This window comes from Simochromis diagramma, unplaced genomic scaffold (assembly GCF_900408965.1).
Source record: "Simochromis diagramma unplaced genomic scaffold, fSimDia1.1 OVJJ01000746.1, whole genome shotgun sequence".
Taxonomy (NCBI): Eukaryota; Metazoa; Chordata; class Actinopteri; order Cichliformes; family Cichlidae; genus Simochromis; species Simochromis diagramma.
Genome location: NW_024386757.1, coordinates 3,768,781 through 3,912,959, shown reverse-complemented (window position 1 = coordinate 3,912,959; position 144,179 = coordinate 3,768,781). Strand labels below are relative to the sequence as shown.

At 41.2% G+C, this 144,179-nt stretch overlaps 6 protein-coding genes and 1 long non-coding RNA gene across 13 annotated transcripts; 5 read left to right on the top strand and 2 right to left on the bottom strand.

The window, feature by feature from the left end:
• Positions 1-14,938: 14,938 nt before the first annotated feature.
• Positions 14,939-18,589, top strand: LOC120731354. Its single transcript, XM_040028371.1, has 2 exons — positions 14,939-15,621; positions 15,658-18,589. Exon 2 carries the CDS (start codon positions 15,986-15,988, stop codon positions 17,438-17,440), a length of 1,455 nt encoding a protein of 484 aa, XP_039884305.1. The 5' UTR covers positions 14,939-15,621; positions 15,658-15,985; the 3' UTR covers positions 17,441-18,589.
• A 44,906-nt stretch (positions 18,590-63,495) lies between these two features.
• Positions 63,496-68,001, top strand: LOC120731340. 3 transcript variants are annotated; one of them, XM_040028348.1, is made up of 6 exons: positions 63,496-64,040; positions 64,853-64,975; positions 65,133-65,202; positions 65,611-65,785; positions 67,341-67,506; positions 67,659-68,001. In XM_040028348.1, the coding sequence occupies exons 1-5, from the start codon at positions 63,963-63,965 to the stop codon at positions 67,504-67,506; spliced, it is 612 nt and encodes a 203-aa protein (XP_039884282.1). In that variant the 5' UTR covers positions 63,496-63,962; the 3' UTR covers positions 67,659-68,001. The 3 variants fall into 3 exon arrangements, 2 of the variants coding, with proteins under 2 accessions (XP_039884282.1, XP_039884290.1); XM_040028356.1 differs by having other exon boundaries at positions 64,853-65,018; XR_005695330.1 differs by lacking the exon at positions 63,496-64,040 and adding an exon at positions 64,064-64,394 and having other exon boundaries at positions 64,853-65,202.
• An 8,015-nt stretch (positions 68,002-76,016) lies between these two features.
• On the bottom strand, positions 76,017-77,196 carry LOC120730092 (leucine-rich repeat-containing protein 15-like). Its single transcript, XM_040026216.1, has 3 exons — positions 76,825-77,196; positions 76,465-76,600; positions 76,017-76,358 (listed from the first exon to the last, which is right to left on the bottom strand). The coding sequence occupies exons 1-3, from the start codon at positions 76,894-76,896 to the stop codon at positions 76,168-76,170; spliced, it is 399 nt and encodes a 132-aa protein (XP_039882150.1). The 5' UTR covers positions 76,897-77,196; the 3' UTR covers positions 76,017-76,167.
• Positions 77,197-77,601: 405 nt separating this feature from the next.
• LOC120730083 (insulin-like growth factor-binding protein complex acid labile subunit) lies at positions 77,602-79,135 on the bottom strand. The gene is made up of 2 exons (XM_040026203.1): positions 78,111-79,135; positions 77,602-78,010 (listed from the first exon to the last, which is right to left on the bottom strand). Exons 1-2 carry the CDS (start codon positions 78,165-78,167, stop codon positions 77,744-77,746), a joined length of 324 nt encoding a protein of 107 aa, XP_039882137.1. The 5' UTR covers positions 78,168-79,135; the 3' UTR covers positions 77,602-77,743.
• A 15,131-nt stretch (positions 79,136-94,266) lies between these two features.
• On the top strand, positions 94,267-97,395 carry LOC120731336. The gene is made up of 3 exons (XR_005695329.1): positions 94,267-94,357; positions 94,396-94,401; positions 97,295-97,395. It is a non-coding gene; the product is annotated as an uncharacterized LOC120731336 (long non-coding RNA).
• A 15,290-nt stretch (positions 97,396-112,685) lies between these two features.
• Positions 112,686-116,787, top strand: rpl7l1 (ribosomal protein L7-like 1). Its single transcript, XM_040028325.1, has 6 exons — positions 112,686-113,073; positions 113,684-113,792; positions 113,926-114,086; positions 114,164-114,301; positions 114,392-114,501; positions 116,140-116,787. The coding sequence occupies exons 1-6, from the start codon at positions 112,949-112,951 to the stop codon at positions 116,346-116,348; spliced, it is 852 nt and encodes a 283-aa protein (XP_039884259.1). The 5' UTR covers positions 112,686-112,948; the 3' UTR covers positions 116,349-116,787.
• Positions 116,788-118,851: 2,064 nt separating this feature from the next.
• slc5a6a (solute carrier family 5 member 6a) lies at positions 118,852-141,530 on the top strand. 5 transcript variants are annotated; one of them, XM_040028302.1, is made up of 18 exons: positions 118,852-119,644; positions 128,267-128,368; positions 129,752-129,994; positions 130,099-130,320; positions 130,960-131,025; positions 132,041-132,092; positions 132,193-132,260; positions 132,501-132,655; positions 132,970-133,110; positions 133,217-133,346; positions 133,454-133,542; positions 134,985-135,097; positions 135,834-135,901; positions 136,163-136,249; positions 136,462-136,631; positions 136,817-136,920; positions 138,625-138,746; positions 138,832-141,530. In XM_040028302.1, exons 3-18 carry the CDS (start codon positions 129,869-129,871, stop codon positions 139,039-139,041), a joined length of 1,923 nt encoding a protein of 640 aa, XP_039884236.1. In that variant the 5' UTR covers positions 118,852-119,644; positions 128,267-128,368; positions 129,752-129,868; the 3' UTR covers positions 139,042-141,530. The 5 variants fall into 5 exon arrangements, with proteins under 5 accessions (XP_039884236.1, XP_039884245.1, XP_039884223.1 ...); XM_040028298.1 differs by lacking the exon at positions 118,852-119,644 and adding an exon at positions 119,666-120,429; XM_040028311.1 differs by lacking the exon at positions 128,267-128,368.
• The last annotated feature ends 2,649 nt before the right edge of the window (positions 141,531-144,179 follow it).

Below are 144,179 nucleotides of genomic sequence, written 5' to 3'. Positions count from 1 at the left end.
ATGAATCAGAGGTCAGTTATAGGCAGCTTGGACTTCTTTAAGTTTCTTGAAGACGTTTCTTCTCTCATCTGAGGAGTTTCTTCAGTTCTAAGAGTCCCCACCCACCCGGGGTCTATTTAGCATTTAGACTGCTAAATAGACACACACACACACACACGTCTATTTAGCATTTAGACTGCTAAGCACAATGAATCTGAATAAGAGCAATTTTTAACAAATGTGCAGTATGACTCTATAATCTATTTAATTAAAGCAATGTCACAATGTCATAAGCAGGAGAACCAACAGGAGGCCCTCATTGTTCCTAATCTTGTTTAAAAACCCTGCAACCTGCTTTTGTTTTGATTGAACAAAAATCTAATAAGCATCTGTTTATAAAGTTGGTAAGTTCGGCAGCTTGGTGTAGCACTTTCTTTGAAGAGCTCCTGTGTTTATGATGAGTCTGAGAAGCACTGGTGTCTGGAAATGGAACTGAAATTATTACACACTGAGTAACACATTTTTCTCCTTGTGTCCTCAGATTTGAGAAATGCAGAATTTCATATTATTATTTCCCAAACTTACATTGTCGTTGGCTGTCGTGGCTTTTGACACGTGAAGGGGATTTTTTTGTGTGTCTTGAGTCAGAATCTGAAGTTTAACAGTCAGACATCTCACCATCTGCCTGGTAATAATCAGTTTCTCGCTGCTGATCAGCAGCCCTTGTAATCCCCGACAGATATGAGGATCATTTTGTGCCGTGAAGTCGTAATGATCTCAACCCCCACCTGAGCTCAAGCATCCTGTGGTATAATTGAAGTTGGGGAATAGTGGATTCACTGCTGTCTTGGTGATATTATGTAACCTCTGTTTGCCAATGCCTGGCAGTGTGACTGACTCAAGCTGACATCAAGTTGTTTGTCCTTGCGTGCACCTTTCTCTGCCACACCCAGTGTATACAGTATGTGTGTCAAATAATCAGACACTAACATTGTTGCACAAAGGTCTGTAGGTGGAAAGATCTATCACACACAAAAAAGTCACATCAGTCGGTTTTTGATCTGCTAGCTTGATCATCTCCAAAAGATGCCACTCAGCTGCATGTAAAACCGTCACATTCTGCCAACAGCTAAATGAAGGGTGCGTTTAACTAATCCACTCATTTAGCTGCTCAACAGTTAGTAGGCCATTATTAGTGCTATCCTAACTGTTTTAACTATTTTATGTATTTACGTCAACTGTATGTAGTGCACTATAAAATCCGTGTATGGCAGTGTATAGCAGCTATTGTAATACAGGATCTGATCTGATATACACTTATTTATATTGCATTTTATTATTTATATCTGTTTGTTTGAATTTTGTGATGACATATATTTAATTTCAGTGTGTTCTTTTGTTGAGTTCTGGTGTTTATAAAGTCAGTTTGAGTACAGAGAACTTTGATCTTTGCGTGCGTTATCCCGCTGAAAGCAGCACTTTAAGGAAATTCCTCTGACCTCCTTTATTAGAGGAAAAAAGCTCAAAAGTCAGACTTGTTAAATTTAAAGAAGATATGTCCATTTTAAATTTAGCAGAAGAAGAGTACACTGTGGTGTACTCTTCTTCTGGTGTACTCAGGTAGCCTGTGGCATTTAACAAGACTCAACAGGTACCAAAGAGCCCAGATACTATCCCCAACCCATTACACCACCACCTGTGCAAAAAAAGTAACCTCATTTTCTTTTGCTGGCTAACATTATTGCCACTCACTGTGGTCTTTGGCTATTTTGGCTTTTGTCTTTTAAGAGTTTCATTTTCATTAGGGCGAAAAAAGGAAAACTTTACCCTTCAAATTCTTAATGAACATTTCATTTTAAATATTAAAATGTCTGTACTTGCAGGAGCAAAAGGTTCCTTTGTACCAGCTCCAAACCTGGTAAGCATTAAAAGTGAGTTTGTGAATAGGCTATAAGCCATTTCCATATGGTGATTTAAATCAGAAAATAGAAGCAGAACATGTGCATTTTAAGTTAGAAAACAAGTAAATAAATAGATTAAGGAAGGACGACAGGAACAGAGAGAGAAATCAGTGAAGACCAGAGAAGAGTAGTAGTAGACTGGGGCTAATTAGAGTAGCCCAGGTGACTTGCTGTTGACAGAATGTTAATGACTTGTATCAGCAGTGGCCAACTGCATTAACACAATATTTTGCTTTCATGAATTTAATGTTTGATCCATCCTGGTATTGTATATAGAGAACCCAACAGTTCCCCTTATTTTTCACCCTAGTGTGAAAATAATCATCCATCTGTCCATTTTGTTCCACTTACTGTAGCCAATTCAGGGCTGCACCTCTGCTAAATTACAAATTAAAGAGGTGCAACTGCAGCTCTACAGTGTCTTGTAGCTCCTGCTTCTTCTTAGTGAAGGTTACAAATGATCTTCTTATGGCCTCTGACAGTGGACTCATCTCTGTGCTTGTCCTGCTAGACCTTAGTGCAGCGTTCGATACTGTTGACCATAATATCCTATTAGAGCGATTAGAACATGCTGTAGGTATTACAGGTGCTGCGCTGCAGTGGTTTGTATCATATCTATCTAATAGACTCCAATTTGTGCATGTAAATGGAGAGTCCTCTTCACACACTGAGGTTAATTATGGAGTTCCACAGGGTTCAGTGCTAGGACCAATTCTGTTTACATTATACATGCTTCCCTTAGGCAGCATCATTAGAAGACATAGCATACATTTTCACTGCTATGCTGATGACACCCAGCTCTATCTGTCCATGAAGCCAGATGACACACACAAATTAGTTAAACTGCAGGAATGTCTTAAAGACATAAAGACCTGGATGGCCGCTAACTTTCTGCTTCTTAATTCAGATAAAACTGAGGTTATTGTACTCGGCCCTGAAAAGCTTAGAAATATGGTATCTAACCAGATTCTTACTCTGGATGGCATTACCTTGGCCTCCAGTAACGCGGTGAGGAACCTTGGAGTCATTTTTGACCAGGACATGTCCTTCAACGCACATATTAAACAAATATGTAAGACTGCTTTCTTCCATTTGCGCAACATCTCTAAAATTAGAAATATCCTGTCTCAGAGTGACGCTGAAAAACTAGTTCATGCATTTATTACTTCCAGGCTGGACTACTGTAATTCATTATTATCAGGATGTCCAAAAAACTCGCTGAAAAGCCTTCAACTAATCCAAAATGCTGCAGCAAGAGTCCTGACAGGGACTAGAAAGAGAGAGCATATTTCTCCTGTTTTGGCTTCCCTTCATTGGCTTCCTGTTAAATCCAGAATTGAATTCAAAATCCTGCTCCTCACATACAAGGTCTTAAATAATCAGGCCTTGTAGTACCATATCACCCTATTAGAGCGCTTCACTCTCGCTCTGCAGGCCTACTTGTTGTTCCTAGAGTATTTAAAAGTAGAATGGGAGGGAGAGCCTTCAGTTTTCAGGCCCCTCTTCTGTGGAACCAGCTTCCAGTTTGGATTCGGGAGACAGACACTATCTCTACTTTTAAGATTAGGCTTAAAACTTTCCTTTTTGCTAAAGCATATAGTTAGGGCTGGACCAGGTGACCCTGAATCCTCCCTTAGTTATGCTGCAATAGACGTAGGCTGCCGGCGGATTCCCATGATGCATTGAGTTTTTCCTTTCCAGTCACCTTTCTCACTCACTATGTATTAATAGACCTCTCTGCATTGAATCATATCTGTTATTAACCTCTGTCTCTCTTCCACAGCATGTCTTTTATCCTGTCTTCCTTCTCTCACCCCAACCGGTCGCAGCAGATGGCCCCGCCCCTCCCTGAGCCTGGTTCTGCCGGAGGTTTCTTCCTGTTAAAAGGGAGTTTTTCCTTCCCACTGTCACCAAAGTGCTTGCTCATAGGGGGTCATATGATTGTTGGGTTTTTCTCTGTATCTATGAAGCGCCTTGAGGCGACTTATGTTGTGATTTGGCGCTATATAAATAAAATTGAATTGAATTGAATTGAATTCCAGTTACCCACTGCAATATGATTTTTTTTTTAGATTTGAATATCAAGAAATGAAAGATGTAGAAATCTGTACTGTTTGTTTACTAGTTAACACAACAGATCTAACAGTCACTATTCAGTATAGTCAGCATGGCCTTGTTTAGTAGCTGGCAGGTAAAAATATTTGAGACAAACAGTGGTGTGTGTAAGGTGCATTTCAGGCAACTGTATTACTGCTGAAATGAACTAAAAAGATTAAAATGAAAAAATACCAGTTTTGCCACCCATGCATCCGTCATTTTTGTACATTAACATTAGTGCTTTCACTAATTTGGTGACTCCTTTTGGTCGTGCTGCTAGAGACGGCACCACCCGACTTTTGTGATCAGCCCCAAGTGGTCATTTCTAGGAACTGCATACCTATCAGAGGTAGGCAAAAGTGCAGATATTCTAAGTAGAACTATAGATACTTCTGTTAAATAATACTGAACCAACTTATTTACTCCAGTGAAAGTGAAAGAGTACATGCTGGAAAATGTGATCAAAGTAAGAAAGGAAAAAGTAGATCTTTTTAGAACAATTCTACAATCTGCTATATTAATATAATAAGAAAATTGTCAGGGTCCTGGGTCGGAGTGACCCAGGATCCCTGAGCAGTTATGAATTATATTATTATTGTATGTATATTTGGTGTTGCTGTCCTTCTCCCTGTTTGCGCGTGTGTGTGTGTATGTGTTTCTGCGGGCGCCTTCAGGCCTGGTGGGTGTGGCCCTGCTGGCGGACTGGCCACACCCGAAGCCACACACCTGCTGCTGATCAGGCCTCGTCGGGGGAGCTACTTAGGAGAGTCTTGGAGCTCCCACTGACGTGGGATCATTGTGTCAGACTTCACGTTAGTCATCCAGTTGAGCTTAGTTAGTTAGTTAGTTAGTTAGTGTGTGTGTGTGTGTGTGTGTGTGTGTGTGTGTGTGTGTGTGTGTGTGTGTGTGTGTGTTTATGCCCGCGGTTGTATGTGTCCTGACGGCTGCTTCTATTGTGTCCCCAGGAGAAGTGTGGAGCGCCAGACAGCAGCCAGCACGAGGAGTGCTGAAACACGGGAGCGGAGAGTAACAATACAACATGCTAACCTGTTTATCCTTCTCTAAACTACAGATGCAACATATGAATAACACAAAGTTAGTGTCACTGAGCAAACCTTATCTTAACATCTAATCTCTCTTCTTCCTTTCCTTTCCTCTCTTTCTTACATCTTTCTCTCTATCTGTAAGCAAAGTTAGCTGTCTTTCTTTTCTCTCCCTGTAAAACAGAGCAGCTGTGTGTTTAGCTAGCAACACACACAATTCTGTGCAACAGAATTCACAGTTAGTCTGTTTGCTGATGTTTGTTGAGCTGATAGAAACTTTGCATTTTAACCTGACAGTTAAAAAAAAGTTATTCCTTTTATAACCACTAATTATTAAGTATAGAGCGGCTCCTCCCCAACCTCCTCCACCACAGGTACAACATGCCCAGGACCCTCTACAGTTCACGGATGTCGGAGTGGAGGATGCCATCCTGTACCTCCTACTCAGAGCCCACTCACACCTGGACAAGGGAAAAGGCACAGTCAGGATCCTGTTTCTTGACTTTTCAAGTGCCTTTAATACAATTCGGCCCTGTCTTCTTCAGGAAAAACTAAACAGGATGCAGGTGGACCCCTGCCTGGTCGCTTGGATCTCCGACTACCTCACTGACAGACCGCAGTATGTCAGGCTAAAGGACATCACGTCTGACACTGTGGTCAGCAGCACAGGGGAACCACAGGGAACTGTGCTGTCCCCTCTTCTCTTCAGCCTGTACACCTCTGACTACTGCTATAACTCTGAATTATGCCATATTCAGAGTTTGCGGACGACACGAGGTGTATCTGGGATGAACAGGAAGAGGAGTACAGGAGTCTGGTGAGGAACTTTGTCACATGGAGTCACACAAACCACCTGCAACTCAACACCTCAAAGACCAAGGAACTGGTTGTGAACTTTAGGAGGTCCAGACCAGGTCCACTGCCAGTTCAGATAGAGGGAGTGGAGGTGGAGTTGGAGGTGGTCAACATGTACAAGTACCTCGGGCTGTGGGTAGACAACAAACTGGACTGGTCATGCAACACGCACCACCTTTTATAAAAAAGGCCAAAGCAGACTGTATTTCCTCAGGAGGCTGAGGTCTTTTAACATCTGCAGGAAGCTCCTGAAGATGTTTTACCAGTCGGTGGTTGCCGGAGCACTGTTCTATGCTGTGGTGTGCTGGGGGAGCAGCACAGCAAAGAAGGACTCATCCAGGCTGGAAAAACTAATCAGGAAGGCTGGCTCTGTGGTCGGCATGAAGCTAGACACTCACACACAGTGTTTCTTTAGTGTCCTTTTCTCTGCACAGTGGCAGAGAAAAGGACACTAAAGAAAGTGCTGAACATTATGGACAATGCTGGGCATTGTCTGCACATTCTTCTCTGCATTTAACCCAGTCCCTCAGTGAAGCATTCGGCTGCCATTGGGCGCCCGGGGAGCAGCGTGTAGGGATGGTACCTTGCTCAGGGGTACCTCAGGGTAGCCGTTCAGGGGACTCAAACCCCTGACCTTCCAATCACAGGGCCAACACTTTACCGACTGAGCTATCCCTGCCCTTGACTTGTGATTTTATTTTATTTCTTTATTTTTTATTGGCTTGCAACAGCAGAAAGTCTCTCTGTGATGACATCTCAAATACTGATTGGCTGAGGCAGTTGTTGCCTCTTGGGTAACATCCAAATGTTGGTCTCAGAAAAACAGCTACTTGGCAAATATCAGGATTTGCTGGGCAATGAGTGAAAAACTGACAAAACTGGTTGGAGAGGGTAGATTTCAGGTTTGTTAAGAGAGGTTCAAAATAAAAAGAAGAGCAAGAATTAGGCATTACCAGTGACACAGTTTGAATCTAATTGAAAAAACAGATTGATAGAGAGGGACAGAGAGAGCCAAGGGCACCAAGAGAAAGTGTGCCAGATGCAAACAACCACCTACAGCGATGTCAAATGATCCCACTCCCTTTCTGAGTGTCTCATATCTGTTTTCACACAGGGTGGAACAAAGCTAGCAGGAACAATCAAAAGACAGAGATAGGGAATGACAGCATGAGAGCAGAGGACAGAAAGACAAACACAAGAACATGAAGGAGGAAGGCAGATGGGCAAACTGAAAATAGCCAAAAGGCATAACAATAGAAGACTCTTCCAAAGCATCCTGAGCAGATCCTGGGACCATTAGTATACACACTGGGATTTGTGCAGTTTGGTCCCTTGTAATGTGACAATACATGTGGACTCACAACAGGAGAATTTGTCAGGGGAATAGGTTCTAACAAAGAGATGAGAGAATATTTGCCCTGAATATCATATGTGGTGCGTGGACTGTAAGATAGAGACATACGCATGGAGATACACAGAGAAGCTCCAGCTACAAAAGCTTTTGATATGTCTGATACAATGTCCTTAAAGGCACGGCCACAGGGGTGAGCCAGAGATGCAGCAAGAACAAAGAGTCTAGAGAACAGATGGAGTGAAGGAGACAGAAGGAAGCAAGGAAAGATGGAGGACGAGGAGAAGAGGGGAGTGAAACATATCAACTGTAGGGGAACCAGAGGAAGCCGTGCTGTGTTTCTGCAAGAACACATGGAGTTGCTCCTCACAGCAACTCATCAAAAGCAGCAGCTTTTTGATCTGAATGCTACACACACACAGAGAGAGAGAGAGAGAGAGAGAGAGAGAGAGAGAGAGAGAGAGGTATTTTCTTGCAGGCAAGCAAGGAAAATAAAAACTTACTGAAAAGACAGCTTTACCAGTTAAACCTCCACCATTTAAAGTTAAGTGGTTTTAATGGTGGAAAGCTCTTTTCTTTCCCCTCAACCCCCAACCAACTGCCAAAGGTCTTTTCCTGTTAAAAGGGAGTTCTTCCTCCCCACTGTTCTCCAGTTCTTGCAGATAGTGGAATATGTGACTTGTAACATTGTAGGGTCTTTTCTGTGGTGCTGTGGAAATATAATTGAATTGAAGTGAAACATTTGTCTTTGTGGAGAACAGATGTAGAATAAGACATCCCTTTACACATAAACGAATGAAATAAAAAAAGGACCTATATTCCAGTGGCCTTTGCCAGCTCCTCAGATAACCAGATCAATGTGACGTAACACTCCTGACTACTGCATTATCGTACTGCTTTTGGATGGTGGATCAACATATTTAACAAGTAAGATCACTGTGTAAGACACAATGATACATAACCCTTAAAAAATAATTTACATGCAGATAAAAACAATTATTTTAAACTGTTTTTGTTTGTTTTTTTAATTCCCATCTGTGCTGTCTAATATTAGTCTGTGGATTGGATATTCCATTAAACAACCAAATAAAGTTTCAGTCATGTTTTCAAAAACCCAAAGATTTGTGTTTGCATCAAACAAGTCAGTAGGTGTGATTTTAAAGATTAAATGAATGGTGAAACATTATGATCTAATATCCAAGACATCTTTGTACTGTGTTGTACTGCCTAACCACCAGCCTGAACCCTGGAGAGAGTGGAGCTAATGAGTGTGTGTGGGTATGTTTATTAAAAATAACAATGTGATGAGGGTGAGGATGTGGTATCTCCTTTACCCTCTTAATATACTGGGCAAGATGTCTGACTGCATAGCTGTGGACCCGTGTCTTATGAATGCCTTATTATGTTTATCCTGACTCCCTGAATGAGGAGAGAGCCAGATGCCGGTGATCTCTTCGTGCCTTATTCGTGCAGCATTTTGAGTCCTCACAGGTTAGAAGATCAGAACCAGTGATTGTTTCTGCTGTTTTTAATGACTGCTTGGAGAGATTTTCTCTCTGTCTAGGTGGTAATCCCAAACCAGATAGTGATGGTGAGAACACTCTCCACAAAATTCCTGTAGGCTTGGATGAGGGCCTGATGTCTCACACAGGCTTTTCTCAGCAGCCTGATAAAGTACAGCTGCTGCTTTCTTTTTATTTTGTGTGCCAAAACTGTGGACTTATCTTGAACAGTTTGTACCACATAGCAGACCATATTTTTTCTGAAAACAGAACTTTCACCCACCATACAGCTTTTGTGAAAGGGGAAACTATTCATAGAGAAAAATAACCAAGCAACATGTCAAGATTTTTTATTTTATTTTATCAAAGTCAAATAATTTGTATAGATAATTTGTCCTTTAAACAATCAATGAATTTGTAATTGTAAGTCAGTGGTAACTCATTTAGGGTTAGGGTTTTGGGTTTCAGTCAGGTCAACATCCACATCCTTTGAAGGAATTTTCACCTTCCGGGAAAACCAAATTGAAAAGTTTTTAATCTAGAAAAATAATGATACTAAAATCTGTGTATGCAGCTTCATTTGAAATTTAACATAATCTAGTCTCTGGAATAACAATATTTGAATGCCTATTTAATATTTGGCTAAAAGAAAATGCAACCCTAACCCTAGATGCCATCGAACTGCTTAATGATAGTACGTTTGTGCCACAGGAGTGACAGCTGATTGGATCATCCATTGCTGTTGATATTACATTTATTTTAAACTTCAATGTATTCGCTCAGCAACTGCTAAGTGTGAAAATCAGATCAGAGTCCACCATGGACCATGGAAACTTAAAAGACACTGTTACAAAAGAACATCATCAAATGGCAAGTGATTGTTTTTAACTGTCAAGTCCTTCTGACACTTTTTCCCATGTGATAACTGATGGACAGGAAATTGCAAACAGCTTTTAATGTGTTAATCTCCTTGGAAACACCCCACCATCCACCTGTGATATCTTAGCACCTGCTGGCTTTCCATGTGTTGAGTTTAATGAATAAAGCTGTTAAACTTTGACATTTATCTATTTCATGAAAAATTCATCTCAGAAAAATTGGCAGGCTGAAAAAGTAAGTAGTACTAAAAAAAATAATTGGAGGGACATTTTGCAACTAATTAGGTTGATTTGCAAGAGGCCAGTAACATGACTGGGTATAAAAAGAGCAGCTTAGAGAGGAAGAGTTCTACAAAGGAAAGATAAAGATTTACCAATTGCTACAACTTGTGGTAGAATTTCAAAATAGTGTCCATCGGTGTAAAACTGTGAAGACTTTGAATATGTTCCGGGTCGCTGCTTATGCGGTCGACCGGCCAGTCAGCTGAGCAGTTTTGCGTTCTTTTTCTAAGTGTAATGCTCTTTTCGTTGTTGTTTTTCACCGTGTACTCGGTAGATTTGTATTCTTTTCTTTTTCCTTTTTCCTTTTCCTAATTTTTGTGATTTTCGGACTTGTTTTTGACACTTGACATGACCCCAAGGCTCACCTACACCAGGGACTCCGGCTTTTCCGCTCCGCTCCCAATGAGTACTTTCCAGAGGAAATACTGCGTGGACACGGAAATCAAAACACTCACAATAACAAGGTAACCAGGAGGGGATTAACGAAGAGTAGGGTGAGAGCCAGACTCAAGAGGGAGACACACAAAAAACGAGCGCTCCCATCCATTATCCTTGCTAATGTGCGGTCTCTCCACTCCAAGCTGGACGAGCTGCAAGCCTGCGTCAACCACCTGCATGAGTACAGAAATGCCTCCGTTCTGACATTTACAGAATCGTGGTTAAACAACAGCGACGATGACAGCACGCTGCACATTGATGGCTTTTCACCATCCCTTCGTATGGACAGAGACCGCGAACGCACCAGGAAGCAACATGGCAGCGGCGTGTGTCTGTATGTAAACAACAGCTGGTGCTCTACAGTCACTGTGAGGGAGAAGCTGTGCACTACAGACATTGAGCTTCTGGCTGTTTTCCTGCGCCCCTACTACCTCCCCAGAGAATTCCCACAGCTTTTCATCATCTTGGTTTACATCCACCCCAGAGCTGATGCAGCCAAAGCCACAGAGTACTTCAGCAACACTCTGTATATACTGGAACAATTATCACCGGACTCTCCCAAGTTCATCCTGGGTGAATTCAACCACTGTTCCCCTGACAATTCGCTTAAAGGATACCAACAATATGTTACATGCAGCACACATCAGGGGAAGACTGAATAAATGCTACGGCTCTGTACCAGATGCATTTAAAGCCCTACCCCTCCCCCCTCTCGGCTCAGCAGACCACCACACCATCCTGCTGGCCCCTGCTTATGTAGCACTTGGTAAAGTGTAAAGCTAAAATATGTCTAAAACATTGCATAAATCTGTTGTTATTTGGGCTATTCAGCTATATGTTTGGGTTTTTGGCTGCTACATGTTTTCCACCAGTAGAGGGCAGTCACGGCAAAAAGAAAAGAATGTTCTGTAAAAAAAAAAAAAAAAGAAAAAAAGAAGAGAGTATTCTTGGGTTCTGTATGTGAAAGCCACGGTTCTGGAGTACCCAAATAAACTCGGTTTGCTGTTTACACCAAGTTGTCCTGGAATGGTGTAACACTTACACCCCAGTCATCAAGAGGATTAAAAAGGTCACCAAAATCATCAAGCATTGGACAGCGGAAAGTATCCTCACCCTACAAGGATGTTTCGAAGCCATTGACTGGGACAACCTTCTTTCTCCCTCTGATGACATTGATGAACAAGTCAACACGGTGACATCATACATCTCCTTCTGTGTTAACAACATTATCCCCTCAAAAACAGTCTCCATCTACCCCAACAACAAACCCTGGATCACCAAGGAGCTCAAGGAAATCCTTAATAAAAAAAGAGTATTTTCTTGACCGGCTCTGCACTGGATAAAAAGGAGGTCAACAGGGAGGTCAAGAGGGCCATGAAAACTGCTAAACTGGAGTATAAAAACACAGTTGAAAACCACAGGGGACCTCCGCTCAGCCTGGCAGGGCCTCAAAACCATGGCCTCTGTGAATACAGGGTGGGCCATTTATATGGATACAACGTAATAACATGGGAATGGTTGGTGATATTAAAGTCCTGTTTGTGGCACATTAGTATATGTGAGGGGGCAAACTCCTCAAGATCGGTGGTGACCATGGTGGCCATTTAGAAGTTGGCCATCTTGGATACAACTTTTGTTTTTCCAATAGGAAGAGGGCCATGTGACACATCAAACTTATTGGTAATGTCACAAGAAAAACAATGGTGTGCTTGGTTTCAACATAACTTTATTCTTTCATGAGTTATTTACAAGTTTCTGACCACTTATAAAATGTGTTTAATTTGCTGCCCATTGTGTTGGATTGTCAATGCAACCCTCTTCTCCCACTCTTCACACACACTGATAGCAACACCGCAGGAGAAATGCCAGCACAGGCATCCAGTATCCGTAGTTTCAGGTTCTGCACATCTCGTATCTTCACACCATAGACAATTGCCTTCAGATGACCCCAAAGATAAAAGTCTAAGGGGGTCAGATTGGGAGACCTTGGGGGCCATTCAACTGGCCCACGACGACCTATCCACTTTCCAGGAAACTGTTCATCTAGGAATGCTCGGACCTGGCACACATAATGTAGTGGTGCACCATCTTGCTGGAAAAACTCAGGGAACGTGCCAGCTTCAGTGCATAATGCATCATCATCATGTAGCAATTTCAAATATCCAGTGGCCTTGAGGTTTCCATTGATGAAGAATGGACCCACTATCGTTGTACCCCATATACCACACCAAACCATCACGTTTGTTGTTCCAACAGTCTTGGAGGGATCCAGCCAATGTGGGTTAGTGTCAGACCAATAGCGGTGGTTTTGTTTGTTAACTTTGCCATTCGCATAAAAGTTTGCCTCATCACTGAACAAAATCTTCTGCATGAACTGAGGGTCCTGTTCCAATTTTTGTTTTGCCCATTCTGCAAATTCTGTGCGCCGATCTGGGTCATCCTTGTTGAGATGCTGCAGTAGCTGGAGTTTGTAAGGGTGCCATTTGTGAGTAGCTAATATTCTCCGAAGGGATGTTCGGCTAATGCCACTCTCCAGTGACATGCGGCGAGTGCTACGCTGTGGGCTCTTGCTGAATGAAGCTAGGACAGCCACTGATGTTTCTTCAATAGTGACAGTTTTCTTGCATCCACATTTTGGCAAATCCAACACTGAACCAGTTTCACGAAACTTAGCAAGCAGTTTGCTGACTGTTGCATGGGAGATGGGTGGTCTCGTAGGGTGTCTTGCATTGAAATCTGCTGCAATGACCCAGTTACTGCGTTCACCAGATATCAACACGATTTCGATCCGCTCCTCACGTGTTAACCTCTTCGACATGTCAATGGCTGTGAACAAAGAGAAACTTGTAAATAATTCATGAAAGAATAAAGTTACGTTGAAACCAAGCACACCATTGTTTTTTTTTTTGTGACATTACCAATAAGTTTGATGCGTCACATGGCCCTCTTCCTATTGGAAAAACCAAAGTTGTATCCAAGATGGCCGACTTCTAAATGGCCGCCATTGTCACCACCTATCTTGGGGAGTTTGCCCCCTCACATATACTAATGTGCCACAAACAGGACTTTAATATCACCAACCATTCCCATGTTATTACATTATATCCATATAAATGGCCCACCCTGTACTGTGGTCACCATCCCGAGAACCATCCAGGTGGAGTGCAGCAACCCCTCCTCCCTCCCTGACGACCTCAACGCTTTCTACACCAGCTTTAAGACGGACAATATCACCCAGCTTGAGGAGTCCAGATCCTCACTCAAATCTGGCAGCTCTGCACTCACCTTCAGGACTGAGGACGTGGTGAGAGCCCTCAAGAAGACCAGGGAGAGGAGGTCACCCAGCCCTGACAACATCAGCAGTCGAGTTCTGAGGCACTGTGCAGGGCAACTAGGAAGTGTGTTCCGGACTCTATTTCAACACTCAATTGACAGTCACACCATCCCCCAGCTGCAGAAACACTCCACAGTCATCCCCATCCCCAAAAGAAACAACCCAAAGTCTCTGAATGATCTTCGTCTTGTGGCCCTCACCTCCCTGGTGATGAAGGCCATGGAGAAGATCATAAAACAGCACATCGTAAGAGCAACTGACCCCCTGATGGACCCACTCCAGTTTGCTTACCGTGCACGCAGAGGTATCGATGATGCAAAAATCTTCATCTTGGACTTCATCCACAAACATCTGGAGCTCCCTGACTCCTCCGCCAAACTTCTATTTGCTGATTTGTCATCAGCGTTCAACACTGCAGCCTTATATCCTGACCACTAAACTTTCCTCCCGATTTCACCTGGATGATCAGCTAATCCTGTGGATATTGGACTTTTTGACCAACAGGACTCAGAAAGTTTGGGTCAACAACTCTCTTTCCCGTCTCCGTTCCATCTCCACTGGCTCCCCCCAGGGCTGTGTGCTCTCCCCCCTGCTCTTCATCCTCTACACCGATGACTGCAGATCCACACAGCCCAGCTGTCACCTGATGAAATATGCTGACAACACAGTTCTCCTGTCACTGCTGTCAGGCCCCTCACAACACCACGGGCCCGCTCTTCGGGAGTTTGTAGAGTGGTGTGATAGCTCCAAACTTGAACTGAATGGGAGCAAAACCAAAGGGATGGTGGTGACCTTCTCCAGTAGGCAGAGGGATCTGGCTGCTTCAGTCACCACCACCATCCATGGGAAGCCAGTGGAGGGAGTTGAGGAGTACAAATACCTGGGAACAATCTTTGACAACCTCCTGAAATTCTCTGCCAACACAGAGGAGATTATCAGGAGGTGCCACCAATGGCTATACCTCCTGTTAGAGATTTTCTACATTATTCATTATAACCAAAATCTCTATAATACAATATAATCAAGTAAGCCTTATATTCTAACCAACTATGCCTTATATTGTATGTGTGTTCATATAGTTTCACACGGGCAACGCTTATTGTTAAAGAGAACATAATGCATTCCTTACTTAAGTGTTTAAGATGTTTTGACAAGTCATGATATACTTTGTATTTCTCACCTCAGTATGTGATGTCAGATAAGCATGATGATACTTCTATGTTGTTATTTTCAGTATATGTGTGCAAAGTTAGATAAGCTGAGGTAATGCCTGACCTCTCCTCTGACAGTTAAAAAGAGGAAGTACTATGTAACCCATTTTTGCCTTATAAATAAAGCCAGAAGCCTGTGCTCATGGTGTTTGTCTTCTCAGAGCATTCACCCGCATGTGCGTGTTCTCAGAGACGCTCACCCGTGTACACGTCTTTAAACTCTCTGACTTGGTCTACAGTGTGTCATTTTCTCCCTTATTGTGTTTGAACAAATGTCAACCCCTGACATTTAATTGGTCCTTCGTAGCCGGAGAACTGACTGTTATTTTTAACGTCTAGTTTTCTACAGACGGTCTCCATCGGATCCTGACGTCGTGACGCCTGCGCTGGAAGAAATCTGATCAGTAAAACGAAAAACCCGGACACGTGAATTCGATCTCCAGTCAGCGTTCGGCCTTCGCGGCTCCAGGACCCGATGAGGACCGGATCCAAAAACGCAGCGCCACAGTAAGGTGAATATGAAACACTGCATTCCATCAAGCGCTAAAATACGTTGATATTGAGATTTTCCTCTAAAATAGTGTGTAAACCTGGTGAGCGCCGACAGATCTCAGTGTCCAAGAGGGACTAGGAGACAACAGGCAAGAGCGAGATTCTAGAAATCGCTATTAAAAGTTCCGGTTGCTCTGGGTAGCAGCTGAACGGAACGAGTTCCGGTCACTCTAGGAGTGGCTGCAACGGAACAGGTAGAAGGTTGCACAACGAAAATACGGAAAATCTCAATAAAAATTATAAAAGCGCGCTCTGTTTGTGTTAACAAAGAGGAGTGAGTTGTCATTTACGACCCAATACGCGGTCGAACCACTTCTCTCACAGTTGTTTTCCTGTGTACACTCACGTACTGGTTAAAGTGGGATCGATTAGGTTGTGCGTCATCACGTAAAATCAATAACCGCTCACTCGAGTAGCCAGTGAGTAGAAGCCTGTTATTGATAACCCGCCCACTTTTGGCATACCAGAGACAGTGTCACAGTTCAGACGTAATTAGTTTAAAATGGGTAACTCTAAAACGAAAGTAAAATTAACAGCAGATGAAGAATGGTTAGAAAAAAAAAACTGTTCAAATGCAGGAATAGTCAGTGCAAATAGGTGGAGAAATCCACATAAAATATATTGTCCAGCTTGGCAAGGCAAATGCACCCCTGATTTAATAAGTGCTTTAAAAGCCGCTTTGCAAAAAGAACTATTTGAGGAAAAAAGTCAAAAGAAAAAAGCAAAACGTGTAGCAGAATGGCAACTTTTCAAAGCATGGGAGGCAGAAAATAATAAACGCAGTGCTAAACGTGCCCAAAAACAAGAAAATAAAGATAAACAGAAAGCTGCAGGAGAGGAAAAAAGCCCCCCTCCTTATGCTCCTTCCTCTCAGCACACACACACAGCAGCAGCAGCAGCTGCACCAAGTCCCACGTCACCACTTCCTGTAATCTCTCCCCACAACTCTTTTCGTTCAGATCCTTATACAGAGGCAAAACATCGCCTTAATTTTATGACTAAACACAATAATTACAAAAAAGAAGGAACTGTAGGACAGTTTCCAATGGTTGCCTTATCAAATCCTAGATTTGGGCAACCCAGTGGGCCTGCAGACGGCCAAGGAAACATACCAATAGATGATGACCCTCTAATATATGCATTCAGACCCTGGTCCCATAAGGACAGAGAGAATGTGCTAAAAGATGTGCCACCCCTTAATGAAGGTTTCCAGCCATGGCGAGACGCAGTAGAACTGATTCGACGTGGTTGGGGATTGAATGGTCATGAGATGATGCAGGTTCTCCAAGATTTATTAGGTCTACGATTTCCTAGAGCCAGAGGTCAATTTACAGGGAATGATCAAAACGGGGACGTATTGGGACCTGACACTGCTCAGTTAGGACAGGAACTAACTGACTTGTACAACAGAGTACAAGTTAATTTAGCCCCAAGGCCAGATTATGGAAAAATAGGAGAGTGCAAACAAAAAGACGGAGAGACAGCATCAGACTATTTGGATCGCTTACGCCCAGTTTTCAGGCAAAACTCAGGGCTGAATCATGATCCCAATCCACAGTCTGCTTTTCAACAACAATTAAAAAATGCTTTTCTAAATGGCCTACTGCCCAAAATAAAAGCACATGTAGACAAACATTGGGTCACTCAAAATACAGGAACTTTGCCCGATGCCCTACAATACGCGGAACATGCAGTTAAAGTACAGAAGCAAAAAGAGAAAACAGAAGGAGTTTTCATGATTGACCCAGAGACAGGCTTTATAGCTTTCTCAGGACAACAAAAACAAACAACAGGCTTTAAGCCACGTAAGGGAAAGCAAAAAGCAGGACAAAGAAGAGATAGAAGAGACATGAGATGTTATAACTGTGGAAAAAACGGGCATTTTGCCCGAGACTGTAGAAGTGTAAGCCAAGAACAGGAAAGTGATGATGACAGGCGCAGACGCCGTGATGAATGACTAGCACGAGAAAAAGGAAGTGAAACAAGTGAAGGGGAAGTTTACAATATTGAACAACTACTGTTAGGATCAGAAGCAAAACCCACGGTTATAGTGCATGTAAATGGTGTCCCAGTAAAATTCCTTTGCGACACAGGAGCGTGTAAAACTGTTCTAACAGTAGAAGTCCCAAATGTAACTTTTTCAAAAGACACTTTAATTGTGAAATCAGCCTCAGGACATGTGACATTGCAACATCTAACCGTTCCCCTCTTTATGTCACATAGAGAAAGTGGTCGTGGCTGCAAAAATCAGTGCATCTATGACCCATCATGTCCACTAAATTTGTTAGGAAGAGATGCTTTAACAAAATTAAAAATAGGAGTTATTCCTGAAGAAAGTGGCATGCAAGCCAGACTCCTACTCTCTGAAAGTCAGAGCCAAACTGAAGACATTTTTGTTTGTGAAGGTTTAGGTGAGCCAAATTATTACTGGACCTTGGACCTGCCACAGCTTGAACCTTTAGAGGCCAAAGCTAATGTGTACCTGCCTGAGCACTCACACAGGCAGGACCCAGCAAAATATCACAACACCTTGTGGTATAAACATGTCCCAGGCCCAGACAAAATTTATGATCAACAAGTGCACAGACTAGGACCGCAAAAACTAGTCTTACAACATCTGTATGTAACACAGAGTGGCAATGCAGTGTGCTCAGTGCTACAGACAGATGCAGTGCAGCGCATAAACAAAATGATGAACCCTCATGTATCTGTTGCACGCAATGACCAAACGCCCTGGCAGGAGTTAGGTAAAGTGCTAAGATCTGTAGAAATGGACAGATATGACAAAACAGAGTGTGAGGGCTGGCAAAAAGGCCGTAGAACAGGGTGCATGAGATTCACGCTGTGTTGGCCGGTGACAGCCACACCGGCTACACATTTAGCCACAACAGAGCAAGACGAATGACAAGTGTTAACAGTTGAAACACATCCTGAACTAGGAAAGTTACCACAAACATTATGGTCTCAAGGACCCACAGATGTAGGCCTAATAAAAGAAGCAGATCCAGTAGTGGTGAAAACTACAACCACATATAGGCCTGTAAAACCACAATATCCCTTGAGTGCAGAGGCGAGAGAAGGAATTGGACCAGTCATAGCAGATATGCAAAAAGCAGGTATTCTCGTGAAAACTAATGAAGCAACGTGTAATACACCAATTTTTCCAGTAAAAAAAGCCAATACAGGAAAATATCGTCTAGTGCATGACCTAAGAGCAATAAATGAGGTAACAGAGCAAATACCTCCAGTGGTTGCTAATCCACATACCATTTTAAATCAAGTAACACCAAAAGAACAATGGTTCTCGGTGATTGACCTCTCAAATGCATTTTTCTCTGTTCCCCTTACACCAAGATTCACAGAATCTATTTGGATTTACTTTTGATAATGAAAAATACACATACACCAGGCTACCACAAGGATTTCAAAATAGCCCAACACTGTATGCAGAGGCTCTAAAGAAATCAATGTCATTTTGCTCTCTCCCTGCTCCAGGAAAATTCTTGCTGTATGTAGATGATATATTGATTACAGGCCATACACAAGATGACACAGAAAAAACAAGAGGAAATAACTTTGCTGATAAAGCAGCCAAAGCAGCTGCAGAAAAACACACTGACAGTTTTGCAACATATGTTTTAACAACAGAAACCATAGATTTAATACCATTAGAAATACTAGCAGATGCACAAAAGACAGCATCACTAAGTGAACAAAAATCTTGGTTGAAAGATGGAGCAGAATTAAAAAATAATCTTATGATGTGCAATGGCAAACCAGTTCTTCCAAAATTTTTGCATAAGACCCCACTTTAGTGACACATTCAAAAACTCACGTGTCAAGAGGTGGGATGATTCATATACTTAATAAACAATTCTACACAAAATTTTTTGAAAGATCAGCATAAAGAAGTGATACTAAGCAATCAACTGCCGAGTGATCTATCTCCAGTCTCTTGCAGGTTGAACCCCGGTGATTGGATTCTGATTAAAGTCCTCCAGAGGAAAAACTGGAAGTCTCCGCGGTGGGAGGGCCCATTTCAAGTGTTGCTGACAACACCGACAGCTTGTAAGATAGCCGAACGACCGTCGTGGATCCATCAAAGCCACGTGAAGAAAGTGTTTGCACCACAATAAGACGCCGGTTCCCCCGACTCTTACGTGAAACCCTGTTGAAGGACAGGGCTGATCGGGTTTTCCCGCCCTGTACCTTCTCGGCAGTGGGCTACTCACGTGGAGCTCGGGTGTGCCTGGTCGCCCTGAAGAACAAACACATAATGAAGAGTGACCCATCCCACCAAAGAGAGGAACCAATGACAACACCGGGGACGCCTGAAATGCAAGGAGCAAACGTGATGAATCTAGGAGAAGAAGAGCCGCCAGCACCAGCCCCAAAGCTGGTATGTTTAAGTGCTTGTCACTTTCAACGGAAACGGTTCATGTGCCGCCTGATCTGACTGGTGGCCGGCATCATCTTAGGGGTGATGCTCTTCTGGCTGATACCTGGAAGAGCCCACAGAATAACACCAACAATTCCCATCTAACTGAGATGACCCAAGATCACATTCACCCTTGGATGAACAATGCCTGGTACCGATATCTATACAATACCATAGAAGAATGAAGAAATTGATGCAATCCGCATCACTGTCATGCAACACCGAGTAGCTTTGGACATTGTTCTTGCAGAGAAAGGAGGTCTCTGTGTACTGTTCAACAAGACATGTTGCACCTATATACCTGACAACATACACTCAGTAAACATGACAAATGCTTTAAATGTTCTGAAACAACTGAGAGACGCTCAGCAGCAGGACTACGAGACCGATGAGCAAGGCTGGTGGGACTGGTTGCTGAGCGGCTCCTGGAAATCTTTGCTGATTAAAGGCCTGTTGGCCCTATGTACTATGATGTTTCTATTTTGCATTTTTGTTGCTTGCATTATTCCTTGTTTGAGACGTATGGTGATGAGTATGTTTAACCGTATTTTAGGCAATTTTGTCTTGATCCAGAGGGATATGGAGGATCCCCATCGCCAATATGATACGCTAAATATGGAGGACAGAGTGGAGAATCTCTATTATAGTCTCCACAGAGCTGATGTTTAGATACTTCACTGAATGACATGCAAGTTGAAAATGTGATTTAACAAGTGACTATGCATTGATTTAAACCTGTGAAATATATTAACAACAGGAGGGAAATGTTAGAGATTTTCTATATTATTCATTATAACCAAAATCTCTATAATACAATATAATCAAGTAAGCCTTATATTCTAACCAAGTATGCCTTATATTGTATGTGTGTTCATATAGTTTCACACGGGCAACGCTTATTGTTAAAGAGAACATAATGCATTCCTTACTTAAGTGTTTAAGATGTTTTGACAAGTCATGATATACTTTGTATTTCTCACCTCAGTATGTGATGTCAGATAAGCATGATATACTTCTATGTTGTTATTTTCAGTATATGTGTGCAAAGTTAGATAAGCTGAGGTAATGCCTGACCTCTCCTCTGACAGTTAAAAAGAGGAAGTACTATGTAACCCATTTTTGCCTTATAAATAAAGCCAGAAGCCTGTGCTCGTGGTGTTTGTCTTCTCAGAGCATTCACCCGCATGTGTGTGTTCTCAGAGACGCTCACCCGTGTACACGTTTTTAAACTCTCTGACTTGGTCTACAGTGTGTCATTTTCTCCGTTATTGTGTTTGAACAAATGTCAACCCCTGACACCTCCTTAGGAAACTCAACTCCTTTGGAGTCAGCACACCCATCATGATGACTTTTTACTATGCCTTGAAATGCCTGGAAAGCATCACGACCTTCTCCATTACCTCCTGGTTCCACTCCCTCAGCCTTCAGAACAGGAACAGACTGCAGCACACTGCATCAGTGTGCTCTAAAATCATTGGCCAGCCTGTCAGAACTCTGGCACAGGTTTTCAGCCAACAGGCCCTTAGACAGGCAGCCAAAATCATCAATGACCCCTCTCACATTCTTCATCCCGCATTTCAATGGCTCCCCTGCATTTCCTGCAGGACTGAGAGGAGGAGAGCCACCTTTGTCCCCAAAGCCACCCTGCTTTTTAACTCCACCCAATAAGACCATTTCCCACACCCATAAACATACTCTACACTCTTTTTATACTGCTGACACTTTACTCACTTTTACTCACTTACAGTTATTTATTCACCTTTCCGTCACTTTAATTTTAAAACTGTGTAATTTTGAGGGGGCGCTCGTGTGCAGCTATGGAGTAGACGTGTTTTCTGTGCTCTCCGTGCCTTCTCACTCATAAAGTTGCACTTTAAGTTTATTTCTAGCTGGGTAGTTTTAAAATCTGTTTCGCGGACTGTCGGAGCCGATCTTTTGTCATCATGCCGAAGAAAGATGAGAGCCAGAGGGATACGTCCAAGGCGAGCCAGTCGGCGGCAGGTAATGATGCCATATTAGCGGCTATCACTAACCATGGAGCTGAGCTTTCCAAAATAACCTCGCTCGTGGACAGGTTGAAGAAGTCGGTTGAGGGCCGTCTCAATGCAATTGATCCAACGCTAACTTCTCTCCAGAAGAAATATCATGAGTCTGAGCACCGGTTTGAAGACCTTGATGAAGCTATGTCCGCTAACGATAGCTGATTAGCAACGCTGGAAGCATCGTGCAAAGAGTTACAGGTGGCTAACACTCTCCTCAAAGCTAAAGTCAACGATCTGGAGGGGCGCTCTCGCCGACTCAACGTGAGGATTGTGGGAGTTAAGGAAGGGGATGAGAAAGGCAGCCCTACCAACTACGTTGCTAACCTACTTCCAGAGCTTTTGGGTCATGAGAACTTCAGCAGGCCGATAAAAATAGACCGAGCCCACCGTAGCCTGAGACCGAAGCCACAGCCCAATGAACGGCCACGTGTCATCATCGCTAAAGTCCACAACGACCGGGATGTGTTTGACATACTACGACTCAGCAGGCAAAGGTCTCCTTTGCTGTACCGTGGAGACAGAGTTTCCATTTTTCCTGATCACACTGCGGAGGTCTCGGCGCAGCGGCAGGCCTTTGGTGGTGTGAGGAAGCGGCTGACCGACACCGGTGCTAAGTGCTCTCTTTGCTTTCCCGCAAAGCTCCAAGTCGAATATAACAACACATCGAAAACTTTTATGTCGCCGGAGGAAGCTGCACGGTTTGCTGACTCCATTGGCTCTGCAAATGAATAATAATTCACAAGTGACTTACTAATTTAACGACATGTTTACATATTTGCGCATTTTCTGCAGTAATGTTCTCTACCCAGCTATGTTGAATGTTTTGATCCAACATCTTTGTCCTCAGTTGATCAATGCGCAATGTAAAGGTTTTTTGGTGCACATACTGTGATTTACATATTGTAGAGTTCATGTTTTTCCCGCACTGAAATGGTGTACAGTGCCTATTTTGCCTATTGGGTTTTGCTTCTACAGTATTTGTGTTACGTTGTGATATTGGGAATATGCCCATGTTTCTGTATGCTCTGTCTCATTTCTGCATATTTGCAGTTTTGTTGCACCGGTTAAAACGTTTTATATCCATCTAGATATTTGAGTTGGATCTTTCGTACTTTGTGCACAATTTTTTTTTTATGTTTGTTAAATAGATTATATGTGGGGCGCACGGGGCTCCACGGTATTTTTTGAGTATTAGCGTTCAGTAAGGCTGGCCCTGGTTCCCGGCTGCCTCCCTGTTGGATATTGGGGGTGTTCCGCTTTCTTTTTTTCTGCGGTTTGGGGGGTGGGGGGGGGGGGGGTCTACATGTTTCTAAATATGTGTCGTTTTTGTTTTTTTGATGTAAGTGCCAGCTCTTTGTTTGTCAAATGTCAAAGCCTTCATTTTGTCCTTCCACATCGTCGTACATCATCCACTCACTTCAGCTGGGGATGAGCCACATCACTTTTACGACCTGGAATTGTCGGGGTATGGGCAAAGCTCTTAAACGTGGTAAAGTATTTTCGCATTTAAAATCTCTGTCTTCTGATATAATTTTTTTACAGGAGACCCATATCCAACCTTCAGAGCAGAGGCGATTAAGATCGGTATGCGTGTCACAGGTGTACCAGTCCGCCTTTTCTTCCAGGGCGAGAGGGGTTGCCATTCTTGTTCGCAGAACTATTCCTTTTATATTCAAAACTCAGATATGTGATCCAGGTGGGAGGTTCATACTTGTTACAGGTACGGTCAACTCCACCCCTGTAGTCCTCTTGAACATCTATGCCCCTAATTTTGACAACCCTGACTTCTTTAGTAAAATATTCAATCTTGTCTCACAATACAATGACCATAATATCATTATCGGTGGTGATTTTAATTGTTATTTCGATCCATTGTTGGATAGGTCCCCTGCGTCCCTGGCCCCAACCTTGAGAGCTGTTTCTGTACTCTTACTAAATCTTTGGACTTGGTTGACATTTGGAGGCACCAGCATCCGTTAGAAAAGCAATACTCTTTCTTCTCCCCTGTCCATGGCAGTTTCAGTAGAATTGACTATTTTCTTATTGACTCCAGGCTTATTTCGAAAGTGGTTAGTTCCACTTATCACAGTATTTTAGTTTTGGACCACGCACCTCTCTCAACGGTAATTGACTTTAACCTATATACCCCCCAATACAATTGGAAATTTAACCCCTCTTTATATCTAAATGACTCTTTTACGGTTTACCTATCTACTAAAATCGCAGAATTTTTACAATTCAATGATAATGGTGCAGTTTCAGACTCTGTTTTGTGGGAGTCCTTTAAAGTCGTTATTAGAGGTCATAATATTGCTTATCAAGCTTCTCAGAAAAGGGACAAACTCAGGCTGCGTACTAATATTGAGGCAGAGCTGGCTGTGTTGGAGGAGAAGTATCGCGATACCGGGGCTGCTGACACACTTAATACCATTCTCAAATTGAAATAGGACTACAACCACATGTTGGGGGAGCAGGTCATGAATTGTATTCGTAGATTAAAGCAGAAGCATTTTGAGCTTGGTGAAAAGGCTGACAAGGTGCTTTCCAGACAGCTGAAGGGCATTCAAGCTAAAAGCGCGATACACAGAATTCTCTCTTCAACTGGCCAGTTGCTGTCTGATCACAAGCAGATAAATGACAGATTTCGCAGTTTTTATTGTCAGTTATATACATCTAGTACCACGGCCACAGTTACTGAAATCACAAATTTTCTTAATGCTTTAGACATCCCGACTCTTCCTGAGGCTGCACGGGGCTTACTCGATGCAGACTTAACGCTGGAGGAAATTAGAAATGCAATCTGCTCCTTTCCTAACGGAAATGCTTGTGGTCCGGACGGTTTTGGGATAGAGCTTTATAAGACACATATTGACGTTATCGCTCCCCTGCTACTTCAGATGGTAAATTGCGCATTGTTAAACGGCTCATTCCCTCATTCTTTCTACGATGCCCACATATGTCTCCTCCTGAAAAAAGACAGAGACGAAACTAATGTTTCATCCTATCGTCCCCTAAGTCTTCTCAACTCAGACCAAAAAATAATTGCTAAAGTCCTAACCAAGCATATAGGCTCTTTAATTCATCCTGACCAATCGGGTTTTATCCCTAATAGATTCTCTTTTTCTAATACTAGATGTCTCTTAAATGCAATGTACTCAACGACACTGCCCAATTCTGCGGTGATTTCACTTGAATTTCACCTTAGCACTGCTATCGAGCACACTGGAGCATCCTTGCCAGCCATCTTATTTTCAAAATCGGTTATTAAAAGTACATGTGATGACTTTATTCTTTGCAACTCTTTGCAACTCTTTGCAACTCCATAAAAATATATATATGATTGAATCAAATTACAGTTTTTCTCCATTGGTTTGGCTCATTTCTTGAAACAGAAATTACATTCTCAAAATAACATGGACAAACCTCCAAACCTCTTGGCAAATGTTCACAACAGAATGGCATTTCTCATTCATTTTATCAAGTGGCAAATGCCTAAGTACATGTCTCAATTGTCTCAGTGCATCTTTGCAAATGATTAAGTACAAGTAGCCTACAGTTATACAGTTAGCCCACATTTAGCACATTTTCCAAATGAATAGATCTTGTAGATCTAAACTGATTAGTTGATTCTCAGTCTAATGATCATTCTCTCCAAAACATGTCAGCATGATTTCATTGTATAAGTACTCGCATGCACAACTGTCTGTTCAATTGTCAAAATTGGTCAAGAACATAATACCATGAATACCATATATGAATTTCTTTGAATATTTGATAAACTGATGACAGTCATTGACAGTCAGGTGAAACTAGACTAACGAAGGGGGAGCGTCACACACAGGTGTGTTCCATGATTGTGTGCTGCCAAACACAGATATATAGAGCTTGACCAGAGCCAGTCCGATCTCTGAACATGGATAGACAAGGCTAAGCAAACGGACAAGGGGAAGTTCTTCCTCAAGGAAGAGGAGGAAGAAGAAGAAGAAGAGGAGGACTGAGAATGCGTGGTGGAGGAATAGGGGGAAGAGGCCGCAAATAATGCCATCACATTGAGACAGATCCGTGATGCCATCCTTCAGGACAATCATATATTCCAGAATATAAACACAATAAGCATCTCCACAATAGACCGGGTTTTGAAGAAGCATCAGATGACAATGAAACAAATCTACAGGGTACCATTTGAGAGGAACTCTGACAGAGTGAAGGAGCTGCACTACCAGTATATAAATGTAAGTCAGTTACTGGTTGTCTCTCATTATAACCTTACCTGTAATCACAGTAAGCAGTAGTTCACTTATTTGGTTTCAATACCTCCTTTACCTGATTTCAGAATCAGTATTTGCTTCATCTGACTTCAACAATTTCAACAGAAAACTGCAGTTTACTGTATGATACAATTCTCATTATAATCCTTATTTTATTGTCTCCCAATCAAATCTATCTAATATTGTAGGTTTCACTGTAACGTCTCAGTAAGTCATCAGTATTTCCCACTCCCCTTTCTATCAAATACCCCTGCAGTACTTCCTCATAGGCCTATCACTAGTTTAGAACCACTGGAGTAGTGGCCTGTAGTATATTGAACCTGTGGGGGAGAACATGTAATTGTCTAACTGTAGTATATGACTCTTCTGTATGGCTGATTTTATGTTCTTTACTCTACTTTAGAGAATAATGGCATTGGAAGGACATGAGACCCCTCACATCCTGGTGTTCATGGATGAAGCTGGCTTCAACCTGGCCAAGGGCCGAAGACCTGGCTGTAATATTATTGGCCACCGGGCCACAGTGGATGTCCCAGGTCAGCGAGGGGGCAATATAACTATGTGTGCTGCCATTTCTGAGAATGGTGTGGCCACTCACATCCCCAGTCTTGGCCCATACAACACACACAAGCTCCTCATCTTCTTGGATCGCCTTTATACCGATTTTATCCCTGAAAATGAGAGAGGTCTCATAGGGCCTCACCTACCCATTTATGTAATTGTGTGGGACAATGTCAATTTCCACCATAGCCCACTCATTAGGGGCTGGTTTGCAACGCATCCAAGGATGGTCATGGGGTTCCTACCACCTTACTCTCCTTTCCTCAATCCGATAGGGGAGTTTTTCTCTGCTTGGAGGTGGAGCGTGTATGAGAATCATGCTCAGGATCAGCCGTCCCTGCTCCATGCTATGGACGCAGCGTGTGACGACATTACAGGAGATCAATGCAGGGGATGGTTGCGGCATCACGCCGTTTCTTCCCTCGTTGCATCACAAGAGAAAGTATCCGCTGTGATGTGGACGAGAATCTGTGGCCAGACGGACAACAGCGTGTAAATAATCAGGAGGGTGAAGACAGTGGACAAGAGCGGGAGAATGAGTACAGCGACCACTGAATAAGTCCTTGTTTTTTGATTTTGTGTTCATACAATTTACTACTGTAATGTACATTTTCTTTTTACATATGTATAAAACTTTCTTTGCGTGTAAATAAAAAATGGTTATCATTTCCTTGGTAGTGTGAGTGCAATCTGTGATGTCAAACCTTGGAGGCTACTCTTTTCTGTTGTATATTGTTGGTCCTCTGCCATAGTGACAAAACATCTAAACATTTTGTATGGCAGTACTCACATAATGCCAAAGGGACGATGCATTTTGGGGGCACTGACTATTCAGATTAGAAAGAAATGTAGTTTTGACACATGACTGAACTGTTTTTGGGGAGATATGAGCTTTTGCAGGTGGACCATGTTGTTGTGATCAACCATCCAGGTTTATTTTGACAAAAGCACCAAGAATGATGAGAATGTCCAATCTGTGTCGAGAAATGAGCCAAAGCTATTGAGAAGGATCTTTGCCATTTTGGAGACACTGACTGTTTAAATGAGAAAGGGATTTAGATTGAAGCCCGAGTGAACAGTTTTGGAAGAGATATGAGCTTTTGCAGGTGAGCTATAGTGTTGTGCTAAACTGTAAGAGTGTTTTGCCAAATGATCTTAGAGTTTTGAGAATGTAATTTCTGTTTCAAGAAATGAGCCAAACCAATAGAGAAAAACTATAAGAGAATCTTGAACCTCCCGGTAGTGTCAATTTTTGCCCCGATCTGCCACAATCCTAGCTTTACGCCTAGTACAATGGATGCTGCTTTCAAACAATGGCCTGTCAAAGGGTTAATTGTTATAAAGGATCTTTATATTGACAATCATTTTGCCTCCTTTGCTCAGCTTCAGACAAAGTACAATCTCCCTACAAGTCATTTTTTTCGGTACTTACAAATCAGGAATTATGTCAAGCAAGCATTCTCAAATTTAGATACCATCCCCATACAGCATGTCTTTTACAATATAATGAACGAACCTCCCACCTCAAAACACTTAATTTCTCGGCTTGTTAACCTTTTTTCTTCGGCCATATTAAAGAGGCTTGGACAAGGGACACTGGTTTGGTTATCACTGATGATTTATGGGCTGAAGTGTTAAGCCGGATAAAACTATGCTCTGTTAACGCCCGGCTTCAGTTAATTCAATTTAAGGTTGTCCATAGACTGCACTATTCCAAAACCAAATTGAACAAGATTTTTCCTAACGTTTCCCCCAAATGTGATAAATGTAAACTTGTGGACGGTACTCTTGGCCATCTTTTTTGGTCCTGTTCTACGCTTACAGCCTTTTGGACTAGTATTTTTAGTTTCTATAGCATTGTTTACGATAGGCAACTGTATCCTGACTGTCTTATGGTGATCCTGGGCTGCTCCAGCGACTCCTTGGCACTTCCCTTTGCTGTTCAACAGGCCCTCATGTTTGGTATGGTGATTGCCAAACGTCTGATTCTGGGGGAGTGGAAATCTGCCTCCCCTCCCTGCTTCAAGAGGTGGCTCGAGGAGATGGTCTCCTGTTTATACTTGGAAGAAGTTCGGTTCTCTACGTCTGATTCCATGGAGAAGTTCAGGAAGATATGGGGGCCCTTTATAGACCACATTAAGAAGGACAGTTCACGCCCTGGGTCCTGACCATGTTGTTTTAACTGCTTTCATTCTGAGCTGTTGCCCATAACTGTTATTGCATAATTGTTATCGGCTCCTCCTAGCAATCTTTGGATTTGATCTTGTGGATTGGACTCACTGGATTGTGAGTTGTTTGACATGTATACCAGTTGCTTTTTTTTCTTCTCTGCTGTTCTTAATAAGTGCTGGCCGTGTACCCTGTTGTGGGGTTTGTTGCTCTGGGGTTTTTTTTGTTTGTTTGTTTGTTTGTTCCTGTGTTTTGTTTTTGATTTTTTTTGTTGTTATTGTCTTTGTCTGTGTTCCTCTGTCCCGCTGTTTGTGAATGTGTAAAAATTTTGAAACTTGCATAAATAAATACATTAAAAAAAAAAACTGTGTAATTTTAAAACTGTGTATATACTGTATATTCTGTGTATTTATTATCTCACTCTTATTGCCTGTTTATGCCCTGTCCTTATCTTCAACATCATGCTGCTCTGTTGTATCTTAATTGCCCCTTGGGGATAAATAAAGTCTTCTGATTCGGATTCTGATGTCATCATCTACAGTACATAATGTCATTGAAAAAAAGGCAGAAAATCTATAGAAATCTGTGTGCAAGGGACAAGGCTTGTGATCGTGCAGCCCCAAGGCAAGCCTTTACAGGCTCAGGAAAATGGATATGTTAAAAAAAAAAATCCCCTCTCACACCTGCAGGCAGTCTTTCCTTCAAGCTCGGGTCCTCTGCCAGAGACCTGGGAGCTTGAGGGTCCTGCGCAGTATCTTAGAGGTTCCTAGGGCTGCACATTTCTGGACAGACATCTTGGATGTTGTTCCTGCGATCTACTGGAGCCACATGCCTAACTTGAGAGTTACTGCACCTAGTGCTCCAATTACTGCTGGGACCACTGTTACCTTAACCCTCCACATCTTCTCGAGCTCTTCTCTGAGCCCTTGGTACATATCAAGTTTCTCGTGTTCCTTCTTCCTTATGTTGCTGTCATCTATTACTACAGCCGTGTTCTTCTGTTTGTCTACCACCACTTTATCCGGTTGGTTAGCCACCACCATTTTGTCCGTCTGTATCTGGAAGTCCCACAGGATCTAAGTTCGGTTATTCTCCACCACCCTACGGGGTGTCTCCCATTTTTACCTCAGAACTTCCAGCACAGATGTTTCTGTACACTATGCCAGCCACTTGGTTATGGCATTCCATGTGCTCTGCCTGCTAGCATCTTGCACTCTGCAGCTATGTGCTGAATAGCCTCAGGGGTATCTTTACACAGCCTGCACCTCGGGTCTTGCCTGGTGTGATAGACCCCAGCCTCTATGGATCTTGTGCCCAGAGTTTGTTCATGTGCTGCCATGATTAGTGCCTCTTTGCTGTCTTTCAGTCAAGCTTTGTCCAGCCACTGGTGGATGTCAGCCATTTCCTCTATCGCTCCTCTGGCAAGCTTATTATCCCAGCAGGGTACCTGATCACGGGCAGGGCCTAGGGCCCGGATCTCGTTCTTGCCGCTCAGCTGACTCCTCAGGACTTGCCTGACTCTCTGCAGGTACTTGGTGGCTCGTTCACTCTTAGCATACAACTTGATGTCATCCATGTAGAAGAGGTGGCTGACAATCGCTCCATTCTGTTGTTGGTATCCGTAGCCAGTCTTGTGATTTCCCTGAGAGGATTCTGGCCTATGCAGAAAGGTAGTGTGGACAGAGCATCTCTTTGGTTATATCCCACACTTGATGGTCACTTGTGGTTAGCCTCCAGTGTTGTTTGCCACATCCCCATTAAGGTCCTGATGAAGGCTCTTAGGGTCCTGTTGATCTTGTATAGGTCTAGACATTCCAGGGTCCAGGTGTGGGGCATCAAGTTATAAGCCTTCTTGATGTCAATCCAGGTAGTGCACAGGTTGGTCAGCCTAGTCTTGCAGTCTTGGATGACTTCTCTGTCTACCAGTAGCTGGTGTTTCGTTCCTCTGGTATTCTTGCCAATTTCTTTCTGTGCCCCACTCGTGTATTGAGCCATGTGCCTCTTCATCTTAGGCATGTGGTACTGAGGCAGGTTACTGGCCAGTAGTTGGATGGCACCAGTCCCTTATGGGGGTCCTTGGGGATCAGGACTTTCTGACCATTCTGGGTGTCTGTCATCAACTAGCAGCTGCCAACAGCACACTATTTTCATCTCTTTCCCACTTGTGCCTTCTTGTTCCAGTAGCCCACTTCTCATCAGTGTGTCCTGGTTGAGGAACCAGGACACACTGACACGGACATTCTTAATCCATCAACGTCCAAATGTGGTATAGCTTCACTATTAGGGAACCTTACTGGATACAGACGATAGCTAGACAGACAGTCAGATAGACAGATAGACAGATAGATAGACAGATACACAGATAGACAGATAGATAGATAGATAGATAGATAGATAGATAGATAGATAGATAGATAGATAGATAGAGCGAGAGAGAGAGAGAGAGAGAGAGAGAGAGAGAGAGAGATAGATACAACGTAGTTGTGCTTTTTGATAGCACCTCAGTGGGCACAGATGGAATTTTCCGCCCTGCTAGCCAGAAGTCCAGCCTGAATGTCATATAGCTTACATCTGCAGACAGGAATGAGATGAGCTTTCCTTCTTTTATGTCATCTGTATCTATTCTCCACATTTCCTCACACCAGTTTGCCTTTGTTGCTTTCTTGTGTCTGCCGTCAGCTTACTATTGCATTTTGTTTCTTACTTTTATTGTTATCACACAACTGCAGTGTGACTGTATATTATTTTGAAGTGGACTCTGGAAAGAAGAGCTGCCATTGCTACTACACATCCTCTAAAGACAGCTCTATTTTTCATTCCTTTAATCAGTCTCCCCACATGTCTGTCTTTTTCTTTTTTCAGTTTTTAACAATGACTGTGTCCAAAATTCACCATCACTTCTAAAAAAAATAAATAAAAAATAGAAATGCAGCTTGTCAACATCTGATACTCATGCTCAGGAAATCCCACATGGAACAATAAGGATTTTTTCCCATTCTCTAATCCCCGTCCTATCCTTATAGGGATAAAAAATAAATAAATTTAAAAAAGAGAGAGAGAGAATAAATAAAACCCTTCCTACACATTCAGTCAGTCACTGCAATTAAATAAAACCCTTCCTACACATTCAGTCAGTCACTGCAATTTTGCTTATCATATGTTCGCCTGCAGTTATTTGAAATCAAGCTTCTGGTCAAATACCACTCTATTTTCATTATCTGTGAAAACTCTGAGTTGCTTCTGGTCATCTGCTGACAATTATGAGTGGACCTACATTTTCAGGTAGATAACAGATTCTATACTGGACTGTATGAAGAACCTATCATACTGTATGTATTTTGCATGTTATTTTGTCGTCGATCTTCACACCTTGAAGTTATGCAGGATACATTCTGCCACTTCCTTTTATGTCACGAACAGTGGGACTGATACTATGCCCTTTGGGTTTAGCACCATCTACACAGTTCACCTTACTTCACCCGCCTTCCACCTCCTCACTAGCTTCTTGTGTCACATCAATATCACACCTTCATTCTCATCATAATATCAAACAGTCCAGTGAGAGCGTATCAGCTCAACCTTGGGCTGTATACAAATGCATTTGTAACCCATATTTAAGTATGGCTTGGATAAAATGTACACGAAAAAAAAAAGACTATTGATCTTAGAGTTTAGAGACACATTGGTGTTGCAATTTGTGAGCCAGCAGCCAGGAGATATTGTGGAACTGCATGAGACTCATCTTATTAAATATTACAACAATAAGAAACAATCAAAACCGAAGTCTGGTAAAATGGAAATAGTAGTTAAAGAGTCGTCTGTGAAGTTTCTCAGTCATCCAGGTCATCGTAGTCAAAGGAGCTTGCAAAGAAAAGCGTCTGGACTTCTTTAAGTTGCTCGAAGACGTTTCACCCCTCATCCTAGAAGCTTCTTCTTCTCCTTGGAACTGAAGAAGCTTCTCGGTTCTAAGGAGAACTTCTTCACAGTCTAAGGTTCCGACCCCAACCTTAAACCAAAACCTGATTGATCTTAACTTGCCGACACAACTCTATCCCACACTTGAGCTTAATCCACCAAGTGTCCAGCAAGTAGTGGTTGAACATGTAGTGCGCAGTAGCGAAATGCCTTCACACTCGCCCATGCCAAGTAGGTTTAGAGCCTTCTCTGGGCGCATCCCCCACCCAAACAATGAAGCAGATTACGATACATGGCGCACAAGTATTGAAGTTCTCATAAATGACCCAGCCATTTTTGACTTGAACTGCACACAAAGAATACTTGACAGCCTTTTGCTGCCAGATATCACAAAGCATTTAGGCCTAGATGCTAAACCCTCTGAGTACCTGAAAGTACTAGACTCTGCATTTGGAGCTGTCGAAGATGGTGATGAGCTTTATGCGCGATTTATGAACACGCTTCAGAATAAAGGAGAAAGACCATCAGCCTATTTGCAAAGATTACATGTTTGTCTGACAAAAGCTATGCGGCACAGGGGTGTCAGTGCGTCAGATTTTCACAAGCAGTTGTTAAAGCAGTTCCTTCGTGGCTGTTGGGAGGACAGTCTCATCAGTGACCTCCAGTTAGGAGAAAGAAAGGAGAGTCCACCTTAGTTTTCTGAGTTACTCTTGCTTTTACACACTGAAGAAGAAGCAAGCGCCAGTCGGCCGTATGAGACAACATCTTGATCAGAACAAACCTGGCCCCAACAATCCAAAGCAATGGGTCATGTCAAATGTACAAACAATAAGTAGCAGTGAATCAGACTTTGATGTGTAAAAGAAACAATTAGCTGATTTGAGTGCACAATAGGGCTGGGTATCGTCACTGATTTCTAGAATCGATTCAATTCCGATTCACAAGGTCCCGAATCGATTCGATCCACGATTCGATTTAATTCGATTTGATTCAATTCAATTCGATTTGAATCTGGGAAATGTTGACAGTCAGAAATATTATAATTCAGATCAGTACATTTACATATTTTTGTACCTATAAAAAGGAAGCTGACACTCGCAAGACTTTATCAAAGGTGTGAGCATCACAGCAGATGCCTTTGTGTCAAAGTAGCTGAAGATAAAACACAGAAAAACATGAAGGTTTTCCTGGCCTGGATTTTATAAAAATATTCTGCAGTACATCAAAAACGAAAGAAAACCATTAATCAACATATGAACATTACCTCTGAAGTTACAGCGGTTTTATTACAGACACGGCTAAGCGTTTTGCATTTTGCATAATTTTAAAAAGTTTAAATTTGTTCAGTATTGAACAGCGGAAATTAGGTTTTCTTTTCGGAAGTATTTAAAACGAAAAAAAAAAAAACGTCGGCCGACAGCCTGTAAACAACGGTAGACATGTGCGTAACAAGCAAGCGAATAATGAAGAAAACAGACAGACAGGGAGTGAGAGAGAGAGAGAGAGCTGTGCATGAAGTGTGATTTTATTGTGGTGGAAGCAAAACAGCAAAAGTAAGAGGGAATTCATGACAATGTTTATGTGAAGCGTAGTTTGGATCTTCTTTTGCTGCTGGTTCGGTCAGTATTGTTTGGAGAGAGATAAAACTAACAGCTTTATGATCAGCGCAAAAAGGGCATAAACACACAGCGCGGACCCGCGGATCAGAATCAGCGAGCTGTCAGCTTTCAGCCCCAACCGTCAGCTGAGAAAGGCGACATCTCACTGATTCTGATCCGCGGGTTCGCGCTGTGTGTTTACGTCTTTGTGCAGAATCCGTGTTCCTGCTCTCATTTACTGTCTTAGCTGTTTGGTGGTTGTTGAAATTTTGCGATCTTTCACCTGAGATTCTGGCATTTCGGGCAAAATAAATTTATATTAAAAAATCGATTCAGGATTTTAATGAATCGATTTTACGTTATCCAAGCCAGAATCGATTTTAATCGATAAATCGATTATAAAAACCCACCTCTAGTGCACAACTTAACAGTTGGAAAATGGAAAGTCAAAAACAAAATCAGCCCAAGCAATCAAAGTCAAAGTGCAAGACAATTAATGCCAAAGTTGAGGCCTGTCCCGTGAAAAAGAAGGTTTAAAACCAATGCAAAACCACACCCTACTGCACCGTACTGCTTTTACTGTGGTGAGGACGGACACATTGCCTCATCATGTGAAAACGAACCAAACCCGTCCTTAGTTGCCAGAAAGAAAAAACAACTGAAACAAAGACAAGCCAGTTGGGAAGCTTCAACTGGGGCCAGTGACGAGCCCCATTTAAACTAATCCCAGCCTCCAGTGTGGAACAAGTAGGGGCTTCAGGAGACAATTCTTGTCCCAAACCACAAAGGGCCTTTTTAAAGAAAGCTCAGTAAAAAACACAGTCTGTAAGCCCCCAAAGGGTTTGGTTGGAACCAGAACTTCTGCTACTGTCATCATTGCTGGCAAAGAAACAAACTGTCTTTTAGATACCGGGTCACAAGTGACAACAGTACCTCAGAGTTTTTATGAGCAGCACCTCTCAGACTTGCCTATAAACCTGCTGGGTGACCTCCTGGATGTAGAGGGTGCAAATGGCCAATCTGTCCCTTATTTAGGTTATGTAGAGCTCTCAATCACTTTTCCTAAGGATTTTGTGGGTTCAGACATTAATATTAACACCCTGGCATTAGTTATTCCTCCTCTGCGAGCTGAGGCACGAGAACAGATTTTGATAGGTACAAACATTTAGATGCCCTTTATACTGACCTCCATGAGTCCAGTGCAAACTTTCAGCCAGTCCCCTATGGTTACCGAGCACTCCTTAAAATCCTCGGAATGCGCCAGGAAGCAGCTAACAATTGCAGTCTTGGGTGTGCAAAATTAACAGGTAAACATCAAACTGTCGTGGAAGCATGGCAGACGGCAGTTTTGGAAGCCTCAGTGTACATCCCCAACTCCATCAATGAGAAATGTGCAGTTGTCGAACAGTCATCAGCCTTTCCCTTGCCCAGTGGTCTGCTTGTGTTGACTGGTCTTGTTAACCTGCCAGCCAAGCAGCCCTGTAAGCTGCCAGTCGTAATAAAAAATGAAACTGATCCCGACATTGTTGTCCCTTCAGGCCGTGTGCTAGCCAACATTAATACCATAACCAGAGCCCTACACAAAGAACAAACAGAGGTCTCAAACCCCTCAGACCAGTCAGAAGATCCTTCTCAATCTAAAAAGATCAGTGTTGACTTTGGAAATGACTTACCTGCTGGATGGAAAGATTGTGCATCAAAAATGCTAAATTCTATGCCCGAAGTGTTTTCGCAGCATGAGTTAGATTTTGGACACACGAAAAAAGTACAGCACCACATCAAGCTCAGTGATGAAACCCCATTTAAATCCAGACCCCGACCAATACACCCACATGATGTGGAGGCTGTGAGGAAACACCTCCAGGAACTACTCGATGCGGGAGTAATACAGGAATCTGAATCCCCATTCACCTCCCCGATTGTAGTTGTCAGGAAAAAAGATGGTTCTGTTCGCTTGTGCATCGATTACAGGAGGCTAAACCTCAAACCATAAAAGATGCGTACGCACTCCCAAATCTGGAGGAAGCATTTTCCGCTCTGGCAGGGTCAAAATGGTTCTCAGTCTTGGATCTCAAGTTGGGATACTGTCAGATTGAGATGTCAGAGTCAGACAAGCAGAAAGCCTTGTCACCAATGCACCCTCCACATTTTAAAGGCTCATGGATCAGTGAATGGGTCCGATGAATCTTAAGGTCCTTGTCTTTATTGACAATCTCATTATTTTCTCATCATCCCTTGAAGAGCATGAGCAGCGCCTGAAGAAAGTCCTGTTGAGATTGAAAGAGTTTGGGTTGAATCTGGCACCCGAGAAATGTAAATTTTTCCACAACTCTGTTAAATATCTCACCCACATAGTTTCAGAGCGCAGGGTTGAAACAGATACAGAGACTCAAAAATGTCAAGAAGTGTTTGAACAGATCATTGGTAAGCTGACCTCAGCCCCAGTGTTGGGTTTTGCAGACCCCAAACTCCTGTATATCCTCCACACGGATGCTAGTACCATTGGCCTTGGTGCCAGCTTTTGCTGTGCCCCGTACTGAAAGTGTGCAAAGACCGTTTTCAGCTTATGATGAAACCAAACATGTCAGCCCAATCGAACAAGACAATCTAACCGAACATGACAATTCCGCCGAACATGACAATTCCACCAAATGTGACAATCTCACGGACAGAGACAAACAAACAGAGGAAATTAAGGAAACTGAGAACTTACCCGAGCATGCAAACATACCTGAGCCCAGTTTGCTGGAAACCAACATTCAAGTTGATGATCCTGTGGAGAAAACCCAGCAAACTAGTGAACAAATCATGCCCAGTGAAAATGAAACAATGTTAGAGCGTCTCAATGAACAAGAAGCAATTATAAATGAGCAGCCTAGTTTACCTGGTTCACAAAATAGCTCTCAGGAAAGTCATGGCGTTCTTCGCCGATCTCAAAGATCACATCAGAGACCAGAAAGGTTGCAGTATTCAAAATTAGGTAACCCCTTACTGTATGTTGTTAATGCAGTACTCAATAGCCCAAACAAAGCCATTTCAAGCTCTATGCAGTTTAGCTATTTAGATGCACAGGGACGTGCATACCATCAAAGTGGGGAGGGTATAACCCATATTTAAGTATGGCTTGGATAAAATGTACCAAAATGAAAAAAAGGACTATTAATCTTAGCAGTTATACTCGGTTTATAGTGAATAAGCCATAGGTTCAGCAGTGAAAGAGTTAACTGTTCTGAAGTAAATGTGAGTTGCTCTAAGCCAATGAGCTGCTGCAACGTGGTGCAGTGCCCACCCGGCATCTCCGTCTGAGAGAGCACAGGCTTTTCCTCCTCTCTCGCAAATCCTCCATGAGCACGCTAGCGAGGAAAAATAGATGGAGATTCACGCATTTGAAGCTGATGCACAGATTATTATGTGTTTTACTGTTTATTTTCAATTTATAACATGGGTAACGTTACAAATAGTACATCTTAGGTAATAGCAAATTGTGAATTGTGATTATTGGCCTTAAGATTTAAGGTGTAAATATCAACACTTCACCGAGTTCTTTTGATTCCTCAGAGGCATCCAATGGAAGACAAAACACTGCTCAGTAGACCATTTAACACTTTATTACTTCTAGAAGGGAGATGCGTCCTGCATGACACGCTGCCACGGATCTCAAAATGGTGGTGTGCCCCCAACAGTTTTATTGCAGAATCTCTCTCATTCTAGTCTAAACAACAGTTTCTCAGTAACTTTCCACTAGAGCTGGTCCCCTCTCATTTACATTTTCCTAGGCAAGCGTGAGCGAGAGTCTGCAGCTTTCTACTCCCCAAGGACACTTGGTCTCATGCCTTTATTTTTCAGGGCTGTGTCCACTTAATACTACACTATATAACTTTATAACTAGTGATGTGTCCTGTGTGTCGAAGCTTCGAAGCGTGCGTCGAGTAATCTCGGGGGAGTTTTTGTGAAGCGCGTATCGAGGCTTGCTTTGATTACGTATGCAGTGACGTTCGAGGCCTCGTGGGCAGTCAGTACCACGTGACTGATTCAGGAATTGGCTCGCCGGTTCGCGCCAGATTCAAAATAAAATGGGCAGCAAAACACAGCTGATTCCCCCATCACACTGTGTTGTGGAATTGGATTACGTACGTGCTACATAGTTACTTGAGCATTTCTTCTTCGATGGAACCAGCAAGGAAGAGATTTTTTTTCTCTTCTAATAAAGTATGCACACAGTAATACATATCACAAATGATAAGTACCATAATATAAATAAACAACACTACAGATCCTATAACCTGACTTATGTCTTTTAGTTTATTAAAAAGTGAAGCGCCACACAGTTTGTGTCATTATCCAGATGTACATAAGCATAATTACACAGTTACTAGGGGCGGGTTTTGATTATCGATTAAAATTGATTCTAGCTTGGATAACGTGATATTGATTCATTAAAATCCTGAATCGATTTTTAATATAAATTTATTTTGCCCCAAACGCCAGAATCTCAGGTTAAACCTCACTAAATTCCAACAACCACCAAACAGCTAAAACAGTAAATGACAGCAGATACACGTAGGCTATTACGCACAAAGACGTAAACACGGCACGGACACGGTCAGGGCTGAAAGCCGACAGCTCGCTGATTCTGATCCGTCGGCGGGCTTTGTGTTTACGCCCTTTTTGCGCTGATTCTGAAGCTGTAGGTTTTACCTCTCCAAACAATATTGACTGAACCAGCAGCAAAAGAAGATCCAAACTACGCTTCACATAAACATAGCCATGAATTCCCTCTGACCTTTGCTGTTTTGCTTCCACCATGATAAAATCACACTTCATGCACAGCTCTCTCTCTCTCTCTGTACTTCAAGAACAGTTTCCCGTCTAAAAATCTGTTTTCTGCATTATTTGTTTGCTTGTTACGCACAAGTCTACCGTTGTTTACAGCGCTGTCGGTCACTGTTTTTTTCCTTTTACTTACTTCCGAAAAGAAAACCTCATTTCTCCTGTTCCGTAGGCTATTGAACAAATTTAAACTTTTTTAAAATTATGCAAAATTGTAAAACGCTCAGCTGTGTCTCTAAACCTCTGTAACTTTTCTCTGCTTCACTTCAGCAGCATCAGGTAATGTTCATATGTTGATTAATGGTTTTCTTTCATTTTTGATCTACTGCAGAATATTTTTATAAAATCGTTTTTCTGTTTTAGCCTCAGCTACTTTGATACAAAGGCATCTGCTGTGATGCTCACACCTTTGATAAAGTCTCGCAAATGTCATCTTTCTTTTTATAGATATAAAAATATGGAAATGTACTGATCCGTGATCTGAATTATAACATTTCTGACTGTCTGAGGCAAAATTTCCCCGGATCGGATCGAATCAAATCATGGATCGAATCGATTCGGGACCTTGTGAATCGCCATCGAATCGATTCTAGAAATCAGTGACGATACCCAGCTCTAACAGTTACACAATCATACCAAAACTCTGTCCTGATAGTTTCCTCTTTCTCTTTTGTATCAGACATACTGAGACAATATTCGGGATAAATAATCATGAAAACAATTTATTTATTCAGTTTAGAGGTTTACACGTCACATCATTATAATCACAGAGCCTGTTTCACTTGAATCGTCCACTTGATGGCACAGTAGAGCAAATGAATCATCACAATGCTTCGAACCATGAGTCGACCAGTTGAATGGAAAGCTTCAGTTCATCACGAGGCTTCATCTCACCATCACTATTTATAACACTTATTATTAATAAAAAGCATAGCATTATTGAGGCACTGCAAATTATTTAATCCCAACATTACATGGGAACTTAATATGTCCTATAACGCTGTCGTTGACAGGTCAGGGTTTTTTTTTCCTTTGTGTTCTTCCTTTCGATGCATTGCAACGGATCCTGTAATCGATGGCGAGCCAATCCCATTGACGGACCAATTGACAGAGTGTGGTAGGCCAGCTGCAACAAAAAAAAAAATCACACCACGCCACTTTGAACTTACTGTCCCCCTTCTTCACACACATCCCCCTGGACTTACGGACGGTTTATTTTAAGAACTTTTCACGGACTCTATACATCCCCACGAACAAGAAGGGAAGTGGGTGTGGGCGGTTGAATCTATTTTTCCAACTCAATGGTTGTTGCAATCAGCTAACAAAGTATATGAAATTGCAGATGAATGTTGCCATTCGGATTCTGGTAATTGAAATTGTGGTTTATCTTGAATCAGGGTTAGGGTTAGCTGCCTCAGGAAGTACATCCTCTGCTAGGCTGTCTTTATGACGGAGGTGATGGTGGGCTCCCACTTCAGGTCCTGGGTGATAGTGGTACCCAGGAAGCGGAATGAGTCCACAGTGGTGATGAGGGTGTCAGTCAGGATGATGGGGGGGAGTGGGGCTGTGTGCTTCCTGAAGTCCACAATAATCTCCACTGTCTTCTGGGCATTCAGCACCAGGTTGTTGTGGCTGCACCAGGACACCAGACGTTCAACCTCCCTCCTGTAGGCAGACTCATCCCTGTCCGAGATGAGTCCAATAACGGTGGTGTCATTTGCAAACTTGATTAGCTTGACAGACTGGTGGGTGGAGGTGCAGCAGTTAGTGTACAGGGAGAAGAGCAGAGGAGAAAGAACACAGCCCTGAGGAGAGCCGATGCTGATGGTCCGGGAGTCCGAGACGTTCTTTCCCAGCCTCACATGCTGCTTCCTGTCCGTCAGGAAGTCAGTGATCCACCAGCAGATGGGATCAGGCACATTCATCTGGGAAAGCTTGCCTTGGAGATGGTCTGGAAGGATGGTGTTGAAGGCAGAGCTGAAGTCCACAAACAGGATCCTGGCATAGGTTCCTGGGGAGTCCAGATGCTGCAGGATGAAGTGTAGAGCCACGTTGATAGCATCGTCTACAGACCTGTTGGGGCTGGTGGAGGTGTGAAGGCTGCTTGATGGCTCGTCAAAACGGCAGTAAAGGTTATTAAGGGTGTTGGCCAAGAGCAAGTCATCAGTGGAGTGGGGGGTTTTAGGCTTGTAGTTGGTGATATTCCTAAAACTTTTCCACACAGAGGCCGAGTCATTCTCTGAGCTCTGCTGCTGCATCTTCTCAGAGTTCAGTTTGCTTCTCCTGTACGTAGCCGAACCTACTGATCCAAAGCAGTGAGCTCTTTTGCATCAAATTTGGGTGAAGTACATTTTGATCTAAGAGTTTACAGACACATTGGTGTGACACATTTCATTCTGGTTTAGTGTAGGAATTACACCGTGCCTTACTGTTGTTTAAATATGGAATCTTGTTTGTCATTGAAAAAAAAAAAAACATCTCACATAGATCCACAGACCAGAATTTCCATTACCATTCTCCTATTGCTGATCCTATGGCCAGACAAATGAGGAATACATCGCCCTGTGTTTGTGTGGTTTCTCACTGGGTGTCTCTTTGACTATCCTCCGATGTTCCAAAGACATGCATGTGTTAGCTTCATTGCCAAACCATGAGTATAAATCATTTTCTGGCTCTTTGTGTTAACCCTGTCCAATTTACATTGTAGATTCTCAGTCAATACATCAAAACTATGAAGGAACACATATGGAATTGTAGTGAACAAAAAAGTGTGAAATAAATCAAAACATTTGTCAAAATAGCCACCCCTTTGATTACTGCGTTTCATACTCTTGGCATTCTCTTGATGAGCTTCATGAGGTCGTCACCTGTAATAGTTTTCCAACAGTCTTAAAAGAGTTCCCAGAGATGCTGAGCACTTGTTGGCCCTTTTGCCTTCACTCTGCATTCCATCTCATCCCAAACCATCTTGATTGGGTTAAGGTCAGGTGACTGTGGAGGCCAGGCCATCTGGCTTAGCACTCCATCACTCTCCTTCTTGGTTACATAGCCTGGAGGCCTGGAGGTCCAGTTTTCAACTGGATGATCCAACAATTAAATGATTATCCAACTAAATGCAAACCAGATGGGATGGCATATCGATGTGGGATGCTGTGGTAGCCATGCTAGTTCAGTGTGACTTCAGTTTTGAATAAATTCCCAATAATTTAATCAGCAAAGCACCTATAGCGGCAACCTTTGGTCCCTTTTTACCGCTTGTGCAGGACGTAAAGTTTCTGACTCGTGCTTTTCTTGAATCGCTTATATGCCTTTCAGTAGCAAAATGAGGCGAAGGTAAAAAGGGCAAAACATTTATTCTCCATACAAACCGAAAAATACAAACAAATGCCTCTGGTGGGAGCTCCGTTTACATTCCCTTTATGTTACAACGAAAACAACATTAAACGGCGACGGTCAGAAAACTGTTGCTCCACGTCCTGCTTACTTGCCTAACCTTTCCTCCCCCCCACACGCAGGCAAAATACACACCCCCTTTACAACATCTATCAACACTTTACAACAACACAAAAGCTCTGGCTCTGTTGGCTCTCAGGTGACTGTTTCCTCGTGGCTGCGTGCAGCGGGGCTAGGGGAGGGTCTGTGCTGACAGACGTGGGTTACTGACCTGGTAGCCTGGCTGCCCCTGGGTGGGTCCGGGATGGGCGTGAGGTTCTGGGGGCGCTCCGTCTCTGGGCTGGGGCCCTGGTCGGGCCTCGGGGGCTTGGGTCCTGGTTGGTGTGTTGCCGGGGTTGTGGGCGGGTGGGTGCATGGGGGCCCAGCCCTGGCGCAGGGTGCCGCCGGTGCGTCGAGCCACCTGGGGGGCTCTTCAACTGGTGGGGGAGATTGTCACATCTTGCAGGAGCTTTCCTCTCTTCAGGAACTCTCTCTGCAGGAAGGGAAGATACAGGAGAGGTGGAGGAAGCTCTCAGCCTGGGCGTCTATTGTCTTATGTAGTCTGGAAGATGAGTGGATGGTGGGATGGGTGCAGTTTTCTCTGTGGTGGGGTTGGGTGGACTGTCCCGGGCTCTGTGGGGCCGGGAGGCGCTGCTGCACTGGGCCCCGGTCTGGATGGGCCTGGGCCCCCTTCCCCTGGCGGGTCGTGGAGTATGGGGGTGCCTACTGGGGTCAGCGGGGGAGCTGGCCCCAGGGAGGGGTCACTTGCCCCTCCCTTCCTTCCCTCCCCATCTCCAGCTGCCTCCCTCTTCCCGCTCCACCACAACCACCCACACATGCAGGGCCTTGGAGTAGGGGTATGTCACCAGGGTGCAGAGGAGGCTACCCCCCCCCCCCCCCCCCCTGTCCCCTTCTGGCTGCCTCTGCCTCAATTTTATCCCACAACTTAGACATTCACATTACTCACACTCTCATTACACATACATATAGGATCTTGGGGGTGGGCACGATACACGGAATCCAAGTTACCATCAGGGTGTACACCTCACCCCTGGCGTCGTTGCCCACCTCTCAATTTTAAATACACGTAGACATTGAGGGCTAGCAGGAGGGACTATGCGCTTACCTGCTGCTCTCTGGCAGGTAGCTCCATGCCCTCCTGGGTTTTAAATGCACCTTAGAACACACATGCATCAACACTACAATGAGCGGGTGGAGGGAGGTTTGGAGTCTTCTCTCACCCCCGTTCTCTGCGACCTGCTGGAGCGGGGAGGCTAGGAGGAGGAGTTGGCCGTCCAACTGCGGTCTGGAGTGTGGGGCCTCCCTGCTGCTGTGGAGTCGGGGAGGTCTGCCTCTCCCCACCGCAGGGAAAAGGGTAACACCACCTGGGTCTGGGTGCAGTTCCCCCCTCCAGGGGCAAGGGTACCTAGACCCGGTTTGTAGAGTACGCTTGGGGAGTGTGATCGTGTGTACAGCGTCTCTTTATGTCTGTCTCCATGTTGGTTGAGTGTGGAGTAAGTGCATATGAGAGCATGAGGGTGGGAATGGATGTTTGTATCTGTGTGTGCCTGTATGTCTGTGTCTATATGTCAGGTTGGGTATCAGACGCCACCTCCCTGGGGACATCTCAGGCCCTCCAAGGTTTGGAGGCCTATCTCCCCCCACCACCACTTCCCCTGCCAGTGGCGGACTCCCTCAGACATCGGTGCATTGGTGGTTCTTTGTGTCTGGGGATGGGCGTCCAGGTACACACCGGCTCACTCCTTGGCGGCCGCTTATCGGGGCCTGGAGCCTGGGGCTTGCTCGGGCCACTTCGGAGGTGGGGTGCCCCCGGCCTCTCGGCCTGGGGCTCGGTCACTCTGGCACAGCTGGCTGCCGGCGGAGCTCACGGGCGCGTCACTGCAACTCCCCCTGGCTTCTGCTCCGCGGCTGCTGAGTGAACCCTCATCTGGGACTCTCCTCAGCTCTTTCTGGGACAGTGGCGCGGCTGCCCCTCTGTTAGTCTTCCTTGGTCTCTTGTGTTCTGGGGGCCTCTGGATGTCTGGAGTCTTGATCTCCTCCATACCTGCTTCATGCCCTGGAGGACGGGGCTGTGGCCCCCCCACACCCTCTAGCAGATCATTACATGAAGGAACCTTTTAAAAAAAAAACAAGCGCGTCCATGCTCACAGGTGTACACACGGGTGATCACACCCACAAACTACACCCTTTTTGGCTCCTACCTCAAAGCACACTGTGTTCTGTTGATCTTATGTGCTGCACAATAATGTTTAATATTTAGTATTTACTGTCATATTCCCATATATCATTGTGATGTTGTTTATTCTATTACTCTTGTTCTCTTCTGCTTGTTTTCTTTTTTCTTTCTCAACAGGTGATCCAGGTGATCGATATATGCATTTTTCTTTTCTTTTTTTTTTTCTTTTTTTTTTCTTTTTTTTCTGCTCATTCTGTTGGTTTTTGTTTTTTGCCCTTCTCCCCCGTCCCTCTTCTCAGCTGTTTCTCTTTCCCTCTTTCTTTCTCCCCTTCTTTCCTCCAGTCAAGTCTGTCCCGTATTCAGCAAGTGAAAATAAAATAAACAATAAAAGGTGAATCAAATGGACCATTATGGCAAGGCTGGGATGGTCAATTTGATAAAGTAAATCCATTGGGCATCTTTCTTTGCCTTTAGACAATAATTCTGATGGCAAAAGAGCCAAACGGGACAGGCGCAAGAAAAAAAAAAAAAAAATACAACAACACAAAAGACTAACAAGGCACTTTTAATTTATGGAGCACAGCATATTACATTATAACAAAAAAAATGATCAAGATTATAACACTCAAAGATCATGACAAATACTTAAATATGGCCTGACGTAAATGAGTAAAATATTGGCCTGAACTGTCTAAGCTCCAACAGCACCCCCGCACCATCACACCTTCTCCATGCTTCACAGTAGGAACCATGAGACCATCCATTCACCTTTTCTGTCGCACAAAGACACTGCGGGTGAAACCAAAGATCTCAAATTTAGACTCATCAGACCACAGCACAAATTTCCACTGGTCTAATTGTCACGACCCAGACACAGGTAAGTGGACTCAAATGCAGACACCACACGGAGGCTCGGAGGTATAGTGCAAACGAACAATTTATTTGGCACTCAAAAAATGGCACACCATGAAGGAGGTAAAAGAAACAAAAAATGCTATACGTGAACTAAAGGCGAGAGGGAAAACATAGACCTCTGAACATTGGCTACCTACTAACATAACGTTTCTGATTATGGTACTAAGAATCTGTAGCTACAAACACACTGTGATTAGCAAGGGCTAGCAGATAAGCTGTTACCAGGAATGCTGAGAAAGTAAACAAGTCTTGGCTAGACCATCTCCAAAATAATTGTTAAACCAATAAACAAGAACCACACTGCGTGTGCAGCAGCAAAGCCAAAAGGAAATAGTCTCTTTATTGGGCTGGGCACGTTATTTGGGATTTTCCGGAGCAGGCATACAAGGTACAGGGTCACAGGGTTTCTCTGAGGCACTGTAATGAAAGGAGTGTAGAGTCAATGTGCGCCCCACGCAGCAGTCCAAGAAGTGGTGGCAACAAAATACATAGTCTTACTTGTCTGGGTTGACGGCGAGGCTAGGAGGGGATTAGTGGTCCGAGTGAGGCTAAACCGGTTTGTGTACACTCACTGTGAAGTGTACGGCAGGGAGGCAGGCAGGTGAATAGCGCCGGGAATAGTAGCAGGCCAGCGACGGGGAGTTGAGTGGTTACAGGCAGCAAGATCAGATCAGATCAGATCAGATCAGATCAGATCCACTCCACTCCACTCCACCCCACTCCACCCCACCCCACTCCACTCCACTCCACCCCACCCCACCCCACCCCACTCCACTCCACTCCACTCCACTCCGAAGGTGGGTTAGCTGACATTCCAGCGAGGAATGTTTGAGAACGCTGGTCTTAAGAGCCTCCCAGAAAATTACACACAGGTGCCACAAACGAGGAGGTGTGGTGACTCTGCCCAGTGATGGATTTACTGGCACGCAGGAACACCCAGCACTCACCCGGACCATGACACTAATGTCTATTCCTTGTGTTTCTTGGCCCAAATAAATCTCTTCTGACTGTTGCGGTCCTCATGTGAGCCAATTTCATCGTAGCGCTTGATGGTTTTTGCAACAGCACTTTAAGACACATTCAAAGTTTTAGCAATTTTCTACACTGTCAGCTGTGTGCCAACCTGACTTCTGCACAACACAACTGATGGTCTCAACCCCATTAGGAAGGCAAGAAATTCCACAAATGAACCCTGACAAGGCACACCTGTGAAGTGAAAACCATTTCAGGTGACTACATCATGAAGCTTACTGAGAGAAGGTTTGCAGCACTGTCAACAAAGCAAAGGGTGGCTTTCAGGAATCTAAAATGTAAGATATGTTTATTTATCAATTTTTTTCTTCGCTACATAATTCCATATATCTTTCTTCATATATTTGATGTATCCAATATGTAGAAAGTAGTACAGGAAAAATATGAAATAAGAAGTTGTGTCCAAACTTTTGACTGGTAGTAAATAGAAAAAGATTTTTCATCATGTTGTATTGCAGTTTCTTAATATAATATACACAATACAATTTTATTTATATAGCACATTTAAAACCAAAGGTAGACCAAAGTGCTTCACAATAATGCAATAAGTCATTGATATAAAACATTAACAAAGTACAAAAACAAGCACCAGTACAAATACTAACAGATGGGAAACACTAATTAAACCAGGAGTGTGGGCTAAATAAAATAGATATCGGGCCTCAGTTCAGAGATAGGGTCAATTCCAAATATAAAATATTATGTTTTCAACCATGTTTTGAAAGATTGAGTAGAGTCCGAGGCACGAATAGTAACAGGAAGACTATTCCAGAGGTTCAGTGCAGCTGAGACAACAGCACGATCGCCCCTGTCTTCAGGCAGGACCTAGGTTGGACCAAGAGTAGTTGACCAGATGATCTTAAGGCTCGACTACGAGTATACAAGCTAAGAAGGTCGGCAAGATAGCTAGGGGCGATGAAGGATAGGTTGTTTAATAGTTGCACTAGTCTTAATAATAATTAAGACTAGTGCAATGGTGTTGTTGTTATAGAGCAGGCGTCGGCAACCCTAGGCACGCGTGCCACAGTTGGCACGCGAAGGGTTAACTGATGGCACGACCATAGCTGGACTGGCCATCGGGCATACCAGGCATTTGCTCGGTGACCCGGTGACTTTTCTTTTCTTTGTAACGGTATAAATAATGAAAGGTGGTGGATTGGCCGGATGCTGGCCGGTGTGTAAAAATAACTTGTTTGGTGGTGGCTATGGCGGAGCTTCCACAGATTCAGTAAAATTAACAAGTGGTGGAGGCCAGGAGGTGGATGAGGGAGAGGGGAGGCAGGAGGAGGAGCGACCCGAGGCAGCCGCCGGTCCGAGTGTCAGGTGAACTGAACTTCAGGTAAGAAGTTATGACCTGCAGTCTATCTGGGTCAGACATAAACCAAGTTTAGGTGGAGTTTATTTTCGTTGTGCTGACTTTTTACAGTCAGTTACAATAACTCGTACTGCGTACTAGCTAGCATGATGGAGTTTCTATACAGCTGGGTGGGTGCTATGATGTTACTGATAGTGAACTTTATTTTATTCATAAGATTAGTTAGTAGAGTTGCCAACCATTCCGTAAAAAACGGAATCGTCCCGTATTCAGAGAAATTATTACACGTTTCGTGTTGAGCTGAGAAGGGACACAGTTTGTCTAGGATGGAAAAAGACACAAAGCTGGACTTATTCTGTCGTTACGCTGCACAGCTGCCTCTTCTCCTCTCATTCTCTCCCTCTCTCTTCTGTTGCTACTTTAATCATGAAACTGATCAATGATCAGCTGATCGGCTTTTCTTTCTTGTTTGTTTATCGCCCACTTTGCGCCAGAAAGAGGAAACTGTCGCGCTAAACAACAGCAGCATGTGTATGCTTGATCAGTTGTTGTTAGAATTTATTTAATATTAATTTCTAGATGTTTGCTGGAGCCACAGCTGGAAAAGCTCCTGGTCATGATGTCGGTTTATATATGTGATGAGAGGGAAACATGAAGTTGAAACCAGGAGATGTCCTTACTGAATCATCAGAGCTGAACAGGTGATGGAGAAACAGGTTTACCTTTTAGGTGACATGAATGAGTTAAAGGGAAGTTGTGAACCGTTTCTGAGAGACAAATAACACCAGGATCCTTTTCTAAGTAGCTGACGGCTGGTAACTGTGCAGGGGCGGGTATAGCAAAGTTTTGCCAGGGGGGCCAAGTAGGGCATTAACAGGGAAAGGGGGGCACAAAGAAATGCTTTCTTATTCTCATTTAAAATGTCTGGCTGTTATTAAATAATTATCTGAAGCTTACAACCAAAGTTTTTATCTGACATAAAATGTATAGAAATCATACATATACCAACAAGATTGTACATCACTGTCACAACAGCATTTGTTATCATTCAAAGGCTTTATGGCTTTAATACCTGGTGGGCCGGTCTTTAGTCAAAATGCCCGGGCTGTTTTTTTTGTCCCAGTCCAGCCCTGGGCACGACACGCAGTGAATTAATCTGAGAAGGTGCATTAAAAAATAAATGGCTGTGCCAGCGGTGCACATCGCAAGTCAGCTCGCATAGACACATTAGTTGTGCCGCTTCTTAATGGTAGCTAAACGTATCTTAGCTAACAACCCCAACTACCAGATTCAACTTGGAATTGGGGACGTTGTTAGCTTTCCACATTCCGACACTTCAAAAGCTTCAGGAGCTTTCCGCTCAGCACAGCATCAGCACCACAGAAATACACGGATACATCCGTAGACTCGAGACACAATGCATTTTTGGGACTTTCAGGTGTATGGACCAATGTTTTATTTTCTGATCAAACCAGAAATCTTTATTGAGTAGTTAGATTTGTCTCGCATTAACTGGCTGAGTTAATGCCAGTTAATGCAACATGGAAGCAGCTGGAATCCATAGCTGTGCGTGTTCATGGAGCTTGCATTTTCACCTGCTGGACATCACTACCTGACAAGTTTAACTGTCTTCAGAACATTACAGAGGCCATATTGACAGTATTTGGCTCTACATGTCTGTGTGAACATTTTTTCTCTCGCACGAAGTGTCCTCAGGTAGCCGTCTGAATGCTGGACACTCGGAGACTTGCGTCTCTGAGTGGGAGACCAGAGATCACATTAACATGTGTGTCTCTATATTAACAAACATGCCATATTGGGCCAGTTTATTTTTCTTATCATTGTTGGGAGGAGACCATAATTAGCGTTTGCATTTTCTGTTGTACAGTTCATTTGCTGTTATGGAGTTCTTGTTATGGATTTGTTTCAAAATAGCTGATAACTATTTGCTGATAGCTGCCAACATCTGCAAACAAATATAATTCTATAAAGTGGTTCTATATATAGTGTAACTGTTCATATAGAGCGTTATTAAATTTATTGCTAATGCAATTATATAGCACACTTACTTCTGAGGAAATTTTAAATGGTATAGAATGTGGTTAGGTTGAATGGATTTGTGACAAAACATTGGCATTTTAAAAGGATCAGTGGTTATGTAAGATCGTGTAACGTTAATAAAGCATGCATTTTAACCCAAACCATCACTTTTCCTTTAATTCAGTACAGTCAACTCTGTTACTGCATTGCCACTATAAAAAACTGTTTGTTTGTTGTTTATCTGTGTACCACTTGCTGCAGTACAGTCCAATGGGTAACATCAGAGGGTTAGGTAGAACTAATCTATCTGGTTGTTTTGAATATAAAATAAACGATAAGCTCTTTAATATAATAAATATGTAAAGCAGAAAGTGGAAATTAATTATTTTACTTTCATTAGAATGACTGTGACCATGTTCATAAGGCACACAGGAAGTAAACGTCCCCTTCATATACAATACATCCTTTGATGTTGATAAAGCTCCCTGGTGATCAGCAGGGGAGACCTTAGCTTTGTGTTGTACCCAGTAATCTCCTCCCACTGGTGTCATTACAGGAGGCAGCAGAGAAAATCCTCCACGCTATTTTCAGTCTCTGCTTATATGCTCTGCTGCTCTGTCTCTGATTGGTATTCCTGTCTATCAATTCTATCCATCTCTCACTCAGCTGCCCCTTCATTCTTCCTCACCGCTTTGCTGTTGCCACATCAGTAGCTTTAGTCTGTCTCTGACTTACTACTCCTTCTTCCACCCTGTCCATTCTTTCCTTTCCACCAGTGCAACACTCTTGTCTGTGCCTCTGAAAAATGCTGACAGACATGTTTCAGAAATGGCTTTTCCTTGTGAAAAATCCCACTGGTCAGCCAAATGCTTAGAATGCCAAAAAGAGCAAATATCTCCTGCTGGTATAGCTTGATGACATATTTTTGATAAAAGTTCTAGCACAGAGGCAACTTCCCAGCAAAAGAGAGAGAAAAAAATCAAGGGAATACATGACACCACAGCATGTAGTGAAATTCCATGTAGCCTAAGTGAAGATAAAGATTGTTTATCCATCTAGCAAAAAGTCTTACACTATCTTTCTCAGGCCTTACTGAGAGAGAGAGAGAGAGAGAGAGAGAGAGAGAGAGAGAGAGAGAGAGAGAGAGAGAGATAGATAGATAGATAGATAGATAGATAGATAGATAGATAGATAGATAGATAGATAGATTCTCTTTGAATTTAACACTTAGACCCCCACTTATAGCCATTTGGCCATTTTCTACCTTTAAAACCCGGAGAGCAGCCAAATGGCTTTTAGCTAAGCTTTAGCTTCAGCCAAGTGGAAGCTAAATTGTCTAGTCATTCATATGTAAATTGGGTCGTTATCTGGGAATTCTGGAGGGAGGGGAGTGGGGGTGTGTGATTGAGGGCCATCTAAGTTTGCCATCTTAGGGAGAAATCAACACACATGGGTATATGTCCTTTGTTGCTAAGATTTATTGATAAAAACAGTACAAAAAACCAACCATTTGTACACATATTTACAAATAATAATAAAGATACACATGTGGTAAATGCAGACTACAGATACCATGGCAGTGCCAGGATTGTGAGTGATTGCTGAAAATGTTGAATTGTTTGTACTCACTCACTTTTTATTATTATTTGTAAATATGTGTACAAATGGTTGGTTTTTTGTACTATTTTTATCAATAAATCTTAGCAACAAAGGACATATACCCATGTGTGTTGATTTCTCCCTAAGATGGCAAACTTAGATGGCCCTCAATCACACACCCCCACTCCCCTCCCTCCAGAATTCCCAGATAACGACCCAATTTACATATGAATGACTAGACAATTTAGCTTCCACTTGGCTGAAGCTAAAGCTTAGCTAAAGGCCATTTGGCTGCTCTCCGGGTTTTAAAGGTAGAAAATGGCCAAATGGCTATAAGTGGGGGTCTAAGTGCTAATGGGTTGCCTCACAAATTTTTTTATGGAGGTGGCCATTTAGGGGCCACTAAAAATATTCGGGTGGCACAACAAAAACAGAAATTTCCAGTTTTATTATGCTGTTGTGCTGTTGTCAAATACAGGTTTACTTGAATAATATGGCAAAAAAAAAAAAGAGAGAAAGAAAATAATCATATGCCTAGTTCCTTTTCATGCTATCAAAGTTGATGTCACTGAAAATAGGTAAATATGAAAAATAAATAAGGTTTTGAAATCTATAATAATCTGTTTTAATTGATTGATTGATTGATTGATTGATTGATTGATTGAATGGAAGTCCCAGCTTTCACTTTAATGATTCTCAGCAGAGATGAGCAGAAACAGCTTAAGATTCACTCTCCCAGAAAAGAGTAGGGGGGGGGCACTGGGGAGGCGAGCAGATTTTGGAGGGTGGCCCTGCCTGCCCCCTTGGTTGCACCCTGCACACCTAACCACAACTTGTCACATAACAGCTGCTTTGATCGGTACCTCTTGTTGTCATACTTTAAATTGCAGGGTATCACTTTAGTGTTTCTCTTTGTTTGTTTGGTTGGTTTGTCGGTTGGTCGGTCAGGCATAACCACATTGTATCTGCATGTGCACATCTCTGTAATAACCTATGTTAAAATTTCCAAATTAATATAATCAAAACTCATGTTTAGACATCTGGTGTAAAAGCAGTTTTAGATTCTGTAATGAGTGTGGTACACCAAGACCAAAGGCTTATGGTTATTTTATGTTTCTTCCGCTTCTGAATAATCACAACAACAGCTTGTCAAGCTTCTTCCACTCCATTCCAGCCTTGTGCAGGTCTACAGTCTTGTCCCTGACATCCTTTGACAGCTCTTTGGTCCTGTCTGTGGTGGTGGAGAAGCTGGAATGGAAGAAACTATGTGGGCAGGTGTGCTTTATACCAAAAGGAGCTGAGATCAGGAGGATCTGTAATTGATTGACTGATTGATTCCAGTCTGTGGCAACCAGAACTCCGAATGGGTTGGATCAAATACTCATTTCACTCAGTTATATGCAAAATAGTTTATAACTTTCATGTAACATTCCTATTTAGCATGTGGCTAAAAATAACCTTTAATCTTCACCATAGTGTGGTCACCTATGGAGCTAACTTCTCAACATCTGAACATCCACCAGATCACCAGCTATGTTTCATTAGGATTATATTAAACGTTTGCCACATGCTAAATGCTAATAGATTCAGAAACTAGAAGGCCATCCAAATCGAGTCTCATACACGCTTATGGCAGTCTGTTATATAATTTCCATCCGAGTATGCCATAGGTAAAAATTCCATGTAATGGCATGAAAGTGAGCCTAACCCTGACATTGCTATCACTAATCCTCATCACTAGACTAGTGAGCTGGATGTTAGGAAGATATTTCTTTCAAAGTTGTGCTTTCTGCAATTACAAATGGGACACTTTGCCAGAGAAAACAGGATGAAATTTAATATCTCCCAGCAACAGCAACCTCCTTATTTTCCTCAAGGCTCTCTCTTTGTGGATAACCTCTACATAGTGTTAATTACTTCAGTGTTGCTCCAAGAAACCTTGTCAAAGATAAGGTCTGGAAACTGCTGACACAGGCTGATATGACTAATGGCTAGCTTTGAGACCAAAATCCTCCCTTCCTCATTATCATTCTCTCTATTTTCTCTTCTAAAGTCCCAGTTTCATGAGAGCATCCCCTAAATTATATATAAGTTCATAACAGATGAGTAGGCAGTTCTGATGAGATGTGTGTGACCGTGGAAAAGTTGTGGTAGAAGTGATTTTGACTTGAGCTGTTGAGTTAGTGACTGACATTTGAGGCAACGCAAACACAGACCCTCAAATCAAAATCCTGTTTGTTTTTCTTGTTAACAGGATTCATCTGCTATTCTCACAGAGAATATCTAACTGTATCTAATCTCTCAAAGCTAATTCAATCCACGTCAAAGAATCTTCAGGATGCATGGATGCATCTGTGAGGATGCTGTGAAATAATCAGCTTTGGACAGCAGAAAAACGCATGAATCATCCAGTATTCTCATTAGAGAAGGCCCACTCACTGAGCAGCACTTCCTGTTTGTCTCTGTGGAACTTTTGGCCTTATATGGCCTTAAGATTTAAGGCCATATATACTCCAAAGAAAACTGAATCATGATCATACAGATTGAGAATTTGATTACAGTAGCATCTTACTACTCCTTCTGCAGGCTTTGTGCTCAGAAAAAGGAGACCAAGGCTTTGATTGAGCCACATGACTCACAAGGCCCTACACAAGTATTTAAAACCAGTAATCGAGCATTTTACATTCAACATTCATAAAATACTATTTTTATGTTTTCGTTCGGGCCCCAAACCTTTATGGGATCCTGAATTACCTTTGAGCTAAAAAAAAAAAAAAAAAAGATCTGAGTTAAATAGATAAATGTTGTTTGTTTTGCTAACTTTAAGTTTTATAGTTACGGGAGTTTGGATGACCCACATATCTGAGTTTGAAGTGCAAAACTGTGCTGCTGTCAGCAGATTCTCTGTCTACCTCTTCCTCTCTCATTAGCAGCTCTCCCCACTGCCTGCAGAAGCTCATTATTGGTGCTGAGAGTATTGATTATGGAATTGGTTCAGTGGTACATCTTCAGTCCAATTCCCATGCCCCACTTTGTTTGGCTCTGTCTTCTACAACAGAGCCACAAGTCAGGAGAGCAGGAGCTCTGTGGCCACATTTATAGACAAAAGTTACTATGTGCACAAAAAAGCTTCGGACTAGCCTCTCTCTTTTTCTTAATAATAAGTTTGTGAGAGTTTCTGTTTTGTGTGTGTGTGTGTGTGTGTGTGTGTGTGTGTGTGTGTGTGTGTTTAGGGGGTCATATTTTGACATGGATTTTTTTTAAGTTGTTGTCAAATTAAATAATGCATTCTTTACCAATTAATATGTATTATTGATCATTATTGTTATGAACTAAGTAAGTGGATGATATCAGAATGATAAAGTGGGTCAAGAAAATCTCCCCCACACCAGTGCACCTCCCCTGTGAACTGTAGATACAAAGTAGGGTGGATTCATGCATTCATGCTATTTATGCCAAAATCTGACACAAGCAAATTTAAGCCAATATGACATTACACATCACCTTCTCATGCATTGTACTATATATATAATTATACACACACGCGCACACACACACACACATACATATACATATATATATATATATATATATATATATATATATATATATATATATATGCTGATCACTCTCACATCTTTCTGGTTCTTTTGAATATGTTCTTTTACCATGCCAAAATGTAATCACCATTTTTACAAACCACTTATTAAGATTTTGCAGGGTTTTTTACTAGGGTATGAAAACAATGAAAGATGCCATTTTAGACCACAAATGTTCATGTGTGTACATTTAAGAATACTATATGATGAATATATTGAACATGGCTGTACAATAAGAAAACAATAAATTTGGACATTTTAATGTGGCGCGGCACAATGATCCAGTGCTCTGTCACCTCACAGGAAGAGAAATCTGGGTTTGAATCCACTGGCGGGCTGTGTGTAGTTTATCTCCTCTCTGGTCCCCCTTTCCTTGTGTGAGTTCCCTCCAACTATACTCCAGCTTCTTCCCACAGACTAAAGAGTTATGAATGTGTGTATGAATGGATATCTATCTCTTTGTGCTACTCCTGCAACACACTGGAGACCCTTCCAGAGTCTACTCTGCCTCAGTGCTTCCTGCAACCCTGAATTAGATAAGCACATGAATGGATGATCAAAAGGGACGTACAGTGTAACAGTGACAAGCACCAAACCTTGCCTTAGCTGCAGATTCATTGACCTGATACAGGAGACTGTAGCTCCGAGGGATGCGAATAACCTGAAAGTCAAGTAGTTTCAACCCAAGAAAAGCATTAAAAAGTGTGTGAAGTGAAAAACTCTAAGGTGCCCTTGAAAAGTTATTGAAATTTTTATCAGTGTACTTTTGCCTTTCCAAAGAGCATAACATATGGCTTCAGCTACCTCAGGGTAGAAAATAACAGCATGGTGTAGGGCACTGCCGTTCAAGCAAGGGTGCCTCACGACAGGAAGCACCCTTACTCATTAAAGATCATTAATTCATGTTTTTTGTTGTTGTGGTCATTAAAACCAAGCCCCAAGGGAAATGAGTTTCAGAGCATTAATGCAGATGTTAAGCGAACACGAAAGAAAATACTTATGAACAAAACAGTGGGAAGGTCACAGACTGCAGAGCCTAAAAATATATATTTTTTAAATGTCTCAAACGAGCATGTCTCCATAACTCAACACACTTTTATTGAGGTAATTTTATATACTGATAAGCACGGTGCTGCAAGTGAATGGCAATTTGTTCAAATGGTGGGATGCTTGGTGCCCCAGCTGTCTACTGGACAACTTGTGTTGGTTTAAGAGCAAAAATCAGACAAAACACTCTGTTTTTAAATTTAATTACTGGGAGGCATTGTTTGGCTGCTTGTCTGACTATGATACTGAGGATGACTACTCACATCACCAGGTTCGTTAACTTTCAACTGTTGAATGAGGCTGAGGGGTTATTTGGGGGTGAAAAAATGATGACTTCATACATTTTTTTGTTCACTACTAACTTCGTGGCTTTAAATTTTATTATCTCCCTCTGCTGGTAATTCAAAGCCTGCATGCATTAATGCAACTTCTGCAGAAGTGTCATTTCACATTTTAGAGAGAATAGGATGGAATGGACATAGTGAACGCATTTTGCTGTAATACTTGGCTAAATTAACAGTTATGAATGCTTAATGTGCAGTTGAAAGGGACAAAGCTTATAGCATTGTCACTGTGCACCATTGCAGGCATTTCCATCGCAACAGAGGTCTTAATTTACCCTTTCTGACCACACTGACCTAAGTATTATTGCACCCCTCCCGCCACCCCCCTGTGTGCGTCACCAGAGCCTGTGTTAGTGCCCACACCCCTTCAAACTATGTCCCCAAATTGAATCTTGGACATCTGCAGCTTCACTCTGATCGAGTTACTTTGTTTATTGCATCTTATGAGTTTTCCCCTTCAGCCTCTGCAGCCCGTCATCCAGCAGGTGTAATGCTGCCGCTGTCAAAAGTGTGACCTGTAGTATGTGTGTGTGTGTGTGTGTGTGTGTGTGTGTGTGTGTGTGTGTGTGTGTGTGTGTGTGTTTACATCACCTTGAGACTGGTGTGTGCTGGTTCTAATAGTGTTGTGTGACTGTTGCCTAGTTTGCTTTACAAAAAAGAAACCCTGTGTGCAAGCTAATGACCATTAACACCAGCCTGCAATGTTAAGACATTCCTTTCCGTCTGCTGCCCTTCAAACAAGAATTTTCTTGTTGATGTGCATTAGCAGTTAAGCATGTGGCTGCCAGCTCGGTAGGTGCCACATAGAGACAGCATATAAGCATTTAACATAAGACTGGGTTGCCATGACAACAGGGGAAAGTAGTGGTGGTGTTGAGATGCTGTAAAGGCAATTTTTAAGTTGAGTGTCCTCAAAATCATCCGTCACTTTCTTGTCTGTTGTTACTACAAGCCGTAAGCAAAACGGTTTTTTGTGTTGAGCGTTGCTCACACGCTTTGAATGCATCTAAACAGCCTTTGATTATATTCACAGAAAACTGGGTTAAATTGGGATTTGTGATGTGGGGATGCTACGTGAATGAAAAAATAGACACAGATATAGATATCACTTAATAGCAAACATCCACATATATAATTAGAAATAACTGCAGTTGAACTAATTGGTGTAGAAAACAACGGGTGAGCCCTGTTACCTTATTGAGATAAAAAGTGGCACAGCACTATATATAAGAATATACCTTCTATTGCAATTAATAGGGAAATTAGCTATATGCTGTTTGCTGTAGCAGGTTGTAAACATGCTTTTTAATCCTGTGAAGTTAGGCATGTTAACATGGAACAAAGTGAGCATCAATTTGCTTTTGGAGCCAGCCTCAAGTGGCCATTTGAGGAACTCTGGTGTTTGTCGCCTCTAAGCTGAATTCACGCCCTGGTTCTGCTGGAGGTTTCATTCTATTAAAAGGGAGTTTTACCATCCCACTGTGCTTTCTCATAGTGTTTTTTCTCTTTATTATTGTACCTTGACTACAACACAAGACAGGTCAGAGGAACAAAAGTGGTTTTAAAGACCTGAAAACTGTCTCTGAACATCACCATTTGTTGAATTTTAGTGAGGAGACATCTAGGACTGCACATTTCTTATGCTGATTAGGGCTGATCCTGCATGTTGTTATTTTGCACTATTACCCAGAAAGACGTGCAAAGCACAGTTACGTAACAGCCTGTGATTTCAGCAGCAATGTGTTTGCTGTATTGCTTAAACCAAAGGCATGCAGACTGTGAGCTGAATACAAACACAGACTATAGTGATTGACTGTAGTTGTGCCACAGCAGCAGGACTGTGCTAAACCACACTCTGCTGAAATCCCTGACCTGAATCTCCACTGTGCTCCTCTCTTCATTCTGACAGCTGTAGCTCGGCACGGTGCATCTCACAGTTTGTAGCTAAGTCAGTTTCTCTGTCGCTAGACAGGCCCATATAACACTTGCTGGAGTCATAAATGAGTCATAAATTTATAAAATATGGGCAAACATCATTTGTAAGAAAGGCACGGCTTGTAAAAGAAAAACTTTCTTGCTTATTATTGAGAAGCAAAACAAAAAACTAAAGAAATGCTTTACGTTTCTTAAAGTAAAACTCTTTGGAAGATAGGACTCAAAAAGCGATATATATGGCATATTGTTGATGGTAAATAACAATGTTGAGCCCTGGCTTTATCCGCAATTGCTTTCACTCCATCAACAAACAAAATAACCTCTTTCACTTCAAATGTTATTCTCTGATTCTTACACCTGGAAAGCTATTTAGCACCTTTTGACCCCTCCATGATCCTCATCTGCCTACTCCTCTCTTTTTGATAAAGACTCACATAAACTCCAAGAGGAAGGCTGATGTTTGAAGCTTGTCCTTGAGTAAAAAGTCCTATTCACCATGTCCTTGTCCCACAGCTCCTCAGTTACTGCTATTGGCACCTAGATGTGGCGACACACCAGAGTCTAAGGTGTGTTCAGACTGAATGCAGAGCGGTGCTAATTAAGCCAGAAGCCCCCATGTTTGATTTTTTTAAATATATTTGATTAATTAAGTGCTAAGTTATCAGCTAATGCTACAAGCCTGGTTAGCAATGTTTAACTTTAGACAGGATGCGTCCCATACTCACAGTTAGCTGCTAATGTGTACTATGTAACATAAAAGCTAAAATACAATATTTCATGTGCCAAAAACTGGAGAACAGATTTCTTCTTCTGTTAGATAATCACATTAAAATGCTTGAAAGTCATCAACACCACATGCTAGAATTAGTGAAATTAGCGAAATTAGCAAAGTTACAGTTAAGCAGACAGGAAGCTGCTATAGCACACCCCAGCAGGGCGTTCTACCAGTCCCACTTCTTTCTTTTAGAGTTTAAGACGAAAGCTACAGCAAATTTTAAAATCGGCCTAAAAACCACTTTATAGCAATCAACACTAGGGTCACCAACTGGCCCGTTTTAGCCGGTACATCCCATAAAATGAGCAAAATTGGCTCGTCTCTTATTCTCTGTTATATATTTGTCCCTTATATAAATTGAATGCCCTGTATATTGACCGTTACCTGCAATGTTGCTTTCTGACCAACAGATGGCACTCTTGGTCAGATGTGATTTCTGTCATTATTTACTGTATTTTTCTTTGTTTTGCATGAAGTATTGATTTAACTGAATACCACATTTTTACTGTAAGAATATGAACACACAGTGCATATTTACACTATGCCCAGGTGGCTGTGCACTGTGCTTCTGGCACATGTGTCCCAAATGAGGTTGGCACACACTCAACTTTAATACCACTTTATTAGCTTTGTTTAGTGTGGCATGAATGACAGACCTGACCACATACTTACACTTTACACACACTTTTGTTCCGGTTGTCGTAATTTCCATACGGCTGCAGCTTTTCAGCTCTCACCCAAACAAACAACAATAACGCCTCTTGAGCCAGCTCACTCTTATATGCAGGGGAAGTGTGATGAGCCGATGACCCACCACATACCCCCATCGCCCGACTGAGGCCGGGGAGACATCCAGGGAGATATACTCCCTGCCCCACGAGCAGGAATCAACCCCAACTATGAGCATCCCCAGCCCATGGCCCCGTGGCAGGGATGTATGGCATCAGGGGACCGACCGATTTCCAGTGGCGACAACGAAGCTGGTCTGGAGGCTGGCTGTGTGGGAAGGGGTGGCGGTGCAGCAGTCGCGGATGTGGCCAAGGCTCACAGGCGGCGTGGCAGGCGGCTTGCTCACAGGACCCCACCACATGTTGACCTGTGGTAGAAGCGAGGCAGGTCTCGCTGGCACGCAGACCCCCGACTCGGGGCCTCTCCCTTGCGCTAACCCCCGGCTCCAGCTGTGCAGGACTCTCCCCCAGACTGTCCACCAGCTCAGGCCGAGCACGTTCCTCCGGCGCTCAACCCCCGGCTCCGGCAGAGCAGGTCCCCCTGGCGCCTTGACCCCCAGCTCTGGCAGAGCAGGTCCCCCTGGCACCTCAACTCCCGGCTCAAGCTGAGCAGGTCCCCCTGGCGTTCTATCCACTGGGTCGGGTTGAGCAGGTCCCCCCGGGCGTTCTATCCACTGGGTCGGGCTGAGCAGGTGGGTGAACAGGTGGTGGAACCGGAGGTAGCTAGGCTGCCCTCATCCGGGGAACAGGAACGGTTGAAGGCAACTGCCGGCACAGCCGCTCCCACCCGTTGAGTGGGAGTGCGGAGGCAGGCTGTGCCCTGCCCGGTCTCACCTTTGTGGCTGGCATGGGCGCCAAAACAGACCGGACATGAGCCACTCCCCTGCAGTCGAGGGATGTCAGTGGAGGCAGCGGCAGTGTCGACCAGAAACCGATCCAAGCTGCCAGACTCTCTTTGCATCCAGCGCTCGGACCAGTCCTGCAGTTGGTCCCACTGGCGGCGAAACACAGCCACCTGCTCCCTCCACTCCACATGGCCACAAGCTCAACCACCATCTAGGCCAGCGCCTCCCCTAGCTGGGCCTGTCATAATTCCGTTATGCCACCTCCTGGGTTTCGGCAGCAATGTGGCATGAATGACGGACCCAACCACATACTTGCTCTTGACACACTCTTCTATTCCGGTTGTAGTAATTTCCATGCGGCTGCAGCTTTTCAGATCTCAGCCAAGCACACAACAACCACACTTCAGGAGCCAGCTCACTCTTTTATGCAGGCGAGGTGTGATGAGCCGATCCATCTCAGGTGTGTCTGCCCCCGCAGCCACACCACCGACCACGCTCCACCACATTTAGCATACTGTGGGTGCAGATGCTGTGTGTGCACGCTAGCAGCAGCTGATAGTTGTTTCTTTCCTGGACATATATTGTTCTGCCATTTACTGTTATACAATTAAAGTAAAATTAAGGGCCATATCACCACTCCTCAATAGTTATGGAACCATTTTCATGCTCACTGCATACAAACTACTGAGTGTAGCACAGAGCTCAAAAAGGCACTTGTTTTTATATTAGCCCATCTTACAGATCAGCAAAGAACCTTTCAAAATCAAGTAACATCATAATTGTACCTGTAACGTAATTTGTTAATTTAGCACAGTAATGCATATTAATTTTACAAAAAGTTGAATTTCATTGCATAAAAGTTTTAGAAAGCAAAAGTATTTTTGGGCCATTTTTTTAAAACCATGTTTGTTTTGCTCTAAATGTAAGAATTTTAATATGAAAGTCTGTGGAAATTCACTCACTTTTGGAGCCACTCAATGAAACACAAGTAAACAGGGAACAGCTGTCCTGGTTAAAAGTACAAAATAAGGACAGAAAATGAAGGTCTCTGCTGGCACTGACCTGTTTAGATACTGGGAACAGTCAAAGAATAATTCTCCCTCTTCATCACTCATTCATTACCCCTTCCTTCTAAATTGGTCCTTAGGCAACACAGCTCAGGTTGCCCTTTATCCACACTTATGTCCCAGCGGAGGTACTCTGGTTAAGTAAATGAACTACTTAATGATGCCAACAGAGGATGGAAGTTTGTGATCATAGAGGTCATACTTAGTTAAAAAAAAATGTTTAAAAAGTTCAGTTTGATGCATAGAAATATATATATTTAAAAGGAAAATAAGCCTTGTAAGTAGTTTTCTGGGTCAGGTAGAAAGCAGCTTTGTCTCACAAAGGTCCCACTGAGTGTCCCAATTAGCTATTCCACTGAGCAGCTGAGGAAGTATTTTTGTGGACAAACACAGCAGACATATGAACACAAAGCACAATGCATGTGGCAAATGTTGCACATTAGGAAGTCAGACAGATAGTGAATAAACCCATGTGTGATATATGTTTTCTCTTTTACAGTATGTGATTTCGCTTTTGGTACAAGGCAACAATCACAGAGATATGGATGGAGAAGGAATGTACGTCCCTGTTAAAACAACAGTTACCTCCTTTTTGTGTTGTGTGTAATTCAGAGTGGTTGAAATATGTTTTTATATCTGTGCCTGTCTACACTGTTAACCTTTGCTGTATTTTTCACAGTAAAATACCACAAAATGCCCAGTAACTTACCTGAAAACATTTCTACAGTTAATTATTGTAATTTGCTTTGCATTATGGGTATATTAAAGTTATTTACATTTACTTACTGTATTTTTTAAAATTGCGGTAGTAGTTATACCTACCGTTAACACATTAGCAGTAGTGCTACTGTATTATGTGATTTGAATGGTTCATCATACTGTTTGTGTATTTTTACTCTTTCAGTGGTTGGTTGCAATAGTGCATTACATTTTAACTCTTTCACTGCCAACCATTTCCAGATTTTCCTCCAACCTATGCCATTTGTCAGTATGATACCAGTGAAATTATTATGGTTTTGACTTTTTAGGGGACTTGCCTGTGTGTAAGGTTCAAGAATTCTGATCATCTAATCTGCTGCATGCAGTTGTATGCACATGCACAGCTGCTGCAAATGTGTGCTTGCCACTGCATTGCCATAGAGATCAATTCAAGTGACAGCTGCTCCTGGGGAGAGGGAAAAGAATGCAGAAAGGCCTCCTTGTAGGGAAATTTTATAAAGCAAGGTTCTCCAAATCTCTCCCAAAATTCTGTGTTTTCTTAATTGACTTCCATTCATATGTAAAGACTATAAGGTTAACTAAAAATAAAAAAAGCAGAATTCACATTGCTGCATCTCCATCACTTATCTCTGATTAACCCTGAACAACATTCACACTTCCTTTTGTTAATTTTTTTACTTGCCACTATTCTGTTGTTGGATTTCACTTAGGTTGTTGCTGCTGTCTGTTTTTGTGTAATTTTGTACTCGTGACAAGTAGTGAATAAAGTTATTTAAAAAAGACGCAGAAAGGCGAACTTCAGTCAGTGGAGAATATTGTAATAATTTGGCGGAGGCTTCTCAGTCGAGCAGTAACTGAATTGCTCATTTACTGAACGTGCAACATGTACAGAGCTCTTCTGGGAACTAGTCAACCCAACTTAGTGAAACACACACTGAATGCATGCTGGCCCCGCCCACCCACCAACCTCTACCAACCACCACTCCATATCCTGACTGACATGACCTGTGATCCAGTGATTGACAGCAGAGGAAAGACAGGCCAACTTTGTTAACTCTTCGTTACGATATGCTCGAGAGGACAAAAGATTTTGCACCTCGTTATTGTTGGACTTCTGTGTGGAAACTGCAAACGGGACGTCATAAGGTAATACAAAGGACTCTCCTACCTAACATACTCGTTTATTAATTCTTAAGAGCATATATATTTTTTGTGTATGGGAGAGGGGGGGCTTAAAATCGGTGTTAGCTTGGTCGAAATAGCACATTAGCTGAATTATTCTGGAAAAAATAGGTTGTGTGTGGTTTTTTTCTTTTCTTATTTAAATATATATTTAGATATATATTTTCCACGGGGATGGGCGAAGAACACAGGCGCAACGACAGTCTTTGTCTTTTTCCCGCCGAGTGTGGTGCATTGTCCTCCTGCGCTTCTGTTCTATGACTATTGAGAAGCTGGCCACGCTAACAGTGGGACATTTAGCTTCAGCTAAAGCAGCAGGTAAAAATGCACATTTAATGAGAATAAAGAAAGACAACTTTTTTTTTGGAAATTTAGAGACTGCTAAAACAATCTTATCCAGTTTTGAGCTTGCTCATGTAGGTTAGCCTGCTTTATTTAATTTTGTGTGAGCTGCAGTACACAACATTAAAAAGTTAATATAACATTAGGTTGGTGGCACGAGGAACTCCAACCTAAGTTTAATATTTATTATTTTTTTAAGTGGGAAGGGGAGCATGTTTTTTTTCCTTTAATACAACGTCTTCCAGGGTCTTTTTCATAGGAAAACCATGTAACGTCTGTGTTAGGTTGGTCAAAAGAGCAATTAGTTGAATTATTCTGGAAAAGATGGGTTGTGTTTTTTTTTTTCTTCTATTTACTTATGTAAATATATTTTTCAAGGGTTAAATAAATGCAACATTAAATTAACAATTGTCTCTCTGTCTTTTCCCGCCCAGTGTGGTGCATTGCAAGCCAGAGACTTCAGTGGAACAAGGAGATTGAACATCTGCTACTTGAGTGCACAGTGCAAAGCTGAACCACAACCAGATCGCCACAGCAGCCATCCTTCTTCTGATGAAGTACTTCCAAGAAAAAGAGAACTCAATCTTCATCTTGGCTGACGTAATTATATTTAAAATTTTACACATGAACTCTCAATACTGTCAACATAAACAAAGGAAAAATATTTCAATGATTTTGGGTATCATTCAAATCAGTTCCTTTTGTGTTTTAAAGGCTTTTTCCACCAAGATGTCTGTTGAGAGAGAGATGACCTTACCCATCACACCAAGGGTAATAGCGCTTGGTAAGTAAATAGTTTCAATCCTCTTGTAATATTTTTGTAAAGAATCTATGTAATTATTGTGGTATTTGTACCCACAACAACTTACTTAACAGGGGTTTGTCTGTTTTATATTGTATAAAAATAGAATACACACAGTTTGCTGCTGTTTCTCTTATTATTTATTATACACAATGACCAACAGGAAAAAACAGCCTAACATTTCAGCACAGGCCAAAATGCCAAAACATTAGGCAGTTTTTCCCTGTAATTGATCATAATTTTCATTACATAATAAATAATAAGAGAAATAGCAGCAAACCGTGTGGATTCTATTTTTGTACAGTGTGAGGCCTGCTATCCAGCATTCTTGTGGAAACCTTATTTGTAAGGGTGAGCACATTGTCTTATTGGACTCTTGTCTGTTTTTAGGGAATAATTTCATGTCTGCAAGCCGCTGGATGATCAGTTTGGAGGGCAAGGCATTTTATGAGCCTGAGCAGATGCATGACTTTGCCAGCACCCTTGCTGTCTTCTTTGCGTCATACTACGTTTTCAACCTTGAGTATCAGGAGTCAGCGTCCATCACACTGGAGATGATACAGAGGTAAATACTTTACACCATTAAAGCTTACACCATTTAAGAATGAAATATATGTGATAGCTTGACTTAGAGCTGGGCGATAGAACGATAACAATATGTATCGCGATATAACTTTTACTCGATAGAGAAATTAAACTATTGCGATAGACCTCGCCGCTCTTGTCCTCTTACAAAAAAAAAAAAAAAAAAAAAAAAAAAGGTCAGCCAATCCAAATTAAGTAGCGCAGAGCCGAACCAATCACAGCCGCAACGTCACGTCGCGTGACTTGTTACGTACTGCACAAGTGCCAAGCCGCACATGTGTATTTGTTTGGGAAGCAGCCAGCCACCCTACCGCCCGGGTAATGGAGGAAATGAGTGTGCCGACTAGAAAAATCAACCGAGCGTGACTGAAGGTCACCGAAGAGAAAACAGATGATGGTTCCAATGCCGGAGAGATTGTCGAACGGAAGAGCCATAGAAGTTCCGTAGTGTGAAGGTATTTCGGCTATTTCAAGTCTGACAAAAAACAGAGTAGCGTGCACTGTAAATTGTGCCGAAAGCAAGTCTGGAAATACAATAAACTGGTGCATGCGTCACACTGTGCGCCACGTTATTGTTTCGGTGAAATGAATTTCTACAATACTGTTAATTCTACTCTCTGCAGTGTTTAAATGCTTACATATACACGGTTACTGTCCGTCCACACATACGACTCGGTTCTGCTTCTATGCCCCAGCTTTGTTTACTTTTTCCCACCGAGGCTTCTAGACTTCTGATTGGCCAACATTTCTACACGGTTAGGAATCTAGCGCCACCTGCTGCTTTGGCATGTTCCTAGCAGCGTTTTCCTTCATTTCTGCCTTTATGTGTGGACGGGATTATTTTTTAAAACGAAAACGGAAAATCTCCGTTTTCAAAAATACCCGTGTACGTGTGGACGTAGCCTCAGTCTCTGACTGGAAGCGCTAATTCGTCATTCGGCTTTTGTCGGACTAAAGTAACTGTTAAAACTGTTTGAAAAGCTCAGCTATACAACAAGGAGAGATTGAGAATTTCCTTTTAGTTCTCAGTTTATTTGATATTGACAAAAGTTAGTTTTGTCTGTTCTTCTGTAAAACAAACTAAGATTTATTTTTAGAATTAATATTTTGTTTCTAAGTGGAATTGACAGTTTAGTCTGTTTTGTTTGTTCTATTTTGAAACTTAAACGCTTTAGCGGCTGCCTTTTGTGTAGTTTGCAATATTTGCCTTTATTTATCTGAAAAAGTCTCATGTTCCTTAAGTACATCTACCCTGTTGAACTTATTATGGGAAATAAATATTTAAATCAAAACAAGCTGCTGATTATTTCACATTTTACTTGTGAGCAACGGCACATTTAAATCTTACAAATATAGTTATTTGGCTTATATCGTGATAGATATCGTTATCGCCTGAAATGAAAAAAACATATCGTGATATGAAAAAATCTTATATCGCCCAGCTCTAGCTTGACTACAGTTGCAGAAACATATAGGTGATTGCTGTAATGTATGTTTTAATTTTGAAATTAAAGCAGCCTTTTTTCCGTTAAAAGGTTCTTTGTGAGGATCAATCCAGACATGGGAACAAAATGCACTGCAAAACTTGGTACAAGCCGCAAGACAGGTCGTGTTGTAAAGAGGAAGGTTACAAGCATCAGCCCTTGGATCACCACCTTCCTCCAGCGGCTCTCTGAGTTTGAATGGAGGACTTCCAACTAGGTAAGAATACAGAGATGATAATATCTTTTACATAGCTGATAATTATATACATACTGTACACACATCCATACAACAGTATGAATGATCTCAGACAGATGTGAACATGTGAATAACCTGAGCAAACATGAATATTGATGATGTGTCTTTGACAGGTGGTGATGAAGACTACGCTGAACCCGACCATCCTGGTAACGGAAATCTAAATCCCATGTCACATTCTATTTCCTGGGACCCACTGATAATTATTACATTTTGTAAATGATTTTTGTTTTACAATTGTAATAGTTTATTTAATGTTCATGGTGGTGGGTTTGTCCTGCTTTTAGTGGAATGAAAAACTGTTTTCCTTAAAAAAAATCAGACACAGAAAGGTGAAGGACTGTGTAGTTTTCATGTACGCTTCTATTTATTTTGGTTATTGACATTGTTTTTATTCAGTTGAAAAATGTTTTTCTTGTTAAAAAAAATATCAACAATAAATGTTGGTTTAATTCACTATTCTGAGACTACTTTATTGAATTATATTGTTTTTTGTAAATGTTCTTATATTGAATATGAATGTTAATATTATTTTATATGCTGTAAAACACAATTACAGTCTAAACAAATTATACTGTACACAATTACAGTGTTATACCATAAACCACATTTGCAGTACAGTGATACTATAAAACTTAATCACGGTAAGTCTTTCTAACTGTAAACTACGTTTACAGTAAAGCTGTTATACTGTAATATATGTTTACAGTAAAGTGGTTGAACTGTAAAACATCACAACAGTAAAGATACTGTAGATCAGTAATTACAGTAACTTACTGGCAATAGTGTTGCCAGTAAGTTAATGTAAAAATACAATAAAATGTCTAACAGTGTATGTCCTATCCTTTCCAAAGTCAGGGTGCTTGTTAATATACTTTTTTTTTGTCAAGTATTTAGAATTTAAAGAATTATTCTAGCATAAGAATGTGAATAAGTGGCAGCCTCTGTGGGTAAAAATAAATAAATAAATAAGCTATCTGAAAAGTTCCAAAACCTGCAGTTCTGCTTATGACCACCAGAGGCTGAATTTAAAACTCAGTCATTCCACTTGGCCTCTATGTTAAAATATCCAACTGTGTAGCATTAAAATATTTACAGCAACTTTGGCTTCGATTGATAGTTTCCCCTTCCTAACAACAAAGCAGTGATTTCATTTCATATAAAAATAAAAATTCACCACTCGCTTAGCAGTCGGTCTTTATTTGTCCTTCAATCTTGGGTCCTCTACCAGAGGCCTGGGAGCTTAAGAGTCCTGCACTGTATCTTTGTTGTTTGTAACACTGCGCTCTTCTGGACAATATCTCAGACCTACTTCATTGAATCTGCTGTGTACATATGCACTGTGTGTACCAAGTGGTCCTATTAGCCACGGGGACCACTCAGCCCTTTTCCATGCATCTACCCAACTGCCTTCTTTTCTGGACTTTTGGCAGTTGTTACACTTCACCCTCTGCAAAATTAAGCAAAAAGTGTCATTTGTGAGATATTGATGTGGTCAGTTATGTATCAGAAGGGTTGTTAATCAGTTTAGCTACTACACTGATGTTTTTCCCTCCTCATCTTTTCTGACTATGTTTTCATTCGTTTTGCATTTGGCTGTGGTTGATTTCACTACTCGTACTATGATGTGATACCTGGACCCTACAGAGGATGCACAGGCAATTAGTCTAGGAGAGCTGGACAGGACCGTAAAGGGTCCTTAACCTATCAGTGGGATCGCTATCTGCTCCTTTGTGCAAGGAGGAACAGGAATTCAAATTCAAATTCAAATTCAAATTCAAATTCAAATTTTATTTGTCACGTACACAGTCATACACAGTACGATATGTAGTGAAATGCTTGGACAACTGCTCGTGACCTAAAGAAAACAAAAAAAAGGAAAAGGCTATGAATAAGATAGGAAATAAATATGAAAAATTAAAAAGGGTAAATTTAACTAGGAAGGAATAAAATATAAATTAAGGTTAAAAATGAAATAACTGTACAACACAAATTAGAATGAAGGGTAAATTTAACTGGGAAGAATAAGATAAATATATAAATTAAAGTTGAAAATAAAATAACTGTACAACAAAATACACAATATAGAACTATATAAGAATGTATGAAGAAATCTAAATATAAATAAATATATACACAATAACAGCAGCTGTACAAGTATTAACCGGAAATGAAGAATATAGTGACCAGTGTTGTGCAAAAACAAAGTCCAGAAAGTCCAGTGTGTGTAAGAACTGTATGTGTGGGTCAGTACTGTGTGGTGGTGTGATTGAGAGACCGTATCGCCTGCGGGAAGAAGCTCCTCCTCAGTCTCTCTGTGTTGGTCTTCAGGGAGCGGAATCGCTTTCCTGACCTCAGCAGAGAGAACAGTCTGTTGTTGGGATGGCTGAGGTCCTTCACGATCTTCCTGGCCTTGGTCCAGCACCGCCTGCTGTAGATTGAGTGCAGGTCAGGGAGCTCGGAGCGGATGGTGCGCTCAGCTGACCGCACAACCCTCTGTAGAGCTCGTCTGTCCTGCATGGTGCTGTTCCCGAACCAGGTTAAGATGTTTCCCGCCAGGATGCTCTCTATGGTGCACGAGTAAAAGTTCCTGAGCACCTTGGAGGGCAGTTGGAAGTCTCTCAAGCGTCTGAGGTGGTAGAGACGCTGTCGGGCCTTTTTCACCACGGTGTTGATGTGACAGGACCATGACAGGTCCTGCGTGATGTGAACTCCGAGGTATTTGAAGCTGTCCACTCTCTCCACTGGGCACTCGTTGATGACGGGGGTCTGGTAGTTCCTCTCCTGCTTAGTGCTGAAGTCCACTATCAGCTCCTTTGTCTTACTGACGTTTAGAAGGAGGTTGTTCCTCTGGCACCAGTTCTCCAGATTCCTAATCTCCTTCAGGTAGGCCGTCTCGTTGTTATCAGAGATCAGGCCCACCACGACGGTGTCGTCAGCAAACTTGATGATGGTGGTGGAGCTGGTAGTGGCCACACAGTCATATGTGTACAAAGAGTACAGCAGGGGGCTCAGAACACACCCCTGGGGGGCTCCAGTGCTGAGAGTGGTGGAGGCTGAGACATGTCCGCCCATCCTTACTGCCTGTGGTCTGCCAGTTAGGAAGTTGGAGATCCACTGACACATAGATGAGCTGAGTCCCAGATGCTCCAGCTTGGTGGTGAGTGTGGAGGGAATTATGGTGTTAAATGCAGAGCTGTAGTCTATGAAGAGCATTTTAACATAATTCCCCCTTCTAGTGTCCAAGTGAGTGAGTGATGTGTGGAGGAGATGAGAGATGGCATCGTCTGTGGAACGATTTGGACGGTAAGCGAACTGTAGTGGGTCCAGTGTGTCTGGTAGTGAAGAAATGATGAAGTCTCTGACCAGGCGTTCAAAGCACTTCATCACTACTGAGGTGAGGGCTACAGGGCGATAGTCATTGAGAGAAGCAGGGTGGGGTTTCTTCGGGACAGGAACAATGATGGACTCTTTGAAGCATGTGGGGATCACCGACTGAGATAAAGAGATGTTGAATATCTCAGTGAACACAGGAGCTAGCTGGTATGCGCAGTCTCTTAGGATACGACCTGGGATGCCGTCTGGTCCTGCTGCTTTCCTGGTGTTCACTCTCTTGAAGGCTCTCCTTACTTCATGCTCGGAGATGACGAGCACGTTTCCGGTGCTGGCAGCATCTTCCTGTCTGCAGCCGTTAGCGCCGCTAACACTAGCATTGTTGGAGACCTTAGCTGCAGCCTCGAAGCGAGCATAGAAAGTGTTCAGCTCGTCTGCCAGAGTCACGGCCGCGTTCGTCATACCGGTTGTTGGTGCTTTATAGTCCGTTATTGTCCTTAGTCCCCGCCACAGGCTCCTAGAGTCACTCTGTTGGAGTTGTGACTGTAGTTTCCTCCCGTAGCGCTGCTTCGCCTCTTTCACCGCCCTCCGCACGTTATATGACGCGGCTTTGTACGGGTCCATGTCCCCCGTCATGAGTCCCGTGTTGTAGGCAGCGGTGCGGGATCTCAGAGCGTCGCGGATGGTTTTATCCACCCACGGCTTCTGGTTGGGAAACGTTGTGATAGTCTTTGTTTCCACGGTATCATCCGCTAGTTTCCCGATGAATCCCACAACCGCTTCCGTAAACACGTTGACGTCATCGTCGGAGCTGTTCCTGAACATGCCCCAGTCTGCGTCATCGAGTGCGTCCTGTAACGCGGCCACCGATTGGTCCGTCCAGCGCGCGACCTTCCTCTGAACCGGAACTTCCTGTTTCAGCCTTTGTTTGTATTTTGGCATGAGGAAAATGGCGGCGTGATCAGATTTGCCAAACGGGGGGCGGGATTGTGCCTTGTAGCCGTCCTTGACCGTAGTGTAGCAGTGGTCCAGTGTCCTTTCACCCCTGGTGGGGCAGGTGATGTGTTGATAAAAGTTCGGCACTGCGCGTTTGAGGTTGGCGCTATTAAAGTCCCCCGTCACAATAAGCGCAGCGTCCCGGTGTTGTGTCTGGTGCTGTGTGAGTGCCTCATGCAGCTCGCATAAGGCGGTGACCGTGTCCGCTTGTGGTGGAATATAAACGGCACTTACAATGACCGATGTAAATTCCCGAGGTAGATAAAAAGGACGACACATGATGGACAGTAGTTCCAGATTTGGTGTGCAGGAGCGTGTGAGAGGAACAACGTTCGCACTGTTGCACCAGTTGTTGTTCACCATTAAACACACGCCGCCTCCCCTTGACTTCCCCGAGTCCCGTGTCCTGTCCATGCGGTGAACCGAGAAGAACTCGGCCGGCTGGATGGCGTGGTCCGGCACCGCTGGGTTCAGCCATGTCTCGGTGAAGCAGAGGAGATTGCAGTCCCGAATGTCTCTCTGGAACTTTATCCTGGCCCTGAGGTCGTCAAGCTTGTTCTCCAGTGACTGGACGTTGGCGAGCAGGATGCTAGGCAGAGGTGTGCGGTGTGCACGAGCTCTCAGCCTGTTCCTGACGCCGGCTCGCTTCCCTCTAGGCCGCCGCCGCTTCCCTTTGTTCTCCCTCGAGATCTCACTCGGCCAGCTCGGATCCGGAGTTAAAAACTTCGAATTGTGAGTACATTGTATACCAATAGAAACAAGAGTGTCACTGTCATACCTAATGTACCCAATGGTGATGATTTTGCCGATTTAGAAACGCTGAAAACTGACTTAAAAAACAAAGACAAAGAAAAAGTGGTCGGAGCAGTCGTGACGGCAGCCGACCTCACCGGCGCCATCATCTTCATTACAGTGGATGAGCAGTGCCAGAGCTACAAAATCAATCAATCAATCTTTATTTATGAAGCACTTTTCATACAGAAATGTACCCCCCCCCCCCTCCCACACACACACACACACACACACACACACACACACACACACACACACTTAAAGAGTAAAAGTGGGCTGGACACACATGAGCCAGGTGAGGAAACACTATCACAGGGAGCCGTCTGCACCGGGAGCCGGTCACAGACCGCAGCCTCTAGGCTGGGCACACAGCAGGAGGGAGGCAAAGAAGCCCCCCAGCCAGGCTGAGAAGACCCACAGAGCCCCAGCAGCCATGGTCGATCACAGCCCCGGTGCAGAGAGCCCCCTTCGAGGAAACACTGGAGAAATGACCTTCAGCAGGACACTAGTGTGAATGTATCTGATCAAACAATGAGAAACAGACTTCATGGGGGTAGTAGCCTGATTTAAAACAAAAAAACAACAATATAAATAAAAAGAATCTTTGAGGAGAAAGAAAGAGTTGTTGTTGTTTTTTTTACAGGATACTGTAGGCAGGATATGTGCTCTGCTGACACCCCCACCAGAATTCTGATCTCAAAATTCATATCAAATTCTTCTTTTTATTCTCTCCACTTCCATGTTTCCATCCATAATCTGCTCTATCACCATCTCCATCTGCTTTGTCTCTCTCCCTAACGTGGATGGAATCTGACGAGTGCATACATGTCTGAGAGCAGCAGGGATGAGGAAGGCTGCAGTGCAGCAGTACAACCTCCTAACGAGCTCTCTCTAAAAAGGGTAAAGGCAACTTTGCTCCCTCTTATTGCCCTGAGGCTCTGGAATAGTTTGCAAATGTGTAAAACAGTTAACCTACTCAGTGATGACCTTAAGCTTTGTTCATTTTGATGGGGTTGTTTTTTAAGTGTTCAACCAAAGTTGTGACTAAGACAAAAAAATACGTGTCAAAAATCTTAAACTAGAGTATTTTTAAGACCCATATTTTTAGTGTTTTTTGTCCTGTATTTTCCCAAAAATGCACTTACCTCTCAGACTGACAGCTTTTTTGTAGTTCCTGAAGTGTAAGTATATAAATATAATAAGAACAGAGCCCTCGGCTATGTGGACATTCTCCTGCAGAACCAGTTTCCAGTTTGGCCAAGGTGGTAAAAAGTATTTCTTTGGAAATAGAAATAATAAATTTTCTTTCAGCTAATGTTTTGCCAAGCTAATTGTCATATCGATATCATAATAAAATAATATTAATACAAAGGAATGCAGACTTTATCTCAGCTTCTGCTTTAATTATAATGAATTTGCTCAGCTTGAACATCTGTTATGTAGAACACAAGCAGAGAAAAACAAAGGCAATTAAAAACATATATCTCTTTGCTGTTGCCTACACTGCAGATGGGTGACTTTGCCTCCAGACATTAACTGCTGACTAATTTTTCTTTTTAAGTGGGATTTGGCATGTGAGGTACAGTATTTTATATATGGGCTGTGATCAGTTGAGCTGTGCTGGCGCTTTTTGTGGATTTATACAACTGGCCCTAGCAAACATTATAGTATGATGCTATGGTAAATTATATTGTGACACAGCATTCCAGTCTGGCATTCAATTCTATCCTATGACATTTGTTTCAGTTCTCAAATAAACTGTCAAATATACAAATGTATACAATTATAGGATTTGTATTAAATATTTTTAAACCCCATATAGATGTTGATACTCATATAGTATGGTAAGCAGATGTAAGATAAGATAAGCTGATGTAACATGAGCTATCACAGCTGATTTCCCACCCCTAAACAGCATAAACCTAGTGTAGGTGGAACTCAGTGATTAAATTGAATTTGATGTGTGCTATCCTTCATGTAACCTAACACTGTTCATGAGCAACACAGCTGCTCTGCACCAGTCTAGTACAGTGCACTACTGTAAACCTCACCACAGTACTGTAAACAGTAGCCTGTACTTATCTGCCAGGTATTTTCATGCAAGCTTTGATTAAAAAAAGTTAATATACTTTAATTTGCTTTGCAGGATGTTTCACCATATGAAAACTGGCATAACTTCAGAAAAACATTATGTATAGTGTCAATATATGTTCACAATGAATGAGGACATTACATGCAAACAAATGACTATCTTCATATTAAAGATCGAGCATAAAACTTGGCACACACACATTTATTGAAATTGAAAATATGATGCAACAGTACAAACGGACTGAGTTTCATGGTCTTAGAGTTTGCATAGTTTTGGGGTTCAGTGTCATCCAGTCCAAGGATATGGATATGGTGCTTTTTAGGCTGCACAAGCAACAAATCTTTGCAACCGGGTAATTGGGCAAAAGCCTAAACAAGAAGACTTGGGGTCTCTATGTGCTGTTTTAATGTGCTGATGCACATTAAAATGAAGACGAGATTACAAATCCAATAACTTCTCATTATCTACAGCTGTCTTCACTATTTCATTAAGCTGTACAGAATCCTAGCAGTGTCTATCCAAATGCCTTTTTTTTTTCCTTTTTATTTACATAAACTGTAACAGATTAGAGAAACCATTTCCTGGAATGTGATTAATGTAATCTCTTTATACGTAATCCATCACTTTCCAAACCTGCAAAGTCTTTTTAAGACAAGCAATATGGAATTATAATGTTAATCTCACAACCGGTGATAAGGGTTAGTACTTATTCGTTGCATGTGGAAATAGCACTGATAATGCAAATCTTTCTGTCCCACAAATAGCTTATACCTACAGGTTTAGTGATTTTAAGGTTTTTACCTGCTATTAAAGAGACCATGATAAAGCAAAAAAAAAAAGTAAGGGTCAATGTTGAGGGTGGCTGTAGCTCAGGAGGTAAACCAGGCAGGCTGGCAGTTATTTTGCCAGGCAGAGCAGGCGATCTTCTAATCCCTGGGTTTTCCAGTCTGCATGTCAAATAATTTTGGGGCAAAACACTAACCCCAAGTTGCTCTCCATCGGTTTGTGAATGTGTGTTAATGTTAGATAGAAAGCGCTTATGTAGAAAAAGCATAGTTAAAAGTGGTTGTGTGAATGAGGCAAGTTTCATAAAGCGCTTTGAGTGGAAAATTTACCATTTACCAAAATTGGAAAACATCCAACACCACTTTTGTGAGAAACCTAAATAAAGAGTAATATTATTATTATATTATGTTATTATAAAACAAAGCATCGCTGTCTTAGTTTAAAAATGTGGCATTTTATTCTAGATTTTTAGCCATTTAAAGCAAACATGATACAATATTTTAGAGAAAGACAGTAATATATTGCAGTTTAAAAATATCATAGAGGGTTATTCTGCCACCCAGTCTACTCAAAAAAAAAATCTCTATGAGTCCCAGCCCACGCTGTGATCCTCATCTATACTGTTAAGTGTGACAGAGCAGTTTATCAATTTGCAGGCTGCTGAGGCTCTTATTTCTGAGCTCTTGAGGAGTCACACACTTTGGGCTGTGCCGTGGTGAAAGCGTGGCCTTGGTGTCACCCATCCACCGCACCAGTGGGCTAATGTTACAGTCACACTGCCAAGGGTTGTCATGGAGGTACAGCTTCTTTAGAACTAACACAGATCAGAAAAAATGATTATCACGACAACAGCATCCTGCCGCCAATACTTGTTCCTGGGAAAATAGGACAGGGAAAGGGCAGGCTGGCAGTTATCTTACCAGGCATATGGGTGAACATGTTTCCATCCACTGTCTTCAGGCGGTTTCCGCTGAGTGCCAGCTGTGAAAGCTTGGGCAGGTTGATGAACACATCAGAGGACAGAAGCTCCAACTCGTTGTTCCTCAGGTAGAGTTCCTGGTTCAGTGTTTAGCATGTTCATAATTATTGCTCGGGGAAATAGAGCAGGTTTTTGCAATTTAAGTTAGCAGTGTTATCACACTAGCTATTATGTGCAAGAATTAGTCAGATCAGGGTCTGCTGGGTAAGACATCTAACTGCTATATACTATATGTTTAAAAAAATGAAACTGAGTCTTTGATTTTTCTTTTGTTTTTATGTATACCAGAAAAACATGCTACCTGCAAGTTGCTCAGGCCATCCAAAGCTGTTAACGTCAGGGTAGATAGTAGGTTGTTGTCTAGAACCAACATCTCCAGAGATTGCAGGGGCTTGAATGCCCCAGAAGGAATGGTCTTCAGACTGGATATGGGGGGACAGTTAGAATCTCTTCAGAAGTAAAAGTACACTGTGAAACCATTGAATTCAAAACCCTTTTGGAAATCAAAGTCACCAGTATATCTAATATCTAATATTTGATACCCTAGCAACATCATCCCTACACATAAACCATAATTCAACACTCTCTGTGATATATCAGTAAAAATTGGTATGTTTTATTTTTATGTTTTGGACTCTTACAGTTATTCCCCCTCTGTCTGTAATGTAGGTATCATAAACTCAAGAATGCTTATATTCACACATGAAGCCATTTAAGCTAGTAGGATAAGTGCTAACCCAAAAGTATGAGATTATGTATTCTTTCCTTGTCATTCTTTAATCAAGAAACGTTTTTTGGTCTAATCATTAAAGAGATAACAGAAGATTATCTCTTTTATAATTTCTGCACCGTTGGTTCAACGTTCATTTTGGAAATATTTTCAACCATGACGGGATGTAGAGAAAACCAGCCAGCCAACAGTTCAACATCAAAACATCTGCTTGGTTCCTTTGCCTTAGTAGTAACTAATTCTTCAGTTCTAGCTTACTATTAGCAGTAGTTGCGATATTGTTTATTGGAGCAGCTTAACTAATATTTTTTTGTTCTCACTTCAGTTTTGAGGTTCCAGATCCTAAGGCTATTTAAGACCAAGTAAATCGTAATGATCATACTCTGATCAGAAATATCTCATAACAACACACGAAAGTGAAGTTTGTTTCTCACTGATAATACCTGCACTGGAAAATGTAACTACTAGATGTATATTAACATGGCACATGTTATTGTGACCTGTTGTTGTCCAAGTTGAGGAACAAGAGCTGCCTCAGTCCACTGAAGGCCTTGGGAGAAATCTTCTGGATGCGGTTGAGGGAAAGATCCAAAACTTTGAGAGCAATCAGAGGTTTGAACGCATTCGGTGGGAGGACTGTCAGTGCATTGAGAGTAAGGTCCAACTCTGACAGGTTTCTCATGCCAGCAAAGATCTCAGGTTTCAGGATGCCAATCTGGTTCTGTCCCAACATGAGGAAGCGGAGGTTTAGGAGGTCCTTCAGACATAGAAAACAGTTGGGGGTTTTTTTGTTTTTTTTTTGTCAAATTACTGTAATATTATTGCTGAAAAGTGTGCTCCTCTCCAAAAATCTTTACCTGAAACCCCCTTGGTGGAAGAATGGATATGTGGTTGCCATAAAGATTGAGAAGCATCAATTGCTTTGCACCGGAGAAGGCCTGGGGATGGATGGATTTTATGGCATTTCTCTCCAGATTGACGCTCTTGATCTTTGGAATTGATCTCAGAGTATTTGCCTTCAGGTTGGTAATACCATTCTCACCTTTTGGCAGCAATTAAGAAGTCAGTTATTGATGCAATCAGGTCCCATTGTGTTTCCTTAAATGTTAGATAGATTAATGCATTCCTTGAATGTCAAAAGGATCCTAGAGAGGATTTGATTAAAATGTACACACCTAGTTTAACAATCCAAGCATCAGAAGGCAATTTGGAAGGAAAAGCTCGAAGCCCCCGCTTATGACAGTTGACATCTGATTTTTCTGGGCCAGACTTCCTGGAGCATTTGCAGACATCAGGGCAGGAATCTATGGCCTGCGCCATCCATAGCATTGCTAGTATCAGCCATGCTAAGTGCTCCATCCTTCCTTTAGAATCGTACAGAAAAATATTATTTTAAATTTAAAATTAGTTATTAGAAACAATATTTTCACCACTACACTCTTAGCAGTTACAAGGCCCCTGGCTTCCATGTAGGTTTAAGGTCGCGTTTGTTTTAATCAATACTAACTAGGTCAGTTGAACTTTAACTTTTACCAGAGCATATATGTAATGGCTGCACTTCTCCCATCTCTGCTTGAAATGAAAACTATGCTTAAAATTGTTGGTTGGTTCTAGCTGTGATAATATGCTACAAAAACTCTTGAAACAATAAAATTACAAAAATAAATTCCTGGGTCCTGACTTGTGGTATAATAACAGAAATTATGGTATGTGCTTTTCATCCAGTATTCATCCGATTTATCGTTCATACAGTTACTATTTCGCACCTATACACAACATCTGGAACAGGTCTGGCAGGTTGAGCTAGAAATGCATACAGGGAGTGCAGAATTATTAGGCAAATGAGTATTTTGTCCACATCATCCTCTTCATGCATGTTGTCTTACTCCAAGCTGTATAGGCTTGAAAGCCTACTACCAATTAAGCATATTAGGTGATGTGCATCTCTGTAATGAGAAGGGGTGTGGTCTAATGACATCAACACCCTATATCAGGTGTGCATAATTATTAGGCAACTTCCTTTCCTTTGGCAAAATGGGTCAAAAGAAGGACTTGACAGGCTCAGAAAAGTCAAAAATAGTGAGATATCTTGCAGAGGGATGCAGCAGTCTCAAAATTGCAAAGCTTCTGAAGCGTGATCATCGAACAATCAAGCGTTTCATTCAAAATAGTCAACAGGGTCGCAAGAAGCGTGTGGAAAAACCAAGGCGCAAAATAACTGCCCATGAACTGAGAAAAGTCAAGCGTGCAGCTGCCAAGATGCCACTTGCCACCAGTTTGGCCATATTTCAGAGCTGCAACATCACTGGAGTGCCCAAAAGCACAAGGTGTGCAATACTCAGAGACATGGCCAAGGTAAGAAAGGCTGAAAGACGACCACCACTGAACAAGACACACAAGCTGAAACGTCAAGACTGGGCCAAGAAATATCTCAAGACTGATTTTTCTAAGGTTTTATGGACTGATGAAATGAGAGTGAGTCTTGATGGGCCAGATAGATGGGCCCGTGGCTGGATTGGTAAAGGGCAGAGAGCTCCAGTCCGACTCAGACGCCAGCAAGGTGGAGGTGGAGTACTGGTTTGGGCTGGTATCATCAAAGATGAGTTTGTGGGGCTTTTTCGGGTTGAGGATGGAGTCAAGCTCAACTCCCAGTCCTACTGCCAGTTTCTGGAAGACACCTTCTTCAAGCAGTGGTACAGGAAGAAGTCTGCATCCTTCAAGAAAAACATGATTTTCATGCAGGACAATGCTCCATCACACGCGTCCAAGTACTCCACAGCGTGGCTGGCAAGAAAGGGTATAAAAGAAGAAAAACTAATGACATGGCCACCTTGTTCACCTGATCTGAACCCCATTGAGAGCCTGTGGTCCATCATCAAATGTGAGATTTACAAGGAAGGAAAACAGTACACCTCTCTGAACAGTGTCTAGGAGGCTGTGGTTGCTGCTGCACACAATGTTGATGGTGAACAGATCAAAACACTGACAGAATCCATGGATGGCAGGCTTTTGAGTGTCCTTGCAAAGAAAGGTGGCTATATTGGTCGCTGATTTGTTTTTGTTTTGTTTTTTAATGTCAGAAATGTATATTTGTGAATGTGGAGATGTTATATTGGTTTCTCTGTTAAAAATAAATAATTGAAATGGGTATATATTTGTTTTTTGTTGAGTTGCCTAATAATTATGCACAGTAATAGTCACCTGCACACACAGATATCCCCCTAAAATAGCTAAAACTAAAAACAAACTAAAAACTACTTCCAAAAACATTCAGCTTTGATATTAATGAGTTTTTTGGGTTCATTGAGAACATGGTTGTTGTTCAATAATGAAATTATTCCTCAAAAATACAACTTGCCTAATAATTCTGCACTCCCTGTATGTATAAAATGTTCAAAAAAAAAAAAAAATATATATATATATATATATATATATATATAAGGGGTGCAACGATACTCGTATTGATATTGAACCGTTCGATACAGTGCTTTCGGTTCGGTACGCATATGTATCGAACAATACAAAATTTTTAATTTATTTTATCAACTTTCCTTCTGACGATGCTGTCTGTGTTGAGCGCTCAGTGGATCTGCGCTCGACAGTGCAGCCTAGGCGGAGTAGTCGAACGCAGATTCACTGAGCGCAGGGCAAGCTAGCAAGACAGAAGTTAAGCTCTCGTTGCAACATGGCAAATTGAACCTCCCCCACCCTCATTCAGATCTGGCGTTTAGAACTATTTTGGTTTTCATGTGACGTATGACCCTGAAGGTAAGCGTGTCATGGACAAAAGTAAAACAGTATGTTGGATGTGCCACGCAATGCCCAATTACATAGGTGGGAACTAGTGCGTTATCGCAGTTTGCTCGTTAACGTGTTGGCCGTCCAGCCCCACGCACAGGGCGATCCGCGGTAGCTTGTTAACGGAGATTTGCTGTGTTGTGGCGTTAACGTCATTTCAACGAGATTAACGCTGACAGCACTAGTGGGAACACAATGAATATGACTGCACATTTACTCCGACAGCATCCTAGTGCAAAGACAAGTGGAAGCAGACAAAAACAACAAGCACGCATGCTACAAACTTTACCCGAGTCATTTAGACAGCCGTTAGCACATGATTCTCCTTATGGGGACCTGATATGTTTAATATGCTGCTGAGAATATAGCTCAGAAGAAGCGTATAGTATAGCTTTTATTTTGGAAAGAGACATTTCCCTGTAATAAACTCTCTTTTCCAAAGATGAGTGATTTGTCGATCAGATAGATTTATTTTTTTATTACTTTGTTGTTTCAGCAACATTAAATTTAAAAACTGTACCTTTGAGTTAAAATATATATTTATAATTTTAATAAATGACAAATTAAAAAGGCATGAACATTTTTTTGAATCGAAAAAATATCGAACTGTGACACCAAAGTATCGAACCGAACCGTGAATTTTATATATCGGTACATCCCTAATATATATAGTTATTGTGGAAACAGTAGTCAGTCAGCTTTTTATTTCTCATATTTGGATTCAGCACATAAAAATCCATAAGAAATAACACAGTTTATCTCAAAACCAGATAACCTCTTAAAACGTGTTGACAACTAAAGTCTGATGCTTTGCCTCATTTGCCCTCATAAGTAGAAACACTCTGTTCTTAATCGTATTTAGTAATTGTTTTTTGAAAAGTATATACTTAGAAATTTTATATTTTATCATTTTATATTAAAACTGTGAACATAACACTGAGGCAGGATTCATTATTTTCATCAAAAGAAAACCACTGAGTGGAAAACGAACTTCAGAGAGAAGCATTTCAATACAGGTGATTAAAAGAAGGTGTGCATGAATAACAGGGATGTGCCAGAGTGTCATTTCAAATAGAAACCTGTAAATCTATTCCAAAAAGAATTATTGGGGAAAAATAAAAAGGTATGCAGACAATCAAAAATGCAGCTAATCCCATTTATAATCCTACTGTGTGCAAAGACAATCCCTTCAAACTTCAAAAGAAGGCAGAGCAGCAAAAACCAAGTGCCCACAGTGACACTTCCACACAAAGAGCTGCTTTTCAGCTGTAAAAAGAAAAAAGACATCTGATTATCATTTCAAATAACTTAACTGACTAAGGTGAATCTTTTCTCTAATTAGACTTGAAAGCTGATCTAAACTTGGGGGGGGGGGACTGTAAGACAGATAAAGCCGTTTGAAAAGTAGTCGAACTGGTTTTATCCTGCTGGGTGCCACTTACCTGAACACTCTGTCATCTCAATTTCTAGGCAATGCTCAATCCTCCTCAAGTCTGACTGCTTTGTTTTCAGCTCTTAAACAGTACAAACTTCACTATTAAAGCCTCTGCTGTACACTGTTATATAAGAACAAGGTGCCAGTCAAAGAGAATTAGTCCAGCAGTCTGTGGCCTTTCTTCCAGTGGGCTTTAAAATCTGATTTGTAGGTTCACAATTTATATACTACTGATTTCAAGACTCTCTCTGAGCTCTGAAGCAGGCAGATGAAACTATGCAGCATATGAAAGACTTGCCAGTGTGATGGTGTGGGAACAACAGCCGTAGCAGACGGTGAAAAAAGGGTGCGAAACTCCTGGAGCTGCAAGCTCTGCAGAGTCACAGAGCACAGAGAAAAGTGGCATCTAGACATTATGGCACCTATCCATGTTTCACTGTCTGGTCTACATAGAGTGTGTGTGTGTGCGTGTGTGTGCGTGTGTGTGCGTGTGTGTGCGCGCATGTGTGTGTTCTTGCTTTATTTGTGTCCTCGTGAGAACCAACTTTTGACATTCAAAGTCAGGATAATTTTAAGCGTATTCTTATAAAAAACTGACATCCTTTTTTAGTAAAATACATGACAGAATTTATTAATAGACTCATTTAGATCATCAGATTCATTCACATGATATCACATGACGGTTGAAGAATCTTTATTAATGTAAAAGAAATATCAGTTAAAGCACTTGTGGGAACACATCGGTCATAAGAACATTTTCAGCTGCATGCTTTATCTTCAAGGCAGCAGCAAAAAAAACTAATTAAAAACTTGTATTCATCTCTATGTAATTGAGTTACGAGATCACACAGTAATGAAGGACTATATAAGAAAGGTAATTGAAATACTTTAATAACTATAGCCACAAGGGTTCTTCGTGGTTTTCATCACAGTTAAAGATCTCATGCTGGCAGGGGTCACAAATCATATGCAGATATTTGATAATGAGCTTTAAAAGCAGGTTGATCATAACAAGGGCATCCATGCTATCACTTACAGTTTATGTATGGGTTTATCTTTGTTTCTGTGAGTTACTGAATAGATGGAGTTTATATGAAAATGTGTTGTCTGTCAAAATGGAAAAAAAGGAACTAAATTATAAAGTATTGCCATATGTTATATACTGTGCTTTTATAAACTAAGATCTGTTCTGACTAGATAAATAATAATGCCAAAATATATTATTTACTTGCATTTTTTCACTTTTCTTACAAATTGGTCTTCTTATTACTGCAAAACAGGAGACCCAGTACTGTCAAAAGACAGATTTCTGACAGTGCCCTATGCTCTGAGCTAAATCTACAAGAACAGAAAGACACCCACAGTGTTGGTACACTACAAAGTGTTGATGTTTGCAACTGTCACAGTTTGCCTAAACAACAAATAATAAAAATATGGATAATACAAAACTAATCCTAAACGTGCTGCCTGTGACAGAACAGTTATAAAGAGAAACGTTTTAAGGATACATTCCCTGAATACATGTGTGCCTGCACATTCACTCATACACAATGTATTAGTTTAAATCTGTGAATAATTGGGGGTGATCTAACTCAGCTCTGCATGTGCTTCCGAAGTGTAAATGGACTGGTTATTATATAGTGGCTTTCTACTCTACCTACAACATGCTTCATTCACCCAAGCATGTTCTTTTAGGTATTTTGTATGTAGCATTCAAATTCTGATGGGTGTCTTTAGGGCCTGCTATGTTACTGGGATATTTGGCATGAAGTCTGACACAGACAGGGATCAAACCACTAACCTTCCAATTAATAGTTGCTCTATCTCCTGAGGTCTGAGCTTGGAAAGGAAAGTGTCTGGACTTCTTTAAGTTTCCTTGAAGCATTTCACCTCTCATCTGAGAAGCTTCTTCAGTTCTAAAAGCAACTGGTGGAGAGTTCCAGATTTTAAGCCCTATGGGAGTGTCCCCAAGAGAGTCATGAACCCCCTGTTGATCCTCCACCTAATCACACGAACCAAGGTGTGAAAGCAGGTGTGGGTCACAATCAGCCAAGGTTTCAGGTGAACCCACTGTGAAACCTAGCCCCACCCTATCATGTGATTTATGGAGGTTAAATGGCCCAGGATGTGACTGGGAGTTAAGGCGTCTGAGAAGGATCTCAAAACTGGATTACCTCCTGAGCTACAGCCACCTGGGAAAATATGTTGGGTAGGTTGAACAGTTGTGGAGCAGGCCGAAGACCAGAGTAGACTGGGAAGCATTCCCTTTCCGAATGCTTGTCTCTCCCCTGACTCCCAACCAGTGAGAGCAGATCACTGTCCCTCCCTAAGCCTCGTTCTGCCAAAGGTTTCTTCCCATTAAAAGGGAGTTTTCCTTCCCACTGTCGCCAAGTGCTTGTGTGCGTGATTGCCGCGGTTTCTTTCTTTACCTTACAATATTAAGCAGCTTTAGAGTTCTGCTCAACCAATTGGTAGAGCACATTTTCAGTCCCTATATCTAACTGAGGCTTTCACTGAAATTGCCATACCTTGTTGAGTCTTTTCTACCAATTGGTTTACATCTGTAATGCCAAAAAAAAATCCACCAGAAGGCACTGTGAATGGAAACTGTTGGCTCTTCTTATACCTCTCCAACCAGGAAGTCAGAAACAAAAAACCATCCAACATATTTTGAGTGTTTTTGATGAAACTAAGATAGGAAGATATAATTTTTTTGATATATGATAGTGTTAGAGAACTTACTAAACAGATGTATCTCACTTGACAGCATTAAAAAAGTGAAATTAAATGTTTAAGAATTTTTTTTAAAAGTGCTCAACCAAACGGTTGATTTGTTCCTTTATGGTGCTACTGCTAACATAACCTAAATGTTATTAAAATTGATTATTTGCCATAAAATCAGGCCACTAGACCCATTTTGTTTATTCATTGCTATTCATAAATCACATCAAGTGTTAGCACAGCAAGAATATGCTGAAATAATTTCCTCAGTAACTCATTTTTGTAACTTTCTGAGTTAATGTTAGTAAATATTGTAAAAATCAAGAATAACACGTGGAAATCACAAATATCACAACTGATTACCTTTTAACCAAATTACAGTAGTTTTAAATTAATATTACTAAATTGTCAAAATTATAATTTCATGTTTAACAAGTACTATATGGACGCGAAACAATTATATGGCTAAAAATCACATGGTCCTGTGGCATGATACTCATGATACCATCCATCTTCAACTACAGTGTGTTTGAGGTCATGGTTTCATATGAAGCCAACAAGGCTGGCACTCTCCACCAATATATTGCCAACAAACCAGATGAGTGGCGCTTTAAATGGTTCTGCCAAGCAAGTTCATCTGGCATCATCCACGACTTGCTGTGTATCAAGGGGGATCTACATTCTTCAATGCTCCCCTCAGTGAAAAAGAACAGAAGCTACCTCTAGGGGCCAAAGTTGTAAAAAGAAAAACTGTATGCAAACCCATAAAAGAACCTCAGCTCTTCACAAGTTTCAGCTTGGTCCAGAACTTGCACACCTCCTTGGGTGTCCGGTCCATTGGTACTGTATGACCAAACTGCACCGTGGAGCTCCCCTGATGGCAGACAAAGACCCGATGAAGAAGGGCCATGGAGCCTGTTATTACAGGTCTGATGAAGGTCTGATTGCAATAAAATGGTTTGACAAGAAATGTGTCAACCTTCTAAACAATGCCTGTGGGTTCATGCCTCTTTCATCGGTCAAACGGTGGAGCAAACAGTCCAATGCAAAGATCACCATTCCATGCCCATCACTCATCCCTGTATATAATTAGCATATGGGAGAAATGACACTTTCTGATAGGCTATTACACCTGTATAAGGCAAGTTATAAGTTACAAGTTAAGGAGATGGCATATTCCACTGTTCGGCTACATCCTTGACTTGAATACCTGGTCTACAAGAGAGACTGTGCCCTACTGGACCAGAAACCGATGGCTCTCAAAAGGTTTCCACCTGGCTGTGTCTGAACCAAGTTAACAAGCCAGCACCTAGAGTTGGACAACCATGATTCAGCTCTCCAAGACTACAGAATAAATGCTACACCCTAACACCCCAACGACCAAAACCACAAGCAGCTGTGCTTGATTTGCACTGTTTTAGGTTTTTATTTTTAAAACAAAAATGATTTTGCACAGTAGCATTCAATCACAAGTGGCCTGAATGTGAGTATTTTGTGCTGTTACATGCACATTTTTCACATTTGCAGATTTAAAAAATATGCATTTTGTTGTTTGATAGAATACTTTCTTTTGATGGAATGAAAACAGCAATGTTCACTGGCATGCTACTAGAAATAAACTGTATCCAATGCCCTGGATAGTTTTTGTTATTAATTTAATTATAATTTGGCCCTTTATTTGATTTTTTCAACTGTATTATCTAATGTACTTGTATTTGCATGACATTTCATACTTTTACCATTAAGTGACATCTCAACCGTTTGGTAGAGATTAACATTTTAAAAACTACAGGGTCTATTGAAAAAAAATTATTGATTGTGGTTATTACTCACCCAAATCAATAAGAAATGCAAACAAAAATGTTTCCATTGTTTTTTTCTTGGTGTGGATCTCAAAGGGTTAAGGCAACTCCTGTTGTGAATTTGGGCTATATAAAAAGAACTGATTTTAACTGAGTTTACACACAGAAAAGTTTGAATTATTAGCATTGGTATTTCCAAATATAGCATTACAGTAAGGATGAGGATGTTTTCAGAGAGAACTAAAATCATGTAGGAGAACAGTTTCTGTGTAGATATATGTTTTCTCAGTGTCTTCTGTCTCACAAACAGGAATGATTGGATTAAATGCTGGCACTCTTTTGCCAACTGCCATAATACTGTGCTGTATTTACAGAATTGATATCATGCGATGACAACAGGACAGTCAGGTATTTTGCACATCCTTTGCTGTGACAGTTAGTGACACAACTGGTGCCTCAGTCATGTGTATGAGGCAGCTGCTGCACATGGAAGTAGGTCAGGACAGTAATTCCTTATGAGAGGAGAAAGCAGAAAAACTGCCAAACATGTCACTCTCTGTTACACAGCAATGAAAAGACTAAGGACTGAGGGTAGAGAGGAGAAGGGAGGGGGACAGAAACAGAGAAGGAGAAAAAAAGAGAGAAACAGAAGGGAAATGGAGAAGATGGGAGAAAACAATGATGGAGCAGAAGGGTGGAGATTTAGAGGCAAGAGAGCAAGCCAGTGAGGGAGTGGGAGGAGAATGCGAGGATCAGAGTGAGAGGAAAGAGAATATGACTGTACGAGAAGAAACCAGTGCAGAAGAGTGATAGGTTAAGAAAGCGAGAATAAATAGAGCGGTGGGGGAGAGCACGGGCCAATGCTGAGCCGTGCAGCACGACATTAGGATTAATCGAGACTCTGTGGAAAAGAGGAAGCAGATGGACAGCTGTGCTGACTGGACTGATTCCTTTGTCAGAGAAAGAAGAAGATGAAAGATCTTTTTCAAACCTGGCCAGCACGCACACGCACACCACAGTAGGCGAGCCATCTGGAATAGTGTCATTAGCCAATCACAGAGATAGAGATGGAGACAAAGCAGATAGGAGGAGAAGCAGAGAGGTGAGAAGGGAGAGAGCAGTACTGTGTGTGTCTGAGTGGGTGTGTAACACAAGGGCACAGAGGCAGCTTATACAGCAAACAAAGATATAACCAGTGAAAGAAGTTAGTTCAAGCTGATTTTTCCAACTCATAAGCCAATAATGATTTGAGTTTTTAATTATGGGTTATGGGGTTTTTTGGGGTTTTTTTTGGCATATCCAGAGCTTTTGCTAGAAAAGTCCAGTGGTCTGAGATCTGTTATAGTGGAAATACAAGTGTTATCAATAACATTTACAATTACTTTGTTCTATTCAGATATTCCAATAATTCAATGAGAGCTTGATCCATGAACAAACCCTGAGGTACCCCTGAGCAAGGTACCGTCCCTACACGCTGCTTCCCGGGCACCCAGTGGCTGCCCATTGCTTCACTGAGTGAATGAGTTAAATGCAGAGAGGAATTTCCCCACGGGGATCAATAAAGTATAAAGTATACATTAAAGACACAGAAACAGAAGCACAAATGCACATAGCGTGTGAGTATGTATGAGTTTTTGGACTGCAATGGACTGTGGACTGTGATGGTCACTATATTTGGTTGAGAAGGAGCCATGCTAAGTTATCAACTAATGCTAACAAGTGTGGTTAGCAAGCTGCAGCCATAAAATGTATAATACACAGACATACGTCTCTGATCATTACTATTAAATAATAAAATACAAGAATTCACTCCCTGGAGGGCAAACTTCTTGGATGCTCTGTAAAACACAGCAGGCCATGTTATCTGTGAGACACTTCTACTAAAATGTTCCAAAAAGACCAGGAGTACAAACAAACCATCAAACAGTAGTCGAGATATTTCACAACCAGAACGTAATGGCATAGTAGCTCATGCCAGCTCAAACTAACACATAAACTAATAAGAAATCCACAAATGTGTCCGTTACCCTAAGAAAATGTGGGGGAAGACCCATTAGGTCAGACCTTCCCAAAGTGTGGGGCCCACCCCCTAGGGGGGGCGCAGAGCCATTGCAGGGGGGCACGGCATGAAAAGGGAAAAAAACAAACAAAAACAAAGCTTGGACACTGCTAGCACGGGCTCCCACACAAACGCAAAGCAGGAGATGAAGCATTGCTGAATATGTTTCCAAACCAACTTCATTCTAAGCCAAAGACTAGAAAATATGGTGAAGCATATCTGCCCTTTGGTTTCACCTGGACAATTGCCAAGGTAGGTCTCCCCGGCAGAATTGGTTTTCCCTTCGTCGAGAGCACGCGCTGGGCTCTCCAAATCAGGGACAAACAGTATCCCACATTCTTGATTTTTAGTTCACAAACACTTCTTGTAATAACTAACTACTCCTGACATTTTAGAGATGTTAGCTCTTTATACAGTAAAGTTACAGCAGGATAAAAAAATAATATCAGGCTGTTCCTGCCACAATTTGTTCCCCCTGTCTAAATCCCGGTATGGGAAACAGTATGTTTATGTTTTTAAACCCATTTTGCACAGAGAGGCATTTTTTTAAAAAGGTATTGATAGCAATGTTGAATATTATTACACAGGAAAAAAAAACAATTACATGCAAAATAATTACACCATGATGCCTCTGCCTTTCTAAATGGAGGGACAGTAACTGCATGTGTATGTGTAAGCGTGTAAAACCTGAAGATAGAGACAAAATACTGTTAATCTGACTATCTGCTATTCTGCAATTCATCTCATGTAAACAATAACGTGGCGCAAAGCGTGACTTGAAAGAAGGCACACTGTTAGCCTTTGCAGTAATTTCCATAGCTTAGTACTGCAAAATCAACAGTGAAAAACTCTAAAGGATGTTAGCAGTTTAGTACTGTAATTGTGGGAAAATTCCATGAGATTACATTATTTTTACGGTAACTCACCGTACTCATGGAAACAGCTGTAAAATACAGCAAATGTAACAATTGGTGATGTTACTGAGATTATACTATTACACCATCCGGATTTCTGTTGTTTTCTACTGTAGATCTAAGAGTAATTACTTAAATCCTCATTCAGAGTGTATTACTATAAAATGTGATTCACTGTGAAAGTAGTATAACATATAAACTTACAATATACAGCACCATTTTTAACTTAAGGAGTAAGTTGCAGCCACACTAAAATTTAATTCCTTGAACTGAATGGAACCTCATATATTAATAAATGTATTTGTTTAGTCAAACAATGTGAAACATTAGTAATACTATTAATTAATAGTATACTTGTACGGTTAGTATTGTGATAGAGTCGAGTATATTTTAATTATACTCTTGTAGACATTATGACATTATGCTAGTACAATTATGGTGAACAAAAAGTACATCTAAAAGTTAATTTCAAGAATACTGTTATGTACTAAAACGGGGGCCAATATAGTCCCAAGAAGCATTATTAGTATACGTACTAGGTAAGGTATACTTGGGAAATATAATTGAAGTATACTTATTTTTTGTATGGCCAGTAGGGCTGGGCGATATATCGAGTTTTTTAAAAATATCGATATATTTTTATACGAGATATAAGATGTGACAATATCTTTTATATCGATATAGTCTATGTTACGTTATAATTGTGGAGCCACAAGTTTGCCTCTCTTTCGTCCGCTTTTGTCTTTACACAACGTTACTCGGCCTCGCCTCTCCTTCACTGAAAACAGCTCCCCCATTGCTTCACCTGCAGGCAGCAACAAGATGGACACAGCAAATCTCCGTTAACGTGTTACTGCGCATCGCCCCGTGCATGGGGCTGGACAGCGTCAACGTGTTAACGAGCTAACCACGCTAACGAGCTAACCACGCTAACACCATGCACGGCCTGAAATCCTTTCATTTTCTCAAAAATCGACAGCGCGCCTTATGTATGAATCTGGTTGTGCTTGATGACCGCGAACCGATTTTATGTGGAACACGGCGCTCAGCAATCTGTCAAAAAATGTTTTAGTACGACTTTGCTAAGCTACGGAGCTGCACCGCTTGATGGATTGTCGGAGCATTACGGGTACCGAGGAGCCTCGCGGACAGTGTTGCCAACTCCTCAGTAAGGAAAATCGCTATTGGTTGTCCTAAAAGTCGCTAGAAGTCGCTAAATGACATCATCGCTTAATTTGCATAATTGGTCATGCTAATCTAATTGTAACCTATGTTGTTGGAGAGAGAAATAACATTGTGGAAGAGACATAAAGTGAGTAAAAAACGTCCTAAATGCATTTAGAGTTTATTTAGAACTACAAATTAAATTTCTTTTAGCAATTATTGTTTTTTTAATGTCACAATTCCAACCCTGCTCCTTTACCCGGGCTTGGACCGGCAAAAGTGACCCGAAATAGGCACTCTGGTGGAGTTACTTTGTGTGTGTGTGTTTATAAGTAGTTTTAAACCTTGTGATCCACAAAACAGCATAAGAGTAAAAGAAGAACTGACTGCATTACAGCACCCGCTGCTTGTTGAGAGTAAAAGCGATACGCGCTTTCACGTCTTTTTTTAGCGACTTTTTTCTAAACAAAAGTCACTAAGGGGTCTGAAAACTCGCTAAATATAGCGACAAAGTCGCTAAGTTGGCAACACTGCTCACGGAGTGATACGTACTGTGCTTCAACGTAATATTACCGTATTGTGTGTGTATAAGGACCATAAATGGCACCTGTTAAGAGACACGGTTATGAAGCGGATTTCAAACTCCAGGCTGTCAGTCACGAACTTGGTAACAGAGCAGCTGTGAAATCTGCCCTTGTTATTATGCTCAGCGTCTTTTAGTTTACATTTTGACTGCACAATTGTGAGCTCTTTGTTATGCACAAAAACAACATAGTTTTCTTTTATTTATGGAGCATTATTATTTAATAAATGCTCATAATTTATTTTTGAGTAGTTTTTTTTCATGTACATCTATGCTGTATGTTAATAAAAGTGCCCGTGTGACATCGGGGACACAGCTTTGACTAAGAACTCTCTTTTTGTTCTTACCTTCTGGCTTTAAAAAAAAATATCGAGATATATATCTTATATCGCCATCCAGCTAAAAAATATCGAGATATGAATTTTGGGTCATATCGCCCAGCCCTAATGGCCAGCAACAAAAACTAATGGCTACATTTAGAGTAATGTTTAAAAATGACTTCATTTAGCAGGGTGTTCCTTTTTTCTCTTCTTATTCTTTCTTATACTGGACCTTCATTTGTTTTGTATAAGGTGGTACTTTTTAAGACACCTCTGCCTAACTACAGTGAACTAACCTAATAATATGCTCTGGTCGTCATTTTACACAAGTTAAGGTGTGACATCCATGAAACCTACACCACTAACCAGCATCAGTCCTACAACTTCACTCTCAAAATTAATAAATTCTGGGACAAGCAGAAACTGTATTTTTAGCGGTGCATTTTGTTGCAGGCCAGACTGCTATTAAATGCACTCTCCTAAACAAATAATTCCTTTGTAGCACCACTTCGTCTTGGTTCAGAAGAGATGTCCTGGATATACGTGATAATGTAACACATTATCACAGTTTAGCGCGTTGGGTTGTGTTTTTAAAGCGATTGTTACGTTTTTAAAGCTTTTTAATGCGACAGGTGCGATAGCCGACACCACACCTTCACCTGACGTACAACGTGACGTATGACGCACACGTCGGGTATTCACTTTCTAAACAACAATGGGGATAGAAAATATTGCTCGAGGTGGTTAATGCTCCTTTCGCTGGTTGCCAACCACCATTAAATAACAACAAGAAGAAAATATTGATCTGCTTCTTCTAGTTTTACACGTTTAAGACGCAATTCAGACTCAAACAAAGCTGCAAAGCAGGAGAACAACATGACCATCAACTATTCTGTGCCACAGATCCAGTTCACTGCAGCACAGAGTGATGATGAGACCGTTAACATGTGCAACTTAGAAGTAGTCAGAGGTAACTGGATGTTCAATTGGATTAAATGCAAGGTTGATTGGATTATATCTGAAGATCATATGCTATTCGTGATAACTCTGCTAGACTCCAAATTGCTCATCCATGCAGGAGTATCTCAAAATTAAATGAAACCACTTAACACTTTTTCCCTAAAACGGACTGACATGGGACACATTAAAGTTGGATCGGAACCAGCTAATCAGTCTGAAGGTAAGTGTTTTTTTCACTCATTCGAGAGAAGTCCGAAATGCGTTCATATTACTGTTTGTTTTGACTTTTAAGCTACCCTACCAGGATATTTTCATTCAAATGCTAAGACAAAATTTCAATAGCTATGAATGTGGAGACTCAAAAGACTAGTTAGGTAATAGTTGCCGATGGATTTATGAGACTTAAAAGAAACTTGGACGTTTGCAACAGGTGAATCGGTGAACTACCAAGGTTGCGCCCAAATGCTTAAAGCTGTTAGCTGGTCAGTGTTTTCAGGTGTGCTTGTACTACCTGTACGGTGCGGAGTGCTGACTAAGTCATGTTAAACCCATTAAAACGTCGAGCTCAAATATCTTTTCATTTTTGTGCACTGTTCTCTTGTCGGCACACATTTTCTGTTTATTGAAGCCTTTTGTGAATAATTTTGATCATGTAAAAACTGGGAATTGGTCCCTATTGACAATACTCTTATTTTTTTTGCATTGCATATGTCATTCAGGAAAGGTAATTGGTCACTGAACTTTTTGCAACTATGTGTATTTCTCAATTTTGTGGCTTCAGTGCACGCAAATTTATATTGTTCAGTTTGCATGTTAAAAGCCTGCCAAGCACCCCAAGGTTGATTATGCTTGGCAAGAAGTCATTTATGAAATAGAGCTGATTAGACCATATTAAAATTTCTGTTTGGCACAGGAGCTTTTCGTGGACACAGGTATCCAGTCTCTGTTTTGTTAGCTCAAATTTCCTTTATAAACCAAGGTTGTTGGACATGTGTCTCAGTGAATCCAGCAAAGTAACAATATCAAATTTCACATTACATATTACTGATCAACATAGTAGTCTAGCTGCACCAACAGCAAAAATACTGAAGTCAATACTGTAAAGTTTAACAGCAGCACAAACTATAAACTCCAAAATAACCATACAGTTGATTCATCTCCGGTAATGTGTGTGAAGTAGTGAAGTATTGAAATTATTTTATGTTGCATAATGACAACATGTTGCCCCTATACATTTAAGGACAAAGTTCAATGACCGCCACCTGCTGGATGGTGAGTGCAGAGGGGCATGTAATTGTTGAGCTGGACAAAGAGAACATCTTTGCTGATGCAATGTCAGTCTTCTTTGGTTCATTCTATGTATTGAACCTGGAATACCACCCCCAGATATTGGTGAGGATGAATAAAATTAAACAAGATTTAAACGGCATTTACGACGAGGAAATTGAAAGAAAGCTCAAATTTACAAAACAAAAGTATTATGAGACGGGACCTAGGGCGCTGAAGCTTCTGTCGTGGAGGCTGCGAAAACAACAGGAAAAGAACAGAATTCATAAAATCAGGAACCCTGAGTCCCAAATTATTTGCAGTAAACTGGAGGATATTCAACGGGCATTTGAACAGTATTACAAAAACCTATATACCCAACCTCCCCTGGTAGAGAATACGACGATGGATGCCTTTCTAAGCTCATTAGACTTACCGTCTATAGGAGAATTGCAAAATAAGAAACTTATGGCTGAGATAACTGTTGAGGAGCTGCATAAAGCTATTTCCAGACTAAAGGCGAATAAGGCACCAGGCGCTGACGGTTATCCGTCCGAATGGTATAAAGCATTTAGGACACAAGTAACACCAGTGCTGCTTAATTGCTTTAATCATACACTAAGAACAGGAGTAGCCCCACAATCCTGGAGAGAAGCAGTTATCTCAATTATCCCAAAAGACGGCAAAGATACAAAAGAATGCAGCTCGTATAGGCCAATTTCTATCCTCAATGTGGACTATAAATTATTTGCTTCAATATTAGCTAAGAGACTGGAATCAATTATCCCGGAGCTGATAGACTTAGACCAGACAGGCTTTGTCTCAAATAGACAGACTCAGGACAACCTGAGGAGAACGCTACAAGTGATGGATCACATAACATCAGGAAATATTAGTGCAATGTTGGTCAGCCTAGATGCCGAAAAGGCATTCGATTCGGTGGGTTGGGAATATCTATTTAGGGTACTAACAAGATTCGGATTCAAAGATGGCTTCATTAAATGTATCAAAGCACTGTATTACTCCCCAACAGCCAGGATCAGGATTAATGGACACCTGTCTCAAAGTATTACTTTGAAGCGAGGGACACGCCAGGGCTGTCCCTTGAGCCCGTCCCTGTTTGCCTTGTACATTGAGCCTCTGGCTCAGGCTATTAGAGAAAACTCTGAAATACAAGGAATAATGATCGGGGGTGAAGAACACAAGACTTGTATGTTTGCGGATGATGTTCTCCTTTTTATTACAAATCCTGAGTCTAGTTTGTCCCAATTGATGACCTTACTAAAAGCCTACAATCACTACTCCGGCTATAAACTAAATATTCAAAAAACTCAATCCCTTACGTTCAATTATACACCTCGACCGGAAACTGTAAAGAAATTCAGCTTCAAATGGGACTCTCCTACAATAAAATACTTGGGAGTAAACCTAACGAAAGACATGTCTAGACTCTATGAAATTAATTATTGCCCCCTCAACAAAGAGATCAAATCTGACCTAACTCGGTGGTCTCTCCTCCCTTTGGATATGAGTAATAGAATAGAAATAATTAAAATGAACGTTCTGCCTCGAATCCTCTATCTCTTCCAGCCACTACCCCTGGAGATACCCCAAAAACAATTTGACGAGTGGGACAGATGGATCTCACGGTTCGTCTGGAACGGCGGAAGACCGAGGGTCCAGTATAAAACGCTACAATTGAAAAAAGAGAAGGGAGGGAGAGCTTTGCCGTGCTTACAAGATTACTACTACGCCGCACAACTGAAGCCCCTGGTAAACTGGTGTTCCCCAAACTATGAAGCTAAATGGAAAAATATGGAAATTACACAATTAGACTTCCCATTACAGTCTCTTTTAGGAAATAAGAACCAAGCTGAAAAATTTTACAAAGATTTGAACCATTTGACCCGGTTCACCCTGAAACTATGGTTCAGGGTTGTGGGGAAACTACAAATAGAAAAGCAGGCTAAGACCTTGAATTGGATAGCTTATGACCCGGAGTTTGTACCTGCCAGGCTGGATGGGACCTTTAAACAGTGGACTCTGAGAGGAATTACTTCTTTTTGTTCACTAGCAACAAATGGGGGATTCCAAAGCTATAAAACCATCTCAGATACATACGGATTGGCAAAGCACGACTTTTTTAGATACTTGCAGGTTAGAGACTATTACAACAAGACGTTGCTAATCAGAGATGAAAACGAATACAACCTAATTCATATCTTTCAAGAGGCATACAAGAGAAATGACTCTAAAAAGATGGTCTCGAAAATATACGGTAGTATACAAGCCTCTAAAAATCACTCTACGCTGTACATTAAGCATAAATGGGAGAGGGAATCAGGCTCACGAATTTCGGAGGACAGCTGGTGGGGAATATGTGAGTCTCAGGCTACCACTGCAAATTCAAGGTCCTTAAGAGAGTTTGGTTGGAAGAATGTAGTGAGATTCTTTAACACTCCTAAACTCACAGCTCGGCAAACAGGCTCACAGAGCCAGGGCCTATGTTGGAGAGGTTGTGGAACCCCTATGGCAAACCATTTTCATGTCTTCTGGGCCTGCCCAAGGATTCAGCCATATTGGGGGGAGGTGGCCCTTGAGATAAACAAAATAATTGGGATTACAATAGACTATTCATTTGATACGTTGTATCTTGGCAAATTGCCTACGGCACTCCCACATAAAGATATTTATTTATTGAAAATACTTTTGGCTGGCTGCAGAAAGGCCATAACCCGTAGGTGGCTAAAGGCAGACCCTCCAACTTGGGCCCAATGGCGTGGGATAGTGGAAGAAATTTTTGGAATGGAAAGGCTTACCTTTGTCCTTAGACTCGAGCTCGAGAAATTTAAGAAGCTCTGGGAAAAATGGGTTGTGTACTCCCCTTTGCACTGAATAAATGAATATTACCATGATGTAAGTAGATGCTATTACTGGAACTGTGAATGTCTCCCATGCTGACCTTAAGTTTTGTATTCCCATACTGTAAAATGATAAATAAAAAGTTATAAAAAAAAAGAACCTGGAATACCAGGAGTCAGCGTGTGCAAGGTTTTTTGTAAGGATAAACCCTGAAGAGGGAACAAAATGTACCTCCAAGGTTGGGACGAGCAGAAAGACTGCACTCAGAAAAATAAAGGTGCCAACTGGAACCAAAAGTGGTTCTTTAGACTGATGCCATAGAGGAACCTTTTTTGGTGCCACAGCACAACATCACTACTAATACATGTCACATATTAGTGTTTTAAACAGTAATAATTAAACATTTTTACTATACTATAAATAAATATATATAAATACTATATCTATAGATAACACAATTAATACATGTATTGTTTAATTATTAAAACATCAGAAAGTGATAAAACACATTAGAAATAGCAATAGCTTCATAACAGACCAATAAATCAACACATTTTCATCAGCAGATGCTTGCATGTTCAATAAAAATATTTCAACAAGTTTATGATTAAAATGATCAATGAACTTCAGCCTTACGCTATGTAATGTACGTTTCATGTTGTACTCATGGTCCTTTGTTAGTCCAGTTTAGGATAATGTCTCTGACGTATGTATCATATCAAATATATGTCATATCAAAACAATGAAATATACAAAGAAAATTTAACTATATTACAAAAGAACATCTATCTTGGAAACATCAAATGACCGGAGCATAACTTGCCAACTAGTCCGAAAATAAGTTATGCAGGAACAGTCAAAGACACACCTTCTCATGTCACATTTCTATTCATTTCTATATTAGACAATAAAGAGTTATCTAATCTAATTATTCATTCAAAACACTTATGCATAGCTGTATTTTATACAGCTCATACAGAATTCAAAGTACAGGTTCATGTGAGTATTTAATGTACGGCTCAGATCTACAGGATTTCAGAGTTTCTAGAGCAGACACAGAGCTCACGCCACAACAGGCTTCAGGCGCCATTTTAGTGACTTTAACAATATATTAAATTTTAATTTCGGTCTAGCTGACATTAGGTTATGTACGCAGCACGCAATTGAACCACATATTTTAGAACCTTTCGCTTCACATGGGACCACTGTGAAGCGAAAGGTTGTTCACATTAACCCTCATGTCACAACTTTCCTCCAGTGGCTTACTGAATTTGAGTGGAGAACTTCAAATTAGGTAACTGTTTTTGCCATTTTTAGTGAATTTCTTGTATAATTTAAGTGACCAATGTGTTGTTACCCATGTCTCCACAGATGATCCATGGCCCATGCTTTCTGGACATTTACACAAGACGAGCAACAATGAAGACAAGCTCTCTTGCCATCTTGCAAGACGCTGTCTCTGTCCAATAGGTTTTTTGAGTGCAACAGTTTTGATTTTTTTTCCTTCTTTTACCCGTTTGTTAAAAATAATTTCAGCTACTTACACTTTAATTGTCACATGTATTGGCTCACCCTACAAATCAATGAACTCAGTCCACAAAGCAAGATCAGGGTTCAGTGCAGGTCAGTCAAGTTCCTTCACACCACACACGCTCATCCATGTCCTTGTGGACCCTGTTTTGTGCATTGATTTGGTGGTGTGAGCCAGTATTTCGGACAAAGTGTATATAAAGGCAGAAGTGTGGGGCTTGATATTATATTCATTACAATTCAGTTAATTTGTATGGTGCCAACAAAATGAATGCCAAGGCACTTCACATTGTAGGTTTAAGACCCTACAAAATATAACTAAGAAAACCCAACACTTGAGCATATGTTGTCTGCCATGATATGGATATGACATAATATCATTATTGTTTGTACAACCATCTGAGAAAATAATGGATTACATGGTTTAGTAAAAACAAGTGCTTCCTCAATGAAAATATGTTTTCAGTTCTTTTCAGTTTTTGATTTTGGAAATGTGTATTTCAGCAGGGAAAAATCAGAATTGAAATAAAGTGGTGTAAAGCACAAGAATTATATTTTGTGTGTGTGTCTATCTACCTATCCATCCATCCATGCATCCATCTAGCCATCCAATTTTTTTGGAACCCTCCAGTCTCTTACAGTATGTTACTGTTAACTGAAATTACGGTAAATTACGACCTGTTAAACAGTAAATGACCGCCTGTTGGGACACGGTATCCTCTAGCAGAGATGAATATTTTTGGTATTGATGATGCGTGATAACGGTAAGTTACTGGTTAATATATTGCAGTTTATTACCTTGCAGCGGGCTTACAGTGACATACCGTGAATAAACGGTAGTATACCAATTTCTTAATCACAGTATGATGTTACTTTGTTGACGTAATTTACGACATAACGACATAACGGTATCTCACAGTGAGATACCGTAAAAAAGGCTACGGTGCATTACCATAATTTGTCCAAGAGTATTATACTACACCAGCAAAAAACGGTATCATCCTGCAGAACGGTAAGCTACTGTAACACGGCGTCACGGTATGACGCTGGCAACAGTGACGCCAGTATGTTACCGTAAAGTGGCGATGAAAAGTCTAACAGTGCACATACCTTTAACATTGCATGACGAACTCTGTATTCCTCGTCCACACATAAACGCAAAGAAGTTTTAAAAAATCTCCGTTTTCAGTGATTCGAAACGCCGTTTACGTGTGGACGAAACAGCTGCGTTTTCAAAAATACCCGTGTAGGTGCGGACGCAGCGTAAAAGAGTTAGTAGTTTATTTTATTACTACCTGTAGATTACTTGTATTTGCTTAATTGTTTACTAAATGTTTGAGGTGTGAAATAAACCGCAATGGAGCAAAATATGGGTGTGTGTGGTTGGAGGATGTGTTAGTGCGTGCGTGTGTGTGTGCGCGCGAGGGGGGGGGCGCGAACATTTTTCTTGTAAAACAAAGGGGGGCCTAGCGAAAAAGGTTTGGGAACCACTGCATTAGGTGAACACTCTAGGAGGAAAAGTGATTCTTGTGAATTGTGGAAGGGCAAATGTGTCGCCACGGCGTGAGCTCACCGGACCTTGAGCTAAAAATAAAATCTTTTACATTCAGATATTAGGCTTCATTAGGTTGATGACTAATAATACTGCAAGGGTGCTAGATACAGTAGCTATCCATATAGTATTTGTCAAGATGATTAAGTGTGGAAAACGTGATGTCCCAATTACTGCTAAAAATAATCAACATACATCAGCCACTTAATTGCAGTTCCTTAAACTGCAATCTAGTAATTTAAATAGTAGCTTTTTTTTCTGCTTTATATATAGTGTTACAGCAGTGCAGCAGGGGATATTGATATTAAACATGGCAAACAGTTTTTAAAAATGTGCTACTATTTGTGCAAATCCCTGTGAGCCAAAATCCCATACACTTTGTTCAACTCTGTGTATGATGTCATAGAACATGGCTATCCATTATTTGTTACCACTTAGAGACATCTCACTTTAAGTGACTCAAGTAAATACAAAAATGAATTTATGGATCTACAAAGACGCATGATGGGTCCACTCTAAACAGCATTGGTCACAAAGGTAAAGTCCAAGGACAGTCTGGGTAAGTCAGAGTGAAAAATAGATAAATAATAGAGTCAATAAAGAAAGTAAAGAGTAGCAGCAGCCTTCTTCTTCAAATTCCAAATAATTAGTATAATTTTGGCAGTACTTTCCATAACTGCAAAATTCAGCTGTTGTTCTCGTTTATCGGCACAAATCAATGGGGGGAAAAAACATGCCCAAAATGGCTACTGTAAAAATATAAAAGTGGAACACTGTAAAGTTGGAAAAGAAGTGACAGACCAAGGAAAACAATTAAAGAGAAGCTGGAAGGAAGGGTTGAGGGAAGAGCAAACACACAGTGCTGATGATGGCTGGCTGGTAAATGCCTCCCTCTCTCTCCACACAGCCATCTGAAGCTGTTTACAGCCACTCAACCCACAGCACATGGCCATTCGTTTTGTATGGCGAGCTTCCAGTCGAAGCGTTTGTTAACAATGGCCCAATGCCATCAGATCAAACCTAACAGTGATCAGATGGCATTTTTATGGAGGAGCCCATCATTTGAGGTGGCTTCCGAAAGCATCGCTGTCAATAACTGGCTGCTGAAAGAGGAATAGATGCACCGAGTGCTTATTGATGAAACGACTTGACTTTACAGAGTCAATACGCTACAAATGGCGACAGTAAGTAATTGCCTTCTGGAGCACACTCCCTCAACATCAAAGCCATGGAGCTCATGAATTTATAAGGTACTGCTCAGGTTTCTGACAAACCGCCCAACATACATGAACATGAATGATGCTCTCCCCGTGTCAGGAGGCAGGTCATAAGGGAGCAGTAAAGTTTTAAATTTGTAGTCTAAAACCACGCTAAACGTCATTATTGCAGGAAAATGCCAGAAGGGGCTATAACTGCACCAATGGGAGAAACTCTGAGGATAGTATCTTGTTAGTAAAAGCTTCAAATGAGGTCTACAGTCAGAGTCAAATGTCACCACTGCAACATATGAGGTTTAAAATAACTTGCACTGAAAGCAAGCGCCAAGGGAAAAATTACTCCAACAGTGCATTTGGTTTGTGTTGCTATCACTAAAAGAGGAGTGAAGGAATGCAGCTCTTATACACATATATGAAATATGTAGCAATATTAATATTCTGCCCTACGCTATCATCTCTTTTTCATATATTTAGGTAGCACCATTCAGTGGAATGGTAGAATTTGAACAAAGATCTTCAGGGACACTGCGGCAAGGTCAGGACTGGCGCTGAGAAAGGCAGATAATGTGAAAAACAGCCAGAGCTCCGAGGCTCCGACTTCCTTTTTTTACCCGCAGCTAAACACAACATGGATATGAAGACACACAGAAAAATGACAAGCAACATGGAAAGGAAAGGAAAAGGAAGCCATGTTTTTTAATGTGCTGTTTTGCAGTTTAAGGAATTAAAAATGATCATGTAACCAGACACATTATAAGACAAAGGCGTGGCCCTCAAATCAGAGGATGTGCATGTTAGGTTAACTGGTGATTCTGAATTGACCAACAATGTGACATAAACATAAAGTATTTGAAGAAGATACACTATATGAATGCAAAGATAAACAGCACTGACTTTTAGTTTAAAGTGCTTTGAGTGGTCAGTGACACTAAAAAAGTGTCATGTAAAAGCAGGTATATTACAAAGGGGTGTCTGGGTTAGGTGACTAGCGGTAACTACAGAAAGTCAGTGAATGAAACAACTTCTGTTAACACAAAGTGGGGTGTCTGAATCAACTGGATTACTGAGAGCGGAGGATACTGTTGATTGACATATCACACTGTGACAAAAACCTGAAAAGTTGTATTGACTTATATTTTTGGATGCTTATTATAGTCATTGGTATGGAATTTCCAATCTAGACATCAATGAGAAAGCTCATAAGTGAATTTATTAGCATTAGCATCATAGAAAGGTTGCATATGATTGCATTTGTAGGCAATATACCCTACCACGCTAGCTACCAAGTTAGCAAGCTTCGTATATTAAAAAGTACAACAGAAATGTTGATGTGTGGATGAGGTTGTAGCAGGTAAACAGATTGCTGTAATTAAGCTTAGTATTTCTAGTTTTTCTTAAATTCTTGGATGTTAAAATTTGTAGTTTTCTGCTTGAACTGGCAGTGGGGGGTGGAAAAGATGCATGTATATTTGCTAAAAAAAATATGTGATTAAAGGTTGTTAATGTGTCTTAAATCACTGGTGCTTTTTCATTCTTATTCTCTTCTAACTGCAGTTCGGACTTAAACTCCTAAAGATTTCAGCGCATTCATTCTCTGATAAGATGATTCGGGTGCTAACACCAGGTCTTCTGGGCAGGTTTCATGCAGACAGATGTTGACCATAATGACACTCGAGCAAGCATGGTCAACCTAATTGCCTATTCCCCTATTGAACACCGGCTCAAATGATGAGTCGAATCAACCATTGCCTATTTAAACAAGGACCCTAATTGTTCCCTGCAGGCTAATGGCTCATCACACATTAGACTCCTGAGCTCTGCTACCTCCCAGGTTAAAAGTCTGGGACCACTGAGTCTGCAGGGCACAGTAATGAATACATATCATCACCAAGGTAATGAGAAGCCCTGTGTTCAACGTGGGTCTCCAGCATCCCCTACTGGAAGTTGGTGTTTAGTGCTTCACACCCTGGTTTCAGGGGATTTGAACACTTTTCACAGGTTGTAAAATGAGATGCTGTGACCATGGCAGAAGCACCTGACGGCCTTTTGCACTGCAGTCTGAGTTTCAGCTTTGTGCCTTGTTTTGTGAGCAGAAAGGTTTCCGTACATGTGCAAAACAGGAGCATTTCAGTTTAAGATTTTGCTAACCCTGCTGATACTGGCAACTCCAGGAATTTTCAATAGATAATACATTTCAAATAAGGTCTCATAAATTCATTTTGGCATTATAGTTTATTTTTTGTTGTGAAAAGTTGTAACATTTGATCCAAATAGGTACAAATTTTAACCTAATGTAAGAGGTTAACAAATTAGCATTTAAAACGTTATAACTCCTGCTCTTTTGAATCTCCATTAATAAAAAATATTTTTTTAAACCGCACAGGTCACACCCCAAAGTGTCCCTTGTAAAGTAGTAAAAATGCTTTATTTGGACGGCTTACCTGAGCTAGTCTTATTTTGATACCCTGCATTACTTGTTGTTTTTTATTTATTATTTCCTGTTACCCCTTCATTAATATAATATATATTATTTTAGAAACTGACGGTTTGAACATCAGATGGCTGCAGCTGCTCTGCTCACAGGCAGAAAAGTGTACCTGTGATGACTACAATAGTGATATCCATTCTCACTGACGTCATATATAGCCAAGAGTAAAACGAAACTGTAGATCAGTCTGGCTCATGGTAATTAGTCATACATTCAACATCTCCCTTTGTTTTTGAGCAGCTGCAATAAAATGTGGCCATAGTTGTGAACGTTTTACTTACATTTTGTAATTACAGTTAACTTACCTGAACACTATTGTTATATCATAAAGCTTATTATCATTATTTCTTAAAAACTATTCCAGTAACAGATTAGCAAGCTTCCGTGTGGTTGGTACTTGCTTACACAGCCGTTAGCACAGATTGCTGCATAAATAAAAAGGAAAATCAGGCCATGCTGCATATTATGTAATAAATGTGTCCATCAAATACCTCATTATAGTTTGATTCATCCTTGTGAAATCATTCAGTGCTATCCACCATGCTGACGCCTCATATCTCCAAAAGGCACATGTGACGAGCAGCCTGATTGTCCCATCTGCTGCGTGTGCATGAAGGAAATATGCAAAAAGAGAGCCCGAATGTATATAGCTGTGTGTGTATGTGCAAGTGCATGTGCACATACACAAAACGTGCTGTACCTGTGTGTATGTGATTTAACACCAGGGAAGGCCTTTTTGCATCGTGTCAAAGCTGTTTGCTTGCACCGCCTGTCACTGTGCTGTCTCTGGCAGTCATACACAAACATCTCTGAGCTCAGTGACTCATCCTACTGCCAAGAAATGGAAAAGATCATATTTTCAATATCTTTTTTTTAAATTGGCTCTAAAAGGGAGTGAGTCCCTATAGGCTCCTATTTTAAGATACTTTAGCATAGAAAAAACACATTTACCACCGCAAATGTATTTATTTATTTAGTCTCTATTCAGGATAAAACCATTTGATGTTAACTTACCTGCCATTTTGAATGTGTGACATCACATAAATGGCAGACCTATAGATATCTTTACGATGGCTTTGGTTGCCCAAGTTTGAATGGGCAATTTTTAGTACCATTTCTCTAGTATCTAGCAAGTATTTGATGACAAGTTGGTATCTTCCATGGAAACCACAGGTGATACAACAATCTGGGAATGGGCAAAGCAATTACAAGCAGGTTTTTGGTGCAGCACTATGGAATTACATCTATGTTGAAAATTCAACACACGAAAAAAGCATAATCATGAGCACAATTAAATTTCTCTTGCATAATTTTAAAAACCCACGCACGTAGAACTCAGAAGCCACGCACACAAAGAAACCATCGTGCACGCAAGAGTGACAATGGACAACTGTTGTTTAAAAGCATCCTATTGGCTAACAACTTCTCAATCACATTTTCAGGAGATGGCTGCCCCTCCCTAAGCCTGGTTCTGCCAGAGGTTTCTTCCTGTGAAAAGGTTTTTCCTTCCCATTGTTGCCAAGTTCTTGCTCATGGGTGTCATCTGATTGTTGAGGTTTTCTCTCTGTTATCTTTATATAACAGTATAAATGCCATTGAGATGAACTGAACTTGGACAAGAAAAAAGACAAAGAGTATAACAAGAAATCAAGGTCACCTGACCAGGTGGCTGAATTGCGCCTGTTCACATTGTCATGGCTTAAAAAGATGTTTGAATAGAACAAAACCACTGTTAATGTGAACAGTAGCAACTGTGATTTTCTTTTTATCACAAGTCAAAATATCTGCTCTATATTGTTTTGAAAATTTATTCTGCACATATAAATATGGGGTACTTTTCATATGGATTATATTGAATATAACTGTTTTAAATGTTAAGTGGTGAGAATTGTATTATCAGTTATTAAGCAGGACTTCATAAACCACTGTTAACAGCACCTACTGTCCGTACAATGTCATTCAAACTTCACATTTTCATTCATTGTTCCATAAGTCATGTTGCCACTGATTGTCAATCGAGTTAATGTGTAATTTGGCTTAGCTCAGCCTTTTCGCTTGGTTTCCTTCCTTAAGATTGACTTCCAGGTGCTCTCAGGCTTCAGCGAGCAGTACATGGATCAACCCAAGGTGTCATGGTCCCGGGTGTCCCAGTCTTTATATTTTTGATGATTAATATTCTGTGATTTAGTGGTTTTTCATGGTTTAGTCTTTTGTATTTCTAGGTCCATTAGTTATTCATTGGTATTTTGGTGATTTCTAGTCTTTAGGGTTTGTTACTGCGCCTCCCCTGTGTTCCTTGTGTTGCATCTAGTTATCCTGGTTTCTATGTTCGTGTATTTCCTGTTTTACTTTGACAGTCCCATGTCCTGTGTTAGAGTATTCTGTTTTGCTTCCTCCCTGTCTCGTGTGTGTGATTAGTCCCAGCTGTGTTTCCCTCCTGTTCCTCATTCCCGCGTTACCCTCTTGTGTATTTAGGTCTCTTTCTTCCTCTGTCTGTTGTCGGTTCGTCTGCGTTTTTCACACCATGTTTCCAGGTTTCTAGTTTTATGCAGTGTTTTGTATTTAGTTTTTCCAGTATAGGTTTCATTAGCTCCATTCTAGTCTTTCTTTGCTTTTTGTTTGTACTTTTGCTCAGCCAAATAAAAGGCTTATTATTTGTTCATCACCTCACTCTGCCTCCATTGTCTGCTTTTGGGTCCATATTATCCTCACTCCACGCCGTCTGCCTCTGCAGATGTGACACAAGGGTCAAATACATCTTAGGTCCTGGGTCATCTCTTTGTTATATTATATCCTATATCCTAAAGATATCATTTTCAGATAAGGTTCATCTACTTTAGAGAGCTTTCTAGGCCTGACACTTATGGACAGCTTTGTGGCTTTGGCTCAGGAGGTAGAGCAGGTCATCTACTGGTGTTTCAGACTCTGGTTGTTCTAGTCTGTATCCCAAAGTATCCTTGGCCAAGATACAGAACTCCCAAGTTCTCCAGTTCTTTCACTGCAAACCACTTAGGTGTAGAAACACATGAATGGGTGAATAAGACATGTTGTATGAAGCACTTTGAGTGCTGAAATAGAAAACTATACAATAATAATTCCATTTACCACAACTTTTTAGGGACACTCAGCACACCATGCAGATATATAGCCAGTTTTTAGCTTAGGAATCACCTGGAGTAGATTTTTATATGCCATTCAAACTCCACTTAATTATATATCTTTGTGACAAGCTGTTAGTTTAAAAGTGCCTAAAGACACTATTTAAAATGGGTTCTTTGCGTTCTTTGCTCAAGACCACTTTAAAAAATACAACAAAGTCTGGTTCCTTTGAAGCAAATTACAAACTGAGGGTGGCTCGAGACTTTCACACAGTACTGCATGTGCATCTATGCCTGTGAGAGGGAGAGCACAAAAAATAATCACCCGATTGTGTTATGCTTCACACACTCCTGACTTCAAAGGGACTTTAAAATCAATTAGCCTTGTCATAACCACCTCCGCCTCCCATCTATCGCTCTCTGTCCCCCACCCTAGAACCCACACCCCAAACCACTCTGAATATATGCACAGACCTTAACCTGAATATTGTGATAAAGTACAAACACAGCCAGATGCAGGCTCAGCAGTGGTAGAGCCGCTTCTCTTTGAAGTCTGATTAAAGTGACTATTGTGCTGCATAATGAGACTTGCGCTGACCTTTGTGGAATAATTTGGCTTTATTAATTCAAAAACAAAAATTATCTGAGACTTTGTAGTGTGTGTAGGGGGTGTGCATACATTGTGTGTCTGGGATTTGAATAACACAGTAAATGCATATTGCCATGGGAACCATCTGACAGTTTACCTAGGGCAGCTTCTCTGTCCTTACAAAAGGTAATATGATACGGTGGGACTGCACTCCATTTGTGCAACCATTTCAAACTGTCCCATTTACTTGACATATTCAGAATATGTGATGTGCGACACATCATAGTTCATAATTTGAAAAAACTCCTTATTCCTGGTCAACAAATATTGGTGATTACTCTCTTTCAAAGCTGGAGTAGTCAAAATGTTCCTGCTAAAAGAAGATAAATGTGTGCACACAGACCCACAGAGCATTAAAGTATCACATCTTCATGTCCCCTTAGTGACTTTTAGCTCAGTGTTTTTGCAAAGAGCTGTGCATACATAAGGATGAAGCATGCTAAAATGACTAATTGCTGCTGTTAAAAAATATTTTTTCTTGTATTCCGTCTTAATCTCAATCATATGAGCTTTAGTGGCAAATACAAGTTAGAAAAATGTGCACACGTCCACATCAAAAAAGTGAAGTGGGCCAAAAAGCATGAAAGTAAAAAACTAAGCATCTCACTATAGTTTTACCTTTTTATTGCATAAATCCCAGCTTAGCAGAGAATGTTGATGACTACTCAGGTTTTTACCCTTTATCTCCAGCTGGGGTTCTAGGTTTGATCAAGCCAGCTAAAGCAAAGAAGGCCTAAGAACCTAAGAAGTACAAAGAACTACTTTTGTCTTCTCTGTGACTGCTGCTACGCAGCACAAACTCAGGCAGTAGCAGTCCACATCATCAGATGAGCCATTTCTGCGTTCTGATTAAAGAACAGAGTGTTTAACACCTACAGATTACCAATCTACCACAATGCCAGTCACTTAAGGGTTGGTGGCATTCCCTTAAGTGACTGGAATTTATTTATTTATTTTTTTGTAATAATACACCATTGCTGTATACATCTGATTCTGATTTTTCAAAGGGACAGTCCAAAAAAAATTTGGACTGACTGAATTTTAAAGGTGAATCAATGCAACCGAATTTTATGTATACATGTGGTTATGTTGTGTATTGCTTTAGCTCACCAGTTGCCCAAGAGATCATACATAAGATTAAGTGTAGTAGCCTGGGTTCAATTCCAACCTGAGTCTCTTTGTTGTGTGGCTTCCCTTGAATTCCTTCTTCTTCATTATTCTCATCAGATTAAGGCAAAAAATAAAAAATGTTGGTGTATTAACAGCATATATCAGCAATTAGTTTTTGAGTGTGTATAGGATGAAAAATAACTTTCAAAATTAACTGTGCAAACCAGCAAAAGTGAATATCAGAAAAACAATCAACCACCTTAAGAACAGAAAGATGCCAGAGACAGATGAGAACCCAGCCGAAGCACAGAAAAGAACCAACATCTTCTGAGCATGTCTCTGTATGTGAACACAATACAACTCCAGCATGGATACTGACTTACACAACACCTCGTGGAAAAAGCAGTTGTTGCTAATATTGCTATTGTTTTTCCAATGAATAATACAATGCCAAAATCCCAATTCCAGTTTACGGAGCCGTGGCTCAGGCAACAGACTGGGTTATCTACCAATCAGAAGGTCTGTGATTCGCTTCCCTGCTCCTCCAGCACTATCAGAGGTTAGCAGGCGTTCTGGCAAAGATTTGTTGAGAGCACTGGTCTTAAAGGCTGATGAGGCTCCACCTAGAGGTGGAAACCGAGAGCTAATAGAAAAACAGCCACTCACCCGGACCATGACACAATCCTTCATACCCTCTCCATGACACGCTGGATAGTCAGAACACTTTCAGCCTCAAACTCTCCCTGTGACACTTGGACTATTTTCACTATTTTCACTTTCACATATCTTGTTTACATTGTATACAGCATAACTTTAGAGTACATATTTAACATGTTGCATCTTCAACAGAGTACCTTATTTTTATTTTTCTATCTTTCATATTTATAATTTAATTCAGTGTATGTAGCAAAGCAAATTCTGATGCTGATCTGAATCAAAAGCATTGTAGGGCAGGCAGAACTTTGTAAATTTTATGTAGATTTTTTTAAAAATAAGTAAGTGTCTTTTGTTGAAGAAAATAAATAAATAAAGAGGAACGACCTCCGTGATCGGGTTATAGCCGCATCAAACTTTCTGAGCAGTGCCAGAGAGAAGGTGTTGTTGGACTTGGACAGAGGAGAATAAAGGAGGGCAGAACGCCAAGCAGGATTACTGAACTGAAATTATAATTCACATTTGCAAATAAATTACAAAATAAATAATTACATTTTACTTCTTTTTACCACCTAGTCAAACTAGTCCCCAGAGAATATTAATAATGTTACTGACTCATTCTGGTAGGTACTACAGAGAATCAAAACACACAGACATCTGTGCAGTTTCTTTCCATAGGCCTTCACTGTGATGAACATTTAGATCATTTACATTCTGCTAACATATCCAATATACCTGCTACTAAACTAAGGCATGCTGCATATCCAGAAGAGTACGGTCCTAGGAACAGCAAAGATACTGCACAGAACCCTCAGCTTGAAGGATAGACTGCCTGCAGGGGCGAGAGGGGACTTTTTATATCTAAGCAGCAGAACCCTGAGAAAGAAGAGGAACAAGAATCATCGTGGAAGGACAGGTCACTGCACAGCTTTTAACAGCAGATAGAAGATGTGGCTGTTGAATAAATTAAATGGTCATTAAAATGTGTTTAGAATGTATATGAAAATATAGCCCAATTCCTTTTATGTATACTCATACTTGCCCAATAAAGCTGATACTGATGTGTGCAGAATATCTCTGTTGTTGCTGTACTTTATAAAAATTTTAAAACAAACTAAGCAGTATTCAGGTCACTTTAAGCAATGCTTAAGATGGCTCACTAGATGGAGCAACACGCTCAGACCTGAAACTGCACATATTCAAAAAGTAGTTCAGTTCAGTTATTTCAGTCAATTATCAGGGAGAAATTAAACTGAAGGAAATCACAGTGCTGACACAGTCATACGAGTTTTGAACACAAAAAAGTGTGTCTTAATGTGTGAGCCAAGGTTATTATAGTTAACTTAAACTAAATAAAAACATTTAGTTTTTATTTTTATTTTAGTTCAATCAAACTTAAAGAACTTCACTTTTGAAATAAATAAAACCTATATAAAAAGGTTTGGTTAACTAATTGATCCACAGTCAATACAGAACATAATAAAGTAACCTCTATCATCTTCTTGATGTCACTTTGAGACACAGTGAGTCTCTCTGCTACCATAGTTACTCTACCTGTACAGGGACTGTCCAGCACATAACAGCAGGGTACAAGATTTTAACATGCACGGCATACATGGAAGACCATATACAAGTGGCTGGCACACTGTATAAAATACAGGAACATCTATGTTGAGTATGGGATATACATGGATAAATGGGATATACCCCACAGGGTGGTTGACAATGACCAGGCTAAGATCCTGCAGACTTACTGATACAGAATAAAAAAATATTTTACTCAAAGACATTTTTGGTAAAACAATGTAGGCCCTACTGTAGACCCATCGCCCACAGGAGGCATAGTAGGAGTCTGTTGCAATGTATGCCAGGTAGCAGCCAAGAGCAGTGACTCTGCCAGACAGATCTCCAGCTACCCAGAATGGTACTTGGGATATGGAATGTCACCTCTCTGAATGGGAATAGCCTGAGCTAGTATGTGAGGTTGAGCAAAACTGACTATAGTCAAGCTCGACTCAGTGCACGACTTGGGCTCTGGAACCAGTCCCCCGGAGAGGGGCTGGACTCTGTTCCAGTCTGAAGTTGGCCATGCTGAGAGGTGGTGGGCTGGGGTGGGTATCCTTGTATGGGTGGGTATCCCTTGGCCTGACGCCTATATTTTGGAGTTTTCGCCATTCGACAATAGGGTCATTTCCCTGTGCCTTCAGGCCAGGGAACAGGTCCTGAATGCCGTTTATACTTATGCCATATTTTTTAAGTGATTTCATGGACTTTGCTACAGTGAAAGAATTAGGAAAATAATTTGTGTCATCTTTTCATTTGATTTTATGTGATGTGTTATGTGTTAAGTGTTCATCCTTCTTAGAGTATTTGTACAACCTTTCCACAGTATAGCAGCTTTAGAGTTTAAAGCCCGAAAATGTGACACGTAGTGCTAAAATGCATCTTAAAGCACGTGTTTTGGATGCCTACACCACAGCTCTGTCTTGTCCTAGGTCTGAAGCAGTTTTTCTGAACAGTTTAACCCTGGAGAACCCATGGGGTCAAATTTGACCCCATGGTTTCCCTAGTAAACCAATGGGGTCGGATCTGACCCCATGGGTTCTCCAGGGTTAAAATATTTTCTGAAAACTGATTATTCAAACTGATATCAAGGCATTTGGAAAGATGTACTGTATGTCTCTTTACAGGTGATATAAAGAGAATACCCTCTTTTTAGAGTGTCTTTGAATTCAACCTATGTCCTATGTAGGTTAATTATTCTCATTTCCACGTGATATCCTTTTGTTCCTGACACATTACCAGGTCCATATCAGTATAGATATCCTTCTCTTTTTTTGAGCAGTGTATAAAACACTGAAACCAAAATGGTGTGTGGGAACAGAGAGGCATGGCTGAATAAGAGACAGTGTATGCTTTATTCACACTGACTAAATAACTCAAACGATTAATATATGAAAATTCAAAAGAACTTTATTTTAGACTTTCATGCAAGGAAACCTTAAGTGATCCTGATAAAAAATATTTGTGTAACCCTAGGTCATGCTTGGTATTAAAACAAATCTTTTACTGTCAGATTTGCATAGATGCAAAGTGAGACAAATGTTTGTGTGGGTTCTCAGCCATCCAGGTGATGGCAGCATTGAGAGAGATCTTGACGAAGGAAACTGGACTTATGAGAAGACTTATCTCATCCAAGAGGCTTCTTCGGTTCTAAAAACAAAAGGTGGAGAGTCCCGGGAATTTAAACCCTAGTGGGGATTGTCCCATTTGGAGGCGGTTGCCTTCCTTCTTGCAACCAATCTGCAGCGGCACAACACGCCAAGTTACAAAAATTAAACCCGGAAAAGAGTAAGATGTGGGCGGATCGATCGAAATGCCGATAGCATCGATACTAGCATGAAGGAATGGATGCTTTAGCTTCGTATTTTGAGGCATGTCTGTGCAAACGGCCGTGGCGTCGTCATCACCCCCAAAGTGTGGCTTGTGCCATCTTGTGGCATCACCTTAAAAATGTCAGATCTACACATGATGCCATCACCCCCAAACATGGGCCGTGGGAAACGCTGCGGTGGGTCGAGGCACCATCTGCTGACGTCATTTGTCCGCGACGAGGAATCTACGATGGCCGAATCAGAGTATGTGTTTGATTTTATAATCGTATCTAAGTTCATCCGTTCGGTTTCCTATGTGTAGATGTTCTGATTGTGCTTTTTCCTTTAAGTACGAATCTTAAAGGTTCGATTAAGGTATCTATTTAGAAGGATGATGGGTGAAAAAGGCGTATCTTGAGGAGCTTACTTTCACATGGAGCTAAGTGTGTACCGTCGGTGACTCGAAGGTAGCTCCGAACTGAATAAGTATACCCACGGCCTCCCGACCTGGCGTCACCCCTAAAATTTCTGGGTCAAGCTATTTGAATTTGTGTCAGACAATTCTGTTCTCCCGGCTGTCCTAATACAAGGACGCAAGAAAAGCCTTGGGATCTCAGGCTAACTAGGTCCTCATAAACACTATGTGTTTTTGGCGAATCAGTCTTAACAGACCTATTATACCTGTCATACCCCAGTAACAAGTAACCTACCGTGGTAACACTGAAAAACCAAGTTTTAGGTGATTCCTAACAAGTTTTAGGGTTACACCTGAAGCTACTCAAAGCCTCCAGTTCTCCACAGCACAATCCTGTGACTGAGCCACGTTTATTTAGTTTGTCCAAAGCTTTCTTCTCTTACTTTTTGTTCTCTTCAGGACAAAAAAGGCAATCAAGTTGGTTCCAGAGTATCTTCTGAAAAAGAGGAAGGCATACCAGGCAATCAAAGCCACGCAAGCCAAACTCGCACTGCTCGAGAAGAGAAGGGTAAGCACTGATGCCCATATTACATATATACAATACAATATATCCAAACGTCATGACCGTGCTTTGTAGTTAAAAGCTGTATGGAATTTATGTACTGTTGTGCATTCATGTGTACATTTCTGTAATGCTGTAGGTGACTAAAGGGAAAATCAAGTTCAAGCGTTTGGAAGATTTCTTAAAGGAAAGCCACACACAGCATCGGGATGACACCCGCATCCAAAGGGTCAAACAGAGACCAGCTGAACCACTGCCTCCAGCCAAGAACAAGCTTGCCTTCGCCGTCCGCATTAGACAGTAAGTACTGGAAAACAGACACAGGCTTCCAGAACCAGCCGACAGTTTGTTTAACCCGACTGGTTCTCTCCTGTTAGGACTAAAGGTGTCAGCCCTAAAGTGATGAAAGTGATCCAGATGATGAGGCTGAGGAAGATCTTCAGTGGGACCTTTGTCAAAATTAACAAGACCTCCATCGCCATGATGAAGATGGTGGAGCCTTATGTGGCGTGGGGGTGAGTGCATGAAACACAGTGTGCTTTAGAGGGTAACGCTGGCTTGAATTTGTGTTCAGTCCTCTACATACTGGGCTGTGTGTCGGACAGATTTCCCAACCTGAAGTCGGTTCGTGAGCTCATTCTGAAGAGAGGTCAGACCAGGATAGGCAGAAGGAGAGTTCCCCTCACAGATAACACCTTCATCGAGGAGCACATGGGTGAGTCACACTACACTCCCTCCCCACTCACCTGCACTTCATTTCAGCTGTGCACTCTCTCTCTCTCTTTCCATCCCTTCCTCTTTCTCTTCCTCTCTTTCTCCCTCTCTCTCATGTTTTCTCTTTTATCTCCCTGTCTCTTCCTCCTCCCACTCCCTCTGTCATACTCCATCTTTCTTTCAAGTGTTATGTAAAATAAAATACATGGTTCTATTTTTACTTCTTAAATTATTTTTAAGATTGTTTTTTGTAGCCATTTCCCTCAATGCCGGGTTTCGTGGCGGTTTTAATTTTCATGAATAAGACGCTCTCAGGACTCATCGAGTGACGCCACTGACCAGCCAGTGGGTTGTATGCAGTCTGACAGCATCACATTTTAGTACCTGGTCAGATCGCTTGGAACCCCGGGCAAGCAGTTGGCAAACCGTGCTGAGTTCATCCAATTAGGTACTAACAGAAAAGGGGCTATGATGTCCTCTAGAGGGCAGATGAACATAGTTGTGCGTATCAAGGTTTTGCAGACTCATGATCAATAACAACGTAATGTTAGCTTTCCTGCTATCACATGTGATAATTAGAAAGGTCCATGACCATCTGGTAACCACCAGGTGAGTATATCCCAACCAGTTTTGAGTGGTTGATGGAAGTTGCTGGGGAGATGATGGCTAAAGCCCCAGTCACACATGCCTACATATGGTCAGTGACTCCCTGGAAACCATCTGTGTCTATATAATAAATGGGTACTTCAGGTCCAGTTAGGGAAAATCTCCTTGTGATCTTGTGATTGCTTTGGTTGGCAGCATATTGCTCTGATCGCAGTTTGAATAGAAGTGGTGGACTTGTCTACAAACAGCATCTAGCTGTAGTGAAACAGCTCCGGAAATGGAGAAGGTCCTTAGAAACATGTTTACTGTAACACTGAGACACAGCTTTTACTTTGAGGTGAACCATGTCTATTTCTGATTTGCATTCCACTTTTTCAAATTTTACTACTACCATGCTTGGAATTGGGAAGTATTTGCTGACAAACATGAGATATTACTGGCAACCATGGCATTCTCCTAGCAACCGGAGAAATTAGTACAAGGTTCTTGGTGCCGCACCATGTTTGTAACTGATTTCACCCAGCAACAGTGGCTGTCTGTAGTACTGTCATGCAAGGACGTGAGTTGTCAAAAAGCTGTATGTAATTGGCTTTGCAATTTAAAAAGTGTGTAGCCGCAGCCTTTTATCACGATACACATAGTTGCCCACTCGTTTCGTTCCTGCCCATCTCAATGGAAAGTTGCTTATTTTTTATTAGCTACCCTTTCTTGAAGCCGGGCCCATTTTGCCCACTGCTCATTGTTTTTATTCACAGATATTGTTTTTATTGTGCTAACAATAAAGCACACAACCTTTTTCTGCTTTTGACTCTAATGGTAATCAGAATTTGCAAAATACAGATATTATGGATGAAAGATTATAGCTAGCGGCTAGGTCTCTCTTTTAGGTACAGTCTGTGGGATATAGCTGCTACACAGGCTGTTTTGGGAGTTTTTTTGTTTGTTTTTTTTTTGTTCATGTTGGCTGAATATGAGTTCAAATTCTGCAGGAATCAGCTTTAATGAGCTTTCTCTGCTCCTTCTCGGCCCACAGGTAAACACGGAATTATCTGCTTGGAGGACCTGATTCACGAGATCTACTCTGTTGGGAAGAACTTTCGAGCTGCCAATAACTTCCTATTGCCGTTCAGGCTGTCAGTGGCTCGTCACTCCATCAAAGACAAAGCTGGGCTCCTGAAGGACCTGGGAAACCCAGGGTACCGTGGCACAGATATCAATGTAATCATCAGACAGCTGAACTGAGGGGGAGCACGTGCAGGATGGACACTGGGTTGGACATCAGTTTCAGAGACACTGTACCTGTTGAGGAGCAGTTGTCACTTCTTTGGCAAAGAAGGTCTTATTACTCGTTCTGTGGAGGCTCTTGCCTTATCCTGTATGAATTATGTTAAAATATTAAAGTTAACACATACATTAAGATTCCTCAGGTTTTCTGAGGAACAGTCAATACTTGCTTCTTACGCAAGGTTATTAATGAAATGATCTAGGAGGGCTGTTCTCCATGCTGAAGCCAGCAGCCCACCTGCTATAAACTCTTATGGGGTCTGTAACCTCCAGTGTCAATAGGTTTAATGTGTGCAGCATGCTCACAAAACTGATTGCTGTTATTGAAGAGGGTGATGGATGGTATTGATTTATGTTATAATACTTTTTGTTTTACAATTAAAAAAACTAAACTAAATGACTGTTCGTGTGATGTTTGTTGAGGTGTTTAACGCACACGGTATGGTGAACGTTAAACAGAAGCTTGCACCACACAAGGGGAAAAAAAAAAGACAAGTTTTTGTGTGACAAAACTGAAAAGGTGTCTGAGGAGGAACATTTTTTTGCAGTGTTTTCTAACAAGTGGCGAACAATTTAGAGGCTCAACCACCCCAGTTAGTCCAGATATGTCATCTGGACTAACTGCCTTTCCACTTTTCAGTGTCTTCATAAACTTATACCGTCGTATACCTTCACCTTTTAAAGCCAGCATACTGTAAACCAGGGGTGTCAAACTCAAATACACAGTGGGCCAAAATTCAAAACTGGAACAAAGTCATGGGCTAACATTAATATTTATTGAAATATATTTATTCCTCCAGATATAAGAATGAATCTTTTCTTATGGACTAAAACACGTTTTGCTGAAAAACTGAATATGGAACAAGCAAAGCTTAATACTAAACAATATATATTAGCTGTATAATACCAGTAGGCCAGCTCTAATAGTAATTTGGAATGGCTTCGCGGGCCAAATGTAATTAGGCTGCGGGCCAAATTTGGCCCACGGGCCAGAGTTTGACACCTATGCTGTAAACCATCATTAGCTACAATCATATTGCAATTTCTCCAGATATAGTAGTTTTTCTAGACAGCTTGACCATCATTTGTGCAAACTCATGGTCTGAGATGAATTTTTATATTTTTGGGGGTTTATATAAATGCATTCAGGTCAAATCTGAGCAATTTGAACTAAAAAAAACAATAAGCTTAACACAATAAGGAAAATTTACAACAAGGAAAAAACCAATTATTCCTTTGTTGTAACAGTGTTTCAATTCAGTTTTATTTATACAGCACCAAATCACAACAGTCGCCTCAAGGCACCATAAGTATCTGTTTAGATACCATATTTCTAGGAACTTTAGGGCAAAGTACAATATGTTAGTACAATAACCTCATTTTTATCTGAATTTAGAAGCAGAAAGTTAGAGTTCCTCCAGGTCTTTATGTCTTTAAGACATCCCTGCAGTTTAACTAACTGGTGTGTGTTGTCTGGATTCATACATAGATAAAGTTGGGTGTCATCTGCATAGCAGTGAAAATGTCTGCTATACCTTCTGATGATACTGCCTAAGGGAACCATGTATAATGTAAACAGAGGAATGGGGTCTAAAAGACACGTTGACGGTTTGGAGGAAGTAATTACTGAAGTTAACTCAGAAAGATCAATTGGAGAAAAAGAGTAAATGAATATCAATGGTACTGAAAGTAGCTGTACATAATGTTACATCTGTGAGATAATGAGTATTTTTTCTCTAATGGTTCAAATTTTATTTGTGAAAAAGTTCATGAAATCATTACTAGTTAACTTTAAAGGAATGGGTGGCTCAACAGTGTTCTGACTTTTTGTGAGCCTGGCTACAGTGCTGAGGAGAAACCTGGGTGATGATGAATAGTAAGATCTTCTAGCTTTATGGATATGGAGGGCTTTTTTTTTATAAAGCAGCAAACTATTTCTCCAGGCTAAATGATAATCTTCTAAATTTGTGATACGCCATTTCCTCTCCAGCTTACGAGTTATCTGCTTTAGGTATGCATTTGAGAGTTATACTAGGGAGTCAAGTACTTCTGATTTGAGGCTGTCTTTTTCACAGGAGCTACAGTATCCAGAGTCATACATAGAGAAGAGGTAAAATTATTAAGAACATAATCGACTTTTCTTAGAACTCTCCCAGGTAGCTGCTGTGCTCTGTGTTGGTACAAGACATGATGATAACAGTGGGTGAAATGTATTCTTAAAGTTAGTTACAGCACTATTAGAAAGTGGCAGAAATGTTCCTGGCAATAAATCTCATACTGTTTAAAGTTGTTTATTTCTCCTTAAATGCTGCCACGTATGTAAGAAAAATTACATTTGTGGGTTGCACTTGTGACAAACTTGCCAAATCTTCTCTGCCAATGAAAAACAGCTTCATCTGCTACTGATTGTGTAGGTCACACTGACATGAACAGCACACTCAAGCTGATCTCACATGTGTTCAGTGGGATTGAGGTCAGCATTGTCATGTTGCTGACACCAGAGCAACAGCAGTTTGTCGAATATACTGGCTCACTCCTAATAACCCTGCAACTTTGTTTTGCAGAACACCAGCTTTAAGTTTTCCTATGGCACAGTCCCTATCCAGGTCAGTCAGATGTGGTATTCTTGGAGCAGACACTGACCCTGTAGCAGGGTCCATGTTCACAGGTGCTGCCAACTCGGCTAACCTGATTGTCATCACCTGGGCTACCCGAAGCTCAGAACAAGAGTCAATATCAGAATAAGCTGTTTGGCATTGGCAGAAAAGACTTGGCTACGTTTGCATGGGAGCAACCTACAAATGTGTTTTCCTTACATGTGGGGCACCATTTAAGAGGAAATAAACAGGCTAAAACATAATGAACCAAACACAAATTTCCTTGCTTTTACATTTTTGTGCTAAGTTTATCTTTTCGTGCCTGTGTTTGAAGCCAAGGGAATAAAGCAGTCAGTTGATGTTATGTACCCTGACTTTCTACAGTATCATCCCTCCTCTGTAGTGCCACCGTTAATTCAGTGAGGCGCATGAGTCACCAGCCGGAAGAGGGGACAGAGATGTGTGCCGGAAGAGGGGACAGAGATGTGTGCAGCTGCGTATTTACCAATGCGCACTGGGAGCAGTGAAGGATGTCATGGGGTCCGTTTTGATGAATGTCAATAATGCATTGTCTGAACTCGGAGCGAGCGTGTGTCATCGGGGGTATGAATACTGAGAAAATGTCTTCATACTAGCTTTGGATATGGAAAAGGACAGGTAGGATACAACCGTGTGCGTGTGTTCTGCGGGGTGAACGAGGGATATGTCAATGAGTCGGCAAAATCAATCAGCTGCCATTGCCATGGTGATCAATTACCAGCGATGATGACGTGTGCCGGTTCCCCGGTACTGTTGCGGCTGCTCACTGCCATCACGACAAACATCGTCATCATGCCCGAAATGATTGCAACAGTTACAGTGCTCCCATGTTCTGTTGCCTCAATTCATTCCCGGTGGAAAACTAGAGCTCTCAAATCATAGTCTAATATTTAAAGATTTCTAGAGTGCCAGAGCAATCTATTCCCTTCACAGATTTTAGAAAGACTAGTTGTATTGGATTTGGGAAAGGGAAAGAATGGGCTGTGAACGTATTTTAAATAATTGCAAACCATTTATTAGCATTCTGATTTATTCTTCACATTATTAAAGAATTCTTTGGGTTGTGTCTCAGTGGTTTAAATAAAGTTGCCACTGCCAAAGATCTTTATAAGAGCGGCGTCAACAAATTAGCAGGATCTTGTATTTAAGTACCGTTAAGTACAAAGTTGACATGATGGAGTATTTCAATTTTATGAAACTACTTGTGTAACATATTTAGTAGATACCCGGCAGTAATTTAAACCCAATGAAATATATGGAGGTGGTTAGGTTTAATTTTAGTTTACGGGGAGCACGTGAAGGCATCTAGTGTCAAGGATAATGGGAGGTCCTACTCATGAAGTGGCTTCAACCCAGTGATGTGTTGCAATTACAGCAGGTTGCCAGCGAAGACTCGTCCACAGGTAAGCATGCTGAGCTAATAAATTCACTCAAGAGGAAATATTATCAAGGGGGACTGGTATTCGCTTATTTAGCTGTCGCCGAGGGCTCTGACAGAGCCGGCTATCACATTAGTTTCACGTTGGAGCACGCGGTACCAATGTGAAGTTTAGGTCAGGGTGACTGGGAAACAAGACCATGTGGGCGCACTGATCAATATTTACCTGGCTTCGTCTGCTCGTGCTTCTTCTTTAGGGTTAAGTAATGTCTCTTATAGCTATCCTGAAAACAGAACTGCAGCTACGTAGCAAAGGTGAGCCGATTTGGCTAGCTGTGTGGCAGGCAGCTGGAATGAATAAGAGCGTGGGGAGTCTGTAGCCGGCTAATGTGTCAGTGTTTGCGTTTCCAGGTTAATGTTCCGTATTCTGCTGGGAGCAGCATTAAGTGGAAGGTTTTACGTGTGTTTTTATGTTTCACACTTAGCATAACAATACAGCAACCAGCAATTCCACTCAATGTACTGCTTACGGTGGCTTAATTACCCTGTGACGTTCACGTCACTATTAACGTATTCTGAAAATTGTTGATCCACTCTGCTCTCAGGTACTCAGAGATAAGTACGGCTAATAATTGTGTTAACGGAGCCTGTCTCTTATCACAATTTTTATAAGTCAACTACAACATCATAAAATATTACATTACAAGAGATCCCTGAACTGGAATTTGATAACTCTGCATTTTTGTAGGGTCTAGGGTAATGGATGTGTGACAACCGTTGTGATTTGACGCTGTATAAATAAAGTTCATTTGTAACGTATTTATTTAAGGACATTCTTCTTTTGCTGCCACATTTAAAGTGTCGTCCAATCTAAGGGTCCGGTTTTCTCAGCTTATCTGTTCTGCTGCCAGTGAGAAACTACACCATACTCTGCAAGCCAGCGTTCCGACACCTCTGGCGTTACGTTACCAGTTATCGCTAAAGAATAGCACACTGTCATCATTCACTACAACAACAACACTTGCATTTTCATAACAAAGCTCATTAAGTGGTGATATCAGGGTTGGGGTGTAAAACAATCACTGGTGATTGCTTTATACTCCGCATTGCACTATGCACTTTATCTTTGTTGCTTATAAAAAAATAAATTAAAAAAATCCACTGTCTCCAGTCTCCGCCCACCCCCTCTTACCTTGATATCTGTGCTCGTGGTGATTCTTTTACAGAGCAGATCAGGCTGTGGCTCAAGGTTTAATGATTACTCACATTGGGCTTTTAGGGTAACTGAGATACAAACTCAGCTGGAGACTGTGGCTGCACAAATTCCAGAGATGATCACAGTAGACCAGCTGTGCCTGTGTGTAAACATGGAGCTTGAACATGTACAGTGTCTCTGAAAGTGATGCATTTTTTTTTAATGGTCAGTATACACAGTAGTTGTGGATTACCTAATTTCTTATTGTCATAACCTCATATAACTCATGGTCCAGTAGACAAAAGAAGTTAAATATATTTATCAGAACACGCCATTTTTATCCACGAGTCATTTTTCTTATTAAGTTGAGGAATCCTGTGACCTTTGTGCCACTTTCACAACTGACTTTTATATCAAGTGACACACTGAAACTAGGTTTGATCACTAACAGCAATGGTGATTTGGATGGTGACTTGGGCAATATACTTAACCTCGAGTTGCTCCCTTTGCGTTCACTGAATTTTCAATTTCAAATTTATATTGCGTCAAATCACAACAACAGTTGCCTCAAGGTACTTTATATTGTAAGATTGTAGATTGTAAAAACCCAACAATACTACAAAGAAAGCCCCAGCAATCTGATGATTAAAACTAACATACCCAAATCTTATTTAGCCTGTCTGCAGTTGCTACTCCTATACAAGCCACTTTGCAACCCTTTTCTGCTCCACAGTTCGTCCTTTTTGTCCTGTGTCCGATTTAATAAATGTTGATCTTTTGTATGCTGGTTTCACCACCTCCAGCATTTCATTTAATAGGGGCAGAGGTCTTGGAACATGTCAGGAAATGGAAATCAGTGTTTTCTCTTCACTGAAATGGTCCTCACTGTCCAGATAAATGGTAAATGGCCTGCATTTGTATAGCGCTTTTCTAGTCCATAGGACCCCAAAGCGCTTTACACTACATTCAGTCATTCACCCATTCACACACTGGCGATAGCAAGCTACATTGTAGCCACAGCTGCCCTGGGGCGCACTGACAGAGGCGAGGCTGCCGGACACTGGCGCCACCGGGCCCTCTGACCACCACTAGTAGGCAAACATGGGGTTAGTATCTTGCCCAAGGATATTTGGCATGCAGCCAGGATGCAGCCTGGGATCGAACCACCGACCTTCTGATTAGTGACTGACCTGCTCTGCCACCTGAGCTACAGCTACAGATAAGTATAAATTTAGAAAGTCACTTGGAAAGGACAAGTTGCACTGAGTTTGGTCAGACTGTCCTTGGAATTGCCTGAAATCAAATTTAAAAAAAAATAAAATAAAAAATCTGTTGGATGAACAATCAGTCGGATTTTTCTATTGGAGATTATGTATCTGAATTTCAGGAGCGGGACCACGCCTCCAAACACGCTCCTTCCGGTTGCCATCTATATAGGTTTCCCCCCAGTTCTGCAAACTGTTCATTCTCGTTTATGTACCCCACCCTCCCTCTGTCCTTGTTCTCAATTCTTTAACTTCTTCACTTCTATTTAGTACATTTGGATTTGCCAGGCCCGGGAGCCGTTGCCAGTCCCCTTCGAGGCCTTCCCCAAACCGCAGCTTAATTCATGTCCAAGCATTCACCTTTACCTACTAAAACACTGTCAATCCTAAAATGAGGACGTGGGTCCAGCTAGTGAATTACACTAGAAAGGATAATAGGACATTGGTAGTATTCTTCCCATTTGCCCTGTAGTCCCTATTCTTAATATCCTGTGAAACCTAAGTTGCTTTAAGAGGAATGTTTGTGTTGAACTCTGATTGTCTGATGAGGAGAATGAAAGCGCGTGGGTTGCTTTTAAACGGATTGTACAAAGCATTGGCCCTATTCAGGCGTTGCTCCTGTACAGATGCAAACCTTCCCAGGCTCACCCTCCCTCGCACCACCAAAAAGCAGGTTTCCTTTTTTTTTCTCTACAATTCACACACTACACAAGGATGATGCCACCAGCTCTGCTTAGACTACCTCACGTAATGTACAATCGTTGTCCCATTGTTGCTAGGCAACCACGACCTCCATGACCTCGTTGTGGTGTTTTGCGTAAGATGGCACAGCCACCGCTGAAAACGCACAGGCACACAGAGCATGGCCTGTAAATGGCCTGTATTTATATAGCGCTTTACTAGTCCCTAAAGCATGGCTAAATAAATAAGTTTGCGAGATAAGTTCACTGAGACCCTGTACACCATATAAAGGAATTTTCCCATTTTGAAGTAAGTAGGTGAAATAGGCGTTAGCCAACTGGGGCAGAAGTAAATTTCTTGCCATGAGTCTTCCTTCCTATTGAGCAAGCCATTAACTGTACACTATTCAGACTGGAGTAGCATGTGGGGTTGCTGTCAAGTGTCCGGTTAGAGGCCACATAAAGTGAACGTTCTGAGGTCCACACAGCATAATTGCAGATGGACATGCAAATGGTTGTCCACGCAGAACTTGTGCACACTTTTTGAGTTACGCAAGTGTAGTCATCAATTTCTAGTGAAGTCACGGACAGGAAAAGTACAGTACTGTGCAAAACTCTTGAACCAGCCCTCATTTCTTTATATTTTACTTCCAAGGACCTAGACCTTCTTGTATTTTTTTTTTTTTTTTTTTTTTTTTTTTTTTTTTTTTTTTTTTTTTTTTTAAGCACTGGTGTGGACAATAATTCTTCGGTCTTTCGAGCTTTTTCTTTGGACATTGGCTGCTTTTTCAGTCATTTTCAAACCACTCAAAGAATGAACCAGCATTGGCAAAGAACCAATTTCTTTGTAGCAGTCTGCTACAAAAGTCTGCTACAAAAGGACATAATTTATTCCAATTTCTTTGGTTGAAAAATCCCACAGATAACAGATGAGCATAAAGTAGTCTTGGACCAATAAGACAATTTCTGAAAAACTATTAGTCCAAATTTTGGTAATCTCAGCCCAAAAAAAGAAAAAATGGAGAGAGAGCTGAGGATAAAAGTAGCACCAGGCCTAGAAAAACTATCCACAGCATCTGATAGTCATATCCTAAAGACATGACTTAAGGACTGGAGAAATGCTGAAAATTGAGTTGAAGCTGTGTGGGATCATCTTGACAATGTACAGAACAAAAGACCGCCAACTTTCAAAGAAGAGCCTAATATAAAGACCTGAGGGGTGGCTTTAAACTTTGCACATTACTGTGTAATTTAGGCTTTGCGGTGGTTCAGCTGGTGTTTATCACAGAGATTCCTTCCTGGTTTCCTTTGGTGACTCTCCATTGTCCTTAGCCTCATCTCCCTTTAAGAGTCCCACAGGGTTTGAGTCCTGGCCCAATCATCTTTTCTCTTCGTCTTCTCCCTCTGATTTCTTCTCCCACTAGGTCTGTATTCAGACCTAGTGATAGCTGTGCTTCTCCTCTCTTGGACTTGGGCCTACTGTGGCTGAATAACAACCCCGGAGTAACTAACCTTGGCTACTGTTTGTCAAACTTAAATGTGATTTTTAAACTAAATCAGCAGATTAACTGTTCTTAAAGCCGTTTTGTTTTTGTTTTGTTTTTTTTATCATTCAGGGTTTTTTTTTAATCATTTTTATTCAAGATCAAGTATGTCTTATCTTTTACAGTTTTTGAATATCTTATTCATGCTTTTATCACAACTTGCTTGAACCACTGTAATGCACTTTGCATGGGCCGTACCAATGCTTCACTCACATGCCTCAGTCATTTCCCACATCCTGGCTTCCTGCCACTAGCTCTTCATTTTTTTTAGGGTCCATTTTAAGATTTCATTTGGTCTTAAAACTTTTAAAGGCTCAGTTACAACTTGCATTTCTGAGCTGTTGACTCTGTACATCCCCTTGAGGTTGCAGAGGTCCATAGACCAGCAGCTCCTGGTAATTCCCAAAAGCTTGATTTAAAAAAAAAAAAACAAAAACAAAAAAAAAACAAGCTGACCAGGCTTTTTCAGGTGTAGCCTTTAAACCTTATAACCATCTTCCTGCCCATGTTGGAGTGCCTCACTCTTAAAACTCATTTTCACTCTTTGGCTTCTAACTCAGAATGACAGCACTGGTTACTACCTTGTAGTTTTTGTTTTTATTGTTTTAGTGTTTTGCCATTTGGTATTTTTGTGTTATGCTTTGTCATGCAAAATAAAACAGGATTGGATCATGTATGGGAAAAGCCTGGTATTTTGCACATTGTAAGCTCAGTTGATAGCAAGCACTAAATCTGTGCCGTAAAGGTCATTTCATGTGGATTCGGGTACTCTGATGTGAGACATTTGGATAGCCCCTGCTCATGTCCCATATGGAAGATAGAGAGATAGATAGATAGAGATATCTATCTATCTTTCTTTCTTTGATTCATATAAAATATTGTTTCTACTGTATCAATAGAATCACTACTTAAAACCTTTTAAAACTGCATCTACTAACTGCCTGGTGGGCATTTGAATTTGCAAACCATGATGAACTGTTACGACAGATCTTTATTGCTGTCATGAGTTATTCTGCTCTGTTTTTATACTTGTACCTTTGGTGAGTAGCTTTGCATGATTCCAGTTCAAAATGATCCTCGTTATACTGAGCCTTCTTGAAACCCCTCATTCACTGATTTGAACAAGCCGTCAACAAGGTTGTTGCCCTCGTTTTGCCTCTTGCAATCAGAAGAGCTGTGCAGCTGAGATGAGCATATAAGCAATATTTGCTTTCTGTGATATCATGACTGCAGCTTTCTTTCTTGCTGTGCAGATTGCTGAGGAACAGTATAGCTTTATCAGTTCTTCATTTGCTCAGAGTTGCCCTCAAGCTTGCAGCAGATCTCCAGAGCAGAGCAAGGGCTGGTGTCACCAGCTGTTGTGCCAGACAGTAGAGTTGGAGTTTGACTGCAGTGTGAGAGATTGGAGACAATGGAATAACAAGCACAATAGAAACCTGTCCAGCCTTCCCATAGGGAAACAGAAGAACAAAGGTAGCTGTTTACAAGCTACTTAAAAACAAGAGCGCAATAGTGAGCTAATCATGTTACTGTTACTGTTACTGAGCAGATGAAGAAATAAAAAAAATAAAAAAATTCTTGGGTGGCCTGCATGTGGGCAACACTGATATAAAAGTGACCCATTTTGTGTTGTGACATTAAACAGCAGCACTGTAACTCTGCTCTGCGTTATGAGGCCTTTTGAATGAAACCAGCTACACTGGCAGCTGCTTCTGTTCCCAACCTGTCACAGCTTTGTATATTAGACATAATGAGCCACTGGGATATAAGTGGGATTTAAGAACATGTTTTATATGTTTTATTGGCCAGTGTTTGATCAAACCAGCTGAGACTATTACACAGACAGGCCTGTCAGAGAGTGTGTGTGTGTGTGTGTGTGTGTGTGTGTGTGTGTGTGTGTGTGTGTGTGTGTGTGTGTGTGTGTGAGAGAGAGAGAGAGACTGGACTGACACACACACACACACACCTTCATACACCAAGTTGCTTTCTGCACAATGCTCAGTCTTTTGCACATTTCTATTGCACTGATGTGTGTGCACTGTCTTTGTTTTGTTTGCAATTTTTGCACTTTATATAAACCTGTGTTGATTGTCTGTTATGTCATATGTAACACCACAGTCTTGGAGGAATGTTGTTTATTTTCATTGTGTATTGTACCACTGCACATGGTTGGAATGACAATAAAGCCACTTGATTTGACTTGACTTGATCTTTAAAGACATTCTCACACATCTAGTGTCACTCCTGCTAATCCTTCCTGAGCTTGTCTTTTAAAAGTTGCTAGAATGGAAACAAACAAGCGCTCCAGCCATGAAAAACTCAGTAGCCCCATCTAGATCTTTCACTACTTGTCATTTGAAACATTTGCACTTCAGGTGCCATTTACTGCTGCCAACATATGAAGATGTATCAAGTAGCTTTCTGAAGAGCAGCTGAGCAGGTGTCCATGTGAAAGTGGTATTTGTGTAAAGGCAGACAGTGACATTCCAGATGGAAATCTCATAATCCTTGAAAAGCAGTTGGTGTCAACAATGTTGGCAGTTTCCTAAAGTAGTAGTAGTAGTAGTAGTTCTTCTTCTTCTTCTTCTTCTTCGACCTTCGACCTTCGACCTTCGACCTTCTTCTTTCTTCTTCACTATCTGATCAGACAGTTAACCTTTGATCAGCTGTTGGGTGACACATTAGACACAAACAAAAACTGATGTTTCCACACAGCAGGACCTCACGGTTAAACTAAGTAATTGAGACTGACAAAGTCTCGCTCTTTGCTCTGTGTTCTTAGCCCGACCTTTTTGCAATCAGCTGCCCTTCAGCTTTTTCTTGTCATAAGAAGTGTGGGATAGTGCAGCTCAACACGCTGTGAGAAAGCAACAGCAAGAAAGAAAAGCTGGTTTAATATGTAGAGGAGAGGGAGGAATATTTTCAGTTGAGCGCTGCATGGAGTGAAAATGCAGGGGGAGGAACAATGGGAGAATCATATTTTCAGCATTAAACAAAGTACAGGGAACACGATTGTGTGTCTTGTTAAAGCATAATAACATGTTGGATTTTATTTGGTGAAATTAATCCTTATATATTGAATCCTTTGTAATAATATTGTGCGAGATCATTTGTCTTACTTGCTTCACAGGGGCTGCTTTTTTTAAAAACGTACAGAGTTTCTCCTCTGTCTTCACAGTTCTCATGTTTGACTGCTGTGACAAGGCAGGATACGTCCTCCAGTAAACCTTAAGTGAGGGTGTTGAGTGTCTGTCAGCCTGCAGCAGCTCAGTCTCAATAGGTGCAGTCATTTCTTCTTTTCCCATAATTTTGTTTGTGGTATTTGTTTGGTTTTTTTTTTTTTTTTTTTGATACCTAAGAATTGCATTAAGACTGACACAGAAACGGTTACATCATGATGCATAGATACTAAAATCTTAGCAGACAAATAGAAACCACTCGTGTCATATGTAACTCTCAGCAGGTTAAACTGTCATAATGAGTATATATCAGGCATTTATTTGCACCATAGATGGTATAAAAATATAGCTATATAACTTCCAGATCTGAAAAGTTAAACCAAAGCACAATTGCCTAAAACCTGCTGTTCTTAGTGGGCACCAGGAGATGATTACTGTTGATGCAAATGGATTTATGGGAAAATGGGCCTCTGTCCTGACCTCTGTAAATATCTCACTGTTGAGTTTATCATGGGCTCAGTCACACATTTCTGCTCCTGTTGAATAAAATATTAGGTGCATTTTATAAATTTTGCTATTTCTTAGTATCATAAAGGAGCATATTGAGGTACCATATGCTCATTGGTGAATAACTTGTGATTAACTAGTTGCCAGTGAGTGTGGTCTTACATCCATCTTTTTTATTTATGGTTGATGCACACCCTCGACGGAGAGGCCAAAATGTTTCTGGAGAAGTGCTTGAGAGATGTGTGAGGAGATCTCAAGAAATTCCAGCAAGCCCAAAGCTCAGGCTTCTGTGCAGAAGATTATGATTCAAAGAAAACTGAAAAAATGTTAATGAATTTCAATCCTTTAAATTCCAGAAAGCTAATAACAACTTTGAGTGAGGGAGAGTGTGGGGACTCAATGGAATAAGTATTACACACTAGATGAGACAGTATCCTTCCACTAGCAAGAGCAACTAGTTATTGAATGACTAACCTGAACTGTGTCTTAATGGAAACTTTCCAGACCAGATTCTCCAAAAAGTTTGTTTGTAAAAAAAAAATAATAATAATAATGATGATAATAAATAAATAAATAAAAAATAAAAATGTAAAAGCACCAGACAGTAGAGCATCTGGAAATTTGAATGGTAATTATAGGCAGTGGATCATCTCTGTGTATCAGCGTGGATGAGTGTTAGAGCTGGCAGTAATGCTGGAGTCTTATTTTGAGATTTGTTAGTCGCACCAAAGCGAAACATCTGTATACACGGTTTTTGCAAAATTTTTAAAAACCACGCACTCCTGTTTCTGTTCAAACCCCAACTCTTTGTTACCAAACTCACAAAAACTGTCCCTTCAGATTTGTTATTTTTGCATACAACATCTCGATGCCTCTGCTGCCTCAGTATATTTCTGGGCTGCTGCCCATGCTTCCTCCAGGTTTCAAGTTGGATAAATAACTTGACATCCTTTCCTACTTCCTCTTGTTTTCTCCAGCTCTCAGCAGGTCTCCCTTTGGGTGAGGTGTTCTCTCTGACATTGTCATCTCAGCCTCTCAGAGGCTGTGCTTCCAAAGGCCTTCACTCTCCCAGCCCCTCCACGTCTGTCCTCATCATGGGGGAGGTGGTGCAGATGCACTTCACCACGGTGGACTATGTCATTTTTGCCTTGCTGCTGGTGGCCTCAGCTGGCATTGGCCTCTTTTATGCCTTCTCTGGGGGACGCCAGCGCACAACACAAGTATGATTTTTTTTTTTTTTTTTTTTTATATTGAAAGAGTACAAAGTCAATTTTCCTTTTTAAATGTTAATAAAGATTTGTGACACCTGTGCTGTTTGCCACAGGAGTTCCTGATGGCTGACCGCTCGATGAGCTGCCTGCCTGTGTCCCTCTCCCTGCTGGCCACGTTTCAGTCAGCTGTGGCCATCCTGGGTGCTCCATCTGAGGTGTACACATTTGGGACAGAGTACTGGTTTCTGGGATGCTCCTATTTCCTGGGTCTTCTCATTCCAGCTCATGTATTCATACCAGTCTTCTACAGACTGCGACTGTCCAGTGCTTACGAGGTATTCACAAGAACAGTTAACATGATTAGACACCTGTATCTGGCCTTTACCGTTTGTGTTGTCTTGTTTTTGCTTTGTCATTGTCGTAAGTTTCCTTGGGTTAATCTCTTATCTCTCACACACACCGTAAACAAGACAATGAACAACCATCAGGCACTTGTAGTTTGACCTGACTTGGTCTCTGTTTTCTAAAATGATTATTAATTGTAATCTTCTTTTTTTTTTTTTTCTCTGCATTTTTCAGTTTTGCACTCTCTCAGCACACTTTTTTTTTTTCTATTTTTGCCTTTCTCAAGTATGATCTCAGAGCTTAACATTCTTATCTGTCTTATCTGTGTTACCTCTGACACATTCACATCAGAGAAACAAATGTCCTTGCCTCAAGAATCTACGTCTCTCTTTATCTAAACTCCACTCACTGTTCCTCTATTGAGGCTTCTGGTGCTTCACTACAAATTAACTGGACAAATGACTGATGTCTAAGCCGAAGATCAGAACTTAAACAACCATTTCTGATCCTCAGTAAACATCTAATGTGCTGAATGCATATTACAGGCTGTCTCTGAGATGATATGTGGTTAGATTTTTGATTTTGCTCTTTTTTTTTTTTTGTTTTCTTTTACATTCTTTCTTCGACAGTATCTGGAACTGCGATTTAACAAGACTGTTCGCATATGTGGGACTGCGACCTTCATCTTTCAGATGGTATCTTTGTTTATTTGTGAATCCTTATGAATAAGTGATGTTTTAATGTGCAATAGATACCCAGTGAAATCTTAAATCATCTGAAACAGAGATCATATATTGCAGATTATTCTACATTTATATATCTACAGTAACTAGTAAACCGGTATTACAGTTGTCTTTAAATCAGTCTTATTGCTTTGAGCTGTTTTTAGTCACATCATCATGAGAATTTCCAGATACAATGCAAAATCTTTACCCACCCACTGCACTGGATCACACAGCACAATCAGTTAACACTGGGCTTCACAGTTCAACTTTATGTGCTATTTAACACCGGTAGCTTGTGCCAACAATTAATAAGGAAAAAAGAAATAAAAATTCCAAAAAATCCCAACAGACCCATGGTGAGTTAGTTGAGTCTGGGGATGCGTTAGAGTAAAGGTGTTCTGGTTGTGACACCATTGCTCGCCGTACTGTGAGACAATCATTAGTCTCTGTGTACGGCAACATCAGGCCCCACATAAAACATTGTTTTCCTAACTTTGTATAATCTAACAAAATTCAAGAATAGATCTCTGATAATGGAATTTGTAAGTAAAACAATAAATGAAAAGCGGACCAAAATAAACAAGAACCACTCCAAGAGTTCAAACCTCCACCGAGGCAGCTCATTCTCTAGGCGGCGTAATATTAGATATTGATTTGTGAATTTGACTGGCTCATTGCAACACCTTGATACTTTTTCCAATCGTTTTTTTTTTTTTTTTTCCCAACAATTTTTCCAAATAAACAAAACACATAAGAACAGAATACATGAAAAATAGTTTTCTTTGTCTTTTCTTCAGAACATGTACAGACCTTTAGAGTGTAAGACCGTATCGTTTATCTTCTAAAAGATAACCCAGGCTGATAAACCTGCCCTGTACAGTGTATTTAAAAGAGCTTTATCAGTGAACTCCAAAATATGACCTCTGAACTGTGTTCTTTTTCTGGGAGCCTTACTCTTCTATATTGTTGGTTTCTTCCTCTGCAGGTCATTTATATGGGAGTAGTCTTATATGCTCCAGCACTAGCTCTTAATGCAGGTAATGCATGGGTCATTACTTCATTTTTCATGTTAGGTCACACCTAGAAGGTTGGACAACCTGTTGCAGTGTTCAATGTTTTCGTTCTGTTCAAATGCAGTGACAGGATTTGACCTATGGGGGGCAGTGCTGGCTATGGGATTGGTGTGCACTCTGTATACTGCTTTGGTAAGTCTAAATTCACCAATCTTAAGACACATTTATCAGTTTGTCATTTTGACAAAACAAGTCTTTGAAAAGATTTTCTCCAGCTGCAGCTTATATATTTCATAAGAACAAATCCTTACTAAGCAAGGGAGTGAAAAACACTGGAAAAAGCTTAGGCAAACTTAGGAAGTTCAGATGAGATTACTTGTAATGATGAACATTATGGTCCGATGTTAATCTGCTACTGTTCCTGTCTCCCAGGGGGGGCTGAAAGCAGTGATGTGGACCGACGTGTTCCAGACGGTGGTCATGTTTGCGGGCCAACTGGCAGTCATCGTGGTGGGAACTAGTCAGGCAGGAGGAATAGCAGAGGTCTGGAGGAAAGCCATCAACGGTAGCCGTATTTCTGGACTAGAGTAAGTAGTTTGCATATTTGAAAGGCAACTAAATTAAAAGAGTTCTGCTTCACTCAATGACACCAGATAGAAAACAGGAGGTAAAAATGGAATTCAGTGATTTGCAAATGTCACAAGTCCATATTTTATTTACAGCGGAACATAGAAAGACAAAAAAGAATGAGCTGGAGTCAATAATCGCATGATCGGGTATAAAAAGAGCTTCTTAGAGAGGCAGAGTTTCTCAGAGGTTCACCAATCTGCCAAAAGTACTGCCTTTACATATTTTGGAACTACTTCTTGCAAAGGAGCTCTTTCACTCTCTACCTTTGTAGCCTGAACCCCAACCCTCTGGAGCGCCACACCTTCTGGACACTTGGTGTTGGGGGGGTCTTCCTGATGTTGGCTCTGTACGGTGTGAACCAAGCCCAGGTCCAGAGATACCTCAGTTCCCGCACAGAGAAAGAAGCTGTCATGTGAGTAACATGAAGTTGTCAGAAAAAGCTTTGCTAACGCCTTCTGTTTAAAAACCACTAAACCCTATTGATAACCATCTGTTTGTCACCCATCGTGCCTTTCCAGGTCCTGCTACGTAGTCTTTCCATGCCAGCAGGTTGTCCTGTGTTTAGGATGTCTCATGGGTCTGGTCATGTTTGCTCGCTATGGAGAAGACAGCCCTCTGGATAAGGGTTACGTCACGACTAATGATCAGGTGAGCTCTTATTTCATCTTTAAAAGTATCAGTAGATTATTATTAATGTTTTAATTCTAATGTTTAGTTTCTTTTTTTTTCTTCTTCTTTTTTTTTCTTTTTTTTAGATGGTGCTGTACTTTGTGATGGATGTGTTCAGAGATCTGCCTGGGCTTCCGGGGCTGTTTGTGGCCTGCCTCTTCAGTGGAGCACTCAGGTGATTAACCCAAGAACCACGACTGATGGTCGGGATTCACACACCCTTACACACTCTGTGTTATGACTGATTTAAGGTATTGTCATCTATTATCTCTTAATGTTAAAAATCATAGGTTGCAGAGCACATCACATGCTGTGTAAATCCATGTTGTATTCACTTTAGCAATTAAGCTAACAGAATATATAACAGGACATTTGATTCATGGAGAGATTGTTTGGTTTCTGGGATTAAATCAGAACTTCAGCTATCTGTCCCTGGTGTTTACCAGATGTTTATTCAAACTAATTTGGTAGCCTTTTTGACTATGTTCATAAGACTTTACTCACAAAAATCCAGATTAACCATTACCAGATGGGTGCAGGATAGCCATAGTACAGCAAGCTGGCTAACCTAATCTTACTTGCTAACATCCATAGCAAAATCATGTGTCTGTGGAAATTCTAGTTGGCTAAACTACTAGAATAGTGTGATCCTTGAGGTTAACTATATATGATGTACAAAGGTATATTGACTGCAGTTCACTATGTTATTAATTGCACTGGTGTCATTATTAACAGTTGTTTCCTGGAAGTTTTTCAGAGCACTTTAAATAGAGGTCGTGTTTCTTGGATTCGTCTATTTATTCGTGGCACTGATGACACTGCATACATAGCTAGATTTTTGTGGCATTCTGCTGTGAAAATGGTATAAATGTATTTATTTTTTTAAGTCTTAAATTGTGTTTTTAAAAAGTGTTCTGCAAACTTAAAAGTAAATGACCGCTGAACACTTGGTCGCAATCCTTCCTGTATCAGCTTTTATAGCTGGTTACTACCTTACCACCCAGGCAGAACTACAAATGGTGTTTTAACTTATTCATGTTATTTATAACCCTCGGACTGAACCCAGTACTTTTTTTTTTTTTTTTTTTTTTTTTTAATTACGAGTTTTGGCAATAACAAGTCAGGCTGGCAGAGGCTATGCTGCTTTATCAAAATGTCAAGCAGCTGTTATTCTGTGTGTGTGTGTGTGTGTGTGGTGTGTGTGTGTGTGTGTGTGTTGTGTGTGTGTGTGTGTGTGTGGTGTGTGTGTGTGTGTGTGTGTGTGTGTGTGTGTGTGTGTGTGTGTGTGTGTGTGTGTTTTGTACTTGTAGCACTCAATCACAAGGCATGTCATTACCCTTTTAAGTTGGTTATTAAACAATAAAATCTAGTATATAAAAACATATTGAGTCCATGTTAACACTTATACATGCATAGTTATCAGCTTTACTTTGATGTGCAGCCCAAAAAAATGAGTATCAGCAACTCTCACCTGAATAGATCTCACTGTAAAAGTCAGGCGTATGAGATGATGGCGTTCTGGTTCCTGGAGGCTTGTGCAGTGCAGATGTGTTTAAACCACCCTTAACTTTCACTTAAACCGGTTTGTTTGTTTGTTTGTTTGTTTTCTTCTTCTAGCACTATTTCGTCAGCCTTCAATTCCTTAGCAACGGTAACTATGGAGGACCTGATTAAACCTCATTTTCCAAATATGACTGAAGGCAAGGCCACGCTGCTGTCCAAAGGACTCGGTGAGACAAGTGGTGGAGTTTTGTTTTCTCATCTTTGCTCTAAACATGCAGTTATGTTGGAGTTCAAGTACTGTTGTGTGACTTTAATCTGGGATTGTGTTTTTGTTTGGGGTAAAGAATAATTCACATTTTACTTGCATGCTTAATGGATTCAAGCGAATATAGCCCTTTTCTACTCTGCTGCAAGCCTCGTTCATTCGAGTGCTTTTATCTAACATTGACACTCCAATGGACACATCAGGTCTGACCCCCCACTACCTTCTGAGCCAAATGCTTTTATTCTGGTATTAGTAGTAGATGTTTTCATTTTACTTGAGTGTACTGCTGTTGTTTTATTATCTTAATGTTGGCGTATTCTACTCCATATTTTTAGAGTAGGGTATCTAGGTCAAGAAATCCTTATTTATTCTTAACTAGGGTTGGGTGTAGGCCCTCATTCACGGTCTAAAACGAGTATCAAGTCTTTCCCTGTTCTAGATGAAGCTGCTGTGCTCATAGCCAGAATTGTGCTATCAAACGATAAAAATCATAGTAGAGAACAGACTCAGTCTGCAGCAATCTGAAGTCTGATCTAGCAATTCACATAAGTGTGTGTGTGTGTGTCTTTACCAGAGTAAAGATGCCATACAGTCCATGCTTTGCTTTTTATTTGTGGTTCTAAATACTTGAAGTTGGAGGTGTAACCACTGTGTGCTATTTTTTTTTTTTTTCTTTTTTTTTTTCATCTGCTCCACAGCCCTGGGTTATGGTCTGGTGTGTCTGGCTATGGCCTACATTGCTTCTATAATGGGATCTATGCTGCAGGTAACTGTTCATCAAAAAGTTTGAAAATGCTTTATTACATTTAAGTGAATTGAAACGTTTTGGAAAGTGAATGGTGGTAATCATGGCACTGGTTTAAAAAAAAAAAAGAAGAAAAAAAAAAGGACTATATTCATACAAGACAGTTGTTAACTTTCTGCAGAATATTAAAAGCAACAACACAGAGACACTGTAAGTATTTAGTATTCATTATTGTGATTTGACCTACAGTTTGTTTGTTTGTAAAAACTTGTGTGTCCTCAGGCAGCTTTCAGTATCTTTGGCATGGTTGGCGGGCCCCTGCTGGGACTCTTCTGTTTGGGAATGTTCTTCCCCTGGGCAAACCCCATTGTGAGTCCTGTTTTAACTTGGGGCTACTAATAATTCAGTGTCTGTGAAGGTTCTCAGTCATCCAGGTCATCGTAGTCTAAGGAGCTTGGAAAGAAAAGTGTCTGGACTTCTTTTGGTTGCTTGAAAAGACTAATAAGTCAGTGTTTGAAACAGCTTTTGTTGTTATTTTTGTGGTCACACATAAATTGACACTGCTTCTGTCCTCCTGTCAGGGTGCAGTGGTTGGGTTGGTATCGGGCCTTGTCATGGCTTTCTGGATCGGCATCGGGAGCTTTGTGATGCGCATGTCTGTTCCCACGCCAGCACCTGCACTCAACGCCACTGCTCTGCCACTGTTTGATAACATAACTACCACTGTCATGACCACCACAGCCAAGTCGGGGTAACACATTTCATCTCAAGATAAACCACTTTAAATATGGTTTAGTAGTGTTGAGTGCTGGTTGATTGTACAGATTACCAAAGTTTGATGTTATAAATATCAGTCAGCATGGACAGTAGGGCCAGCAAGAGGGAGGTCATTTAAACTGTTGTTTTTTTTGTGTGTGTCTTTATTCCCTCTCTCAGGTCAGCTGGTGTGAAGGCACTCTACTCATTGTCCTACATGTGGTACAGCGCTCATAATTCAGCCACTGTGGTGGTGGTGGGACTGATAGTTAGCCTGCTAACAGGTATACACATGTAGCTGTAGTCTGTGTCACAAATGGTTTACATCGTCTGTTATATAACCTTATTGTTTCTTTCCTCTTTTCCACTAACCCAGTGGACACCTTGATTCCCCAGCCAACTTGGCCAATATAATGACTCTGCCATTAATGTTAGAGAATTGGCTCCATTTACAGGATATGACTAGCTAGGAAAACTTTAGCATTAGCCACTTTTGTGTTACAACTCTAATCATAAATTATTATTCTGCGTCATTATATTTAAACCAAAAACTGATTTTGACCAGTACTAATTAATAATTTAACATTAACTTTGGGATTTTTTTTTGATCTGTGAAATGACCAATACACTCATAACTCTCACATATAGGTGTGATGTGCTGTTGACTAAATGTTGTCTTAGCTAGCGTAGCATAATGGAATTGCGCATTCATTGCACCATGTTGGCATTCTGGTCATATAGCTAATGTGTACACTATAAGAACCTGTAGCATCCATATGCTTTATGGGCAGTGTTGGAAAGGTTACTTTTAAAATGTATTCCACTACAGAATACAGAATACATGCCCCAAAATGTATTTTTTAACGTATTCCGTTATGTTACTCAATGAGAGTAACGTATTCTGAATACTTTGATAATATAATAGGTAATCCATTTTTTTTTTTTTTTAAACTATGTGAACGTACTATTGCTGTGTGAATTATTACTTTTACTGAAGGTTACTCGCCATACCAACACTGACTAGATTTTTAAATCTTAATATAAAATGAGTAACAGTAGGGTGGACGACGACAGTAAGGCTGCACTTTTTGCAGCGATCTCGTATAGAAAACTGTTTCACGCGTATATAAAATATGTCCGTAGTAAAGGGACCTCTGGCTAATACGTCGGGTTCCGTGTCGGGCTCCGTGTCGGGCTCGTAGCCGAAAACTAGCTTTACTTTTTTTTCTGGGTCAACTTTGCTAGCGAGAGACAGAGAGAGGCGTTGAAAGGCTGCTTCAACAAAACTTGTTTCAGAGAAAAACACAAAAAAGTGTACAGTCGAGTCTTAATAGCTTACTTACAACCGGGCTCGTCAGGCACTCTTTTTGGCTGCAGTTATTATATTTGCATACTTCCATCTCCCGCTTCTGGTCGATGACAACTCGTACTTTTCGACTCTCCTTTTTCTCCCTCCCTCGCGCTCACAAACACATAACGAGTATGGCAGTCCATTCTCCCTGCAGCACGGACTACACTGCCCATTCTTTAGATAGCCCTAAAGAATGCAGCTTCTATTGCCTTCATATTAAATAATTTTTGTGAATAATTCTTTAAAATATTTCTTCACGTCATTATGCGGGCCGCAAGTAGGGGTGACATGGGCCGCGAGATTGAGACACAGGCATTAGAGCCTCTTAATGCATGTTTTGTTTGGGGCGTGGAAACCAAAAATAGAGAGGGCATAGCCGAACATATGAAACAGGAAAATACAGCCGTGTAATCCCTTTATTTCAGCAAAGTAACTGTATTCTGAATACCACCTTTTTAAATGGTAACTGTAACGGAATGGAGTTACTCATATTTTGTATTTTAAATACCTAACACCAGTACATGTATTCCGTTACTCCCCAACACTGTTTATGGGTTACAGAAACTGTGTAATTTCTTCTGATGAGGTCCAGTCAGCCTCTTCTGCACATATCACCCTGTTACTGTCATCATACTAGGGCCTATGAAAGAGAAGGAGCTGACCCCGGGCACAGTGTACCCCGTCCTGGGCACGCTGCTCTTTTTTCTGCCCGACCGCTACAGAGAAAAGCTTTGCTGTATCACTCCTCTGGCTCAGAAGGTAACCTCATATTTCCACTTGTTTCCACTTTTGTTCGTCTTTCAGTATTTGTGCTTTCAATAGTGTGTTTACCCTTGTTGGCCAGCCCACACAAATCAAGACACAGCCTTATCAAATGGCCCAAAAGGACCGCAACGGAGAAGCTTATTCCAAAGAAGACACTGTCACAGAGGAGAAGGAGATGGAGAGCGACAGAGCACAGACGGAGGAGGAAGACTCGGAGGATTCGAGGGCTTGGCCCTCGTGCCGGCTGACGGCTCACACGGTTCACACGGTTCAGGAGACAGCCTTGTGATCCTCTTTTTCTTTTTTGATGCACAAATACACTTTCAGACCAACTGCTACTCTGTGCAGTCTTTCTCTCTTGGTGAGAAGTGCAACAGATTTAAAAAAAAAAAAAAAATCAGCAATGATTCTGTGGCACTAAATTTGAGTGTTGCTACTCACAATTATTTTTCTTAAACAACTTCAAATGAGCTTCTGCCAGGCTGGAACTGAGCTTTGGAAGCACAGGCATCAGCAGAACTCCACCGGTTATTCTCCATTTGTAACAGGCTTTTTAGACATGTCCCCAAATGTTCAGTCTGAAGTAACAGACTGGGCGGCTTTCATGTTTGTGCTCGACAAAAAACAGAGAATCAGCTAGTTAACAGATACTTAATATAAAATGTGTTATTTTTATAGAGATGCTGGAAGCACAAATTCTAGAACATGTACAAGAGAAAATAATAAAAGTAAAACAGACTGAACTTTAACAGAGGGCATGACAGGTTTGTGCTTCTATGATAGTGTAGTGTCTTAACAGGACCTCTGTTTGAATAGTCACCTTCTAGCTGCTAATGTAGATGTCTAAATATAAGTCCATTAAAGTAGAGCTGCGAACTCTGATGAGGGCAGAGAGGGAGTCTCCAGCTGGCAGTGAAATTGGATGGAGCTCAGTAAATCCTTAACTTTACTCCAGTGTTCCTACACTGGGACAATATAACCTGCTCAGCGTATTTAAAAGAGCCCAATATCATCCATAACCTTCACACATTTAGCACTACTTTTATGTTCCAGTTTAAAATCCCAGTCAGTAAATGCACTGAATACTAATTGTAGTAAGTAGTCGTTGTGCTCTGCTGCGTCAGATACACAAAACTGCACAAACACTCCCAGCATCCTTTTCTGATGAGCTGCTTGAAGAGATGCTGATAAATATAAACAGTAGTTCAGTTTTTTTTCACAGTTTTAATATGAACTTTAATCTTGTCCAGAGAAGACTTGAAATTTAAATGTTTTGAATTTGATGCCAGCAACCAACTGACAAAAGACTGGAAAGCTTGTGTGATGCGTGAAGAAAAACACAAACACGCACACCTCTAGCAGAACACCTCACAGTTATCCATCCATTTTCTCCACTTACTGTGGAGAGACTGGAGCCTAGTTGCCATAGGGCTAGAGGCAGAGCACACCCTGGACATGTTGTCAGTTTGTTGCAGGGCTAACAAAAAAACGACAGACTATTTCGTATCCTGCTGAGCTGCTATGATGGTAACTTGGTTTGGTTTCATTTTGTGTAGTTTTCCGGTGAGGGTGATTGCACATATCCAGGTTTATCTGTCAGGATCTGTTGGAGTCCTGCTAAAGTGCCTCACTGAGCGAATGTTTTAGCTGAACTCCTGTTAGCTGTGTTTCCATGAGCTTTGCATGTTTAAGCACAAGTAGCTCAGTGTAGTCCATTACAGGAACTGTGGACCGTTCTCACAGTTGCTTATAGATTCGCCTCTGCCCCCATCTGATGGCAGCACCGCTCTGCCAGCCATCATGGACCACAAGAGAGTAACGTAATGTATTTAAAACTGATGGAGTCGCTGCTTAGAACTTTGTGTCGAGCTTCTTTTAAGTGCCCCGTCTTTTAAATTCAGGTTGCTGTCGTTGACAGTGTGTGATTAACATGAGTAATATTGTGTATAGTTGAATATTTTCATTATCGTTGAAACTTTTTGGAATCCCAGAATTCTTGGCCATCATCATTTAAGTGTTTGAAGTCATGTCCTGGTGTTAGATGTCTTTGCGTGTCCAATGATTCTCAGTCAGTACCGTCTGTGCTCTTCCAAATGGACACAAGTTCATTTATTTGCCATGTTTGCTCGGCCAAAGTAGTCTGGCATGTTTCCAGAGAGTTCACTTGAAGCATGTCTACACTGTTTACCCACATCCCATTTCAGTAGTCCACAACTAAGACTTGGATGTCTTGGTTGCCTTACGAAATCCTGGAGTTAGTCCAACAAATGATTAGACAAAGGTTAGAGACTCAAGACCACCGTAACTCCTGTCTGATGGAACTCTGGCCCCTTGTAAGCAGCTGTCCGTTTACAGAACCAGCATGTTTGTACCATCATCCCGAGACTTGAATACCTCGATTTATCCAAAGCATATAGAATATGAATTCATTCTTTCTGATGATTTGTTTTCCATTTTGATTTTGTTTTGTTTTTTTACCAATAGAACATGTATTTGAGGTCATGTTTGTATATTTTTGTAATTTCACACAAAGCCTATCCACATTTCTTGACGTGAAATGTGGAATTCTATATGCAAGAACCATAAAAAGTTTTCGGCAGAAGTGGGATGTAAAATACATGTTGGTTTGTTTTATGGGAACAAATTATGTTTGTCAGGCTGTTTGTTGTTGGTGTGTGTGTTTCTGCATGTGTTTGCGTGCACTGCTTCCCAAATTCTGCCAGATTCGCAACAATTTAAAACTTTTTTAATGGTTCCTATAATTGTAGAACTACTTGATGACGTATAGTTTCTTTATGATTGCGTAGTAGCAAATCCTCCTTCATACCTGAAATTACTTGAAGTGTGTGCCTGGAGTAATAAACGCCCTTTATGATGTGAGGGATCAAAGTTCAAGTGTTGGTGTGCTGTATTATTATTAATGCTGTTAAATGTGTCATTTCTAGGCCTGGACAGGGTGCAGCACTGTGATTACAATAAATACTAACACGTCTAATAAAGCACAAGAAGTCAGTAGTTCTGCTACTTGAAATGTGAGCCTGCAGCCATCAAGCCATGTGAAACAGGTTGGAGGTAGCGTTTGTAGTTCTGGAGATTGAGTTTAAAACTGAAAATGTCGATGTGCGCTCCTCTCTGGCCTTTTTCCAGTGAAACGGCAATGGCACTTAGTAATTTCCTGAAACAATAAATATTGTTTGGAACAATATTTATTACATTTGTTTTCCCATCAACAAGAATTCTTCCTCTTGTGTATTCCAAAAAAGAGAGAACCTCCATAAGCACTGGAGCCCACATAACTCCTCTGCTTTGGCTGTGCCTTCATTTGTGATAAAGTTTTGTTTTTTTCCAACTCAATGTATTCTTCATGAATTTAGCAGGATTCTACCATATTGCAGTCTGTACTCAAACATCTGTCCAGGAGTGGACCAAAGTCTGCGTATTGCAGAAGTGAATTTGATCAAAGAACAGATGGCTGCTGTCAGCAGCAGGAGTGTGATGCTAAACTGACTTTTTTTTTTATTATTATTATTATTATTAAACCTGTTTTCGTGATTCACTGTTTTTCTGATGTAGATTTCTGATTGAACTGAGATGGCATAAAAAATGATAAATTAAAGAATGTTCATGGTTGTGTCTGTCAACTTCATTGCTGTGAAAATTAACCTAATTTTAGTGGCACTAATGCAAAACCTCATCTTCTTTCTCTAGTAATTAACACACCTGTTGAAATGGAAGGATTTGTAGCTTCAGCTTACCTGTGTTTTGTTATTTAACTATACACATTGAGAATACAAAGACATTATTTATATACACTGCTAAAAACAACAAGGGAACTCTACTGAATCAAAGTGTATTGAGTCAATAAAACTTGTGGGGTGTGGTCAGATAAGTATCAGAGGGGTTGTTAATCAGTGTTAGTGAAATGAACAACAGGTGCACTACAGCAGCGGTCCCCAACCTTTTTTGTGCCACGGACCGGTTAAAGCCCGACAATATTTTCACGGACCGGCCTTTAAGGTGTCGCGGATAAATACGACAAAATAAAACTAGTACCGGTACCGAAAAAAAGCAGATTTATTCATAACACACGCCAGGACCCAGGAAAACCGAGTTAACGATAAAAACGATAACAAAATAACGCTGAAAACCGATAAAAACCCTGAAAACCATACATTTCACACCTGAGCCTCAACTCTCGCGGCCCGGCACCGGTCCGAGGCCCGGGGGTTGGGGACCGCTGCACTAGAGGGACAACAAAGATACAACCCCCAAAACAGGAAGTGTTTTACAGGAGGACAGGTGGTTTTCACTAGTTTTGCATTTGGCTATGGTCAGTGTCACTGCTGGTAGTATGAGGCGATACCTGAAACCTGCAGAGGATGCACAGGTAGTCCATTTCATCCAGGATGTCTGTGTGGACCGAATGTGATGTGCCAGTTTTCAGCCATACCACCCTGAGCATGCCCCTTTTCGTCTCATCTCAGATGCTAAGCAGGGTCAGGCCTGGTTAGTACTTGAATGAGAGACCACCTGGGAATACCAGGTGGTGTAAGCTTATGGGTGGCTGTAGAGCAGTCTGCAGGCATGCATTTACTCCAAAGATGGCAAATTTATTTTCTTTAATGGCCACAGTGAAAAATAAGAACCACAAGAAGAGCCAGACACAATTTATATGACAAATGGCATGGTTTTATTTAATCAACAATGTATGTTCAAAATCTAAATAGGAAGAAGATTTCGGTATCAAGTATTAGGTATCGCAACCACAGACATTCAAGAGGAAGAAGGTTTGCAGAATATCCATAAATGCTCCTACAATGCAAGACACTGATTGATTCCATTTAAAGCTTTACATCGTCTACACTTTTCAAGAGAAAGGAGAGACCTTCAGGGTATATTTTATGTAACCTATCTGCGAGAAATGCTCCCTAACTGAAGATATGTTGCCACAGTTTTGTTTTTTGTCCCAAGGTTAAAAAATATTGAGTCGACATCTTTGATTCAATGTCTCAAATTCTTCGGAAAGAAACTTATTCTCACTCACTGGAAGAAGAGAGATGCATTAAGAGATCATCTTAATGTACAAAATATACAAAATAACAGCTACTATCTGATTCTGTAAATTCCATTGTCATACAAACGTGAACTGCTCTATAAATATATCTTGAAAAGAACATTTATAACATTGAGTGAAACAAAAGTATGAAACCTCTAAACTTTGCACATATGTTCTGTTTCATAGATCTGAACATGACAATTTGCGTTGAGTATGAAAGAAATGAAAATTACATACAGATACAGCCTTTGGGTATGGAACTGGCTGCACATAAAAACAAAAGCTTTAATTTACAGCTCCAGCTCTCTCAGACTGGGCACAAAGAAATATAGCCTGTTGTTCTGCAGCTGCATGCCTCTTTTAGTTCAGCA

What these genes read in the sequence shown, in the direction of transcription:
- LOC120731354 (XM_040028371.1), top strand. Translation starts at nt 15,986, where the DNA reads ATGGGTAACTCTAAAACGAAAGTAAAATTAACAGCAGATGAAGAATGG.
- LOC120731340 (XM_040028348.1), top strand. Translation starts at nt 63,963, where the DNA reads ATGCTCGAGAGGACAAAAGATTTTGCACCTCGTTATTGTTGGACTTCT. An exon ending in GCCATCCTTCTTCTGATGAA is followed by an intron (nt 64,976 to 65,132) that starts GTACTTCCAAGA and finishes TGTGTTTTAAAG; the next exon opens with GCTTTTTCCACCAAGATGTC. An exon ending in ACACTGGAGATGATACAGAG is followed by an intron (nt 65,786 to 67,340) that starts GTAAATACTTTA and finishes TTCCGTTAAAAG; the next exon opens with GTTCTTTGTGAGGATCAATC.
- LOC120730092 (XM_040026216.1), bottom strand. Translation starts at nt 76,896, where the DNA reads ATGTTGGTTCTAGACAACAACCTACTATCTACCCTGACGTTAACAGCT. An exon ending in ATGGCCTGAGCAACTTGCAG is followed by an intron (nt 76,601 to 76,824) that starts GTAGCATGTTTT and finishes ACACTGAACCAG; the next exon opens with GAACTCTACCTGAGGAACAA. An exon ending in CATGTTCACCCATATGCCTG is followed by an intron (nt 76,359 to 76,464) that starts GTAAGATAACTG and finishes GATCTGTGTTAG; the next exon opens with TTCTAAAGAAGCTGTACCTC.
- LOC120730083 (XM_040026203.1), bottom strand. Translation starts at nt 78,167, where the DNA reads ATGCTTCTCAATCTTTATGGCAACCACATATCCATTCTTCCACCAAGG. An exon ending in TTCCACCAAGGGGGTTTCAG is followed by an intron (nt 78,011 to 78,110) that starts GTAAAGATTTTT and finishes CTATGTCTGAAG; the next exon opens with GACCTCCTAAACCTCCGCTT.
- rpl7l1 (XM_040028325.1), top strand. Translation starts at nt 112,949, where the DNA reads ATGTCAGATCTACACATGATGCCATCACCCCCAAACATGGGCCGTGGG. An exon ending in CACTGCTCGAGAAGAGAAGG is followed by an intron (nt 113,793 to 113,925) that starts GTAAGCACTGAT and finishes GTAATGCTGTAG; the next exon opens with GTGACTAAAGGGAAAATCAA. An exon ending in GAGCCTTATGTGGCGTGGGG is followed by an intron (nt 114,302 to 114,391) that starts GTGAGTGCATGA and finishes TGTGTCGGACAG; the next exon opens with ATTTCCCAACCTGAAGTCGG.
- slc5a6a (XM_040028283.1), top strand. Translation starts at nt 120,385, where the DNA reads ATGTGTTGCAATTACAGCAGGTTGCCAGCGAAGACTCGTCCACAG. An exon ending in GACGCCAGCGCACAACACAA is followed by an intron (nt 129,995 to 130,098) that starts GTATGATTTTTT and finishes TGTTTGCCACAG; the next exon opens with GAGTTCCTGATGGCTGACCG. An exon ending in GATAGTTAGCCTGCTAACAG is followed by an intron (nt 136,921 to 138,624) that starts GTATACACATGT and finishes TCATCATACTAG; the next exon opens with GGCCTATGAAAGAGAAGGAG.